We start from the raw sequence: 144,179 nt of genomic DNA on the forward strand, positions 1-144,179 counted from the left end.
GCTTGTGTAAGGGAACCAGACCATGCAAAATTAGGCATTTCCACCTCCAAATGAACAGACGCTTGCCTCAGCGGGGGCATCCATGAGGCCCCTCAGCACTGACTGGAGTGAGTGCCCATGCACCCCAAGATAGGCTGGCTAGTAGAAAGAGAAATTACCTCTTAAAGAAAATAACCGCTGTGGGTCTCGCCACAGGAAAAAAAAATCCGTATACACACAATGTACAAAACAATTATGGAAAAAAAGCCCAGAGGGGGCAAAAGGCTCCCATAATCCCACCACTCAAAGATCACTGTTTTTAATAATTTACCATGTCCTTCCAGAGACTTCCCCTTGCTACAAATTACATTTTTAGAGAAGGAAAAATAAATAGCTAATGAATCCATTAGCAGGTACTTGTGAAACAGGCAGACTCAGAGGACCTTGACTGTGAGCGTCAGAGATGCAGGCAGCTAATTCCCATTTGGCCAGGGGAAGATTAGTTTATTCTGCTTAGCTCAAACCAGAACTAATGGCCTGAAGTGTTTCTCCATATTTGGGCAAAGCCACCTGGTCGTTGGCAGGGGAACGGCTTTCTGTGCGTGGGCCGCAAAGGCAGACAAAGCCTTCAACCTCCCCCGCTCTGCGCATCTGTTGCTGTTTGTCATTCATCAAGTGGAGCAGGTGCAGGAGCTCCCGGCAGACACAATAAACAAGGCCGCTGTTAGCTGGGCTGATTCCAGCCTGGGGGCTGCCTTTCACCCCCTAGGTCTGCTGGCACCTCCCCTTCTAACCAGGGTCCCCATCCCAGGTGAGGACCACCAGACCGAGAGGGGATGCGGTCCTTGGGCTTCCCTGGGGCCAGCAAGAGTGTGTGTCTGGGTTGGTGACTCAGGCTGGACGATTTTGTCTATGGTTTTGTTATTGCCTTAATTGAATGGCTGTTTAACAAGTAATCTGTAGCCCAACCCTCCCACCTGTGCCTGGCCTCCTGCGCATTCTTGGGGAGGACCCGTGTGCTGCATTCCTAGAGCATCATCTGAAGTGGTCCATGGGCCAGCCCCCCGCCCCTGGAGTCAAGAGGAATGCTGTGGCCTCCTCAGGAGACTTCGGAAGTTGAGGCAGTCCCTGATCTCTGGACGCTGCCACCATTCCAGGGAAGAGGAGAGAGAGGAGAGACTGGGATGACTCCTTCCAAGTGTGTCCTTAGCCTACAAAGTCTTGACCAGCTCAGTGCAGCCCAACCCAGCCCTCGGGAATAAGGGAAAGCAGAGGAGGAGTGGAAGAGGAAGAGAGAGATGGGGTGAGGGCAAAGACTAGGGGAGAGATGGGAACAAATGGAACTTGGGAAAAGAATAAAAGCCCTGTTCCTCTTTGTTCGCTCCCTCATCTTAGGTCCCCAAGAAGAATTTTCAAAGACTTCTTTGCACCTCTGGCTCCCAGAACAGCCTCGGGCAACTCTGCGGAACTATTCTCCCACATTGATTTCCCATGTCCCCAGACCCCAAGTTCATGGCTCACCTGGAGCCGTGGCTGTGGCAAAGCTTGAGCTGACAGAGTCTGAGCCCTCGACTGACGGTACACCCAGGAAGGATCAGCCTAAAGGTGTTGCTGCTCAGTAGGGGAAGCCAGGGTTGGGGCAGAGACTTACAGTTTCCTCTGGATTCCACTTCTGAGCCAGGCCCACCTTCCTAAAGGGACTACAGGACAAGCCGAGGGGGGTCCCTGCAGGGGTTCAGAACTGCAGGGCATGGTGTGGCTGCAGTCCTCTGACATTAGACTAGAAGATGCAGCAGTAACAAATATCCATCCCGATCTCAGTGGCTTAACACAACAGAAGTTTGTTTTTCATGTGCACAAAGTCCAACATGAATAGGTGACTCTCCTTGGCAGCTTTCTTCTAGCAGTGAGAGAGGGATCCAGGAGGCTGTTTCTATCTAGAATTTTGTTTTTGCTTCCAGCCACACAGACAGAAAAGAACATGGAGAAGTCACACTTGCTCTTAACAATCTCAACCCAGAAGTGCCATGTCATTTCTGTTCACCTTTTCATCGGTCAAAGTATGACCTCAGTCATACTGCAAAGGAGGCTGGGAAATGCAGGGGAACACATGGGTATTTTGTGAGTGCCATCTGTGTCGCACGTGGGGATTCAACTCTTTGGGTGGCTTTATTTTACTTCCAGGAAATGGTTCTAACAGCAACCCCTGCTCAGAAACTTATCATGGGCCCTCCCCTCAGTCGGAGCCAGAAGTGGCTGCCATAGTGAACTTCATCACAGCCCATGGCAACTTCAAGGCTCTGATCTCCATCCACAGCTACTCTCAGATGCTCATGTACCCTTACGGCCGATCGCTGGAGCCCGTTTCAAATCACAGGGAGTTGGTGAGACTGGCTGCTTAGGGCTGGGGGAGAAGAGACCCGTTCTCAGGAAAATCCATATCTGTCATACTCCCAGAGGGCTCAGATTGTTACTCGGAATGCAAGGGTCTGGACCGATAGACCCCATGGTGCAGGGGCGGGGTAGGGGGAGCTTGCTGTTCTCATGTGTGATCAAGTTCAAAGCCGGAGATGCTGTGCTCCCTTCTCACAAGGGTCATCTCCACCTTCAACTTCCAGGACTCCTAAATCCATGCTTCTCACCAGGTGGTGAGGGTGGGGGGGTGTGTGGGAGCCCTGGGAAGCCCCTGCCTTTCACCCTGCCGATGTCATCTTGCAGTACGATCTTGCCAAGGATGCGGTGGAGGCCTTGTATAAGGTGCACGGGATCGAGTACTTTTTTGGCAGCATCAGCACCACCCTCTGTGAGTGAGCCTCCCCTGGCCCTGCTTCAGACACCACATCCACCTGGGGTTGGCCGCAGGGCAGTGCCATGGATCTAGCTGGGCTGGCCCAAAGCTGCCTCCCAACTGGATAGAAGGGTTAACAGTGGTACCCAGGCAACTGTTTCTTGGCAGCTTTTGTGCACAGCTCCCAATGCCTGGCTTACTGCAAGGTTCCTAAGCCTGGTAGCCTGCAGGAGCTTTCTTTCTGCAGAAGTAGAGAATGGGTTGGGTGCATGGCTGTGATCCTGGTTGAGGCCTGGGCAGGAAGCCTGGTGTGGCCTGGGGTGGGTGGGGGTTTGGCTCCCAGGGCCCACTTTCCACTCAGGATGCCTCTGTACCTTGCAGCCACATCCCCTTCTTCCTTTTGGAGTCACATTTTGGACTTTTTGTTTCTAGATGTGGCCAGTGGGATCACCGTTGACTGGGCCTACGACAATGGCATCAAGTATGCCTTCAGCTTTGAGCTCCGGGACACTGGGCGCTATGGCTTCCTGCTGCCTGCCACACAAATCATCCCCACGGCCCAGGAGACGTGGATGGCGCTCCGGACCATCATGGAGCACACCCTGAATCACCCTTACTAGCAGCACGACTGAGGGCAGGGCAGGAAGCTCCATCCTTCTCCCCAAGGTCTGCGGCTCCTCCTGAAACCCAAGTGATGCATCCCCATCCCCATGACCTCATCCTGACCTCTTAGAAAATAAGTACAAGTTTGAACAGGCTTCACTGCCTCTCATGTTGGCTACCATCCCTATGGGCTCAGCACTGACAAGGGGACGAAGAGAGCTGCTTCTCATTCCCCGGGGGTGGGGCTTAAATGTGGGGGAAGCCTCTTTACTCTCCATGCTACCTTCAGGACAATAAGGGGGTAGAGGCTGTAGCTTTTCTCCTCTTGCAGTGTTTTCAGGGCCTGGAACAGAGAAGGCACACATTGTCCCAGCATATTTACATTTTAAGATGCCCCTGGAGGGGACAATGTTTGCTCTAAAGGAAAGCATTTCTGATGGGGGCATTTCTGCCACCTTGAGGGAAAGGTTGGCCCAGACAGGCCATCTCCGCGTCGGTTGGCTTCACTTCCCATGCAGGGAGGGGGCAGGAACACATTTTGGAAGTTATCACTCACCCCACAACCCAACACGAACGAGTCATTGGTTTATGACCTGCTCCCCCTGAGGTGTCCTCAAAGGCTCCCTTGGTCTTGGGAACACAGGCTCAGAGCTAGTCAGAGCCAGCACATCAAAGCACTGCGTATCCAGGAAGAAGAGCTTCTCCTCATCCTCATCATCACCGACACCATCCTGGTTGTCATCCCTGAGCTGTGTTAAGTAGGCACTTCCCCTAAGAGAGTTAAAGGGGCACTCTTGTGAGATACTAAAGAGGCGCCTTCCCCCAGCCCCAGGCTTCCTTGTACCTTTTGCCTCTTCATTCCGCCTGCTGCTTTCTGGGAAATGATGGGACTGGCAGGCTGTACTGGACAGCAGGGATAGCGGGGCTGTTTGCTCTGCCCTCAGGAAGGCAGATAACCCTTAGAAACAGGAAGAGCCAAATGAGGTTGTGTAAATCTGAGGCAGAAACATTAGTCGTGAGAGCAAGACTTGCATTTGCAAGAGCCAGGCTCTGTGTGTGTTTGTGTGTGCGTGTGTGTGCGTGTGTGTGCACATGTGTACGTGCATGTGTGTGTGTGTGAGAAACTGGGTGGCCACAAGCCAACCCCTGGAGGACACAGAGACACAGAAGAAAACAGAGTGAAACAAAAATATTTGTGTAGAAGGCATAAAAGTTGTAATCACAGACTCCACTGTGTAAAGGTGTAACTTGCTTTATTTATCTCTAGTGTATATTAACTTAGCCTCCCTTTCCATTCAGCCTGTGAAAGGAGATAGTGCTTGGGCCATTTGGTAGAAGAAGGGGATGGGAGATGATCAAAACCCCAAGTAAGGTTCATATCCAATATGGCATCTAAACAGCAAATGACTAATGGCTGAAGAAGGAGACTAGACAGAGGATTAGAGGCAGCCATAGGGGCCGAGCACTTCTCAGTGGTGCAGCTGTGGAGAGCTCTGAGCAAAGAAACAAGGTTGGCAGGTGAGGAGGCCTAGGACAGAGGCCAGAAGGCCAAGCTGGGGCTGTGCAGCCAGTGGCCATGGTGGCACAGTGGGCACTGGCTGGGCATGCAGATGCCCAAGGCCAGCTGTGCCACATGGAAGCACTGAGGAAGTGAGGGTAATTAACCCCTGAACAACCCAGATCATCTTCAGGGGAACAACCAGCAGTGGAGGAGGAGAAAATCTTGATTTTGGCTGAAGTTTCCCACAGGAGACTTTTTTTTTTTTTAAAGCTGGGATTGGTCTGAGTGAGCTAGAATTTCCAACTCACAGTTTTCTGCTGCTAGTGGAAATTCGAGGTCATGGGCTAAGTTAATATAAGCTAGAGGTAAACAAAGCAAGTTACACCTTTGCACAGTGGAGTCTGTGATTATAACTTTTATGCTCTCTATACAAATATTTTTATTTTTATTTCATCCTCTTGGGGAGGGTATTCCTGGTATTAATAAGTTCATTTTTTTAGATAAGGAAAGCAAGGTTTGGAGATGTTTTAAAAGTCATACAAGGCCACGTGGAGAGAAAATTGTTGAGAAAGATTTGAACCTGGGTTTGTCGAACTCTAAAACCACCGTAACCATTTGTCCAAGCGCGGCCAGCGGCCCATCTGCAGCAGAATCCAGGGAGACTTGTTTAACAGGAAGGGATTTGGTTCCATCTCCAGACTGAATTAGAATATCTGGGGCTAGACACCCCAAATCTGCATTTTTACCAACGGCCCAAGGAGTTCTGAGGTATCTTCAAGTACCCACTGATCCCTGTTCCCCTGCCTCCCAGGAAGAACATATTCCAGTCTGCCCGGGAGGAGTTGGGCTTTGGGTTTCCCAGCTCTGCTATTGTGTACTGGGGCTGGAGGTGGCTGCCACAGAGGGAGGCCAGTCATTCTCTGGAGTACTTCCTGGGGGCTGCCTTGGCCCTAGCCTAAAGCAGTGTGGTCTGCAGACCACAGACCTCACATCACCTTGGAGCTTAGTCCCAGCCCTACTAAATCCAAGTCTCTGAGGGGTGGGGCCTAGGAGATTCGAATGCCAAACTGGAGAAGAACTGGCCTAAGGGCAGGAGGCCTGGACTCTGATGAGCTTCCCAGTAACCGCCAAAATAAACTCTTTTCTAGCACTTACAATGTGCCAGGCACAGTGCCAAGCGCATTAGGGGATTCAACACGTTGCCTCCTCACAGCTCTCAGAAGCAGGACTATTACTGTCCTTATTTTCAGACAAGGAAGTGACTCAGGCTCAGAGAGGATAGTCGCTGAAAGGCACACAGGTCCTGAGTGGCAGGCCTGGGACTGACCTGCAGGCTGGTAGATCATCATCTGCCTTCAGGACCTGAACCCGACTCAAGGCCGAGGCTCTGCAGGATCAGGGATGAGGAACTTGTTCTCACAGCCAGCTTGGCCAGATCTCTGAGCAGCCATCAAGCTCACAAAAGTTGAGGCTGAAACTGCTGTCCAGAGGAGGTCTTCTTTTTTTTCTTTTTTTGAGATGGAGTTTTGCTCTTGCTGCCCAAGGCACAATCTTGGCTCACTGCAACCTCTGCCTGCCGGGTTCAAGTGATTCTCCTGCCTCAGCCTCCTGAGTAGCTGGGATTAAGGCATGTGCCACCATGCTAGGCTAATTTTGTATTTTTAGTAGAGATGGGGTTTCTCCGTGTTGGTCAGGCTGGTTTGGAACCCCCGACCTCAGGTGATCTGTCCCCCTCAGCCTCCCAAAGGCTGGGATTACAGGCATGAGCCACCACACCCAGCCCCAGATGGAGGTCTTCTTAAAAAGCCCAAGGTGCTACCTGGTGGCCCTGTCTACCTCTCCTGCCTTGCGCCAGTTCCTCTTGCCTCCCTGCTCACCAGCTCCAACCTCACCGGCTCCTCTCAGTTCCCTCAACATCAGTGCTCCTGTTCAGCAGGCCCCACTGGTGGCTTTGTGTGTGCTGCTTCCCTGGAACATTCTTTCCCCCCTCTCTCCTCCTTCAATATCCTTTCCTCACACATCCTAGGACCACCCACTGGAAGTAGAGCTTCTCCTATTATTCTCTTTTCCAATACTTCATTTATTTCCTTCAGAGCAATGCAATGATAATAAATAACTAATTGACCTCTTAGTCTACTGCTGTCTGTCACCACCCTTGTGTGTGAGCTACATGAGGGCAGGGGCCATATCTGTGTTGCTCACTCTCTCTGCACCTGTCAGCACTGGGCACATAGAAGATTCTCTATATTTGTTAAAGGACTGTTTCTCCTCAGCCTAGTAAAATTAGGACTAGGTTTCACTTTACGTGGCAGAAGTCCACCTTACTGTGGCTTAACCAGATAGGGGTTTTATTTCTGTCATATAACAAGTAGCCATGTGAGGTGGGCAGTCCAGGGCTGGACAGTGACTCCTGGGTGTACTGGGGACCCAGACCCTTCTGATCTCTTCTGCTTCACCATTCTGCTCTATTTTGACCTCTACTTTCAAGATGGCTGCTCTACCTCCCTTGTGATGGAATTCCAGGCAGGAAGAGCAAGGGGCAAACAAGTGAGCCAGCAGAGGTGGCGGGTCCAGAGACTTTGCCTTACACTATATTTGTTGAAACTCTGTCATGTGGCCATGCCCAACTCCAAGGGAGGCTGGGAAATTGCTCTCTAGCTGGGCACATTGCTGCCGCAAAGAAAACTGGAGTTCTGTGGGCAAGGAGGAAGGGAAGAACGGATATTTGGAAGGAGCCAGCAGAATCTGCAGCAGCTTCTCTGAGGGGCAGGGAGGATCTGAAGAGGCCTCAGAATCTGTTTCTTCCTCTCATTTATCAAGGACTTAATCCCAAAGCCATAGAATTTTCCAGATGTTTTAGCCCAACCCGCTCATTTTTGCAGTTATGAAGACAGGGGCCTCTGGATCACAAGATTTGCACAAGGCCCCATGTGAATTTAACAGCTGGGAGAAGACTAAAGCCAGGGGGCTGCTCTAGTCCCAGCCCCACTGCGGCTTCCTTCCACCACAGATTCAGGGCCCACCCTCCTGGGTCTCCTCAGCCTTCAGCAAGCCCAGAGAGTTGATGGCAGGGGTTTAAGTTTATCAAATAAAAGCTCAAGATGTAGACATGCAAGTTGTAGAGCTGTTACAGAAGAGCCTTCTCCTTTTTATAAACCCTGAACGTTTTCCCCCCATTTTCTGAAGTATATAATGCTAAACAGCAGCTCCGTTTTTCAACATACTGCTTTGGTGGTGGTTTCTTTTTTTTTTTTTTTCCCAACAAACTGCTCTTTTTAGGTATGTTTTTTCATCCTTTACACCAGCAAAATTTATGAGCATTTATTTAAAAGAAAAAAGCATTGGAAAAACTGAAGAGAGAAAGAGCAATTCTACATATGGAAAGCTATAAAGAACCACAGCAAATGTGCTGCGGTTATTGCTTTCTTAAAAAAACAAACCAGGCAGGCAGTTTGGAATGTGAGGGGCCTGTGTGAGGCCAGGCTGGCCGGGAGGCCGCGGGGGCTGGGCCGGTGGCAGGGATCCAGGGAGTGCAGTGAGGGGCCCCTCACGCCCCGATCCTCCTCCATGGCCCCTCTGACCGCTCCAGCGAGAAACAGGGCCAGACAGAAAAAGACTTTACTGAGAACATTTAATTTAATGTAAAAATGCTCCTTTAGGAAAACAAGAAGGCCCAGGCAGCCAGTCAGCACAGGCTGGGAGAGAATGCAGCGAACATGGGGCCTGTCAGAGCTTCCCAGACTGGTGGTGGGGACCTCACCAGCACAGAGTCAACAGCAGGCAGGAGGAGGCCTGCGGGGCTCCAGGGCCAGAGGCTAGGACGGGCAAGCCAAACCGGATTTGGGAAACGTGTTATCATTTCCAAGGACTGTCCTGAGTACGTGGGGTTGGAGAACCTTGAAGGCCAAACAAGCTGCCTGGATTTGTCCTTCCGGACGCCTCCCCACCCATTATTTATTGCTGTCACTTTGTTGACGTTCCAGAGCCAGGCCTGGCTGCTGCGGCTCCCAGACCCGGTCCCAGGCATGTTGGGACCCGGGCTGGCTGGGCTCTGTGGAATGTTCCCAGGCAACAGGTCCACTTCCTGGGTTGCAGCCGTGGGTCCTGCTGATACCCCTTCTGTAGCTGACTCTTCCTGCCCTGTCCTCCAGCATGGCCCGCCTGCGTGGGACAGGCCTGCCCCACATCTCAAACTTGGGGGGCAAAAAATGTCCTCCTGTGGAGGAGGCCCCTGAAGGAGAACTCCAGCCTGCTTGGTCGACTGAGGTTCTTCTTCCCTGAGCTTCTAGGATGTCCTTAGTGTGAGAATCCATTTCCTCTGGTCGTCCCTTGCCAGCCTCTTGCTCTGAGGCCTGCAGTTCACCTCTTGCTCTCTCCTAACCAGCTCTGCCAAGCTCTGCAGCTCTCCCTCCGCCTTCCTTCCCTGTCAGACCACCTCTCTCAATTCCCCAAAGCATGGCGAAGACCATGGGGTAACTGTTCCCACAACTTTACTTACGATATGGAAGGCACATACAATATAGAAAATAAAACATGGAACCCGGACGCTGGATGTCTCTGGTGTTGGAGCTGGTGGTTCATGTCCCACCACTGGTCACCCCAATAGGCCTTCACTCTCCTTGACCCTCAGCCAGCTCCCATGCTGCTGGGGGGGCCTGTGCCCCCTCCCACATTGCGGACACCCTCCAGGTGCTCCTGACGCCTGTCAGGCTCCCAGAACCCGAGATGCACCCCTGCCCAGTTCCTCTTAGTGGCAGATCTCCATTCTGAGACTGGGGCTCTGTTCTCAAAGTTCCCTAAAGACCCTGGACACTGGAGGGTTTCTCTCTTCAGGGGACCCTTCCATCAGAGAAAGATTCAGCCTCTACTTCCAGAGAAAAAATACCACTAGCCACTTTAAAGTTTGTTTGTTTTTCACTTTAAAGTTTTGACCGTCCTGCAGCTTCAAAGAAAATACACCAATAGGCTCTGCTGGACACTCGGTTAGAAAAGCAAAATTTAAGGAAGCCACTAACTGGACCTTGTCCTCTCAGCCTCCCACAATGCCCTCAAGCCCTGGTGACCTCCCACTACCAGAGCCTTAGCAGGATGCTAAGCATACTGCCCTGGACATGCATACCCACTGCAAGCCCCAGGCCCTCCCTGGCTCAATCCTTACCTCCCTGCAAACCTGGCATCCTCTCTCCACCCTTACCAGACCTGCCACCATGGCTTGATTTGTTTTGGGGTAAAAAATTTAAGTGTGTCAGGTGCACTGGCTCATGACTATAATCCCAGCATCTTGGGAGGCTGAGGTGGGAGGATTGCTTGAACCCGGGAGTTTGAGACCAGCCTGGGTAACATGGTGAGACCTCATCTCTAAAAAAAAAAAAAAAAAAAAAAACTTAAAAAATTAGCAGGGCATGGTGGTGTGCACCTGTAGTCCCAGCTACCTGGGAGTCTGAGACAGGAGGATCCCTTGAACTTAAGAATTCCAGGCAGCAATGAGCTATGATCACACCGCTGCACCCCAGCCTGGGAAACAGGGTAAGATCCCATCTCAAAAAAAGAAAGAAAAAGAAAAGAAGAGAGAATAAGAAAAAAAGAAAACCCAAATATCCTAGCATTGTAAAGTGTCACCACTGGAAGGGACCATGGAGATTATTCTGACCAACTCTCCCATTTAATAGATGAGGAAACCGAGGCCCAGGTACGTGAAGCGACCTGCCCAAAGTCCTATAACGAGTTTGCAGCAAACCACTTAGAAAGTATTCCTGTTTTATTTTACTCTCTTCTGAAGTTAGAGAATGTCTTTGTATCACCTGTGCACTGTTCCCAGTCACATGTAACAGAAAACCAACTTGAAAAAGCTTGAGGAAAAGAAGAAATTAATTCATTGGCCCATCCAGAGAACTGGGGTTGGGGTGGGATGTCTAAGTCCACCTGAATCATGTGGCCTCAGAGTGGGCAAGGAGTGATCTCTAGGGGAAAATGGAGGTGCTGTTATTAGAAGGAAGAGGCCACCAGGCAGGGTGATGAGAGTGAAAGGTATGCACTGCAGTCCCTGGGCAGTTTTCAGACTTCCTTTCCATCCACACAACCGTGTCATGTCCAACCCTGAGCACACCTGCTGAAGGGAGGCAGCTGAAGTCTCATCTCGCTATTACATCTGGCTCTTCTGACAGCACCCATCATGTTCTCTACAGGGATCTTTCTCCACTGTCCCCTATCGATTCCTAATGTGGACAATGGGGACCAGTTCTCCTTTTGCTTCTTTGACAATCTATTTTCTAGGTTTCAGCTTGGGGGTTTCTGAGCATTGCCTTAGAGCCTCTGTCTACCATGTTTGGGGATGTTCTGGCAGCAGGGCTGTCATGGATAGTTGTCCAGTTTGTGCACTGCTTAAAGTCATCCTGCTGAGAGAAAAAGGGACTATACCTGCCCAGACAAGGAGGGGTGCTGATATGGGCTGGCTGTGTCCCCACCCAAATCTCTTCTTGAATTCCCATGTGTTGTGGGATAGACCCGGTGGGAGGTAATTGAATTATGGGGGCAGGTCTTTCCCATGCTGTTCTTCTGATAGTGAATAAGTCTCATGAGATCTGATGGTTTTTAAAAAGGGGAGTTTCCCTGCACAAACTCTCTCTCTTTGCCTGCTGCCATCCATGTAAGATGTGATTTGCTCCTCCTTGCCTTCCACCATGATCGTGAGGCTTCCCCAGCCATGTGGAACTGTAAGTCCAATCAAACCTCTTTCTTTTGCAAATTGCCCAGTCTCAGGTATATCTTTATCAGCAGTGTGAACATGGACCAAAATAGGCACCTTTCTGCATTTTACATAAAGGCTCTGATAGGCTAGAATTGTTCCCCTTTTCTGAAAATACAAACACTTTAAAAGCTTAATAGGTGCATCAGTTAGAATGCTTTTTTCAACAATAGAAACTCCAACTAACAAAAAAGAAAATTACATTCTTTCATATATATAGACCTAAACATATATATAAACATACATATATATAGTCTGAAGGTGAGGCAACAGACCTGACAGCATCCAGAGAAAGGTGCCCTATTTTTGGGAGTGGGGAAACCTTTTCTAGAAGCTTCTTCACAGGCCTCCTCTCATATCTCATTGGCAAAGCTGGGTCATGTGCCCACCTTTAAACCACTGACTTGCAAAAGCAAATGAGGTTTCTTCAATTGTCTTAGACCAGTCAGAATTTGTCCCTGAGCTGGCAATGGCAGCATTCCTGGGGGCAGATGCTGACTCACAATCTGGTTTGTTTAGCCAGGCAGAAAAGGTGAGGGACGCTGTGGGCCACAGTCAGCGAGGCTGCAGCAGGCCTCCCACTGTTTGCGTTCTGGCACTTGCCCATGACTCATTCTTGAATCTAGATCCCAGCCTGGTGGCTTCTTTCTCATGGCAATAGGTCCTGGTGCTCTATTTACCCAGCCCTCAGCCTGGTGGCCTCCATCTTTGCCCTTGCCTTGCTTGGACCAATGTGAAACCATCACATGGAGTGGGAAGGCAGAACCTTCGCCCTCTGACCTAGGTTACATTCTAGCAAATTGGCCTTTACCAAGAGGTACCTTTTTGACTTCCTGAGGTGGTCAGGAGGGGCCTGGAGCATCAGGCTTAGCTCGCACCTGAGACCCAAATTCCTCTGCCATGATGCTGTCTACTTTCTGCTGGTGCTGGCCCTGATGAACTTGTAGCATCGAATTCATCCTTTCCAGCCTCGCAAAAAAATATATGACTCTTGGGCATCTTAAATTGCTGGCTGGAGGTACAAGAGGCTCCCTTGGTGAGTCTGCACCCTTTCCCCCAGGCTGCCCCCTTTTTCAGAGGTGTCATCTTTTCTGAAAGGAATTCACAAAAAGCCCAAGAACCAGCCAACATCCCCCAACATGTGTAATGTGAGCAAAAGAGATTGAAAATTATAGGACAGCTTCATATTTAGGAATATTGTTTTTATAATGCAAACTAAAGAAAGACTCTACAAAACCTTCCTTCCCCATGGGGAGCAGGGTAGAAAAGCCCGAGGACCCTGTGGGGCACCAGCAGATGAGGAGTGGGGAAGACATGACTCCTGGCCTGGGGTAACTTAATTATTTTTTTTAATGTTTTAATTTCATTTTTAACTTTTTAGAGAGATGGGATCTCACTCTCTTGCCCAGGCTGGGGCAATCATGGCTAACTGCAGCCTTGGACTACCAGGCTCAAGAGATCCTCCCGTCCCAGCCTCCTGAGTAGCTGGGACTACAGGCGCCACCATGCCTAGCTAAGGAAGTTTACAGTCTCCACGGAGAGACAAAAATAACATGCTAGGAGCAATGAAGAAGAAATCAATGTGAGTTTGTGTTCAAGCACTAAATAGTGTGATGAACACCTTTCCCTACCTGGCAAAATCCTGTCACTAAGACTTAAGTTAAGCCGGGCATGGTGGCCCAAGCCTATAATCCCAACACCTTCGGAGGCCCAGGTGGGAGGGTTGTGTGAGCCCAGGAGTTCAAGACCAGCCTGAGCAACATAGCAAGACTCCATCTCTACAATAAAAATTTTAAAATTAGCCAAGTGTGGTGGTGCACACGTATAGTCTCAGCTACTCGGGAGGCTGAGGTGGGAGGACCGCTTGAGCCCAGGAGGTTGAGCCTGCAGTGAGCCATGATGGTGCCACTGCTCTCCAGCCTGGGTGACAGAGCAAGAACTTGTCCTAAAAAAAAAAAAAAAAAAAAAAAAAAAAAGCCTAGGTCAAATGTCACCTTCTTGGTAAAGTCTTCCCTGGACTTTGTGCCATAGTGTGTGTCCTTTTAGCCCTCATGGTACTTTCATTACCACATCACAGAAAATGTGCTGTTTAGGTCTCTTGCAGGCAGGAGAGCAGTCCCCAAAAGTCCTTTGCACGTCTAATCCCGTATTGGTGACAGCTTCTTGGAGGACCTGTAGAGGACCAACAAGTTAGTTGGTTACTTCTGTCTTCCCAGCTAGACCGTGAGCTCCCTGAGGTCAGAGAACATCTGTATTGGGTGTTGTGTCCGTGTGGAGCACAGTACTTGGCCCAGAAGATAAGTATTGATTGAATAAATTGACAAAGGGGTGAGCATTTAGAGAAGGAGCAGACAGGTGAGCCAGGAAACAGCCGGAGGAAGCTGCAGCGAGCACTGCAGCCCTGCCAGGGGCCGGTGGGGCCAGCAAGGCTGTACAGGGGAGAGCAGGAGCCTCCGCACAGGCTCCACGTCTGTTAAAAGCGGGTTTAGGGCTTTCTTACCTTCCTAGAGTTAGGCTCCGGAGAGAGTTGTGGGTAAATATAAGGGGGTCACTCTGCCTTGGCATGCGAGGGTTGGCCAGCTAGGGGGTAGGGTAGGGAGGCAGTGGGAGTGGACAGAAACTAGAATGGGCACTATGGCTGTCACCAGTGCCCAAGGTCGGGGTGCTGACACAGAACAGAGACTCGAGATGGTGCCAGGAAAGCCCTGGGGGCCCTGTGGATGAGGGTAGATTTGTGGGAGACGTCTCTGGGGTGAGATCAGCATCCAGAACCCAGTGAATTCCCCTGTGTGGGTTCCGGTTTCTCCTGGATACTGTGCAGTCCCGACAGGGGTCTGGGTGGCTCCCCCCGCCACATTTGCTATTCAGACGACATCTGGTTACTGTTCCTGTCAAGGGCAACCCTGACCTCAGGGCCCTGTAGCGGTGGGGGTGGAGGGAAATGCCGGCAAGGGCTGGGCTCCTGCCCCCCCTGCTGCTGTCCGGGCTGGACTCCCACAGGACCCTAAGGCCAGCAGGAGGGGGCTGGGAAGTCCCACAGAAGGGCATGTGCCCTGCACAGGGTCAGGGCAGCCTGGGCAAAGCTGGCGTGGTGAGAGGCCAAACAGACGCAAAAGGTTAGTCCACCCTGCTGGTCTCTCCAAGCCATCAGGGTCCGTGGGAGGAGGAGGTGTCAGGCACTCTGCAGGTATCTGTGCCTCACACAGGTCTAATGGGGGAAAGCCTGGGCCTGCCCGAAGCCGCTATGGGGACGAGAGGGCAGAGGCCTGGCTTGCTTGATCCCAGGAATGAAAGGCTGGTACTCAGGAGCATGCAACAAGGAGACGCCTAGAATGAGGCCCCAGCGGGAGCGACCACTTGGAGTCCTGGCTCCTTCTCCGCTGCCCAGTGGGCAAACAGAACCGCAGCTTTAGGGTGTGGGCAGGCAGAGTCCTGGCTGGGACTCCAGGAGGCCTCGAGCCCCCGCTGACCCTCAGGCCCCGCTGACCCTCAGGCCCTGCTGACCCCAGATGGTCGGGGGTGGAGCTCTGGCTTATCTCTCCAGCTGCGCAGTTCCCTGCCACTTTATCAGGGAGAGTGAGAGGGTGTCAGAGCTCAGAACTCCCACCCCAGCCTCCCCGTGGGACAGGACCCAGGTGCTGGGGGAGAACAGCCCTTGGGAGCAGCCAGGAGTCCTCGGTACTGGGAGGGTTTAAAAGCTGGGGGGCCGACTCGGCCTCAGTCTGACCTTCCCTCCCGGCGGCAGCATGCGGGGGTTGCTGGTGTTGAGTGTCCTGCTGGGGGCTGTCTTCGGCAAGGAGGAATTTGTGGGGTATGGATGTGGAGAGGAGGGGGTGCTCTCTGAGGGTGATGGGGAGGACTCAGCCTCCAACCAGTGGAGGAGACAGACAGACACATGGCAACACAGCCAGAGAGGATGGCCTGGCACCACCTGGGACAGCTGGCAGATGAGGAACCAGGGTTGGGAAGAGGTTGTGTCTCCCAAGACAGTCTCCTGAGCCCTGGAGAAATCTGAGCTCTGAGGAGGAGTTTTCAGGAGAGGAGAAAGTAGGAGGCCTGGCTGGCTTGGAACAGAGACATAGTTCGAACTGGGATCGAGACAGTAACAGTGTCTAGAAGTTTCTAAAGATGGGGAGAGAAGGGGTTAGGGAGCCCAGGCCTCTCCTTGCTGAGATCCTCAGTGCTTTCCCCTGCCCAGCCCAGAGGACCAGGCCCAGTGCAGGGATTCTGGGCTGCTGCCTCCCTCCTGCACCTGGGGAGTGCTCGTGGCCAGGGCAGGTGCGGTCTTGGGTGCTCACTCCCCACTCCCACTCTGCCCAGGCATCAGGTGCTCCGAATCTCTGCAGCCGATGAGGCCCAGGTGCAGAAGGTGAAGGAGCTGGAGGACCTGGAGCATCTGCAGGTCAGAAGAGGGGAAAAGGGCTCTCCGGGGCCCCAGGGTATCAGCTGGGGCCACCCCAGGTCCCCACCAGCCTCTGCGGCCAACTGTGCTTGAGCGCTCTCCACCCAACAAGGAGATGTGGAATTGACCCTGTTAGGAAGCGACTTCAACCCCACAGCTCCAGAGTCTTGCTGCCCTTGAGCACCTAGGCAATGTGCCGGGCCCCTTTCCGGTTCCTCCCTCTGCCTTACTGTCTCAAAGGCCTCTCACTCTGCTCCTAGGCCATTTCCCTGACTACACTGGACTCTCCAGTCCCCAGGGTTTCCCCATCTTTCTCTGCCCCTATTATCCCTGTCCCACGCCCAATTATATGAGAACTTCTGGCACCAACAGCTCCTCCCAGGCCAGCCCTGTCCCTGCTTGCTGTCCTGGCTGCTGCCCCCAGCCCGCTGTGACCGTGCCGGCTCTTGTCCTCCCCAGCTGGACTTCTGGAGGGGCCCTGCCCACCCTGGCTCCCCCATCGACGTCAGAGTGCCCTTCCCCAGCATCCAGGCGGTCAAGATCTTTCTGGAGTCCAATGGCATCAGCTATGACACCATGATTGAGGACGTGCAGTCGCTGCTGGACGAGGAGCAGGAGCAGATGTTCGCCTTCCGGTCCCGAGCGCGCTCCACCGACACCTTTAACTACACCACCTACCACACCCTGGAGGAGGTGAGGGCGCCCCTAGCGGCTGCTCCCCGCAGCAACCAGCTCTTCATCATGGCTGGCAGGAATGGGGCAGGGGCAGGGCCAGGGCCAGCCTGGGTGTGCGCAGCACCTGCTCTGTTTCCATGTGGCCTGTGTGGTCGTAGCTCCATTGCATTGCAGGGCTCACAGCAGTCTGGGATGGTGGAGCTGCTAAGGGAAGCATCTGGGTGCCCAGAAGCTATTAAGGCCAGTCGTCTCTTCTTTCCCACCTCAGATCTATGACTTCCTGGACCTACTGGTAGCAGAAAACCCACACCTTGTCAGCAAGATCCAGATTGGCAATACCTATGAAGGGCGTCCCATTTACGTGCTGAAGGTAACATCCACATGTGGACATACACACGGGAGAATGGACCCACACGTGGCATCCGTGATGGGCGTGGGCTGTCATGAAGAAATGACGGTCCCAGGGAACACGCTGTTAGATGGACTCCCCATGCAGACATTTGGAAAGGCCTGAGTCTCCACCCTGGTCTTCGCGTGTGTACCCCTGCCCATACACAAACTCTTAGGTGATCCAGTGTTTCCATCAAGTGTCACATTGTGGAAGGTATTGTGGAGTCTGGGTAGTCCAGATAAAGTGTTTTCTTGAGACAGAGTCTCGCTGTGTCACCAGGCTGGAGTGCAGTGGTGTGATCTCAGCTCACTGCAAGCTCCGCCTCCTGGGTTTATGCGGTTCTCCTGCCTCAGCCTCCAGAGTAACTGAGGCTACAAGCACACACCACCATGCCCGGATAGTTTTTTTTTTTTTTTTTTTTGAGATGGAGTCTCGCTCTGTCACCCAGGCTGTAGTACAGTGGCACAGTGGCACAGTGGCACGATCTCTGCTCACCACAACCTCCACCTCCTGGGTTCAAGCGATTCCCCTGCCTCAGCCTCCCAAGTAGCTGGGATTCCAGGTGCCTGCCACCATGTCTGGCTAATTTTTTGTATTTTTAGCAGAGACAGGGTTTCACAGTATTAGCCAGGATGGTCTCGATCTCCTGACCTTGTGATCCGCCTGCCTCAGCCTCCCAAAGTGCTGGGATTACAGGCATGAGCCACTGCCCCTGGCCGATAATTTTTATATTTTTAGTAGAGACAGGGTTTCGCCATGTTGCCCTGGCTGGTCTCAAACTCCTGGGCTCAAGTGATCTACCCGCCTCAGCCTCCCAAAGTGCTGGGATTTCAGGTGTGAGCCACCATGGCCCGACCCAGAGAAAGTGTTTTATTTGTGATGTCCCCCAGAGAACTGTCCGAGCAGCAGAACAACGGAAGGGCCAGGGGCCTGGCCCCAAGTCATATTCACCCCAAGCTTGGGCTGAGGGCAGGAGGCCAGGCTCTGTGGGATCCCTGTCCAGCCCCCAGCCCCACACCCATCTGAGTGATGGCCCCACAAGCAGAGCCTTTACCTGAGATACACAGAGAGCAGGTGGTCTCTGGCCCTGATTGGGGTCTCCTTCAGGGCAGCGAGATGAGGCCCCAGCTGTGAAATTTTCTCTGATCACTCCGCTGCTTCCTCTCCAGTTCAGCACGGGGGGCAGTAAGTGTCCAGCCATCTGGATCGACGCAGGCATCCATTCCCGGGAGTGGGTCACTCAGGCCAGTGGGGTCTGGTTTGCAAAGAAGGTAAGGTCGGGGAGGTGAGAAGGGCTCTCACCTGGTGGGACGTTAGTGTCCAAGGCCCACAGAAGCCTGGGCCTCCCTTTGCCCATCCAGAAGCAGTGACCACAGAGGACATGGGGGAAGGTATCCATTGCTGTGACTTGGCAGATGCCTGGCCCAGCCTACGCTGCCCCTCTGCCCCTCTAACCCCCCAGATCACTCAAGACTATGGGCAGGATGCAGCTTTCACCGCCATTCTCGACACCCTGGACATCTTCCTGGAGATCGTCACCAACCCTGATGGCTTTGCCTTCACCCACAGCAAGGTACCGGCCTTCTTCTGTCCTTGGGGGAAGCAGGATGGGCCTCTGGCTTCTAAGCCGCACAAGTAGCTCACACCTGATCTCAACCCCCAGAAGTCAAGGGAGGAGCAATCAGACCTGTGCTCTAGCCGAGGGTGTCTCAACTGTGGCATGATTGGCATTTGGGGTGAATGATTCTTTGTCATTCGGGCTGTCCTGTGCATCCAAGGTGTTTCTAGCATCCTAACCTTATACCCATTCAGTGCCAGTTGGAGCCCCCTCTCCAGTGGTGACAACCAAAATGTCTTCAGCTATTGTAAAATATCTCAGGGGAGGGTCAAGATTGCCCCCAGTGGAGGCCCACTGCCCCAGACCTTACTTCCTGGTCCTACTTCTGTTTTTATGGCAAATAAAACATCCGACTAATGACACAGGGCCACAATCTTGGCGGGGGACACCTCATGGCTTCTTGGCCACATAGAACCCTCTGGCCAAATGCCATCCTATGGCCTTCCCCACTCTCCTTCACGCGATGCCCCCTCTGCTGATCTTCCTCCCCGACAACCAGCTGGGAGTGGATCCCATCCCAAGCTGTGCCTGTAGCTCAGCTCCCTATCAGAGCACTAGTGTTGAGGGCTTCCACCTCCAGGGAACCCTCTCCCGAGTCCACTCTGCTCTCTGCAGCCTCTGAACCACCCCCACCCGCACTGTGACGAGCGCCACACATGCCTCGGGGTGGCTGATCCTGTTTTCTTCCTCAGGATCGCATGTGGCGCAAGACTCGGTCCCTCACAGCAGGCTCCCTCTGTGTTGGCGTGGACCCCAACAGGAACTGGGATGCTGGCTTTGGGTGTAAGGCCCAGAGTGTCTTGGGAACAAGGATGGGACGGCCTGGAATGGCTCCTCACCACTGCTCTTGCTCCCGCCTCTCTCCTGCCCCTGCAGTGAGGGGAGGTTGGGGGGTGGCAGCTTTGCCTCTGAGGGCTCTTGGGGATGGAGGCTGTGCTCTGAGAGTTGGTTGTTACTTGTCTGTAAAAGGCAAGTTCCTTGCAAATGGACTAAGGTCTGAAATCCTATCTAGGGGGCTTCTAGCTTAACCTGAAGTCCTCCCTCCTTGGCCACGTCTCTGTGAGAACTAGTCTCCACTGAGGAGCCCGTCTTCCCTCCCTGGGCGTGTCCATCAGCTCTGCCCAAACCAGGCTGGGAGGGCAGCACCCCCAGGTTATAGAAGGCCTCTGGGCTTTCCTGAATCCAGGGGTGGGAGTGAGCCCTTTTGTACCCACCTCACCCCCAACTCCATGCAAAGAACTGGATTCCAGAAGCCACAGAAACTGGAGGAGCCACACCACCATGCCCTCTGTCCCCCCACAGTGGCTGGAGCCAGCAGCAACCCCTGCTCACAGACTTACCGTGGCAAGTTTGCCAATTCTGAAGTGGAGGTCAAGTCCATCGTGGACTTTGTGAAGGACCATGGGAACATCAAGGCCTTCATCTCCCTCCACAGCTACTCCCAGCTCCTCCTGTATCCCTATGGCTACAAAACAGAACCAGCCCCTGACCAGGATGAGCTGGTAGGCACTGACCTCGGCATGGTCCCTCGTCCCCAAGGTGGCTTCGGACAGGCCTGGGCTTTCCCCAGTTAGACCTGCGTAAGGCACAGATACCTCCAGAGTGCCTGACACCTCTTCCTCCCGCAGACCCTGATGGCTTGGGAAGACCAGCAGGGTGGACTACCATTTTTTTCTGAGAAATCGAGGCACAGAGGTGATGGAGTCACTTCTGTCATGTGACAGAGCAAGGGGCAGGGCTAGACTTCGATCTTAGGCACCACATGTGGAGGTACATGTGACTGAAGGGCAGAGAAGGCCAGCTGGACACACTGAAGGGCCAGAAAACTGTGCTGACAGGCTCCCGGGCTGAGCTTGCAGGCTAAGCAGGCTCTGTGCTCCCTGCGAGAGGCCCCCGTCTGCAGGGTGCTTCTCCTAGGCTCCCCTGCCAGCCCCCAGACTACCCTGGCCATGCTGTTCCAGGAGCCTGGCCGTGACAGGTGGCCTTGTTTGGTGTTTTGTCCAGGATCAGCTTTCCAAGGCTGCTGTGAAAGCCCTGGCCTCTCTCTACGGAACCAACTTCAAGTATGGCAGCATCATCAAGGCAATTTGTAAGTGGCTATGTGGTCTCTCTTGGTGGGCCGGTGAGGAACATCTGCTGGCTCTCCCTGACCACAGGAGTATCCCTCATGGAAGGAAGTAGCCAAGGGCACCCAGATCTGCCAACTGCTGGCGAGGGCTGTTCTGAGGGGTGGGCAGTCCTTTTCCGGACATGAACTCTGCTCCCTTTGATACTTTCAGACAAATGTGAATTCCTCTGACAGCTCTTGTCCTCTTGTGTTGGGGCCAAGTCTAGTTTTTTGATTGGATGGGGTGGAAAGTCCTGCTGGGATCTGCAGATCACCAGGAAATTCAACTTAAAAAAACACTTCTCGGGGGCAGGGTGCGGTGGCTCACGCCTGTAATCCCAGCACTTTGGGAGGCCGAGGCGGGCGGATCATGAGGTCAGGAGATTGAGGCCATCCTGGCTAACACGGTGAAACCCTGTCTCTATTAAAACTACAAAAAATTAGCCAGGCGTGGTGGCAGGCGCCTGTAGTCCCAGCTACTCAGGAGGCTGAGGCACAAGAATTGCTTGAACCCGGGAGGCGGAGGTTGCAGTGAGCTGAGAGCACACCACTGCACTCCAGCCTGGGCTACAGAGCGAGACTCCATCTCAAAACAAAACAAAACACACCACCACCACCACCAACAAAAAAAACACTTCTCCTCCAGTGCCCCTCAGTTAGAGAATAGGCCTGATTTATTCCTCACTTATTTATTCATGCACTGCCCCTGAGAGAAGCATTACTGAATCAAAATGGAATTAACTCAACAAATGTTAATTGAACACCTACTATGCACCAGGCCCTGTTTCATGCACTTGGGATATAGCTATGAATGAAATAAGCAAAGATCAGGGAACTTTCTAGCCAGGGAGACTGACAATGAACATAAATAAGTAAATGATACAGTATGTGAGGTGACAAATGCTGGGGAGGAAAACTAAAACTAGACCAGGTGAGGTGAATCAGAAACACTGGGGTGGAGGTGGAGCAGGTGGGTTGAAGGGCAGGCCTCTTTGAGAGAGTGACATTTGGGCAAATATTGAAGGAAATGGGTGGAGGATATGGCAGCCAGGAGGCTACCCAGCTAGGAAGAGCCTTCCAGGCAGAGGAACATTCTAGAGCAAAGGCTCTACACTGTGATCTGGTCAGGGATGTTGCTGGAACAACAAGACTGGTGTGCCTGCCTCCAAGTACCTGAAGGTCGAAACTGGGTAGAGGGCTGACGGGGATGAGCTGTGTACACACCTCACACCCTTCCTGCCAGAGTGCCTAGGTTTTGGTGGACAAGCAGGTCACAATCTTATCCAAGGTTGACCTCACTTTTGGACTCCAGGCCTTCTTTGGAAACTGATTCAACTCTGAGTCAAGGTTTTGCTTCATTCAACCTTGTCAAGTTAAATTCTGATATGCAGCCTACTGCTCTCTCCCGGGCCAATTCAAAAGTGGCTTCATTACCCGCTGTTAATTAGTTTCCCGGGCAAAGTTTCCTCCTAAAAGAAAGACAAGTGGCTTTTGCTTTGACTCTGGCTCTTTGCACTTTCCCCCTTGCAGACCAGCATCCCAGGGGAACAAATCCTGGTTACCCAAGCAGGGAACTCAGGTATATTTAGGGGCTTCACCGAAGTGGTTGTTGGACAGAGGCTGTTTTCAGAGGGGCTTATGCAATTGCAGAGACTTCCTTGCATCCCCCAGTGAACCAGTGAATAGGGGAACCATTGCTGGTCTCCTCTTTGGACCTCTTGGCTTAGATTTTTTAGTGGGAGTTTCTTGGAAGTGAGGCTGCTTGGTCAACAGCAGACCTTAGTAGACACTGACTCCACTCAGCATTGCACAAGGCACAGAGCTTTGGACAGTGTTGGATCGTTAACCCAACCCATGTAAATGTTCCCAAAGTGATTGACCCTTTCTCTCCTGTTTTACTCCTGCCCCAGATCAAGCCAGTGGAAGCAGTATTGACTGGACCTACAACCAGGGCATCAAGTACTCCTTCACCTTTGAGCTCCGGGACACTGGGAACTACGGCTTCCTACTGCCAGCCTCCCAGATCATCCCCACGGCCCAGGAGACGTGGCTGGCGCTTCTGACCATCATGGAGCACACCCTGAATCACCCCTACTGAGCTGATCCTTTGACACCCTCCTTGTCCTCCTCTCTGGCCCCACTCAGGCAACCAAATAAAGTTTGAGTGTACCAGGAACAGAATCCTGGGGCTTGCATGTGGAATGCATGTGGCATGTCTGCCTCTTCAAGCTGGGGCAAAAGTGATTTAGTTCCTGCAGGCCTCACTGGAAATGTGTGGGTGGTTGGGCTAGATGACCCCTACATTCCCCTGCATTCCAACGTCCTGTGAAGTCGTATCCAAGTGGCGTCTGTTTTAATTAGACCACCCTGAGTTCAGCTCACCAGTGGGATGATTTGTTCATACCTTAGTAGCAAGCAGCAGCCACAGCTGCTAACCAAATGCCTGGCACCCCACAGTGGCGTGGAATTCAGTGTGTACAAAGGTCTAGCTAGCTGTGTCCATTCATCTATAAAAGCAACAACCTGGAAGATGAAATATAATAATCCAGGTGGCCACTGCTGTCCAAAATAGATGTCGCAGTCAAGTAAAACCGATTACTAAAGAACAAAATATCATCTTCCATTCCTGAATCACATTGGAAGAAAACAATTGGGTTAAATAAAATCATTAACTGAAGATAAAGAACCAATCCAAAGGCCAATGCCAAGACATTTTAAATTTTTAAATTTTTTTGGTAGAGACGGGGTTTTGCCATGTTGCCCAGGCTGGTCTTGAACTCCAGGGCTCAAGCAATCCTCCTCCTTTGGCCTCCCAAAGTCTTGGGATTACAGGTCTGAGTCATCGCATTTGGCCAAGGTATTTTATTAACTGTATAAATTAATTATATATTCTGAAGATTTTGCCTTTAGGGATAGAAGTCATCCACTTTTCATTTGCCACATCCTTCCCAGTGTCTTCGGTATGCAGTTCTGCTCCCTCATGTTTCCATCCACCCCACCCCTTCCCATTCTCCTGTTGAGCCCACGGCTCCCAGGATTTAGCTTCCCTTCTTCAGCTTGGCGATCCTGATGCATGTGATATTACAATTAGCAGCTAGCACAACTACATAGGATATCCCAACTTGTTTCAAAGCAAGAATCTCCCTTTTGGGCTGGCCGCGGTGGCTCACGCCTGTAATCCCAGCACTTTGGGAGGCTGAGGTGGGCAGATCACGAGGTCAGGAGTTCAAGACCAGCCTGGCCAACATGGTGAACCCCCGTCTCTACCAAAAATACAAAAAATTAGCCAGGCATGGTGGGGTATATCTGTAATCCCAGCTACTCAGGAGACTGAGCAGGAGAATCCCTTGAATCCAGGAGGTGGAGGCTGCAGTGAGCTGAGATCGCGCCACTGTACTGAATGAAGCCTGGGTGACAGAGGGAGACTCCATCTCAAAAAGAAAATTTAATTATATTTAAAAATAATAAATGCTTGTGAAATGGAGACATGAAAGTTGTTGTCCACCTCAAAAAAAAAAAAAAAAAAAGAAAGAAAAAAAAAGATTCTCCATATTGTTTCTTCCATATAGTTTCAGACGTGAATGTAGAGCAGGGGGTTCTCCCACAGACTGCCGGGAAAGTGAGTGGACTGGGGCTGGGGTGAGGGCGGCAGCTTCTCCCTCTAGCAGCCAGGCCAGGTTTCAAGAAGCACCCAGCTCTGTTGACTTGCGTCTTTTCCACATAAAATGGTGGCATGAAGGTCAAAAATGCCTTTTTTTTAAAAAAAAAAAAAGGAACATGGATGGAATTTTCATCTCGGACTTTTATTTAATATTGTTTTTGCTATCAACATTCTAAAAATAAAAAGAATGAGGGCTGGGCACAGTGACTCACACCTGTAATCCCAGCATTTTGGGAGGCTGAGGCAGGGAGATTGCTTGACCCCAGGAGTTTGAGACCAGCCTGGGCAACATAGCGAAACCCCTCCATCTCTACAAAAAATAAAAAATTAGCTGGGTGTGGTGGCATGCACCTATAGTCCCAGCCACTTGGGAAGCTGAGGTGGGAAGAACCCTTGAGCCCAGAAGTTTGCAGTTGCACTGAGCCATGATGGCACCACTGCACTCCAACCTGGACAACAAAGTGAGACCCTGCCTGTCTCTAAAAAAAAAAAAAAAAAAAAAAGAATGAGGCTCTATGTATGTGTTGTTACATTTTGTATATATTTGTTACATTGTTACATTATATTGTTTACATAAATTTATAAGCACTTAAGTTTATGAGACAAGGTAAAATGGTATTTCAGTCTTTACAGAAAGATGACCTAAAAGATTTGACAACACCCTCTTCAAGTTATCTTTTAGAAAATGCTTCCCTTCAATCTGTTTATCAAGAGATTATAACTCTCTTTTCAAAACCCATTTTAACTGCTTAGTTTGGGTGAGTAGGAAGCTGATCATCGTTTGTTTAATGAAGACTGATAAAAGAAGAAATATTAAGTTAGTATGACAATTTATCATTTTATAAAACTGGATCACTAGACTTTGATGGTAGAATTGCTTAATTTAAAATAAACTGTGCTTCCTGACAGCAGGAACCACCTTGTTTGGCATTCAACCCCCAGTAGCATTAACAGTACCTGACACATAGATGCCCAATAGATACCTGTTGAGTGAATGCTGTCTACTTTTATTAGTGAATTCATAAATGTTATGATCTGTATGTTGTAGGCTTGCTGAAAATACCCTGCACAAGTTATTTTGAATTCCCAGAGTTGAGCAAGTAAGTCTTAAGAAAGCTGAAGTCAAGGAATGAATGTAAATTGCACAAGGGCAAGGATTGCTTTATTTTGTTCACCATTTAACCCCCACTGCTTGGCCAAGTGCACAGCACATAGTAATAGTATTGATATTAATATCAATAATAATAAATGCTTGGCCAGGTACAGTGGCTCACGCCTGTAATATCAATACTCTGGGAGGCTGAGGTGGGAGGATTGCTTGAGCTCAGGATTTCAAGACCAGCCTGGACAACACAGCGAGACCCAGTCTCCATAAAAAAACAATTTTAGGCTGGGTGTGGTGGCTCATGCCTGTAATCCCAGCACTTTGGGAGGCCGAGGTGGGCGGATCGCTTGAAGTCAGGAATTTGAGATTAGCCTGGCCAGTATGGCGAAACCCTGTCTCTACTAAAAATACAGAAATTAGCCGGGTGGTGGTGCATGCCTGTAATCCCAGCTGCTTGGGAGGCTGAAGCATGAGAATTGCTTGAAACCAGGAGGTGGAGGTTGCAGTGAGCCAAGATTGCTCCACTGCACTCCAGCCAGGGTGACAGAGGGAGACTCTGTCTAAATAAATAAATAAATAAATAAACTGAAATATATTAAAAAATAATAAATGCTTGTTAAATGGAGACATGAAAGTTTTTTTTTTTTTTTTGTACTTTCAGGTGTGGGAAGAGATTTACATTTTGTTTGTAGATACATATTTTTACAAATCTATGGGTGAAAACACTTAAAATTCCTAAGTAAAAACATAAAGCTAAAAGAATTTTGGAAAAGACTGCAACTTAAAAATGAAGGTATTGATATCAAAATGTGTTAATACCCTAAAAGACAATTTTGGAAAATACTGCAACTTAAAAATAAAAGTATTGATATGAAAATAAGTATTAATAACTTTAAGGAGTTAAAATCATAAAAGGGGTTTTAAAAAAAAGACTAACATTTCAAAAGAAAAATAGGCAATTCCACTAAGAAGAAACACAAACAAATCAATACATGTATGAAAGATACTGATCCTCTAAGTGATTTCTTGTTAGTTAAGGAGAAATGAAGATATTTTTCTCTCATCAGATTGGCAGAGAATAAAAAGACTGACGATTCCCACGTTAACATGCAGTGCTGGTGGCGTAGACATGGGCACCACCTTCCCGGAGGGCAAATTTGGCAATATAAATCAAAATAGTAAATGTATTGTGTCTTTGACCCAGAAAACCCACATGGAAGAATTTACAAAAATATTTGGATGGGTTCAAAAATATGTATGTACAAGATTGGAAAAGTAAAAAATAAAATGAACCTAGATAATTACCAGTCTTGATGCTGATCTGACACATCCACACACTGGAACAACATGAAACCATTAAGGGCTGTGTTGACATGGAAAAATGTTCACAACATACTAAGTGATAGAAACTGGCTATAAGATGGAAACGTTATAAAACGATTGTGGTGATGGTTGCACAATTCTGCAAACTTACTCATCATCATTGAATTGTACACTTAAAATGGGTGAATTTAATGGTATGTGATTTATACAATAGTTACTTTAAAAAAGAAGCTGGATACAAAATATTGAGTCCAGACCCCATCTTGTTTAAAAGACAAACACACACACACACGCACACACATGCTCTCTCTCTCTTCCTGGAAGGAGATACCCCCAATAATAATTATGACTAACCTGGGTAGTGGTGGTGGTAGTTTTCCTTTTTATGCTTCTCAGCATTTCTTGCAATGAGCTTTTATGATCAGCTTTTATAATGGGCAGGGAGCGAAGGGAGCTATTTCAAACACAGTAGATAACCTGTGTGTAAAGTTACCTAACATCGGTTTATTATCAACATCAAACAGCTAACTGGCCATCTTAGTTTTTGCTCAGATTCTTTTAATTTGTCTAAACTCATTTTTTTCTGCTCTGGTATCATATTTCATCATCTGGCCCAGAACGCTGCTGTTTGTCTTATCTTGAGAAAAATGTACACTCCAAGATACAGCTGGAAGCAGCAGTGTTTCTACCAGAGGAAGAGATTACTCAGCTCATGCAGTTGGGGGCCATTCCCCATCCTACACCTTATTGTAGCTTCCTGCTCAAAAGCCCTTCCTGCTGACATTCAGTTCTTGTAGCAATCTTGGGAATTGATTATGCTAATGCCTATTCACCAGGGCCTTTGAAAGTCTTTTATTTTCAAATGAACTCATTTTACTTTTTACTTAGACCATTACATATGGTTCTCTAATGGCCTGTGGGCCCATTATTGATGGTCCATGAGAATCCTTAGGGTAGTCTCTTGAATTAACACTCAGATATGCATGGCTAGCTTTCTGTCTTTGGCCTAAAGTTAAAATGGGAATGTCATTGAATACAATCCAGATATGACCTCACTGGTCCTTCATCCAGTGCAGGGTTATTCATCATCCTGGCAATTGTTTTGCAAGGGCAAGTGGGTCGAGGTGGATTTGAAGATGCACAGGGACTCTTGCTTTAAGAACTACAGCAACATCATTCTGTGAACACACTAAGACCCAGATGCTACTCAGATGAAGCTGATATGACCAACTGTAACATCCAAATTGGCCAAATCAAGGAGAAGCTCTCAGAAAAGCACAGAGCATGCATCGTCAAATCTAAAGAACTGTCAAAGGGTAATGAATTCTTCCCCAAAGCTTTCAGGATCTGCATTAATTTGGCAACTCTAACACTGAGCATCATCCAACAACCTCAGGGACTGGGATTGATTGCCAAATGTTTATTGCCAAACTAAAAGGAGAAAATTGAAAGTCTTCTGCTTAACCACAGTAGTGGTATCAGCTACATTTTTAGAAGACGGCAGTAGAATAAGGGCTCTGCTGACAAGGACTGGAGCAAGGAGGTCTGCCTCTGCTTCCCCCGGGAACTCAGGCCTATGGCCATCCCCAATTCACGCAACTTATGTTTCAGCGGAAATCAGAAACATCACCACAAAGGAAAGAAAAGGTCAGGCACAAATCATATCAATATGGTTTATTGAATGAATAGCTCGGCCTATCAGGAAAACAACCTACTTTTTTTCTCCTACAATATAATTAGAAGTTTGTAATTCTCATTCCTTAAGTGGTACTTTGCAAGGTGTCCATTAACAGACAAAATAAACCTCGGAAACCCTGGAGCACCTGTCTTCAAGACAGGACACCAGACACAGACAGTGGCAATGTGGAAATACGTATTCCCTGGAGCAGATATTTCAGTTCCTGAATTTCCATCGCCTTTTGTGCAGGCAAGCGGAGGAAAGTTTTCAAAAGAATCTTGGGTGACTAGGAGGGAAAGGAAGCCAATAGCCAAGGGAAAGGTTCATTTTCACAGTAAATTAGAGGCATGACCAAGGGAGAAAACGGCTGTGCCCACCCAGAGTGAGAAGCACAGCGCGGAGTGGCTGAAAGAACACTCTCTGGAATCACAGTTCTCAGGCTGGCTCCTGGCTTTTCAACCTCTTAGCTCAGAGACTGAAGGCAAACCTGAATCACTTAATTTCTACCCGAACCTCAGTCTCCTCATCTGAAAATGGGGGTGCCTGACTCATCAGACTGTTGTGGAAATTAAATGAGTCAAAACATATAATAAAGAATCTAGGAGCAAAGTAAGCTCTCCACAAACATTGGCTAGTATTATTATTTTCTGGAAATCTTCAAGATTTGAAACAGAAGAGAAAAATAACCCACTCTTGGATGGGGGTGGTGTATGGCCTGTGCGTGCTGAATTCTGGAGATTACTTTAAGCCTGGCAGAGACAGGGTAATAACACCCCCAACAGCTCTCTAGGTACTTCCTGTAGAGGGAGATCTAAAAACCTCAGGGTTTTGAATGCCTCGCCTGCAAAGGCAGGATACACAAGGGGGACAGAAGATAATGAGCTTTCTGGGTCTGCAGAATGACAGACTAGCACTGAGTGGCCCCCACAGTGGGCATCACATCCAGACTTCAATCTTGACAGGTCCGATTCATTTATTCATGAACACTTATTAAGGGCCACTGTCATAGGGTTGGTGATTTTCACCCTCTGGGAGCTTATAGTCAAAATAATTGCAACAGGAAGACATACTGATATCCTTTAAAAGATGCAGCCATCCGTCCACAGCATTTGAGAAGTGGCCTCTCTTCCCCTCACATTTTACCAGGTGCCTCAGGACGTTACACAGGTGAGAATTTGCTTCTGCACAGAACAAAGAGGATCAGCAACAGACAGGGGGGCCATCAGGGGATCACAATGTGACAGATACAGTTTCGAAAACACATAAAATCATGCACTGAATCCTGTTCTGCCTGAATTCAAGACCGACAAATTTCCACCATTACATTTTGTATGTTGTAACTGACCTGTGTATCCATTTAAAGATGTCGTAAGAATACTTTCAGTAATTGTTGTAAGTCTAGGAAAGTATTGCTACCCAAATGTATTCTGAACATTTTGGAAGCACAATGTTATTTATTGCTTTTGCATGAAAAAATATTTGTTAGTGAAAAATTAATGGACCTGCATGTAAGTACTCAACATGCTCACATCATTAAACTGGTGAATTATAATTATACACGTTTCTGGTGCTTCCTGGGGGGTGGGGGGGGGGAAGTATCGTGGGAGTTAAATTTTTGAAAGAATTGGGAAGAAAATAAACACACATTAAAGACACAGAACGTTTTGGAACTGGGGAAAGAAAGGTTCTTAATGATTATCTTCAGAGTAGAGCAAGAAGGTGGTCATGGATTTAAATCTAGGTGGACAGAAACTAATTATTTGCTCTAAAAAAGTCAGATAACATAAAAGACAGAATCTATAGCCAATAAACAACATGACAGAAACCAAAACCAACACAAGAAAAATTACCTATGTACTTCTTCCTAGCCTAGGACTCTGATTTCACTTACATTCCACAAGGGAATTAGAGAAAACACGGTCTTTGTTTTGTTCTGTTTTCTTGGTCGAGTAGCCTAAAGTCTTAAGAATTTTTGTATAATTTAAATAGCACCACAGGAAAAATCCCTGAGCAACTAATGAATGTTATTTGTGCTCTTTTCATTCGGATTTATACCAAGCCCAATATGATTGTGCTGGTCCTGGCTAACCACTAAAGGTTTAAAAAAGAAAAAAAAGATAAAATGAATGCAGGCCATTTAAATCATTCTACACTTTTCAAGAGATTGAGCCTGACATTATTACAGCCCAGGGTGTTCCTTTTGTTCTCAAATAAGTAATGTAGCTTTCTCTTTTCTCCCTCACTTTCTGCCTCTCTTTTTCTCTGTGCCCTCCCTTCTTCCTATTTCCTTGCTTCTTTCCTTCTTTTCTCCCTTCCTTGAATACAAACCCCTTTAAAGCATTTAAGGTATGATTTAAACTTTGGCAATCACTGTTGTTCAGGTGGCGCTGTAGCTGTACACGGATGAAGCACCTTCCGTCTCAGGGTTCACAAGCCCCAGACAAGGGCAGCTAGTCAACCCGAGACGCTGGCAGGAAGCCACGATCCAGTTGTTGAAGGTGGCTTCAATCCCAGCCTGAGCAGGAAAAGAAATCCAGGCTTTCTGACTGGAGAGCTGAGGCCCCCTGCCCTAATTGGACTGATTTCCTGATTCATTTATTTAAAAAAAAAAAAAAAATGCTTTTCTAGGAGATGCAGCAAAAATCACACCAGTCTCCTGTGGCTCCCCAAATCATCTCGACAGAAAAGAAGAGAGAAGTTGGCAGTTTTCAGCGTATTCATAGCAAACGACAAATTAGTAACTATGTACTTTAATCTTCAACATTCATAATTGCACAAAGCATCACTGGTCATTTAAATAATACATGTCAATTAATCTAATGAAGAAACTGGTAAAGTAGAATGTAAAAAGCAATACCTCGAGCACATAAAGAATGTTTGATATTAACATTTAACATGCAAAGTGCAGAATTAGAACAACTCTTTTCAGCATGGTTATTTAAAATCCTTACCAACAGGGCAAAGCAAGCACTATGGAGAAATACACACAAATATATTCAACCTGCCAGATCTCTCAGGTGAGTGCACACCAATTCTAATAGGTCTGGCTGACCTGGCTTTCCACTTATATACAGTGGTTTCTAACACTCCAAAGTTGACGATGGGAATGCAGAATCGGAACATTCTGATGTTAATGGGGAGACCATTTACTTTCAAAATAGAATGCGGCAGGGAAGTCTCAACTCCTGACAAGTCACCTTTAAAACGGCATAACCAGAACTTTGTTACAGAGAAAAATATTTTTTCCTTAAAAATGTATATGTGGCAAAAATGGCTGAAAGTCTTGTCCATGCTAGGGGAAAGTTGAGTGTGGAAAAAATGTGCATTTTTCTATCTACGCTGTAAAGAAAATACAAAGCCAGAGCATTTTGGCATTAGCAAAGCCTGAACTAAGTTCTCAGGCAATAAATTTATGGGGAAACATGACAGACTCCTCATTAAAGCTATGTGTACGTTGGCTGAATTTTATACAAGATTCTTGAATCTTGTGGAAAATTGGGCACGGCTTGACATCTGAACAATGTTCCTGGTTTGTTTGATTTCTAAAGCATTGGAAAATGTTGCACTTTGGAAATCAAGTAGAGAAGAATAAACACACTCTAAAACAGAACTGGGTTGAATCTGAAAGTTATTTTTCCATATGTCTTTATGAGATATTTATTACGTTTATTTCTCATACAAACACAGCCCCCATGCTAGAAATACTGTGGTGCATTTCTTTTGTTTTTTTTGTGGCGAGAAAATAGTACTGTTAAGGCAAATCTTACCCTGTAGCAGTTACCAGCAGGACAGGCAATTTTCAGCTGGCTTTTCGGAAGCTGGTTGCCATGACAAAGAGCACAATTTATTCCTCAGTCCCTTATCACAGCTACGATCACAGACCATAAAAATTAACATGGCTCTTTTCCATCTGATTTCAGAGTTTCTCATCCTTACCTGAGGCCTTTTGTTCCCCCAATTAAATGGAATGAATGTCAGTCATTTAGCAATTCAATTAATGCTGATTCAAAATTCCGGCCAAAACCAGAATCTATAATCACAACTTCCTAATCACAGTTCAGCCATGAGAATGAAAAGTAAGCAGGAAATTGCACTGATTACTCAATTAGACTAACACTGTATTTCTAAGCAAGGGCTTACAAGGCTGTCAGCCCTGAGAAAGGGCTTCGGAGTTCTCTTCACCTGTGTGTCCACAGTTGTCCAACCAAAGCTGGTATTTTCAAGCGGCCATAATTTCTATCCATCTAACACGGATGGACTGAAGTTGGGCAATAGGCATTAAAACTGATATACTGACCACAAGTGAGGGCCGCTTTGGTGGGCTTCAAGGGTGTGGTGGCCAGGGCTTTCCCATGAGAGGCCCTCCTCCCCCGTGCGAAGACACCCACATGCACACCTTTCTGGCTCCAGGAAAATATCTAATAAGGGGGAGCATTCAGTGAGTGTACAGCTACTCTCCTCATCTTCAATTTGAGTGATGCACACAGGCACTGGCTTCCATACTCAAAATAGGGCCTGCAGTATGCTGGGCAGAGAGCTTCTTGCTGAGTGAGTCCATTGGGGTGGGGCCTGCAGGCGGCTGGAACCTAAGGCTCATCTGCACCCCTGGAAACAGCTTCTCACACCAAGACTGCAAAGAGAAGCCTTCATGAAGTCAAGAATAGCAAACGAAAAGGCGGTCAGGAGGGGCACACGGGCAGATGTGACTGAAGTATTTACAAAACAATGAAGAGATACCCAACAAGCTGAACCTTATTTAAAAAAAAACAACAACAAAAAAACTAAAAACTTAGATCCTTTTTTCCTATACAGTTTCACAAGACTTAAATACGCTGTAAACAACAGGGAGGACACTAGAGCCTGTCACGCCTCTGGTTTTTGTGGTCACCCATCAAAATTCTTCCCAAGGTGGCCTCCCAAGGGGAGAGGAACTGGAGATAGGGAGAGGGAAGAGGGCCTATCCCATACGTATGTCATGGTCTTTCCCTCTGCAGAAGTTTCTGGAAATGACCCAACTTGGGAAATGCTCAGGGGTTCCAAAAAGAGGAAAAACATTTATTTGCCTAAGTGAGACAAAGTCTTTACTTCCAGGGTTTGCCTTGCAGGTGGCCACTGCTGAGGGAGCGGGGGTTTGAATGGCTGGCAGGGCCCCCACCAGGCAGATTCTGAGTGCTTCGGGCACCAGGTACCTTGGAGTCTCTTCCGGAGGAGTTAGCTTGGTTCAGTCGGCCTGAAGGGAGCAAGAAAGAAGGAAGATAGCTGCAAGAATGATTCCAGGGACAATCTGCCAAGTACAGTTTTAAGCTAATGAGGTCCTGTGCAGTACCTACTTTAGGCCAATGATGACCTACTCCTCATCCTTGAGATCAGCCTGAAGGTGGGGAGGGGGACAGAAATGAAGGGAAACCCAGATAGGTTTTTTCCCTTCCTCTCCATCATCCCCAACAAACCTAGTCAGTCCTCCACTACTTCCTTCGTAGAGAGGATGCAGCTGAGGAGCGATTAGGGGAAAGAGAAGAAGACGCAGTATGGTTAAACGAAGGTAGGAAGACAAACCCCGGAGGCTCTCAGAGTGGAGAAGCAAACGCAGCAGAAGGAATCAAAAACTTTCCAAGAAAGAATCTGAATGTCTGATATTTAACTCCTCAGTTTTGCCTGAGATATACTTTTTGATGAAGTCTCTACATTTTTGCCTGGGCGCAGTGGCTCGTGCCTGTAATCCTAGCGCTTTGGAAGGCTGAGACGGGCGGATCACTTGTGGCCAGGAGTTCGAGACCAGCCTGGCCAACATGGTAAAACCCTGTCTCTACTAAAAATACAAAAAAAAGTTTCCCTGGCGTGGTGGTGGGCACCTGTAATCCCACCTACTCAGGAGGCTGAGGTGGGAGAATCGCTTGAACCAGGGAGATGGAGGTTGCAGCATTCCAGCCTGGGTGACAGAGCAAGACTCTGTCTCAAAAAAAAAAAAAAAAAAGGCTCTACGTTTTGATAAAGTCTCTCTTCAGTGCATAATTCTTGCCACTATCTGGGGTCACCTCCACTGCCTCCCCTCCCCAGCACCTGTAACACACCTCCCTAGTATTGTAAGAATCTAAATATAAGAGATGAAGGTTTTCATATGATGAGGTGATATTCAAGGCTGCAAACCAAACATTATCTTTAAAGGTCAAAAGATCTTACTAGGATGATCTGCAGGCCCTTGCTCCTCTTCCAGATAATATTCTATCTTTTTTAAGTCTTCTGGGGTAAATCTCCATTTATTCTCAGCTGGTAGGGGTGGCACTTTGGGGCTGGATCGTTTCCGGGCAGAACCAGGAGGAAGGGCCTGCTGGCAAGACGCTGGCAGGGAACCAGTAATCAGTCCTTCCGGGAATTTCTGAGCTAAGACTTTTAGACCTAGGTTTGGAAAAGCATCAGAAAAAGCTGCATTAATATGGCAAGGCCAAGCCAAAACCTGGAAAGAAGCCCGCATGTCTTCTAATCTCTGGTCATCAAGTTGAGGCCAACACAAGGACATGAAATTTTTCTTAACTATTTCATCATTAAGCAAATTATACCAGAAAATATTTGTTGTTACATGGGATTCTGAGAATTCCACAAGAAATCCTTTTGCTCAAGTCTTCCGCATTAGGGCTTTCTGACAGAGCCCTGAAGCAACATCAGGAATTAAAAACATGTGCTGATGAAGCTAAGGGAAGTTTCACATAACTCCTGACTCCTTTCAGCCAGCATGGCTTTTTCTCTTTCCAGAACACTGAATTCTGAGCACCAAGAGAGAAAAGGGGATGCAGGTGGGACTGAAGGATGATCGGCCTTTGAAGTCCCAAGCAGAGTATCACTTGCTCACCTCCGGAAAGCATGAAGAGGTTTTCAAATCCACGCTCGCACATGGTGGTGGCCGCCTGACTGGCCAGCCTTTCATCGTCGTCATACAGAATGATGATCTTGCCATGGGCATTTTTCTAAGAGTCAGATGAGTTAAGGTTCCAAGGCACTGGGTTGATGTCCCAAGACTACGAGAAATCCCCAAGGAATAAAAGGTCAGTTCACCTGTCTGAGCTCCTGGGAACGATGGACAAGCCCACTCTTACCATCACCCCAGCAGGGACTGGGTGGTTTCCCGTCATGGAAACCACACACACTGGTATTCGTTTTTTCTGCAAACTGATGTTACCATGGTCTAACAGCACTAGTTACGGACTTTACATCCTTTAGCTCTCTTATCCTTACGACCCTGGAAAATAAATACTGCAATCCCCATTTTACAGATGAATAAATAGAACAACTTCTATGCCTAATGTGTCCACTGAAGCCTATTTATGATAGTAAAAATGTGGAAGCCATCTAAAAAGTCCAAAATCAAGGAATAGTTTAGTAAATCAGTAAATCTGAAGATATTACATAGCATCAAAAATGTGGTTTACAGAAGGCTTGCATCAGCATGGGGAAATATGTCGGAATATGAACTGAAAAAAAGCAGGATACTAAATTACATACACAGTAAGGTTTCAACTTCGTTAAAAAAAAACAAACACGCAAAAGACAGTCTGGAACAAAATATACTAATAGTGTAACAGGAGCCACTGCTCAACTGTGTGATTATAAGAGATTTCAATTTTCCTTTTAATAATTTTTGGTTTCGGCCAGGCATGGTGGCTCACGCCTGTAATCCCAGCACTTTGGGAGGCCAAGGCAGGTGGATCACGAGGTCAGGAGATCAAGACCATCCTGGCTAACACGGTGAAACCCCGTCTCTACTAAAAATACAACAAAAAAATTAGCCAGGTATGGTGGCGGGTGCCTGTAGTCCCAGCTACTCAGGAGGCTGAGGCAGGAGAATGGCGTGAACACAGGAGGCAGAGCTTGCAGTGAGCCGAGAGCATGCCACTGCACTCCAGCCTGGGTGACAAAGTGAGACTCTGTCTCAAAAAAAAAATTAATTTTCTGCTTGTACAATTTTTATGAATGAAAAAATTAAAATTTTAAAAGAAAAAATTAAAATAGAAAAAAACCCTAAGCTCTGCTATGTAAAGTTTTCTGGGAGGAAAAAACTCTCTTAGGACTAACTCTCAATGGATCCTAACTCTTAACCTAGTGTTTTTTGGCCCAGGGCAAGACAGTTTCAAAGCGTCCGCCTCAAGAGTCAGGATTCTCGGCAATAGCTAGGAATCCAAATTCTAAAATATGCTCAGCCGAATAACATCAAACGTCCTTCACAGCATTCTTACCAGGAGCGTGGTGCACGGTAACTTTGATTCTTATAATCCTCATACCACCCAATTCCTTAAAATGCAACAAAGGATACATATTCAAGAATATCATTTGAATAAGGGTTCATTGTTCTAGACAGAGTTGCAATTGGGTAACTGTAAGCTGCAAAGAGAAGAAAAAGTTTAGGAAGTCTGTTGTTCTCTTAATACAACTTGGCCTCAATTCCCAGCTGGTTTAAAATCTAAGAGTTAAATACATCTTCAAAATTCATGAGCTGCTGGGCACGGTGGTGCACACCTGTAATCCCAGCACTTTGGGAGGCCAAGATGGGTGGACCGCTTGAGTCCAGGAGTTTGAGACCAGCCCAGGCAGCATGGTGAGGCCTCATCTCTACAAAAAATACAAAAACATTAGCTGGGTGTTGTGGCATATGCCCGTAGTCCCAGATACTCGAGAGGCTGAGGCAGGAGGATCACTTGAGCCCAGGAAGGCAAGGCTGCAGTGAGCCATGATCATACCACTGCACTGCAGTCTTGGCCACAGAGCAAGATATTGACCAAAAAAAAAAAAAAAAAAAAAAATCAACGAGCCATAAACCTAAACACTTCTGTGAAAGCAAAGAAAGACGGCACTATGAACAAAGTATGAAGCTTCATTTCCCTCCTTCTGACCGCCACCTGTGAAAATCAGCAGCCTCTCAGAGTATTTTATGGTGGAGCCAATCCTGTAGGATTCCATAATGGATCCAGCTAACGTACAGTTTGCTTAACTGTCTACCATGAGCTGTGGTTCCAGCCTGCCTAGACTCAAGAGCAGGCTCTCTGTTCTTGAGAGTGAGGCACTTTAAAGCCTTCTCTCTCTTACCTCCAACAATGTGGCACTGCTGGTAAGAATCTCTATCACGTACATCTAGCAGCAGGAAGGGGCAGTCAGGATAAGGTTTGTCTTTGGTATTGGGCTCTGCTTTCTTCACTGGCCCTTTGTCTAGATCCAGTTCCCCAACACCACTGATGACACTGCAAGTGAAAAAGTAGGTCAGCAGAAACTAGTCAGAGGTTGGTGGCTTAAAGGTCAAACATGTTTCTTCAGAATAGTGAGACGAGTGCTCAATCTCTTTTCAAAGGGCGCTTCAAAGGGAAAGGAACATGGACGTGGTGTCTCAGTTCTGCCTCTGAATGCAGGATCCTGTGGACTTCCTCTTCTACTACACTGGACCCCACACAGGAGACCCACATGTCCACACTCACCTTCAGACAATGTGTGTCAGTGCATTACATGGCTGAGGGGTTAGGGACTGAAGGATGCATGCTGCCTCTAGCCACAAGGGCAGCATCAGAGGGAGAAAGAAGGGAACAGTGAATCCAGTGGGGTGAAAGAGGAAAGAATATGGTTGGTAGGACAGGAAAAAGGAAAGGCATTTCTTTCTAGATATATTAAATAACAATATAATAATCTAGTAATTAAAGTAACAATAATGCTTTATACATTTCATATATGTAGTCAGTGACCTATCTGCTATGGTATTGAATGAATCTTAATACTTCCATAGCGCTCTGTACTCAACTTCAGTTTTGTAGGTTACAACATTGAGGTTGACGAGGCTTTAGATTTGGTGGCATTCATAGAATGAGACAGAGGAAGAGCTGGGATTAAAATGAGGAAGCTAACCACTACCACTAACAGTTCTGAGTCTACGGTCAATCAATCACCAAAACTGGTCACCGTCTTAATATTATAGGGAAAATGTGGTAAAAACATGAATCAAAGGAATAAGAAGACTAAGTGTTATGAACAAAATGGCAAGCAGTGAAATATCCTTACTGGAATAAGAAGATGGTTACTTTCTTAGGAAATTTCAAGACACATATGCTAAATCACAGCTTAGTACGTACCTTAGCTCCCTTCCCATAACAGCAAATCAAATTCTGCATTTAAATCCAGTAAACACTATAACTCTGTGCTATATAGTGCATATTTTGTTGAACCAAAGGAGAAGAACATCTGTTTGATAAGAAACTGCATCCTCAGTGGAAGTCCTGTTGGCCTATCTCTTCTTGAATGCAATTTTAGAGTCCTTTTGCAAAAGTTAACTATAATAATATGAAGCTAAAAGAATAATAATAATGGTGGAATGATGATAGCAATTCTTTCTCTGGTAGAACTAATTTCTCTAGAACTATTTTGTCAGTCAAAGGGATGGATATCTGCTGAAAATCAGTACTGTCTTATAATCAACAGTTAATATTAGTGAGAAAGTACTACACGGACTAAAGTCCATGTAATCCATGGAATAAGGAAGCCCATGCCTTAGAAGAAGGAGCAGAAGAATAAAATAAAAAGAAGGAACAGCCACGTTCAGCTTTAGAATCAACACCAAGTACTGCTTTTTCCTTTGCACCTACTCAGTATCAGAGCACTACATGTGGCACTGTCACTTCCAGACCGGGTATTATAAGCTGTAGCAGTCAGAAAAGGGGGAAAAATCATACTCTCTGAATCAAAAGATAGTATTTGTAAAGTAATTCCTCATAACAAACTTACATGTAGGAGGGAGAAGAATGGAACTGAGAAATGAAAATTAAACTCTCCTATTAATATATTCTCCATTAACTCAGTAAGAATGCAGTGGAAAAGATTCAGGAGGTGGCATTTACATAAAGAGAAAGTAGAAGGCTGGGATTAAAATGTGAGACTTTACTCCTGCCAGTTCTGTTTCTAAGGCAAGAAAAAAAAAAAACACAGATCCCTGAAATTGGCCTCTAGGTTAATATAAAGGCAAAACACAGTGAAAATATGAATCAGCTTCAAGTACCTCTGAAGGGTTGAGCGGCTGGAGTCCCCTGCTCCCGCGCTGTTTATGAGCTGCTCAGGGCTCAGCGACTGCTCACCTGGATTTCCTTTCCCGTTAGTCCTGGCAGTGGTTTCGGCATCAGGGTCTGAAGCTGCAGAATCATTGTCTAATATTTACAAATGAAGAAATAATTAGATTGAGCCTCAGGATTTGTGTTTACTTATTAGACAGTTCCAAAGACATGAAGTCAAGAAAAGGAAATCTTATCATCATTATTAAATTGCTGTGGAAGTGCTAATGTACAAGTTCCCAAAGTGTGGTGGACCCCAGATATCCCCAAGGCCCTTCCAGGGATCTGCAAGGTAAAAGCTATTTTCATAAGATGTTACTTGTCTTTTTTACCGTGTTTATATTTGCACTGATGGTACAAAAGAAATGGTGGATAAAGCTGCTAGCACCTTAGTAAAAATCAGGGCTGTGGCACCAAACTTTATTAGCAATCATTGTATTATTCACCATCACGCATGCATTCACAGTAAATAAGTATGGCAGTCACACTAAAAGACAGTCCCTGTTAAAGCAGTAACAGTTACTATTCTTATTAAATCTCACCTTGAAGTACATGCTTTTTTTAATGTTCTGTGTGATGAAGTGAGGAGTCCACATACAATTAAGTTTGCTACATGCCAAATTACCAGGGTTATCTCAAGGAAAAGTATTAGTGTGATTGCTGAGTTGCAGGCTGAACCAGTAACTTTTGCTATGCACACCATTTTTGCTTGGAAGAAAAACTGACAGAAAAACTATGGTTAGTTAGACTTGTGTATTTGGCAGACATTTTCTCAGAAGTGAACTAAATAAGCGTGTTATTTCAAGGAACACTACTGATGGCATTGTTGCCAATGATTGTATGTTGAGCAAAACTCGAAGTTTTAGAAACTGTGTTTGCCATCAGGAAGTATGGGGAGCTGCTTCCCCATGCTTACAGACCTTTTTGGTAAGATAGATCGTGAGAATAATATATGTGATTTTCTTGACAGTTGTATAATAAAATGTATTAACCTTTGGGAAGATCTTCGTAACTCGGTGAACCAATATTTTCTAAATGGCCAATGCATGATGTTATACAATCACGCACAGGTAAAAGATTCAAGATATAAGACAGTTACACTGAAAGTGCCTGATTTTAATCTAAGAGTATGAAAGATTCATCATTGATATGATTTCAGATTCTACATTACAGCTAATCCTTAAGAAACTAGCAGTTGTCAAGTTTTATCTGAAAGGGCTATTAAAATACTTCTCCCTTTTCCACCTACAGGTTTGTGTGAGCTGAATTTTCCTCACGCACTTTAACCCAAACAGCGTATCACAACAGACACCGCAGAAGCAGAGAGGAAAATTCGCGATCCTTTCATTAAACCAGACACTAAAGAGATTTACAAAATATGTAAAACAATGACATTCTCAGTAAAATTTTGTTTTGGAAATAATGCTATTTTTCATAAAAACATGTTATTTATGTTTGTAATGGGTTTAGTATTGTTATTTTTAAGTGAAATAATAAATACTGTTTCAGTTCCCAGTTTAAATTTTTAATACAATAAATATTAATAGACATAAAGCACATAAGCCAAAGCTCTTTGGGATCTTCAATAATTTTTAACAGAGTGGAGGAAGAGAACAAAATGTTTGAGAATTTGCTGTTCTAACCAATACAATAAGATTACAAAATAATAATAATAACAGGCCGGGAATGGTGGCTCACGCCTATAATCCCAGCACTTTGGGAGGCTGAGGGGGGTGGATCACTTGAGGTCAGGAGTTTGAGACCAGCCTGGCCAACATGGCGAAACCCGGTCTCTACTGAAAAGACAAAAATTAGCCAGGTGTGGTGGCAGGCACTGTAATCCCAGCTACATAGGAGGCTGAGGCAGGAGAATCACTTGAACCTGGGAGGCGGAGGTTGCACTGAGCTGAGATCGTGCCGCTGCACTGCAGCCTGGGCAACAGAGCAGGACTCCATCTCAAAAAAATAAATAAATAAAAATAAAAACAACAAGTCTAATTATTAAAGAGGATATTAATTTTGCATATGATATGATAATATACCTAGAAATTTTAAGAGAATAAGTGCAATAAATATGTGGTTAGATAAAAGAAATGCTAAAATATTTGTTCTATACACCAATTAAAAAATGACAGGAAAAAAATCTCATATACAGTAACAACTGCAGTTATCAAACGTACTCTCCAAGAAATGAACCTAAACCAAATGTAAATAACCTATAAAAATGTATAAATCCTTTATAGGACTTATAAAAACGTTACTTAGAGGCCTTAAAGAAGACCTCAATGAAGAGAGTGACACACCCTGCATGTTCCTGATTGGGCAACTAAAACTAAAACATGGGTCCCTCCCAAAGTTAACTTTTGGCCTTAATACTAATCCCAAAGGGATTTTTTTAAAAAACTGAAAAGGATTTAAAAAATAAGAAGAGCAAATACACACACACACACACACACACACACACACTCAGATCCTTTTTTCCTATTCAGTTTCACAAGACTGAATATATATTCTGGAAGCAATATATACTCATGGGTTTTTGATGTGTTGGTTTTTCATATATATGAGGAAATAGGAAAATATATGTATATACATACATAATTAGGGGCAATTTGGAGACCTGCCTTATCAAATAGTAACGTATGTTAAAAAGGTAAAATGATCAAAATAGTACAGCACTGCAACCAGAACAATGGAATATAATAGAGAACATGGAAAAGAATATAAACAAAAAGTCAATACATCCATATCATAAATCAGTGGGTAAAGGTAGAACTACTGAGGATATGGTGCTGGGAATATTTCTCAACTATCTGGAAAAATCTAATTCAAACAATCATCTCGTGTCATATATCAAAATACATACCAGATGGTTTAAATGCAAACAAACAAGCCAATAGGAGAAAATGTAGGTAAATAATTTACCAACATTGAATTTTATGAGTCTAAAGCAATAAAAGAAAACAACAGTATGGGCTAATAGATTTGATCATGTAAAAATGCAACTTCATATATATCAAAAACCAACACAAAGAAAATTAAAAGGTGAATAACAAATTAGGAGAAAGATCTGTAACACACATGAATTAAGAGGGTTAATATACTTAATTTATAGATTTAAAAAATTAACTAGCTCTGTAATATAATGTGAAAAGAGTAAAAATGCAAATAAGATCATGTGCACGAGGTAAAAATGCAAACAAGATTAAATTGTTAACATAGAAAGGAAGTCTTTTCCCCACTGAAGACATGCAGGCCCTCCTGCCTCCTTCCCCAAGGGAAGTATCAGTGTATTAAACACTTTCACATATTTATGTCTCATTCCAGAAATAAAACATTTACATGTGCTTGCATATATTTTACTTCTTCCCCCTTTTACAAATCCAGGAGAATTCTATTCATATTATTTTATACTTTGGGTTTTTGTTTTATTGTTGTTTTATTTTTACTTAATATAGCCTGGAAATTGTTCCAACTAATCAAGATTTTTTCCTCATGCATTGTCAAGTTAGTATTGTTCTCCACTGTATAAAGATATCATAATTATTCAGAACTCTCACAAATCAGTAAGAAAAAGATGAACATCCTATTAGAAAGAAAGGAAAAAGAGTGTATAAACTCCTTAAAAGAAGAAATATGTATTTATGACCAGTAAACACACACATAGAGCATAATCTTACTATCAAATAAATAAAAATCTATTAGATACTATTTTTCATCTATTAAACTGGAGAATATTAACAGAAATGATAATTATTCAGCTTTGGCTGGGACAAGGAAAGACAGGTCTTCTCATTCATTCCTGGTGGGAATGCAAACAGGTAGAAGCATGCTGGAGAGAATGTGGCAATCAGCACTGGGTGTCTAAAATGGTTCCACCCTTTGACCCTCTGCAGCAGTTTATCCTCAGGAAATAATCAGAATCATACAAACATTTACATATATACATTGTAGCATTATTTTATAAAGGTAAAAAATCAGAAAAAACTATAATGCCCAACAAGAGAATAATTAAATTATGGTATATCCAAAGGACAGACATTAGATGACAACACAATCTTTATAGTCATGCTTCTGAAGCCTATTTAGCGACATGGGAAAGTATGAATGAAAAAGGGATAATTGAAAACAGCACAATACAAAATTATACAAAGAATATAGATTTAATTGGGGTGAGGGGTTAGAGAGGGGAAAGCGGACCAAAACATACAGAGTGATTATTAGTTATTTAATTTGCTTCTTTATATACTTTTTACGGTTTCCTAACTTACTAGAAACACACTTTTAAGTTAGGAAAAAGCGATAAACATTATAAAAGGAGTTTTTTTTTTTGTTTTTAATCCCTTCAAAGATAGCCAATATGTATATGTATACAGATACAATCTGTTCCCCAGGCACTCCTGAGTGAATTATTATCTGTGTAGAGCACTAGAAAAACACTAATATTACTCACACATTATGGTGTCCTACTTTACAAGAGCCTACTTTGCTGCGCAAATTTATCTCAGAAGAGAAAATTGCATGTGCCCATATGTTCTGGTGCTGCGATCTCAACAATGAATTGAAGGACCATATCTAGGTGCTTATATAACCCAGTTAAAATTGGGAGTACTTGTATGAGGAGACTCAATTATCTCTGTTACAAAGAGCTCTTATTTCTCCGCTTTGTGAGAGGCATCTGTCAAAGATAAATTCCTGTTGTTTTCAGATTCTCTTTATCCTCCCTAACAAAAACCAGCCCGGGGAAATGACAGTTGAGTTGCACAAACCCAGTGTTCAGACTTCCTGAGAAACTTGTCTTGAAATCAGAAGTCAAATTCCTGACCTACATCAACCTTAACAAAACACATTCCTTTTCAATAAACAGCCACACGCTGATTGCTGGGTACTTCAGGATAAAATAAAGACCTTAACTCTGTGTATTCTTTTCACGAGAGTACAACTAGGAGGTTTTATTTTCAATTTGGTATTTAAGAAAGGAGATCTGGAGCCTACCTGTCTTTCTAGCCTTATCTCCTACCCAGTGCCTACTCGTCCCTTAAGACCACAGCCAGATTGGATGACTCAATTCCCCAAACATGCCTGGTGTGCTGTCCTCTCCATGCCTTTTGCAGGCTGCTCCTCAGCCTGCAACAGCCTCATCTTTAACTAGTACCTGTTGAGATTCTACCCCACTTCAAGGTCCAGTTCCAGTGCCTTGAGGAAGCCTACCTTGGTCTTCTTCCTTTTTTTTCTTTCTTTGAGATGGAGTCTCGCTCTGTCGCCCAGGCTGGAGTGCAGTGGTGTAGTCTCAGCTGACTGCAACCTCCGCCTCCTGGGTTCAAGTGATTCTCCTGCCTCAGCCTCCTGAGTAGCTGGGATTACAGGCGCGCACCACCACGCCCGGCTAATTTTTGTATTTTTTTTGGTAGAGACAGGGTTATACCATGTTGGTCAGGCTGGTCTCGAACTCCTGACCTCGTGATCTTCCCCCCTTGGCCTCCCAAAGTGCTGGGATTATGGGCGTGAGGCAAGTGTGCCTGGCTGCCTACCTCGGTCTTCTAACTAGAAGTGTCTTTCCTTCCTTGGAACTCTCCCGCAACATCCTGCATCTTTCCTAAAGGCACTTTTCAGTCCCTTAAGGGTACAATGAAGGCAGCAAGAAGACACTGGATGCTACTGGAGACACTTAGATTTGTAACCCAGGTCCCTTCCTTACTAGCTGTATCACTTTGAGGAGGCAGCTTAACCTCTGCAGCTTGGGCCTCTCATCTGTGAAGTGTACCTTCCTTCCAGAGTTTTTAAGAAGGTTAAGTAAGAAAATTCATGTGAATTCACCTTGTAATATACAGCCAACAAACGATGGTTTCCTTCCATTCCTCCATTTCAAAATTCTTCCACCTTAGTAATTCTGTGGTACTGTTATCACTCAGCCCACCTAACACATATACATGTGTGCATGTGCACACATGTGACTGGCAATTTCATGTAAGCAGAGCTGTGCTTTGTTCATCTCTGTAGTCTCATAGCACTTAATGTGTAGGTACACAGAATGCTAAAAATATTCATTGAAAAAAGTAATTAGTATTGTAAACACATCTAAACCATTTGAAACTGTAAGTGTTAGAGCCAGAAAACCAGATGGCTTTTTACAATAAGAATGAACAACTAAAGTATCAGGTAGCATTTCCCTGAGAGTAACAATCTAATTACAAATAGACACATCAAAGTCCCAGTCCCTGGGAACAGACAGCAAATGTGTACAGGGTGAGTGTTTCAGTCAAATGGTCAGCCTGTTATTTTCCCCACACCCTCAATTCTCATTACCTTCCAGCCTTTGAATCTCCTCAGCTGTCACTTCCAGTGTTTGATCAGAGAGGGAAGCAACTTGGATGATCTGATAGAAAAAAGAATGAAATGTGTGGATGTTTGTTTGTTTTTAAACAGAGGCAATTTTGTCTTTTACAAAAGACGAGGAAACAACAAACATCAAAGATCTCTTGTTTGAAGAAGCTGTCAGTGTCCTCAACTGAAGACTGAATCTCAGGCCTCCTTCCTTTTGTGTTGGTAATACACTGCAGATGATCATTTCAGAAAAAAAGCACACTTAGAACACTACATAAACTTAGAATGCTAACAGGATAGTTTAGAACAAGAAACACGAACAAGAGTTTAAAACCACATCTGTATATATCGTGATCCAAGCATCATACATTATTTCTTGAAAATGCAATACTGACCTAGCGTAACATAGAATGGGATCAGCAATTCTCCACACAATGAAGAAGTAAATGTAAATGTAGTAACAGATACACTGATTACAGTGTCTTACACTTCTATCAGTATTCATTTTTAAAGCACTTTTCACAACTTAGCTCACAAGACCCAGGATTCAACTTGAGTTCTGCCGGTAGAACTCTTGCTTGGGAGCTGGAGAGATGCCTTCTCCATAATTTTCAAATAAAAGAAGAAAGTGACTTGCCCAAAATAACAAAACAGCTTTGGTAAGATGATTTGGAAAAGATCAGTCCAAGAAAAAGGGAAATCACTTGGTTTCCAGAGAAAAATGCTGAAACAATCCAGGATCCAGAATTACAGATTCTAACTATGAAGTTAAATGTATAAGGAGAAAAACCCCTAAACCACAAGTTTAATGAATTAAAAGTAGGGCAAACATTTACTTTACAGAATTCTTATCAAAGAAGAGAGAAAAATTTCTCACCATCCTCATGTGAACATACATACCACATACCAATTAATTTTCCCATAGCTGAACGACATACAAAGAATCAGAAACTCCTCGGCAAACATTCCCTAGAGTTGAATTTAGAAATACTCACATAAAGTGACACGAATTAGACAGTCTTTACTCCAGTGGGAAGATCATGAAACTTACCAGCTGGGCAAAAGTTGTAACTTTTAGTCTCTTGAAAAGCTCATCTTTTTTGTATCTATAATCTGAAAAATACGGTAAGACAAATATTTATTTAGATTTATTTTGCTTTTTTAGAGCTATTCTTTCTAGCTGTCAAGTTACGTGGTCTTTCAAGTTATTTATATGCTTTTAATCTATTATCTCATTTGAGCCTCATGATATCCTCAAAATTAGGTGTGGCAGGCAGTAGTATCATCCGTTCAATTTGTTTCCCTTTGCTTTGTCATTAGGAAGCTTGAAGTTTAATTTACAAACTACCTTTGGTCTAGTGACTACTCCTTGCCTCTATTTTATTAGTCTACCATTTTCCTTTAACTAAGTTGTCTCCACTTTGGCCACATTGTACTCCACGCACTTTTGTAAGCCGCCTCAAATCCTTTTCAAAGCAAAGCAGGGAAGAAGTGTCTGTGTTTTACAAATGAGGACAGAGACTCAGAGAAGCTGAACAGCTGGTAAGACGTTCATGCCCCACTATTCTGACTCCAGCTTAAAAAGAGAGCAAAAATATTCCTGCCATTACACACTATGCTGGAGCCAAAGGACGACATTTCTACGTGTGTGCTTGGCTGGACACACAGTTGTGATTGGTTCTGATCATCTCTCAGCTTCTCTCCAACTTCAATTTGATAAAAATTAACCTATTCAGTTTCAGACATGAAAAAGTTCTGCAGTTCTGTTGTACAACAGTGTGAAACTACTTAATGCTACTGACCTGTACACTTAAAAACCATTATGATGTTAGGTGTTCTGTGTTTTTGTTTTTGTGGTTTACCACCATTTTATTTTATGTTATTTTATTTTATTTTATTTTATTTATTTATTTATTTATTTTTATTTCTCTGTCACCCAGGCTGGAGTGCAGTGCCGTGATCTCGGCTCACTGCAACCTCTACCTCTCAGATTCAAGGAATTCTCCTGCCTCAGCCTCCCGAGTAGCTGGGATTATAGGCGCCTGCCACCACGCCTGGCTAATTTTTGTATTTTTAGTAGAGATGGGGCTTCACCATGTTGGTCAGGCTGGTTCTGAACTCCTGGCCTCAAGTGATCCACCACCTCAACCGCCCAAAGTCCTGGGATTACAGGCGTGAGCCACAGCACCTGGCCCCACCATTTAAAAAGATAAAATAAAATAAAACCAACTTAGGCCAAGTTTGGTGACTCACGTCTGTAATCCCAACAATTTGGAAGGATGAGGTGGGCGGATTACTTGAGTTCAGCAGTTTGAGACCAGCCTGGCCAACATGGCAAAACCCCATCGCTACCAATAATACAAAAATTTGTTGGGTGTGGTGGCGCACACCTGTAATCTCAGCTACTTCGGAGGCTGAGGCATGAGAATCAATTGAACCTGGGAGGTGGAGATTGCAGTGAGCCAAGATTGCACTACCGAATTCCAGCCTGGGCGAGAGTGAAACTGTGTCTCAAAAACAAACAACAAACAAACAAAAAAACAAAACATCAACATTTATTCAGTGCTGTCTTTACAGTTCTGAGCTGTAACTCAAATATAGGTACTTCCGTACTTGTGTTAATAATTCTTCCCGTCACATTAAACAATTGTTAAAAACGAAGCCAGTCGCACTTTCTGTTATCTGTTCCATAGATGTGTGTTAAAGGTTAGCGTCCTTAAACTGTTTTGAAGATGACAGTCAAATTCTGAATGGTTTTCAGTGTTGAACTCTGCCCACCCTTATCCTTTCCTCCTCACCTAGGTTTTTATATTGGTACCTGTGACTCCTTAAATGCTGCTTCATTATTTCAGAATTATTCAAGGTTAGCTGGTTAATTGCTATGGCCTTCACAGCATAAATGTCTCGTAAACCAAGACTCCTAGCAACAAAGGAAAGGATTAAAGGTATTTAAGATTATTTACCTGGTGTAACTAATCACTTCCATGAATTTTCCAAAAACCAGCACAGACCAGGTGGTTACTTTGGAGGATAATGTAATCTTGGTTTACCAAGCACCTTAAGACTCAGAGTCAGGAAATGATACTACTTTAAAAACTACCCTTCTGTAAATATATCAAGGCTTTTTTAAAATAGGGAACAAAACTTCTCTGTTCTAAAATGTCTTAAAGAGAAAAATTTGGCTAATAACAGACCATTACTTCTAGAAAATGCTTAGAGATGCTGCTTCTGGATACACCAAAGTAACAAACCTATAGGCAGTGGAACTTCTAAAACCCGCCGGGATGCAGACCCAAACAGGCCGAGCTGAGGCTTTACAAAGTACAACCGAATAACTACAGTGTTCCTTTTGATTGCCACCAACTTGCCCACCAAAAGTCATTTATGCAAATCAAAACAACAATAAATCAGCAAATGGAAACAGCTAACAGCTTTCAAGTAGTTTGCACTGTGACATTTATCCACTGATATTCTTCTGGTATGGTTACATGGTTTAAAATGCTTCTAAGCATAAAATGTATACTTTAAAATCCCCATTAACTAAACAGAGATTAATTTAAACAAACAAAAAAAGACTGCTTTATTCTAAAGATTGGCATTTCTACTGTCTTCTGCACAAGCACTAGAAGCCCCCTAAATATTTGAACCTGAACTCTACATACCTGGTTCTGGTTTAGAAGGACAGCCATCAGTAGGACTTTCTGACATGATTACTCAGAGATGAAAGATCAAACTAGATGTTTTACAGTAAGTTTAAATTTTTATAAAAAGGATGATTTGGAAGGCTCTGTCAGTCTGTCCTTGCAAGAGCGAACAGAGCTTTAAGAATGGAGCTTCTGCTGTGTGTCTTCGCCCAAACTCTGTATTGAAGACAATCCTTGTTTCAGATATGTTATCAAGGTTTTCTTCTCCAGTAAGTCTAGGTTCTAAGTCTGTCTCTCTCGAGTTACTGGAAGGACAGAGACCTGACTATCTAGGATGTTTCACGCTGGGTCCAACTAGTGTCATCTAACCACCAGAAACCAAGAATGGGCTTTGTAAATTGTCAATAGACATAGAGTGTCTATTCTCCCCAGGTAGAGTTGAAAGCATATTCAGATTACAAAGGATTTCTGCATTTTCAGGGTTCTGTTGAAATGCGTTATTAGCAAAGGGAAGTTGGGCTCACAGTGGAAGACAAATCAAAGGAAGTAACAGAACAAGGTTTGTGGTTTCACAGAAAGAAATGGCATCTAAGGTAATCTGAGTAAAGTGATGGGTCTAGGGTATCATGAAACAAGGGAATATTCTCCTCCCTTTCAACCCCAAAGAATACTTACAACAGAAAATGGGGAAAGAGAAGGAAATATCTTCCAACATGTAGATGCCAAACCAGAATCTAAAGCAATTCTGTCAGGGAATCAGCACAAAGTGTGTGAAATGGGGTAACAGGAATCTCCTGCTCTACTAAAAGGAAGCCCTCCACTCCTAGGGAGGGAAAGTGAAGTGAGCATTTTCAAGGCTCTGTTCCAAGGGTATTTCTTCTGGGAGATCACCTCCACGTAAAGTTTAGATATTAAAAGAAACCACACTGTACTTTGAGGAAATGTTCTAAGTGAGGTTCTGGCAACCTGGGCGGAATGGGACATTTTTATGGAACAAATTTCTAGTGAGGACATGTGAACTCACACTCAGCTGCAAATGGATGAAAGGTGACAGAGACGACAAACCCCAAAAGAAGCAGGACAGCTGGATTCTGCCTGCCTTGGATGAGTTAAGGATGGCAACAATGAAGTATAGGTGAGTAAATGTGATCTTTCTCCAGAGTTTAAAAGTATATATTTTATATAAATATTTAAAATACATATACTTATGTAATATAAAATGTTTAGGAAGAAGAGAGAAGGATACTGTGGCATTACATATTTTTAAGAAGTCTGTAGCATTAGCCCTTATAGCTGAACATGGCAAATGAAAACACAGCAGAAAGCGGCTCCTGAGGCCACATCTATTGGTTGGGGTTTTCCAATATTACAGCACTTCAAATGGAACTTTGATTTCAAATAAAAAGGTCTGCTGTGTAAGAAAAGAAAATGTTCTGATGTATTCTTGATGTGCAATTTTCTCTTACAAGAAGATGTACATTACCACAGCCAAGTCCTGAACTATGATCAATCAGAGTACCTCTTTACCACCATTAACTACATATCCCCTAGCACTGGGTTCTCTTATTCAAGATAAGAGGAAATCCATCTTAGAAAATTGATGTTTCTACTTCTTCCTTAATTCTGGCCTTGAAGTGGTACACTTTACATCAGTTTTGGATGCAGATTGAAAAATTATGATTTTGCGCAAGGGCAATACACTCAATGACTGGTAACATATCTTTGCAGACTAGCTTTTTAAAAGGACATGGATGAAATATGATTTTTAATTAAAAGAAAACAGACTGCAATGAATTGATAATACATAACACTAAGTTCTCACGTCCCTGTCTTCCATGAATACTCTCATTTATACACACAAGAATGTTCTGAAGGAAGATATTATTACCCCTATCTCAAATAGAGACAAAATAAGACAGAAAAGATGAAATATCTTGAAGAAGGGCATGAAGATTGCAGTACAATGACACTAGAAGCTTAACCCGAGCTCATTCCACCAGATCTGACTCCACAGGCCAACACCAATGTCTCCTGTGGGATAGAAGTAGGACAGAATTTAGGCCTACAGGCCACAATCTAAGGAGCAGCCCAGTACAGCACCCAGGATCTCCCACAGCCCTTGAGGCACCTGCTAGGCTTATCGGATCATCCATAGCTCTCTGTGCCTGTCAGCTGTAGAACACAATTGTTAGTTAAGAACCAACTTATAGAACAACTATAGACTTCCATTTTCCCAAACCATTAAGAGTGTTACTTACTTTTCTTAATCTCTTCGAGCTTCTCAGTATATTTAGTCATACTGTTACCTAAAAAGAAAATAAGGGTTTTAGATATACTTTAAATGGAAGCAAATGAGCACCACTGTGGAAACAGAATGGAGGAAAAGTATCCCCTAAGCTTTCTTGTCCTGTTCTTAGGGATTCTGGACAGCAGCACACAGGCCACACACAGTAAAATCTTTTGGATAATACAGCATTATTAAAAGTTGCAGAGCCGAGCGAAATGTTTTGATAGAGTGTGTTTAAGCTGGGATGCATACCCCCAAAACATTGAGACGATCCAGGAGATACAGATGATCATTTTCTATCCATTTGTTTTTCAAGTCTAGGCTTTTCTCCTCCTTTTATCTCCCCTGCCCCTGCTGATGATCTTTTTGTGGGGAAGATATATAGAAGAGGAGCAAAAAGGAGGCAGTGTTCTTTGAATGTCTAAAATGTGCCTTTGTGGTTACCCAAGCAACCCTCTCCTCTCGGCTTTGTCTTCACAGTTTCCTTCTCTTTCCTGAACTTGCTCTTCTACTATTCATGCTCACGTTGCAGTCTGAACTAGACTACACAGTCTACACACTAGTATTCACCATAGATTTGATGTGCTGAGAAACAACAGCAGATTCTCGCCACTGCAGAGAGCCCCCAGCCCTCATGTTTTACAGTATGTTTCTACAATACTAGGTACTGGCCAAGGTGGTTTGGAGGTTTTGAGACTTAAAAAACTCAGCCAGGAACCTTCTGGTTTCCAACTAAATTCTAGCTGTCACGCCAGGGGCTATTATTTTTTACTGGGTGTGCTTCGATTTGATTCAATTCAACGCAGCAAGCTCTTTCTGGTATGGCAAAAGGAAAACATTCAAAATAATTTCTCATTTCTAAAACTGCTCCTAGCTTTTTAAGCCTGGAGAGGATCTAGTCAGATGCAGCCCCAGTATCAGATAAAAGAAATGCTTTCAATTAATAGTAGCGTGAACTGACATTTTCAAGGACTATTCTGAACTTTTCTTCACATTTGGGTGAGAGGTAGAAAAAGAAAATCCTTGCTCTGAAACCCAAAATACATTTTCAAAAAAACAACTTATTTCTTTGGCTATTATTAAATCTTTACCATGAATTCACCATGGAATAAAAATCTACCATTGTTTTCTTTTTTCTTTTTCTTTTTTTTTTGGTCTTAAGACACACACTCTCTGTATCCAGGACCAGAAAGGAGGATTCAGAGTAGGCCTGGACCTGGAAGTTCCAAGATAAATGAAGGCAGTCAGTGCTACTAGGAAGGCCTAAGCCTTCTCAAGAGGGACACTGACTACCTCTCAGAAGAGGCTCAAATCACCAAGATTAGAACCAAATACAGTCTTTCCTAGGTTCTTCAGACTGCAATTGACCTGAGATGTGACCAGATCTTCAGAGCAGAAGCCACGATTTCTTCCTGGACACACACATCTCTCCTGCCCACTGCAACTCTGAACTCAGGCGTGGACCTGCCTGGTCAATACAATGGGGGAAGAAGACGGCAAATCAATATCCTGTTCAGCTTCCCAAGTCTCGTTCTTAAAATATTTTACCCAGTAGCTTTAGGTTATATGTCCCTGAGTCACCCACAGTTGCGTGTTATTGACGTGGCAGGTAGTTTCTTTCGGCTAGGGAAGCTTTAGGCAATCTAGTCAGAAAATGAGGGACAAAAAGGATCACCTGATTTGTCTGATGGCACGGCAAGTTAGTAACTAAGCCAGGATTCTCATTTCCAACCTCCTGAAAACACGTCTTTTCTTGTTGTGTTGTAAAAAAACACAATTAATCATGAGGTAAATTTGTAGGAAATGCTACTTCCTTAATAGTGAGAGGTGGGGATCATCTTGTGTTGTAAATTCCCTGAGGAATGGAAAACACTAGTAGCCAATCTTATTTATCCAGTCTTTATTATTGAAACACTGCATTTCCAAACCACAACCTTATTCATCCAGTCTTTATTATTGAAACACTGCATTTCTAAACCACAACATTATTTATCCAGTCTTTATTATTGAAACACTGCATTTCCAAACCACAACCTTATTTATCCAGTCTTTATTATTGAAACACTGCATTTCCAAACCACAACCTTATTTATCCAGTCTTTATTACTGAAACACTGCATTTCCAAACCACAACCTTATTTATCCAGTCTTTATTATTGAAACACTGCATTTCCAAACCACAACCTTATTTATTCAGTCTTTATTATTGAAACACTGCATTTACAAACCACAGTGGTTTCTACTAACAAAGTGTCTACACTTCATTTCTCCATTAATTACAAACATTACACTTAACACTTTATCTTGTATCAGCTGACCCTCACCACAATGCAGGGAGGTAGGCCATCACGCCCACTATTTGTTTTCTTCCTAAAGGAGAAGGCTGAGAAACAAACGTTTTTTGCAGAATTATACAAATATTTGGTGAAATTCAGAACAAATCTGAGAGGACTACTGATGAGTTCTTTTCACTACAGACATTCATTCTATCCAAGAATGGGGAAAAAAGGAGAATGGAGGATTTCTTTTTAATTGGACAAATGAGATAGCAGGATGGCTGACACAAAAATACCCCTAAAAATGGTTTGAGAAATTATGAAAAGTAGCATTTTTATCCCACTTTGTAAACTGCTTATATCTTAACTATGTAGCCTATCTTACTGTATCTAATTGCATCTGAAAATAGTTTCTGACTACCTTTTAAAAAGATTGGAAATGAATCCATTTCATAATTCACTTATTTATAAACATGGCTTTGTTTCATACAAAAGGAGCCTAAAAGACTATCCAAGAAGCAATTTTTTTTTTAATTGAAATTACACATTACTGCCAGATACATTTTCCCAGATAAGACTTTTTGATCAAAAAGAAAAAAAAAAGTCAGTGGCTCCCCACTGTGTCCTAACTAAAGCTGAAACTCCTTGCTGTAGCACTGGACACCAACTCACTACTTCTTAATGTTGCCTTAATTACTTAACTTGACAAACTCTTGGTCCTCCATTCTGTAATGTATCACCTTGCCACATACTCATAATAGCCCACCCAGCAGGAATTGACCTTTCCCTCCTCTGAGCTTCTACAGCACTCGGCTTATAACTCACAAGGCATTTATCACTGTATTGTCTTACCTACCTTACTAGACAGAAAGCCAAAGACTATTTATGGGCACGTACACACACACACACACACATACACACACACAACAATGCATGCATGCACAATCTTTATCCCTTCCATTGTCTAGCATAGGAGACACTCAAAAATATTTGCTGAATGATGGTCAGGTGCACTGGCTCATGCCTGTAATCCCAGCATGTTGGGAGGCTGAGGAGGCAGGATTGCTTGAGCCCAGGAGTTCCAGACCAGCCTGGGCAATATAGTGAGACCTTGTCTCTACAAAACACACACATACACACAAATTAGCCAGGCATGGTGGTGCATCCCTGTAGTCCCAGCTACTTGAGAGGTTGAGGTAGGAGTATCACCTGAGTCCTGGAAGGGGAGGTTGCAGTGAGCAAGAATGTGCCACTGCACTACAATGTGGGTGACAGAGTGAGACTCTATCTCAAAAAATGGCCAGGCATGGTAGCTCACATCTGTAATCCCAGCACTTTGGGAGGCTGAGGTGGAAGGATTGCTCGAGGCCAGGAGTTCAAGACCACCCTGGCCAACAGTGAGAGCCCATCTGTACAAAAAATAAAGAAATAAAGAAATAAATAGGCTGGGCGTGGTGGCTCATGCCTGTAATCCCAGCACTTTAGGAGGCCAAGGCGGGAGGATCACGAGGTCAGGAGTTCGAGACCAGTCTGACCAATATTAAATAGTAAATTTATATTTACAAATTACTAATTTATAAATAATAAATTAAATAGTAAAACCCCATCTCTACTAAAAATATAAAAATTACCCAGGCATGGTAGTGTGCACCTGTAGTCCCAGGTACTCAGGAGGCTGAGGCAGAAGAATCGCTTGAACCTGGGAGGCAGAGGTTGCAGTGAGCCGAGATCCCGCCACTGCACTCTAGCTTGGGCAACAGAGCGAGACTTCGTCTCAATAAATAAATAAATAAATAAAAAGGAAAAATATACATTTGCTGAATGAAATGAACGAAATATACTATGGAGATCTACTATCTGAAAAATCCTTATAATGAGTTATTTTATAATGCAAATACTTCCCAATTTGGTCTGAGTTTCTGCACACCTGATTTTCTTTAAACTATGTACAACTTGACTTATACACAGCATATGTTATGTGCTACATATATGACTCATATTGCTTCACAACTTAAGCAACCTAGAAATGTATAAGGTAGAATTTAGCTTCTACTTTGTTTACTTACAACTAAAGTTCTGATAAAAGATATATAACAAAACTTTACAATTAGACTCGAGGAAGAAACAAGCCAACTATATCAATAGTGCTATGCAAAGACAGAGTACAACTGATTAAATGAATGAGTCATTCATTAGATTTTTTCCATTGTTTTCCTATAATTTAATAACATTATTTATACAGAGCCAATAAGAAAAGCAAGTGATTTTGTGCAGCAGTAATCTAAAGTAGATGAGATTTATAAGGCACGAACTCAGTTGCTAAGAGACAACTCCATGGCTTTATTTTTCTTCAATATTTCCCTCCTCTATGGAGAAGTTCTCTTGGCTCGGAAGAGCAGAAAGCATGAAAAGAGGCACAGTGGTCCTTTGTTAACCTCAATAAGTGATATGTGTGTATAGTGCTTTCTGGTTTATAAAAGCCTTTCACATACATTTCTTCCTTTGACGGAAGGAACAGAATTAAACAACAAATAAAAATGAAGAGTACCTAGTCTATAATGAGTTTGATGCTTACAATCAAGGCTATTAGCAAATATTCAGGAAAAGTAAAGCCTAAAGAAGAAAAGAGGGAATGAATAGTTTGTCTAGAGATAATAAAAGGAAGGTGAATTTTTAAAAAGACAAAAATAAGGCTAGAAAAGACTAAGTGGAGAAAGCCTACAGAATTTCAGAAAGCTAAAGAAATTGGAAATTAGATTGAATATAGATAGAAATGAGTGAACAATACAGCCAATGAAAGACTGTGGGGACTAATAAAGGGAGAGCCCTGTGGTTTGGAAAGTGTCCCTTAATCAGCCTGCAGTGCTGCAAAACAGAAACCCAGAGAGGGTGCTTGAGAATACACAAGAACCCTGCGGTGGTGACTGAACAAAACACAGCCAGGGATTTCATCAGAAGCATAATCCATTCATGGCACAGTCTGGCAGTGCTGGGGAGCTGGTAAGACACACACAGGCACCTATGGAACAAAAGAAATATTTGAAGTTCAAAATAATTCTGAGATTTCTAGCCATGGCCGCACATTAGTGTTTGAGTTCATATGAGAAGCAGAGCCAGAGGTATAAAAACAAAAAAATAATCTTTACCCAGGAGGAAGACAGCAGTCTTTGAAGAACTCAGTAGAAGGTGATTTGGGTGAAGGCAGGAGATATCACGAAATTCTTGATTTCTTGTGATTACTCTGAATTGCTTGCTGTTTGGTAAGAAAAGATGAAAGACCAATCTATTTAGCCTAAAAATGAGAAATGCTCACTCATTCCTGTGCCTATTTTCAATGCTCTGACTGCAGAGCTTAAAAACATACCACAGGTAGAAACTCCGTACTCTTACTTGGGCTATAAGGTCCCTTTTCTGTTTTCTTAACTCTTCATCCTTTTCACCTCATGACACACATACAATGATACAATGTGGATACAATGCTGGGTTTGGGTTGATCCAGGCCCTGTTGGCTACCCAAAGAGCTGTAGGGATCTGTGTCTTGGCAGGTAACACATAGGCTGCTGCACACCAGGTAGAAAACGTTTTCTGAATACACAGGGAGGTAAGTCACAAAAACGCACGGAAATATAAGCATTAAAATAAAAATCTCTCCCCTAAATTGACTTTAGAATAATTTCTAAATTTGAAACAAAAAAAAAATTGAACACTAGAATAAGATTTCTCTCCCACACTGACTTTAAAATACTGTGAGTTTTAAGCAATGAAACATACTTTGGCCCTTCCAAAAGCTTTACAAGACTAGTTTGGGAGACTTCTGCTTCCAGAAAGATGGGGTAGATGTACTTAGCTACTCCTTCAGCTAAGAAAAAGAAAACCCTCGACAACCCACAGAATGGGAGAAAATATTTGCAAATCATATTACTGACAAGACTCTAATATCCAGAATATATAAAACAACTCTGTTTTATTTTTATTTTTTGGAGACGGAGTCTTGCTCTGTTACCCAGGCTGGAGTGCAGTGGCGCAATCTTGGCTCACTGCAACCTCTGTCTCCTGGGTTCAAGCAATTTTTCTGCCTCAGCTTCCCGAGGAGCTGGGACTACAGGTGCACGCTGCCACACCTGCCTAATTTTTTTGTATTTTAGTAGAGACGGGGTTTCATCATGTTGCCCAGACTAGTCTTGAATTCCTGAGCTAAGGCAATCCACCTGCCTTGGCCTCCCAAAGTGCTGGGATTACAGGTGTGAGCCACTGTGCCCGGCCAAAAGAACTCTTATAACTCAACAAATAAGAAGAAAAATAATCCAACGTAAATATGGACAAATGATTTGAATAGACATTTCTCCATAGGAGATATACAAATGCCAAAAAGGACATAAAAAGGTGCTCAAACATTACTGGTCATTAGGAACATGCAAATCAAAGCCATAATAATATACCATTTAATGCCCACAAAGATGGTAATCAAAACGATGAACAATAACAAGCATTGGTGATGATGTGGAGAAAATAGAGCCCTCCTACATTGCTGCTGGGAATGTGAAGTGGTGTGGCTGCTGTAGAAAACAGTTTGGCAGTTCCTCAAAAAATTAGACACACAGTTACCATATGAAAAGCAATTCAAGTCCTAGGTATATGCCCAAGAGAATTAAAAACACATGTTCACACAAAAATTTGTACGCTGATGTTCTTAGCAGCACTATGTCCAGTAAGTGTAAACAACCTAAATGTCCATCAACTGATGAGTGGGTAAACAAAATGTGGAACAGCTATACAACAGAAGATTATTTGATAATAAAAAGCAGTAAAGAACTGACACATGCTACAACATCGATGAATCTTGAAAACACTTCACTAAGTGAAAGAAGCCAGACATCAAAGGCTACATCCTGTACGACTGCATCTACATGAAATGTTCAGAATAGACAAATCCATAGATACAGAAAGCAGATTAGTGGTTACTCAACATAGTAAATATGTCAATTCTCCCCATGTTGATAAACAGGCTTAATGCAACTCCTATAAAAATCACAGCATTTAAAAAGTAAATGTAAATACGATTATTCTAAAATTTATATGGAAAGGCAGGGGAATTAAAATAGCTAAAATAACTGTATAAAGAAAAAGAAAGGCTGGGCACTGTAGAAGACGCCTGTAATTTCAGCACTTTGGGAGGCTGAGGTGGGTGAATCACTTGAGGTCAGGCGTTCATGACCAGCCTGGCCAATATGGTAGAACCTCATCTCTACCAAAAAATTCAAAAATATGAACCGGGCATGGTGGCGCCCGCCTGTGGTCCCAGCTACTTGGGAGGCTGAGGTGGGAGAATTGCTTGAGCCCGGGAAGCAGTGGTTACAGTGGGCCGAGATCACACCACTGCACTCCAGCCTGGGCTACAGAGTAAGACTCTGTCTCAAAAAAAAAAAAAAAAGAAAGTGGGCATAGTCAGTCTAACCAATTTTAAGTATCCAATTTACTATACAGCTATAGTAATCAATACTATGGTATTGGCAGAAGGCAGACACATGCATCATGGGATCAGAATAGAGAACCCAGAAATAGACCCACATAAATATGCCCAACTGATTTTTGATAAAGGTGAACACAAAATTAAATGGAGAAAAGGTAACCTTTTTAACAAATGGCACCAGACCAACTGAATATCCATAAGCAAAAACTTAGTCTTGATGTGAGTCACATCTCTTATATAAAAATTACCTCAGGCCGGGCGCGGTGGCTCAAGCCTGTAATCCCAGCACTTTGGGAGGCCGAGACGGGCGGATCACAAGGTCAGGAGATCGAGACCATCCTGGCTAACACGGTGAAACCCCGTCTCTACTAAAAAATACAAAAAACTAGCCGGGCGAGGTGGCGGGCGCCTGTAGTCCCAGCTACTCCGGAGGCTGAGGCAGGAGAATGGTGTAAACCCGGGAGGCAGAGCTTGCAGTGAGCTGAGATCTGGCCACTGCACTCCAGCCTGGGCGACAGAGCCAGACTCCGTCAAAAAAAAAAAAAAAAAAATTACCTCAAAGTTTATCACGAACTTAAACATAAAACTTTAAAAAAAAAAATGATAGAAAAAAAAATCACTGGGATTGAAGCCAGGCAAAGACTTTTTAGACTAGACAACAAAATCATGATCCATAAAAGGAAAAGCTGATAAAATGGACCTCATCAAAATTAAAAACTTTTGTTCTTCCAAAGACCCTGTTAGGAGGATGAAAAGACAAGTTATGAACTAGGAAAAAATATTTGCAAACCACATATCTGACAAAGGACTAGTAGCTAGAATGTATAAGGAGCTCTCAAAACGCAACAGTAAAAAAGCAACTAAACTAATTAGAACATAGGCAAAAGATATGAACAGGTATTTCACCAAAGAAGGTATACAGAAATCAAATAAGCACATGAAAAGATATTCACCATTACCACAGGAAAATGCAAATTAAAACTGCAATGGGCTGGGTGCGGTGGCTCACGCTTGTAATTCCAGCCAAGGCGGGTGGATCACTTAAGGCAGGAGTTTGAGACAAGCCTGGCCAACATGACGAAACCCTATCTCTACTAAAAATACAAAAATTAGCCAGGCATGGTGGTGAGCACCTGTAATTCCAGCTACTTGCAAGGCTAAGACAGGAGAATTGCCTGAACCCGGGAGGCAGAGGTTGCAGTGAGCCAAGATCATGCCACTGCACTCCAGCCTGGGTGACGGGGTAAGATTCCGTCTCAAAAAACAAAACAATCACAGCTATCAGAACGGCCAAAATAAAAGCTGGTGACACCACCAAATGCTGACAAGGATGTGGAGAAAATGAATCATTCATCCACTGCTGGTGGGAATGTAAAATGGTATGGTCACTTTAAAAAACAGCTTGGCATTTTCTTAAAAAACTACATGGGCAAGTACATTCTGACCAGCAATTGTACTCCTGAGCACTTAACCCAGAGAAATGAAGATTTAGGTTCAAACAAAACTATGTGCATGAGTGTTTATAGCACTTTTACTTTAATAACCAAAAAGTAGAAACAACCCCGATGTCCTTCAACAAGTGAACGGTTAATTAAACCTGGTACATTCATATCATGGAATACCAGCCATTAATAAAATGGAACAAATTACTGATACGTGCAACAACCTGGATGAATATCCAGAAAATTATGCTAAGTGAAAAATCCAATCCAAAAGGTTGCATACTGTATGATTCCACTTATACAGCATTTGTGAAATGACAAAATTATAGCAGTGTAGAACAGACTGGTGATTGCAGGGGCTAAGAAAGGGGTGGAAGTAGAAAGTGGATGTGGCTATAAAAGGGCAACATAAGGAATCCGTGTGGTGATGGAAATGTTCTGTATCTTGACTATATGTATCAAATGTCAATATCACAGTTGTGATTAGTGCATTATAGTTTTGCAAAATGTTACCTCTATGGGAAACTGGGTAAAGTACACATGGAATCTTTCTGCATTATTGTCTACAAAATATATATGCATCTACAATTATGTTGAAATTAAAAGTTAACCAAAAAACCAGTTTAAAAATCTCAGGATATAAAAGGACATACGTATTTAATATATATTATAAAAAGCAGATATACTTTTATCTCAATATCAAAAAAATGAAATTAATCTTAGGCACCATTATTGAGTCAAATTCTGGTTATGAATTGAGAAATTAAAGAGGAAGAAGGGAGCTGTCCTTCACAAATCTCAGTTTAATTTCCAGGAGACAAAAAAAAAAAAAAAAAAACTATGAAGGCATAGACAAATCTATATATCTGAAATAAACCTCAGCTCTTAAAGTTTTAATTATAAGAAAGCATACAGATTCCAAAAGAAATTCCTCCTTTATAGTAGTCTATAAAATAATATTTAGACTCCTCAGAAAAAATACAGCATTTTAAATCTAGGTGCTTACCTCACAGAATCACTTACTTCAGAAGGATGGATCACAGTTGCAATTAGGGGTTAGATGGGTAGAGATGAAAGAGTTGAGGGTTTTTGTGGCAGAAGAAACAAGGCTTGGGGGAAATACAGGAACAGTACGGCCTAAGAAACAGTACACCAGACTTGGCACCAGATCTCCAATATTGACTTCCTCATCCTGTATATAATCCTAGTTCTATCTCCTTTATTGAACTCCGAATAAATCACAAAATCCCCGTGCCACAATTTCCTCCTCTTCTAAGACAGAGATAATATTTTCACCTGCCCATCAAACAGGATATTTGCAAGGATAAATATCTGTACGGCATGGAAATGTCGGAATGAAGGGTACCAAGAAATAGCATCTGCAAATGAGGTGAATTTAAAACACTGACTTTAAGTCTATTTTATATGAAGAAACCAATGATTTTTTGAAGGAGACTGGAGAAAGAGAAACAAAATAAACAAAATGATTTAAACCAAGTCAACATCGTCATTTACTTTTCTCAATTGTCTTGAGGTTGCTGGTGGAAAATTCGGTATTGCTAAAGGCATACAGTACCCCAATCCACTAGCGAAACCATTTTAATCACGTGAATTTTCCACAACGGGCTTTAAAAGGTTGAAGAAAACAAAAACAAACAACCAAAACCCCACAAGACAGAAAATCCATTAGGGTCTGTGCAGCAGTCTATCACAACACTGAAAAATGGGAACAGCGTGGAAATAAGCAGTTCATTTTACCTGCACTGCAGCACTAATTAAATTCTGACTGGTATTTTGGTTACTCATTCAAGTCTGTCTGCCTCCACTTGGATCTAAACTCTTTAACTAAAAAAAAAAAAAACACAATTCATACTCATCTTTACATCTCTCATGGTCCATAACTTGGCATATGGTCAGCACTTTGCAAACACTGCACTGAACAAATATGCATGTGTCTAATCTATTACTGCCAGTTTAAAGGAATATACTTAAGGTATTCCAAAATAGAGGCTGATCTCCTGATATTTATTTAGCTAAAGCCCTGAAACTTATTGAACAATGGTTTTGATTTCTAGAATTTCATTTTCTCAGTTTACAATATTTCTTATGTGGTAAGGAATAATAAGCTAAATTATGTAAATATAAATTTTTACTGATACTCTGAAAAACATCTTTCAAGGATAAATCCTGAGCCCAGAAAGACATCAGGCAAAATAGTTAGAAACTTTTAGCTGTGGTTTATACCAGATATGTAGGGTTGCTTTCTGTCAATAATTAGCTATTGGATTTTTTTAAATTCTAATTTTCTAATCTTTACTCACCAGTGTCCAGTCTTGATTTGACATGCTGGTATCTTGGGTTCTGTGGTATCCTTTTCATCAGATACTAAAAAACAAGGAAATTCACAATTAATTGGGTTAATGTAAGGATAAGGGTGGTAAAATCAGGAGTCAATACTCAAAAAATGGAAAAAAAAAAAAGGTAAAATTTCTTAGAAATTAAAGATGGGGCCAGGCATGGTGGCTCAGGCCTGTAATCCCTGCACTTTGGGAGGCCAAGGTCGGCGGGTCACCTAAGGTCAGGAGTTTGAGGTCAGCCTGGCCAACATGGTGAAACCCCATCTCTACTAAAAATACAAAAATTAGCCAGGCATGGTGATGCGCACCTATAGTCCCAGCTACTTGGGAGGCTGAGGCAGAAGAATCACTTGAACCCGGGAGGCAGAGGTTGCGGTGAGTTGAGATCACGCCACTGCACTCCAGCCTGGGTGATAGAGCGAGACTCCAACTCAAAAAAAAAAAAAAAAAAAGATGGAATGAGCTCCCGAGGTCCAATTGTCTTTTCAACATAGGATTTTTTTCAACAGCATTTCCATAGCTGAATATATTTATCTTGTTCCTGTCAGAAAACTTCCATATTTCGTCAAACTCATCTCAGAGCAACTCATCTTACATGATAAGAAGAAAAAAAAAAAAAGCTCCTAAAAAATTATTTCTTGGCCGGGGGCCGTGGCTCATGCCTGCAATCCCAACACTTTGGGAGGCTGAGGCAGGTGGATCACAAGGTCAGGAGATCGAGACCATTCTGGCCAACACGGTGAAACCCTATCTCTACTAAAAATACAAAAATTAGCCGGGCGTGGTGATGCGCACCTATAGTCCCAGCTACTTGGGAGGCTGAGGCAGAAGAATCACTTGAACCCGGGAGGCAGAGGTTGCGGTGAGTTGAGATCACGCCACTGCACTCCAGCCTGGGTGATAGAGCGAGGTTCTGTCTCAAAAAAAAAAAAAAAAATATTTCTTACATTGAGCCCAAATCAGTCTTTCTAATTTTCTTTCAGTCCACTGCTGCAACCCACTGTAAGTCATCTGCCTCTGTCTCAAGAAATGTGTTAAGATGACCAAAGGCAGTCATCCTGACCCTGTTTCATTTCACTTTCTTTATGATGGTTTCTAGGCCATTTTCTCTGGACACCCCTGAGATTTTATCCATCTCTCCCCTGCAGGGATCCAGCCCTAAGCACAGTGCTAAAGATGTGGGCAGGCCAGGCCCCAGGTGGGCAGGCCCCTGCTGCTCCCAAGTCTGTAGCTCCAGGGATGTCGACCATGGCATCTGCTCTCATGGCAGCTGAGGCTCACCTGGGGCTCAGTGCAAGTTTAGGTTCAGCAAAAATGCATATGTCAGGTCTCATTTGTGCTGCTCTCTGGTAGTTAACTCTTTGAATCCAAGCATAAGACATTAACCCACATTAAATTACAGTGGCGATTGTGAAAGCCATTAAGTGAGGAGAAGCTAATGAATAAAGGTATCATGAAATAGTGCTTTCTTGCTCAGGCCTTTTTCTGGCCTGCAGGTATGAAAGTCCTTTCCTCAATAACAGGTAGCTGTGGAATATGAAATTACCGCAATGCCTTTTCGGCTTTATCTTCTGCCACCCTTCCTCATGTTCCCATGTTGAAGTTGCTGGGAACGTCTCCTTAATGCAGCACACTCATTCAGGTTGCCAGTCTCTGCAGATGTCTGCCTAGAATGCCTTTTCTTCACTACTCCTTGGGCAAAATGTATTTCCTCTGTAAAGCTATCCAGTACAGAACTAGGCACTTTCTTCTTCCTGGCTCCCAGAATACTCACAGCCCGCTCCATTGTTTAAACCTCAATCTTCTTCCCTAGTCTAGGATTTCCCTGAAGGCAGGGGCAATGACTTACTCATATTTGCATTTGCTTAGGACCTAGTGCATGGTAAGTACATTTATTGATATTCAGTGAATAAGTGAATACCGAAAATGAAGATTGTACTACAGCAACTATCTGGTTCCTTAGATGAGAACATCGGACTTACAAAAACTGCATCCTTTGCCTTTGAAAACGGTTAACCACAGCAATACTCTGTCGGGAGGATTGCAAAATAAACATTTACCTATAAAATAATGGTTCAAATGACCCACAAAGCATACAAACAATATGGGATACTTTAGTGTCTTACAAAATATCTGTTGTCCAGAGTTTTAGATTTCAGGACCAGGGAGAATTTTTTAAAACTAGAGGCACCTACAGTTATCACCTTTTAATATTGCCAAGGACATAAAAAAACAAAACCAAAGCAAAAGCCTCACAACATCTGCTATTTTAACATCTAAAAGGTAAAGAAAAAAAAGCCCAGAGTGAAAGGGTTAGTCCTTCAGTGTCATTAAAAACCATTCATGACATTATGATTTTCACTTCGCCCCAGGCAAGTCACAGCTTTATCATCAACTCTTAGCATCTGTCCTCAGATTGTGTTTGGAACCATTGAGCTATTTTATCCTTAGAAAAAGGTTGGAAAGCTTGTTTCTCCAAATGATCAGTAACTTGTCTATATGAGAAAGTAATTTGTCTATATGAGAAAATCAGTAACTTGTCTATATGAGAAAATAACACCAATTTCAATTTCTTCCCTAGAGGAAGACAGAGCAGATTCTTGAGCAAAAGATGGAAAACATCCAAAGACCGAAAAGTGGGACTTCAATACAAATTCCCCAGAGACAGACAATATCATGGCAAAATGAAACAAACAAACAAAGAAAAAAAACAGGGAGTCAAGTAATGCTAATACTAGATTGCAGTTATCTTAGGCTAAGGGATTTTTTTTCTGCACTCTGTACTTTTTTTTTTTTTTATCATTTCTATACTCTATTTCCTGTTTTTACTTTTGTTTTGTTTTTCCCATTAGTTTCCTAGCAAAGTTTCTTTTAAAAATTCCAGGCTAGTCTCTGCTGAACCAAGGGGATTTGTCCATACCTAAGCCAAAATAGCTAAGAAGTGAGGGTGTCTCTGGGGACCAGGTGTGGTGGCAGCAGAATGATGAGGGGAGAGAGTGTGGACAGCTGCAGTGGCTGAGCCCTTACCGCCCCCGGTTTTCCCTTACATAGACTAATGAGAAATCCATATGCTGCAGGAGAAAAAATGTAGTTTCTTTTCTGTGTTCCCACTGCAGTCCAATTTCTTGTTCCTGTCTTTCTAGTACCAACCGCAATGTAAAACTATTTGCGCTCCACTGCAAGCCGAGCACCATAGATTTTTATGGGATGGACATACTTTTTTTTCTTTAAAATTCTTGCTTTGTGGGGTGACTGCTTCTTGACCTACTGACCAACTGGCTTTCTTTCAATTACATAAACAGGATGGAATGGTGGAAAGTGAAGAAGCTGAAAAAAGAAGCTGTTTTCAAGGAAGACTGTTCATTGAACAAAGACTTATTGAGCACCAACCATTCATTCAGTGGACATTTACTGGGTGCCTACTAGGGGCAAGCCTCTGTGCTGAGGACAGAGAGGTGAAAAACACAGTCTTTGCCATCCAGCTTTCACTGACTGCTGGGAAGACAGACAAGGGGATAAACAGACATGAGGCTGCATGAGGAACAAGGAAAGGGAAGGAAGGGGTGTGACAAAAGCACATCAGATTGGCATCTAATCCAGGTTAAAAGAGTCAAGAACTGTTTCTTGAAGGGTCACTTCCGAGCTGAATTCTGAGGGTTAAGGAGGTTAGTCAAGCTAAAGGAGTAGTGGGTGGGAGCTACGGGGTTTCTGGTGAGGGAAAAGCATGGCGAAAGAGAGGAGTCTCGAGGGAGTACCAACAGTTTTCAGGAATCTAACAGTAACTGGCCTGCCTGGAGCACAGCGGGCAATACGGGGACAAACGATGCTGGAGAGGCAGCAGGGGCAGATCACAAAAAGCCTCGCATACATGTTTAAAAAAACTCGGGTTTCATCCTATAGATCAGTGGATCTCGAACAGGTACCATTTTGCTCCTTGTGCCCCCAGAAACATCTGTCAATGTCTAGAGGCATTTTTGGCTGTCCCAACTGGGTGGTAGGAGGTGCTACTGGCATCTTAGTGGGTAGAGCCCGGGGTGCTGCTAAATACCCTACAATTACAGACAGCCCCACCACAAGGAATGAGCCCAAATGCCAATAGTGCCCAGGGTGGTGAAGATGATGAGGGGGTCACTGGAGAAGTTTGAAGGAAGAGTGACAAGATTATATTTCCGTTTTAGAAAGGTGACCCTGGGAGCAATATGGAGAATATGAGTCAAGAAAGGAGGCATGAAAATCAGTTGAAAGGCTGTTGTGCTAAGAGGATCTGTAGTCCTAAGGAAGTGGCAATAAAGATGAAGAGGAAGAGACCGTTTCAAGATATCTTTAAAATGTTAAATCAATATAATTTAAAATTGACTCATGTAGTAACAGGACAGTGATATCATTCTCCAAAAAAGGGAGTTAAGGAGGAAGCACATATTAAAAACATAATATGGTCAGGTGGAGCATGTTGAGTATGAGATATCTGTGGCTTGTCCAAAATGGAACTATCGGCCGGGCACAGTGGGTCACACCTGTAATCCCATTAATTTGGGAGGCCGAGGTGGGAGGATCACTTGAGCCCAGGAGTTCAAGACCAGCCTGGGCAACACAGGAAGACTTTGCTTCCACAAAAAAAAATAAAAAATAAAAAATAAAAATTAGCTGGGCATGGTGGCATGTGACTGTGGTCCCAGCTGCTCAGCAGGCTGGGGTAGGAAGATCCCTTGAGCCCAGGTCAAGGCTGCAGTGAGCCATGTTCCTGCCACTGCAAACCAGCCTGTCTGACAGAGCGACATTCTCGCTAAAAAGAAAAACCCCAAAAAACAAAATGGAAGTATCTAGTTGTCTATTTGGGTCTAGAAATCAGGAGAGATACCTGGGCTAGAAAAAAACAAGATTTGGTAGTTGTCAGCATACAGGCAGCAGAGGAAGCCGTGGAAATGGACAAAATCATCCTGGGGAGAGTGCAGAACTGAAAAACCCCAACATTTAAGGTCAGGTGGAGGAGAGGCACCTTGGATGAAACTCAGAAGAGGCCATACAAAAGTGGGTCATGAAAATTAAATCAGGAAGAAGGGAATGGCCAACAGTGAACAATGCTGTCAAGTCAGAGAACAAGAGGTCAAGTATGAACAAGTGAACAAGAATGCTGTTCAGGTAAGAGACCGAGAAAAGTGAATTTGAATGTAGCACACCAGAACACTGTTGATGGCCCTGGTGGAAGCAGCTATGGGAAACTGGTGGGGCAGATGCAAAAAACAGCAGGTCAAGCATATGAGAGGCGAAGGAGGAAAGAGGACAGTAGCTGGATGATCTTTTCTTTTTCCCTTAAGATTTTCCCTTAAGAGAGTTGCTAAGGAATAATCTCTGTTGTTGTTATTTTGTTTTGGAAAAAAAAAAAAAAAGGAGAGACTTGAGGATGTATACAGGCTAATGGGCAAGATAAGAGAGTTTGAAAATAGTATGGAGAGAGTGGGAGAGGATGAGGTCCAGAGCTCAGACAGCAGGGTCAACTTCGGATCTATTTAAGATATAAGATAGGCAGGTGGTCAGAATGAAGTTCATCTGGAAGAGGCAGGACGTTGAGAAAGTTCATGTTTGTGGTATCATTACAGGGCTCTTTAAAAACAACCAAAAATGTCAAAGACTGTTTGAGGGTTTACATAAAAGAAAATGTCCTCCCCGTCTAACAACCACACCCCAGCTATTTCACTTCTACGTGACTTTCAAGACCCAGGGCAAACTTATCTTCTGGGAAGATTCCTCTGAAGGCCTCAGTGAAATGGAAATCTCTTCCTTGACTGAATATTCCCAGTTCTTTGTACCATTCACACTTCTTACTTCCTGCACTTGGGACAGGGGCTCTATCTTGTAGAACTCTGTACCTACTACAAGACCCTCTGCTAATGAAACAGCCGTAAGTACCTGCCAAATGAAGACCTGAGCAACATATGTAGTGTGCATGCTGGTGCCACGTGGGCAGCACGGACATCAAGGGCTCTAGGGAGGAATGTCAAAGGAGATTGCTCATCCACTGGGGGTGATAAGAAAGACTTCATGGAAGAATGGACACTGGAGCTATGTTTTAAGGGTTGACCTTCTGTGGATAAAAAAGGTGGGAAGGAGGAATGGCAAAAGTATTCCAAGTGGAGCAATTTTTAATAGCAAAGCCACTTTAAAAACAAGTTTAAAGAACAACAAATTGTTCTATTTGCTGGAGATGATTTAACAACAACAAGAAACATGGTAATGCTGCTAACATTTATTGAACGCTCACTATATCATCAGGCACTAAGCATTTTGCCTACATTATCTCATTCCCCACAACCACTGTACATCTTCACTCCAGCAAAGGTTCTTAATATGAGGTCCACTGATGGGATTTAGGAAGTCCATGAGTCTCATGACACTATGCAAACTTTTGTGTATGTGTATTTTTCTGGGGAAAGGGTCCTTGGTTTTAACCAAGTTTTCAGAGGGGTATGTAGCCCCAAAAGAGTTAAGAATAATTGGTATATGGAACCCTGTGATATAAGACTGGACAGATACAGGTAGGCTGCACGTGGAGAAGCCTGAATGTAGGCTGAGTGGTCTGGACTAGGTCCTGAAGGCAATGGAAAGTGCCAAAAAAACTGAGCTGTGAGCCACACAATCTCATCAGTATTTTGGAAGATTATTAACATATGCAAAGTAAGACTGGACTTTGCGAACACACGGATGTTGGAGAAGAAGGGGTAAGAATGAGAAGTCAAAGATGGGATTTTTCTGAAGGAAAATATCGAAAAATGAATGAGCTTTTCACAACTTCCCATCTCTCTCAAATGGGACTCACAAAGTTGTTTGTATTTTAACTGCAACATATGTAATAATATTTACACTTAAAAGATTTTTTAAAATACCATTATACATTTTGTTCAGACTGTCTACTTACTTTCTATGGAGAGAAAGTCCATAAAATGAAGAGAATGGGTACCAGTTTTACTACAGCCACATGTAAGGAAATCTCACATTTAAAATAGGCCTTTTAGAGAACTTTTTAAAATGGGATGTTTAACCTGGTCTAATTACCCTGATCTCAAACACCAACCTTGACCCATGTCTCCATGTGCAGCAGCCCCTACTTTCTCAGCAGCTACCACCTGTAGCAGATTGTATTTTTCAAGATAGCCACAAAAAAATTTCCCATCCCACTTACACTATGACGTTACACCCCTCCCACTGAGGGAAGGGCTTCTGTTTCCTCTCCTGAATCTGGAGGGGCCTGTGACTATGAGGGAAGCAGTGTCAGATGACTTTTGAGGCTACATCATAAAAGGCAGTACAGCTTCCATCCACCTGGTTCTCTTGGGACACTTGGGGCCACACAGTCTGTGGTATTTTGTTATGGCAGCCCATAGAACTCAGCAGCTATGCTGTGAGGAAGGCCAAGCCACATAAAAAAGGCTATTCGTAGGTGATATGGCCAACAGCCCCAGCTCAGGTCGCAGAAAACAGATTGTATCAGTGGCCTAACATGTAAATGAAGCCTTCAAGATAACGCTAGCCCTAGCTCCTGTCTGTCTGCAAAACCACATGACAAATCCCAGTCTAGCTGAGCCAAGTCAACTTTCAGAATTACAAAAGCTAATAATAAATGACTATTACTGTTTTAAGCCACTAAACATGGGGTGATTCATTATAAACCAATATGTAATTGGAACATGACCCACCCTTATTCCCTTCTAGCCAAGCTCCTTGAAAGAAAGAAGTCCACACTGGGTATTTTGTACCTTACTCATCCATCCATTGCAACATGGCTGCTGTCCCCACATTCTACTGAGGTTCCTATGGCACTAACCAACATCAGCGATCCCCTAGCTGCTAAATATAATGGACATTTAACAGTCCTTAACTTACTTTAGCTTTCTATGCCATATGACACTGTTACAGATCCTCATCTTCTTCAGTTTCCATTCCCTTGGTTTCAGTGACATCTTTCTCCCCTGATTCTCCATTAACAAATGGATCATTCCTCTGTCAGCCATTTAATTATTGTGTTCTCAGGATTCCAACTTCTCAATCTGTAAGTTCTCTGTGGACTAACACTTAGGCTTAATTCCATGTATATGTTTCTGATTTCCAAATACTGAACCTTAGCCTTGACTTCTCTTCTGCAGTTCAGACGTGTATTCATTTACTCGTTCAATAAGTATTTATGAAACCACTATTGTATGCCAGCCAATGAAACAATGCAGACAAGGTCTCTATTTTATGGTCTTGTAAGTATGCCCCAAAAAATAAATAAAATACAGATTATGACCTATGGGGTGGACACAGCCGAATGAATGAATGCATCTAATGTCACTCCTTAAAGCTTCAATAAAACCTCATTAAAAATATATTATTTTAGGGACATAAAGCCCCCAAAATAGAGTGGGAGAAGTGACAGTGATAGAGCACTAGAATTCTGAAATCTACAAAGTCAATCAACAAGTGAAAATGCCTTGATGGACTCAAGGTAGCTGAAGACTATGTATGGGGCAACAGGGAAGGCAAAGGACAAATTCTTTTTTTTTTTTTTTTTTGAGACGGAATCTCGCTCTGTCGCCCGGGCTGGAGTGCAGTGGCCAGATCTCAGCTCACTGCAAGCTCCGCCTCCCGGGTTTACGCCATTCTCCTGCCTCAGCCTCCCGAGTAGCTGGGACTACAGGCGCCAGCCACCTCGCCCGGCTAGTTTTTTGTATTTTTTAGTAGAGACAGGGTTTCACCATGTTAGCCAGGATGGTCTCGAACTCCTGACCTCGTGATCCGCCCGTCTCGGCCTCCCAAAGTGCTGGGATTACAGGCTTGAGAAAGAACAAATTCTTAAAAGGCTGAGGCATTGACAGCCTTAGGCAGCTCCAGAAGTGGGGAGTAGAAGGAGTGGCTGAAACAAAAGCTGGTTAAAGGCCTAAGGGCCTTTGAGAAGCAGCTGGATCTCCAAATCCCTCTCTCTCTGTGCCACCCACTGGATGATTGCCTCTGCCCAGTCCTGGCAGATATCTATAGATTTATTCCCTGGAAAAGGTTTCTTGAGGGGGAGGTCTGCACACCGGGAAAGCCAGAGATATCATTACTGAAAATAGGGTTAATAGGTGAATAATGAATACCAACGTTGAGACTTAGTCTCTAGCTCTAATGCCTCCAGGAATTCAACTAGGCTTTTATCCTCAGGAGACTGGAGGGGTTCTCTGGGGAAAATGGCCAGCCTGAGAGGAAGGTACAGATTTGGGAGGAGGGTACCCCCAAATCATGGCCTAGAAAGATCATTCAATAATAAATCTTACCATCAGCAAGTGTCTCTCAAATATACAGAGATCTCAATCTTCTTTTAAAATCTCCTACTTGATTGAAACTTGTAATGTGGTCTTTGTAATAAATAAATAATAAAGTCTCCTACTTGAAAACATAAATTTACAACTGAGGAATAAAATAAGTCTGAGAACACTGCTATATTCTGAACTGTGTCCCTTCAAAATTTGTTATGTTGAAGCCCAATGTGACTATTTGGAGATAGGGCCTTTGGAAGGCAACTAAAACAAAGTGAGCTCACACCCTTATCCAATAGTATTAACGTCCTTATAAAAGGAGACTCTAGAGGACTCCTTCTCTCCTCCTGCCACTGTGAAGACATAGTAAGAAGGTAGCCATCTGGGCGTGAACTCGGGAGGCGGAGCTTGCAGTGAGCTGAGATCACGCCACTGCACTCCAGCCTGGGCGACAGAGCGAGACTCCGTCTCAAAAAAAAAAGAAGGTAGCCATCTGCAAGCCAGGAAGAGTCCTCACCAGAAACTAAATCAGCTGGCACCCTGATCTTGGACTTCCAGCCTCCAGAACCATGAGAAATAAATTTCTGTTGTTGAAGCCACCCAGTCTGTGGTATTTTGTTATGGCAGCCTAAGTTGAGTAATACAACATCTCCAACAAAACAAAAATAGCAAGTTGGAAGAAACAGAGACCATGTAGGGGAAAAGAACATTTAAGAAAACTATCATTAAAGAAATTAAAATACATGTCCATACTGCTCTAAAATTGACTGCAGTGGCCTCACGCAGTGGCTCACATCTGTAATCCCAGCACTTTGGGAGGCTGAGACAGGCAGAACACTTGCGGCCAGGAGTTCAAGACCAGCCTGGTGAACATAGCAAAACCCCGTTTCTACTAAAAATACAAAAAAATTAGCCAGGCGTGGTGGTGTGCACCTGTGATTCCAGCTACTCCGGAGGGTAAGGTACGAGAATCCTTTGAACCTGGGAGGCAAAGGTTGCAGTGAGCCGAGATTGCACTACTGCACTCCAGCCTGGGCAACAGAGCAAGGCTCTGCCTCAAAAAAAAAAAAAAAAAAAAAAAATTGATTGCAGTGATGATTGCACAACTCTGTGAATACAGTAAAGCCACTGAACTGCACACTTGAAATGGGTGAGTTTATGCTATGTGAATTATATCTCAAAAAAGCTGTTGCAGAAAAAAATGTAAAAAGTAAATACATTTTTAAAAAATTGTTTTTTGCTCTACAAAAGACCCTGTTACGAACATGAAAAGATAAGCTACAGACTGGGAGGAAATACTTGCAAAGCACATATCCAATAAAGGACTACTATCTCAAATATATAAACAGCTTTCAAAACTCAATAGTAAAACTATTCATTGTAACAGTGTTTGTAACTGCAAATAATCAAAAACAACTTAAATGATCACCATGGGGAAACTGATAGATAAAATGTGGTCTAGTCACATGCTAGATTACTATACAATAGTTAAAGTAATAAACTGGACATATTTATCAACATAGATGGATCTGAAGCATAATTTGCATGATAAAAGCAAATTGTATACAAATAGCATAACACTATTTTTGTAAAATTTTTAAGCTCACAAAATAATGTCTGTTTTACAAGAAAAATATGGCTGCTGAATTAGAAAGCTATACATTAAATATATGGGAGCAGATGTCTATAGTCCAAGGAGAAGAGTGGGAATAAAAGCAGTAAGAACCAAAATTGTCTATAACTGAAGTATACGGATAATCAAATCATATCAGTCCATTTGTACAACTGAGGTCTTAGAGAACTAGCAAAACAAAAACACAAATAAACAAAACTGTGACACAATCACACCAAATACTTAGGTAAGAGTTAAAAGGAAATCATTACATTGAGGTATATTTTTCTGACATGGAAAGATCTCCAGGATATATTGTTAAGTGAAAAAAAATCAAGTCAAAGAACTATATATAAAAATGTTATAACATTTATGTAAAACAAAACTACAAAATAAAACTCTTATATTTCTCTTCTTCCCTCAATCACCCACATGTCCAAATGTATAGAGACGGTTTTGGAAAAGATAACTATGAAAACATAATAAGTAGTGATATGAGAAAATGCCCTGAATTATTCATTAAAAGTATAGAATTAAAAATAAAGGCAAACAGAAACTCCAGGAAAAAACAAAAAGCAGTAAGAAAGGAAATATAATCCTACATTTCCTTGTTTTGCAATAATATTTACAGTCATCACCAACACAAAAGGAAACAAAAACTCAACAGTTAAGAAAAATAGAAAATAGGCAAAAGACACAAAGAGATATTTTACTGAAGAGGATATATGGATGACAGATAAGCACATGAAAAGATGTGCTTTGTATCCATTAGGGAAATGCAACTTAAAACCACAATGAGATGGCACTACACATCTATTATAACCATTAAAATAAAAAATATTGACAGTATTGAATGTTGCCCAGAGTATGCAAAAACTGAATCTCTCATACACCGTTGGCAGGAATGTAAAATGGTATAGCCTCTTTAGAAAAGTTTGGCAGTATCTAATAAAACTAAGTATATGTTTACCATACAACCCAGCAATTGTACTCCTGGGCGTTTATCCCAGATAAATGAAAATTAACATCCACACAAAGAGTTATACCCAAATGTTATCTTTATTTGTAATAGCCCAAAACTGATAACAACCAAAATGTCCTATACTAGTTGAATGGTTAAAAAACCTGCTGTACGGGCCAGGCATGGTAGCTCACGCCTGTACTCCCAGCACTTTGGGAGGCCAAGGCTGGTGGATCATGAGGTCAGGAGTTCAAGACCAGCCTGGTCAAGATGGTGAAATGCTATCTTTACTAAAAATACAAAAAATAGGCCAGGCGCAGTGGCAGGCACCTGTAATCCCAGCTACTCGGGAGGTTGAGTCAGGAGAACTGCTTGAACCCAGGTGCAGAGGTTGCAGTGAGCCAAGATGGCACCACTGCACTCCAGCCTAGGTGATAGAGTAAGACTCCATCTCAAAAAACAAAACAAAACAAAAAAACTGCTGTACATTCATATCACAGAATACCGATCAGGAATCAGAAAGAATGAACTACTGATACATGCAACAACTTGTATGCAACTCAAGGACATTATCTTGAGTGAAAAAAAAAAAAGCCAATCTCAAAAGGTCACATACTGTATGATTCCATTTATGTAACATTGTCAAAATGATAAAATTATGGAGATGGTTACCCAGGGTTAAGACGATGAGAGGGAAGAAAGTAGGTGTGACTAGAAGAGTAGCTTGGAGATTATTTCTAGTAATACAATAGTTCTTTATCTTGATTGCAAATCTACATATGTGCAAATCTTGATTAAATCTACACAAGTGATAAAATGGCCTAGAACTATACATACATTGTACAAATTTCAGTTTTCCAGTTTGATATTGTATAGTACTCAAGTAAAATATAATCATCGGCGAAAAATGAGTGAGGGATACATAGAACCTCTTTGTACTATTTTTTTTTTTTTGCAACTTTCTGTGAATCTACACTTGTTTAGAAACAAAATGTGTTTTAAAAGTACAACAGAGCAAAAAAACAGAGCTCTTAAAAATTAACAACATGGGCCAGGCATGATGGCTCACACCTGTAATCCCATCACTTTGGAAGGCCGAGGCAGGTGATGGCTTGAGGTCAGGAGTTCAAGACCAGCCTGACCAACGTGGTAAAACCCCATCTCTACTAAAAATACAAAAAAAAATTAGCTGGGCATGGTGGCGGGTGCCTGTGATCCCAGCTACTTGGGAAGCTGAGGCAGGAGAATCGCTTGAACCTGGGAGGCGGAGGTTGTAGTGAGCCGAAATCGTGCCACTGCACTCCAGCCTGGGCAACAGAGTGAGACTTTCTCTCAAAAAAAAAAAAATTAAAAACATGACGGCAGAAATTAAAAACTAAAAAGGATTGGAAGATAAAAGTTAAATAAAGTTAAATCTCCCAAAGGGAGCAGAAAGACAAAGATGAGGGAAACAGGAGATGAAAGTTAGGAAAATCAGAGAACTAGTCATATAGGTTATCTATATGAATAGAGAACATCAGAATAATGAATTCAAGAAAAAGAGGATGGAGAAAATAGGAGAAAGTTAAGAAAATTTTACAGACTAAAAAGACATAAATTTCTGGTGCCTATCAATATGAGTGAAAACAGAAATATCTTTGTAAAGTCACACTGGGGACAAAAAAAAGGTTCCACAAGCTTCCTGAGAGGAATTAGTCATGAAGCAACAGAATGGCTTTGGACCTCACAACAACACAAGGCACTAGACCACTAAGCAATGTTTCCAAGATGCTGATGATGGCCAGTTGTGGTGGCTCACACCTGTAATCCTAGCACTTTGGGAGTCCAAGGTAGGATTGCTTGAGCTCAGGAGTTCAAGACCCTCTTGGGCAACACAGGGAGATCCCATCTCTACAAAAAATATTAAAAAATTAGCTGGGCACGATGACGCACACCTGTGGTCCCAGCTACTCAGGAAGTGGGAGGATTATTTGAGATTTGAGCCCAGGAGGTCAAGGATATAATGAGCCACGTTTGCACCACTGCACTCCAGCCTGGGCGACAGAGCAAGACTCTGAAAAAAAAAAAAAAAAAAAAAAAGATGTTGATGATTTTCAACCAATAATTCTATACTCAGCCAAACTCACTGACAAATAAATGTTAAGGTAGAATAAGAATATTTTTAGACATGCCTAACATTTTAGACATAAATTTAAAAGACTATTTCTTGCGAATTCTTTCTTAAGAAACTACTGGAAGTTGTGCTCTATTCAAACAAGAGAGGTAGCTGGGCATCTTTGTCTTGGGCACAAACAGAACCACACACATCCCTGCTCCTCTTTCCCCACACACCTAAAACTATTCCTCCTTTTCTTCCTCCCATGTTCTTGCTCTCATTCATGGTGCCAGCACCAATGAGTAGTCTAAGCTGAGACTTAAGTCACCCATCACACATCTCTCAAAGCTAATCAGGAAATATTGATGATTTTGCCCCCTAAATATTTATCCTCGATTCCATCCCTAGTTCAATGGCCTTAGTTTAGACCTCTATCAAAATAGTAGCGGTGGCTCATGCCTGTAATCCCAGCACTTTGGGAGGCCAACGCGGCTGGGTGGCTTTGAGCTCAAAAGTTCAAGACCAGTCTGGGCAACATGGTAAAACCCCGTCTTTACAAAATACACAAAAATAAGCCGGGATTTGGTGGTGTGCACCACAGTCTCAGCTACTCGGGAAGCTGAGGCTGGATAATCGCTTGAGCCCAGGAGGTGGAGGTTGCAGTGAGCTGAGATCTCACCACTGCACTCCAGCCTGGGTGACAGAGTGAGACTCTGTCTCAAAAAAAAAAAGAAAAAAGAAAAAAAAGTAACCACTTAACCAATCTCATTTCCAGTCCTGGAGCCTCCTCAAACCCATCTTCCACAATATAGCTACAGCCATCTGCCTAAAATGCAAATCTGACCATGTCACTCCCTTAATAACTCAAAAAACTTCTCAAATTCTGACCAGCAAACAAGATAAATATGTGGCAAACTGCCATTCTCCTCACCTATCTCTCCTACCCCCATGAAAGACAATATTAACATTTTTTATTAATATTTTGATGGACAAATCATAACTGTATACATTTATGGGGTACAATTTGATGTTTTGGTATACACACACACACGATGTGGAATGATTAAATCAGACTAATTAACATATCCATCAGCCTACTTATCATTTTTTTGTGGTGAGATATTTGAAATTTGCTCTCAATGAAATATACAATTTACTCTATTTTGAAATATACAATATGGTTGAACTTTGGACAACATGGGCTTGAACTGTGCAGGTCTACTTATACCCAGATTTTCTTCTGCCTCTGTCACCCCTAAGGCAGCAAGACCAAGCCCTCCTTTTCCTTGCTCCTTAGCATGAAGACAATTAGGATGAAGATGTTTATGATGATACACTGCCACTTAATGAATAGTAAATATATTTTCTCTTCCTTATGATTTTCTTAATAATAATCTTTCCTCCACCTAAGAATTCAGTATTTAATACATACAACATACAAAATATGTCAATCAACTGTTTCTGTTATCAGTAAGCCTTCCAGTCAATAGTAGGCTATCAGTAGTTAAGTTTTTTTTGCAGTGGGGAGGGGAGTAAAAAGTTATACATGGATTTTCTACTGGGAGTGTTGAGTCTGCTGTAATTATTAACTATAGTCACCATGCTGTGCCAGAGATCTCAAAAACTATTACTCCTGTTTAACTGTAACTTTATGCCCTTGGATCAACATCTTCCCATTTCTACCTCCTTCCCCCAACCCTCCAGGCTCTGGTAACCACCATTCTACTCTCTAATTCTATGAGCTGGACTTTTTAAGATGCCACATATAAGCGAGATCATGCAGCATTCAGACATTACTAATTGACCATGGCTCTCTTGCAGAACTTAGACTCAGCCTTACAACTTTCTCAACATAGTACCAGGCAGTCACCAAGAGATGAAACAGTTACAACTCCTATTTGGGATAAAGGCTAAGAACCTCAGCAAAACAGAGAAAGCTACAGGGGCCTGTTAGGAGTTCAGACACTCCTTACCTTCACTTGCGCTGTTCTACCTGGGATGCTGCTTCACCTGGCTAATGAATGGCCTTGCCACCCCTTTCATCTCCACAACCCTTCTCTCAGTCTCTCAGTTGAGTCCTACCTATTTTCTCATAACATCTTGCTCCTCGACCACACTGTACTCAAATTTTGTTCATAGTCTCCTTCACTAGATGCAATTTATTTATTGTTTTTTTTTTTTGAGACAGAGTCTTGGTCTTATCGCCCAGGCTGGAGTGCAATGGCACGATCTCGGCTCACTGGAACCTCCACTTCCTCGGTTCAAGCGATTCTCTTGCCTCAGCCCCCCGAGTAGCTGGGATTACAGGCGCCCCACCACCAAGCCCGGCTAATTTTTGTATTTTTAGTAGAGACAGGGTTTCGCGATGTTGGCCAGGCTGGTCTCGAACTTATGACTTCGTGATCCGCCCACCTCGGCCTCCCAAAGTGCTGTGATCCCAAAGGCTGAGCCACTGCGCCCGGCCCAGTAGACGCAATTTATTAAAAGACAGAGGCCTTGTCTTCTTTGTACATCTAGCACCTAATGCACGGTAGAAGTCCAATAACGTTTGTTAAAACTGCCACAAATGCAGCAGGGGACTAGGGGTGAAACAGACGAAGAAACTGAAGGGTCCTATGGAGAGAGGGGTAAGCCTAATGTCCTATTTTGCCCGTTTTCCAAACGTTTGGTCAGCTTACTCCTGCTCTTCCTGTATCCCCACGATCAGAGATGCTGGCTGGCTTTCATCACGTGCCATTAGTGTGCAGCGGTTCCTTTGTCTTTTCTGTTTTGTAACTGTCACTCCGAGACTGTAAGCCATTTGAGGGCAAGGGCCGTGTCTTTGTGTACTTCGCTCCTCGCAGCCACAAGTACTGGCGTGCGTTCGCTCCTTACCACAGGGTCCTGAACACGGCCCCGCGGCCCCCAGTGCCTCCCCGTTCCGCCCCTGCACCCCGACCCCTCCTCACGCCGGCCCCTTCCCGCCTTCCGGGCGGCGGAAGTCGCTGGCTGCTCTTCCCTGCCCACATGGAGTCTTTTCCGGTGCGCCCGCCCCCTCCGGCTCTCCGGCCGGGACCTGGCCCTCACCTCAGGGTTCCCAATGTGCCTCCGGAGGGACATATTTGCTCCAACCGACCACGTTCGGGGTTCTAGTCTCACCGGTTGCCTCTAACCCTAGCTTCCTACCCCCACAACCTCGTTCAGCCGCCTCCCTATACCCCCTTCTCCGATTGGCTCGTCTTCCCCGGCCAGCCAATGGGGGCCCCGTTTACTCTCTCATCTTAGGGTCGCAGGAGGGCAAGACGCTGCTCAATGGTTGCCAAGGGCAACGCGGGACGCCGGCTAGTGAGGCCTTTTGTGCTCTGAGCCCGGGCTCGTCGGGCGGGAAGAGGGACTTGGGGGGAGGGGAAGGCTGGCGCCTGCGCAAAGCCGGGGGCGGGGACAGGGGCTCGAGAACAGGGACAAAATGCGAGTTTTAGCTGATGTGGAACCATTAATATGATACAAGACTCCCCATCCCCCACCTCCGTTTTATGGCCGTTTCAAGCAAACATCTGGGCTACTGATTCCACAATAGGGAATATGATATGGGCCAGGGTTGTTCAGCAGAAATGGGAGAGTATGGTTTATTAGTTTCTGGTTAGGTTAATACGCAAATTATGCAAAATACGTGTGTAAATACAATAATTATCGGTGCTTTAAAAGCTTTTAGGCTAGCTAAAGAGCGACATCCTTAATTGCAAAGCACACGCGCCATTCTGTGGTTCATCGTTCATTTAACAAATACTTAATAAGCACCTTATGAGAAAAGCTGCAGTAGGTTTTGTGAAGGAGGGGAGGATGACTAGGACCCAATCCTGTCGTCATGGAAACCATTGTGACTCCTGCCACCAGCCACCACCTGTTCCCATTCCGGATCTGAAAACGAAGTCCTAGCACCTTTACAAAACAATTACACAGTTTGACTTGGCTTCTAAATGTCCCACCAAATCCGTTAAAATTATTATTTCCTTTTACATGGAAGGAACTACACAGTAACCCTTTGTCCTTTGCTCTAACTTGTTTTTCCAGGAATGGAGAAAGGTTACTCTGAGCAGTTCATACTCGCCAGTTCTCTGTTAGTGAATAATGGCACACTTCTGAGCTACTTCAGGGTCTGTGAGATGTCCCATTCAGCAGCATGGCCTCACACGCCCTTGTCCTCTTAGGTACTTCACAGCAACCCAACCTTAGGGCTACACCTTGGATCATGTTGCCACTCAGTGTTGCTTGACCAGAATCTTGAATTCTGGCACTTGAGTCACTCTTGCACTTGAGTCACTCTTTCATGTTTACTAAGTTTTGTCTTAATTTCCATAGCGTTTGCCAGTTCTTTAACCCCTCTAAAATTCTCAGTCTCACTCCCCTACTAAGGAAGGGTTTGAAGGCTGCAAAAAACTTTGAAGAAGCCAGAGGGAAGTATGTTAATCTAGAAGCTTTTGCATAGCAAGCAGAAACTTCTAGATTCATTACTATTTAGAATGTATGCTTACCTGGTGCACCTTGTGGGTAACCATCGAGATTATGGGTAGAATAACAGGGGAAAGGAGAGAGGGAGATGATGAGTGACTATACTCAGAGGTGGTGAGAAAGAGAGGAAAGGAGAGATTTAAAGACATTTGTAGGTAAAATCAATAGTATACGTGAGAAGAGATAAAGGGTATGAGAAATAGAAATTCATCAAAGATGGCTATAGTTTCTCTAACTTGAGGAACTGAGTAGATGGGCGATAATGCATTAATCAAGTTAAAGAACAACAGTCAAAAAACCCAAACAGCAGAAAGTACAAGAAGGTCCACTAGTCCATTCAACTTTCATTCTTCAGTGTTTTGGCTCACTTCTTTGTAGGGTTGTCTCTCTTTTGTTCCAGAGGGTATAGGAACATCTGATTTACTTGCCTCACTAGTCATTGTGGTTGTCACATTTGGACTGCACAGGAAACATTATAGAGAGATTATAGAATCCGGCTGGTTCTTGAATCCAACTGACAGTGTGTCTGGGTGGGGTAATTTAAATACATGTTCCTTCCCCAACCCCTCAATTCTGATTCTGGTTTTGGACAGGGGAGGTCCAAGGAGACTCTGCTTTAAAAGAGTCACCCCTTCCCTTCACATTTGGCTTCAATGGAATCCTTGGAAAGCTTAAAGCTATAAACCAAAATATTTTTAACATCATGAATTTCTCTTTAGGATTCGTTTTGGGTCCTGCTACGCCAAAACTGGATCAAAATGAACACCAAGTGCTTACTTTGAAAAAATAGGCAAATAGTGGTTGCAGTGACTCATGCCGGCAATCCCAGCACTTTGAGAGACCAAGGCGGGAGGATTACTTGAGGCCAGAAATTCAAGACCAGCCTGGGCAACAGAGTGAGACCCTGTCTCTATTTGTAAAAAATAGGCAAATGGTACAAAATGATAATTGATAAAAGAAAAACATCCAATAAACATACAAAAAACACAGAGCAAGATAGCTAGACCCCATTTTTCAACTATCAAATGTACAAAAGTTTTTTTCTTATTTTTTATTTAATGATAATGCTTAGTGCTGGCTAATGATTCATGAAAAAACATGATCACATATCGTTAGTGTGAATATAAAGGACCATGACAATTTTGAAAAATAATTTGAGAGTAGGTATTGAGAAGTCCTCACATCATAATATGCTAAGAATTCCTCCTAAGGAAATAATTGGACAAATGTACAGACATTACATCCATAGATGTTTACTGGAAGTGTATTTAAAATGATAAAAATTGAAACAATCTAATTGATCATCAATTTAAAAATGATTAAAATAAATGCTGGCATATCTATAAAAAGTAATCTTATGGAATCATTTAAAAGTATATTTCAAGGCATAATTAAGGCAGTGGAGAACTGTTCCTGATACAGTAAATGACAAGAGCAAGAAACAACTTTTTATTTAATATAATCCTGATTTGCATGGAGAAAAAATACAGGTATCTGCAGAGAAAAATTGAAAAAAAAAATCAAAAATATAAACTATCTTTGGATTATGGAATGCAGATATTTGTTTTATTCTTTGTACTTCTGTGTATTTCACAAATTTTCTTCATTGACTGTGAATTAATTTTATAATTTAAAAATTACATTCTCACTCTAAGAAACAAAAAGCCTGATGTTGACTTCAGCCTGCGAACTGTCTATGGCTTTTGTGTGGGCTGATTTAGACTGAAACTGAGTTCTGAGTAATTCCTCTATCTGAAGTGCCTCAGTCCTTGGCAGTAAAAGACTCTCCAGGCACTTTAGTAAGAGTCTTGCAATCAAAGTCGTGATTGCTAAGAGGTTCAAGCTTTGTCTGTAAGAGAAGAAATTCTGATTCTTTTCTTTAAAAGTTCCTACTTCCACTGATTAATCTTATTTTTCTCAAAGTTAGAAGTGCTCTTGCGAACTTCCATTTGTTTGATGTCTTCTTTTTAACCGTCTATGTGTTCCAAAAAGCTTTTATTCTCTGCAGAGCTGGTGGAAGCTCTAGATAGCTAAGTGTGGTTGGTTTAGTGCTATTTTGTGTTTTAGGTGATCATTTCCCTTCCCCTGGAACTAAATGGGCATTTTGGTGTCCAGCAGGCTGGCCCTCTCCTGAACTTAAAGCCCTCTGGACCTTCTCCCATCCTGAATCCCTCTCCTCCAACCTCACAGCCCCCAAAGAACTCTCCTCTCCCACCCTCAGCTCTCAAGCCTGATTTCCTAACTGCAGCCAAACAGCCTCGCCTCAGACCTGTCTCATGATGTTAGTTCTCTGATGTGGGCCTTGGCTGCTTCCCTTGGCTTCATTTACCCTCATTCCCTAAATGACGTGCACTTCCAGATGCTTCTGGAACAATTCTGCCTAATCCAGTCCAGGCCGGGGGTCCTTCCCCTGTTCTCCAGAAATGGAACTACACCTGAGGCAGTGAACCCACAGATCTGCAGGGCCTACTCTGCAATGAAGTCCCTGCAATTGTGGTAGCAATTTGATTTCATTCCACCTAGTAGCAGAATGTGTCCGAGAGAGGGACATACCAGCCTTTGAGTGGTGGCCTGGCCCTTGACTGCCTCCAGCTTAGGCTAGAGTTGAAGTACTTGGCCTGAGCCCAAAGGGCTCAACCATTCCTATGACCCCTTGCAGAGGAATAATACCTACTTCCCAGAATTTCTTTGGGACGATCACAGGCTGTGTTACTTTCTGATGAAAGGAGGAAATTGGCATTCTGGTCGCTTACCTGATGGGGCCGGCATTCTCGCCTATGCGGTCCTGGAGCCACCTCTGTGGGCCACATGGAACTCCTAGCTGCGGCAGAAGAGATGCATGATGGCCCTTCCAGCGAGATCTAAGACCTCCTTTGCCATCTGTGAGCAAACCCAGCGCATTTGGTCGTCACATGCCACGATCTGGTTTCTGGCACGGGATCTGCATAGAACAATGCTCTGCCACAGACTTACTTCCAAGGGGGCTCTTGAGCTGACCTGGGTCTCAGAACTGTCTGCCCCAAGGGGATGAAGGAGGAGTCAGTGTTGAGAGGTACCCGTCTCGCTCTGGCACAATGCACAACTGGCGAGCCTGTACCCTATGAAAAGGCCAGTAAATGTGGATTAACTGTGTCAGATATTCCCGTTTTTCAAAATAATCTAGAAACCTAGGTTTTCATGTGAAACCTATGGGCCATGAACTTGTAATCCCTATGCTAGATGCTGCAAATGTCATTCCTGTCCTTCCTGGTTCTTAAAGAACCCACATCATAGCCACAGTAAAAACAAAACGAAAACCGCATTAATGGAGTTCTGCTTTGATTTAGGATGTAAACAGTTGCAAGGGAACGTCGCTCCCATCCTAAAATAAGAAAAATGAATAGCCTACAAAAATCATAAGTTTCCTTTTTTTTTTTGAAACAGTCTCGCTCTGTCACCCAGGCTGGAGAGTGCAGTGGCGTGATCTTGACTTACTGCAATCTCTGCCCCCCAGGTTCAAGTGATTCTCCTGCCTCAGTCTCCCCAGTAGCTGGGATTATAGGTGCCCACCGCCATGCCTGGCTAATTTTTGTATTTTTAGTAGAGATTGGGTTTTGCCAAGTTGGCCAGGCTGGTCTCAAACTCCTGACCTCAGGTGATCCACCCGCCTCGACCTCCCAAAGTGCTGAGATTACAGGCCTGAGCCACTGCACCCGGCCAAAATCATAAGTTATCTTGTATTCTTCAGAGCGTTGAGGTCACAAAGCAACCACATAACCTAATTCCAAAAGTAACACGCCCCACTGAGAATAGAAGAGATACGCAAACAGGTTTCACATTTGGCAGAGCACTAGGGGAAAAGGTAACCATCATAGAAGTGGGGAAGAAGAAATCAGCTCAAATTTTCACTAATCCTAAAGGCTGAGTTTGGGCTAGCAGATCAGTTTAGAATAACTGGGAGCCTGTAACAGCTAATTTTATGTGTCAGCTTGACTAGGCCGTGGTACCCATGTATCTGATCCAACACTATTCTAGATATTTCTGTGAAGGTATTTTAAAAGACGAAATAACATTTACCTCAGTTGATTTTGAGTGGATTACCCTCTATCTGTGGGTGAGCCTTATGAAATCAGTAGAAGGCCTCAGGAGAAAAGAGACTGATCTCCTCCAAGGAAGAGGGAATTCTGCCAGCAGACCGCCTTTGAACCCTTCCCTGGGTCTCCAGCCTGCCAGACTAACTACCCTGCAGATTTTGGACTTGTCAGCCTCCATAATTGTGTGAGCCAATGAACCAGTTCTTTGAAATAAATCTTCCTCTTTCTGCATACACACACACACACACTCATACACATATATACACGCACGCACGCACTTACCCTATTGTTTCTGTTTCTCTGGAGAACCCTAATAGAGAGCCCCGGACACAAGGGGAATATATGTTTACTTGTTGCAATGTCTTCTCCAGCAGTGTCCACTGAGTGCTCAAAAGAAAAATGGGGGCAAGGTAGGAGACCAGAGAGAGTCCCCCTTGGTGGTGTACATTTGCAGGACATGACTTGCTGCTGCTTCTGAAGACAGTCACAAACCACCACCCATATTCTATGACCCTTCTCTTATTAAAGGGCTTTAGGGGAGGGGCAGCAGACTCCCAGGATGACCAGGGGAAGGGTAGAAGATAAATATGTCTACATCTGGGAAAGGAAAAGAATTCATCCTTTGCGCTCTCATGATATCAGTAAATATCTAATGCTTCAGTGGGAGGGCAGAAGTAAAAGCTATTTGCTTCTAGGGTGGGGTTGGGAGGGTCAAAAAAACCTCTTGGGTCCAAGAACCTGATATAAAGTAGAGATAGACTACCCATGGGAGAGATACAGGTAAAAGTCTTCTGCCCAAGCCCCACCAAAGATACACGGCAGAGTTTGGCTACCATGGGGCAGGTGAGGGGAGGAGGATAGAGGAATTTGAGGAGGTCCCATCCTCCAAGCCCAGGTGCATAGGCCTTGCCTAAGACTAAGACTGGACTAGGAGAATCAAGAATCACCAACTGGCTGAGCAACAACCCTAGTAACAAATAGCAAGCAACAACAGCCTATTGCTGAAGGGGAGGCAATACTATGGAGAGAAACCCCCGCTCAACAGTACAGGTATGCAGGTACTGCTGAAAGCTGATGACAGAACAGGAATACTGAGAAAAACCCTTCATTCACCACACTAAGCTCAAGACAGTGGCACTTTCTGGTGCACTGAGGTTAGTGATAGCAAAAACATAACTCAAACCAGCTCAACTGCTAACTAGATTAACTCAACCCTCTACAATACTAACTTAACAAAAGAAAGAGCATGGCCATTTCCAGGTATAAATGTTTACCTCATCTCTCATGGCTTGTACACATGATGTCCAGCATTCAATAACAAATTATAGTACAAAAAAAGAAAATAAAAACAAGACACAGAGAGAGAGAGAAAAAAAAAAGAGAAGAGAGAGAGAGAGAGAAAGCTTATTGTCAAGAGATAAAACAATCAACAGGACCAGGCTCAACAGAACCAGGCTCAGCAATAAGGATACATAAGACAGGGATTTTAAAATAACTATCACTAATATATTAAAAGATCTAGCAGAATAGAAAAATACATAGGAACATATGGGTAATTTGGAGAATAGATAGAAACTATAAAAAAAGAAAATGTGAGAAATAAAAAAAAACAACATCAAAAATGAAGAATCCTTGTAATAGGATCATCAGCAGGCTGGACATAGCTGATGAAGAAATCAATGAACTCGAAGATAGTATGACAGAAATGATCACAAATGAAACACAAAGAGGAAAAAGTTGAGAAGGAAGGTACAGAACTCATCATTAAAAAACTGGAGAGCAATATGAAGGACAGGATAGAGAGACAATAGGGAAGAGGAAATGTTTAAATATTTAATGGCCAAGAATTTTCTAAAATTGATGAATGATAAAGAACTACAGATCCAAGAAACTCAACAGCATAAATATAATCGAACTGAACAAAATCAAAATAAAATTTATCTATACAGTCATTATAGTCACAATGACAAAAACCCAAGATACAGAAAAAATCTCAATGGCAGCCAGAGAAAAAAAGTATTATATACAGAAGAACAAAGATAAAATTACAGCAAACTTCTTGACCATAGTTGTACAAAACAGAAAACAATGGAGGAACATTTTTAAGTGCAGAAAGAAGAAAAACAGTCAACCTTTAATTCTATACCCAAGGCAAATGTCTTTTAAAAATGAGAATGAAATAAAATTTTTAAATAAAAATTGAGAGAATTCATTGTCAATAGACTTGTATTACACAAAATGTTAAAGGAAGTTCTTAGACTGGGCAACACGGTGAAACCCTATCTCTACAAAAAAATTACAAAAATTAATAAGGTAGGGTGGCATGCACCTGTAGTCTCAGCTACTTGGGAGGCTGAGAGGTGGGAGGATTGCTTGAGCCCCAGAGGTGTATGTTGTAGTGAGCCGAGATCGAGCCACTGCACTCCAGCCTCAGCAACAGAATGAGACCCTATCTCAAAAACAAAACAAAACAAAAACAAAGGAAGTTCTTTGGCAGAAAGAGTATGATACTAGTGGAAATTTTGGTATACATGAAGAAATGGCTTGGGCACAGTGGCTCATGCCTGTAATTCCAGCAATCTGTGAGGCCAAGGCAGGCAGATCGCCTGAGGTCGGAGTTCAAGACCAGCCTGGCCAACATGGTGAAAGCCCATCTCTACTAAAAATAAAAAAATTAGCCAGGCATGGTGCTGCATGCCTGTAATCCCAGCTACTCTGGAGGCTGAGACAGGAGAATTGCTTGAATCTGGGGGATGGAGGTTGCAGTGAGCTGAGATTGCACTACTGCACTCCAGCCTGGGCGACCAAGCAAGACTCCGTCTCAAAAAACAAAACAAAACAAAAAATAAAGAAATGAAGAGTAATGAGAATAATAAAAAGCAGTATAAATTTAAAAGACAATTAAGTTTTTATTCTCTTTAAAAGAAAATTTACTAAGTAGAATAGTAACAATGTATTATGGGATTTATAGCACATAGAATTAAAATACATGACTACAATAACACAAAGGTTGGGAGAGGAATTGGCAGTGTACTGTTGGAACATTCTTAGGCTATACATGAAGTGGTATTTATTTCAAAGTAGACTCTAATAAGTTTAGTATACATATTATAAACCCTAGAGCAACCAGTTCTTAAAAAAGAGGCATAACTTGGCAGGGCAGGGTGGCTTATGCCTGTAATCCCTGCACTTTGGGAGGCAGAGGTGGGTGGATCACTTGAGGTCAGGAGCTCAAGACCAGCCTGGCCAACATGGAAAAACCCCGTCTCTACTAAAAATACAAAAAATTAGCCAGATGTGGTGGTGGGCCCCTATAGTCCCAGCTACTCGGGAGGCTGAGGCAGGAGAATCACTTGAACCCAGGAGGCGGAGGTTGCAGTAAGCTCAGGTCACGCCACTGAACTCCAGCCTGAGCAACAGAGCAAGACTCTGTCTTAAAAAAAAAGGTATAACGAATAAGCCAATAGTGGATTAAAAAGACTAATTAAAAAATACTGTTATTCTAAAGAAGGCAGAACCAAAATAAAAAAGAGTTTAAATGGGACAAATAGAAAATGAATAGCAGGACCCAACCATATCAATAACTAAAATAAATATAAATGATCTAAACCAGGGGTAGATACAGTATGGCCCTCAGCTAAAATCTAGCCTGCTACCTGTTTGTACAAGAAAAGTTTTATTGGCCAACTGTGGTTGTGCCTGTAATCTCAGCATCTTGGGAGTTCAAGGCAGCCAAGAAGTTCGAGATCCTCCTGAGCAACATAGGGAGACCTTGTCTTTACAGAAAAAACTTTTAAATTAGGCAAGTGTGGTGGCGTATGCTTGTAGTGCCAACTACCTGGGAGGCTGAGGTGGGAGTATCTGCTTGAGCCCAGGAGGTCAAGGCTGCAGTGAGCCAAGATCATGCCACTGTGCTCCAGCCTGGGTGACAGACTGAAACTGCACCTAAAAAAAAAAAAAAAAAAAATAGAAAGAAAGAAAGAAAACGAAAAGTTTTATTGGAACACAGTCACACTCATTAATTTGATGATGTCTATGGCTTCCTCCTTCACTACAGTGAGAGAGTTAAGAAGTTAAAATAGAGACTGGAAAACTTACAAAGCCTAAAATATTTACTCTCTGTTCCTTTATAGAAAAAGTTTGTGGATCTCTGGTATAAATACCTCAATTAAAAGGCAAAAATTATCAGATTGGAAAAAAAGCAACTATATGCTATGTACAAGAAATATACTTTTAGGCCAGGTGCAGTCACTCACGCCTATAATCGCAGCACTTTGGTAGGCTGAGGCAGGAGGATCACTTGAGGCCAGAGGTTAGAGTCAGCCTAGACAACATAGCAAGACCTTATGCCTACAAAAAATAAAACAAAATAAAGTAAGAAAGACACTTTCAAAATAAAATTACAGATTGGTTAAAAATAAATAGAAGAGGCCGGGTATGGTGGGTCATACCTGCAATCTCAGCACTTTGGGAAGTCAAGAAGGGAGGATTGCTTAAGACCAGGAGTTCAAACCACCCTAGGCAACAAAGTAAGACCTCATCTCTATGAAAATAAAAGTAAAAAAATAAATAAAATCAGCTGGGTGTGGTGGTGCACACCCGTAGTTCTAGCTACTCCAGAGGCTGAAGTGGGAGAATCACTTGAGTGCAGGAGTTCAAAGCTCCCGTGAGGTGTGATTGTGCCACTGCAGTCCAGCCTGGGCAATAGAGCAAGACCCTGTCTCTGGGAGGAAAAAAGGAAATAGGTGGAAAAACGCTTACCACCAAAAACACTAATGGAAAGAAAGCTGGACTGGGAAAAAGACAGTCTGTTCAACAAACAGTTCTGGGAAAACTAGATATCCACACGCAAAAGAATGAAGTTGGATGCTACCTTATACCATATATAAAAATTAACTCGTGGGTGGGCACAGTGGCTCACGCCTGTAATCCCAGCACTTTGGGAGGCCGAGGCAGGCAGATAACGAGGTCAGGAGTACGAGACCAGCCTGACCAACATGGTGAAACCCCGTCTCTACTAAAAATACAAAAAACTTAACCAGGCGTGGTGGAGCATGCCTGTAATCCCAGCTACTCAGAAGGCTGAGGCAGGATAATCTCTTGAACCTGGGAGGTAAAGGTTACAGTGAGCCTAGATCACACCATTGCACTCCAGCCTGGGCAACAGAGTGAGACTCTGTCTCAAAAAAAAAATTAACTCAAAATGGATCAAAAACCTAAATGTAAGAACTAAAACTAGAAAACATAAGGAGAAATCTTTACGACATTGAATTTTGTAATGAATTCTTAAATATGACATCAGAAACACAGGCAAGAAAGAAAAAAATAGATGAATGGGACGTAATAAAAATTTAAAATGCTTATGCTTTGAAGAACGCCATCAAGACAGTGGAAAGATAAGCCACAGAATATGATAATATTTGCAAATCATTTATCTGAAAAGTGATTAATATCCAGAATATATAAAGAACTTCTAAAACTCAACAAGAACAAAACCCAAATAAGAAATCAGCAAAGGACTTGAATAGACATGTCTCCACAGAAGATATAAATATGACCGATAAGCACATGAAAAGATATTCATCATAGTTATTCGAGAAATGCAAATGAGGCCGGGCACAGTGGCTCACACCTGTAATCCCAGCACTTTGGGAGGCCAAGGCAGGTGGATCACCTGAGGTTAGGAGTTCAAGACCAGCCTGGCCAACATGGTGAAACCCTGTCGCTACTAAAAATATACAAATTAGCCTGGAGTGGTGGTGGGTGCCTGTAATCCCCGCTACTTGTGAGGCTGAGGCAGGAGAGTCACTTAAATCTGGGAGGCGGAGGTTGCAGTGAGCCTCCATTGCACCCCAGCCTGGGCGACAAGAGCAAGACTCCGTCTCAAAAAAAAAAAAAAAATAAGAAAAAAGAAATGCAAATGAAAACCACAATGAAGTACTGCTTCATATCCAGTAGGATGGTTATTATTTAAAAGAAAAGACAGGAAGAAAGGAAGGAAGAAAGAAAGAAAGGAAGAAAGGAAGAAAGAAAGAAAGAAAGAAAGAAAGAAAGAAAGAAAGAAAGAAAGAAAGAAAGAAAGGGAAATAAAGAAAGAAAAAGAAAACCAGGGTTGGTTAGAATGTGGAGAAGTTGGAAGCCTTGTGCATTGCTGGTGGGAATATAAAATGGTGGGCTGCTATGGAAAACAGTTTGGTGGTTCCTCAGAAACTTAAATATAGAATTACTAGATGACCCAGCAATTTCACTTCTCAAGGGTATATACACTCAAAATAATTGAAAACAGACTCAAACAGAAATTTGTGTACCAATGTTCATAGCAGCATTATTCACACTAGTTAAAGGTAGAACCAACCCAAGTGTCTATCAACTGATGAATGGATAAGCAAAATATAGTATATATGTATAATGAACATTATTCAGACATAAAAAGGAATGAAGCTCTGAAACATGCTATAACATGCATGAACCTTAAAAACATGCTACATGACGTAAGCCAAACAGAAAAGGGAAAATGTGTGATTTTACTTAGGCCAGGTATCTAGAATAGGCAAAGTCATTCAAAGATAGAAAATAGAGTAGAAGTTACCAGAGGGGAGAGTGGGTAGTTATTGCTTTAAAGTTATAGAGTTTCAGTCAGGTGGGGTGGTTCATGTCTGTAATCCCAGCACTTTGGGAGGCTGAGGTGGGTGAATCACCTGAGGTCAGGAGTTTGAGACCAGCCTGGCAACACAGTGAAACGCTGTCTCTACTAAAAATACAAAAATTAGCCAGGCGGGGTGGTGGGTGCCTGTAATCCCAGCTACCTGGGAGGCTGACGCGAGAAAATCGCTTGAACCGGGGAGGCAGAGGTTGCAGTGAGCCGAGATCGTGCCACTGCACTCCAGCCTGGGCGACAGAGCAAGACTCCCTCTCAAAAAACAAAAACTTAAAAACAATGACAACAACAAAGACAAAAAACAAAGTTACAGAGTTTCTGTTTTAAAGTTACAGAGTTAAAGTTTTGGAAATAGGTGGTTATGCAATATTATGAATGTACTTAATGCCACTGAATTGCAGATCTAAATGTTTAAAATGGTAAACTTCATGTTATGTACGTTTTACTACAATAAAAACAAACAGAACACAACCAAAGCTATACCGTCTATATTAATTGCAGAGTAGGCTTTAGAACCCTGCAGTGAACCTCCACAATGAGGCCTTTGAAATCCTGTCCTCTGCCAATCGTTTCCTCTCAGTCTCTCACCATACCAAGAATTCTTGCCATTCTAAGGACAGCTTTTCAAATGTGCCGTGTTGTCTCTGCCCCGAGTCTTTGTGCCTGCTTGTCCTTCTGTTTGATAAGTTCTCCCACTCTTCATCTGGTTACCTTCTACTGTGCTTCAGGATAAAGATGGAAATCACCTCCTTCTGGAAGGCTTCCTGGGCTACCACCAACCCTCATCCCAGACTTTGGGAGGCGCTCTTTTTAAATGCATCTGTGGGCTGCCATGCTGTATTGTGATAGGCAACTTTCTTGTCTGCCTTCTTCACTAGCCTATCAGCTCCTTGAAGGCAAGGATGTCATGTCTCATTCTTTATATTCCTAGTACCTCGTATGGTGTCTGGCATATGGCAGGCACTCAATTGATAGTTATCAAATTAATATAATTATGGGACAATGCTCGTGAAGGGACATGGAGGACCAGGACATGGGAAGCCTCCTCCTTTAGCATACTGGTCATTCACCATCTTTTTTTTCTACTGTCTAGTGAATCAGTATGCAGGCATTGTGGTGAAGTATCTCCCAATCTGATAAATAGTATCTTTTGATCGTTAAACTGGTTGAAATCCACACACAATGGATGTGAATAAATGTCTGCAAATATCATCCTGAGAAACAGGATGCAACAGTGCCTGGAAATCTAATCAAAGCATGACGGAATGTGAAGGAAAGCTGTAACCTAATCAATGGCCTTAACAGCTGAAGAAAGAATATGCGAGCAGAAGGGGGGTGGTCTATAGGGAGTGCTGAAAAGTGGAGCCAAGGAACAAACATTTGTCATGATGTCTCCAGCCCTGTCAAGGGAAAGAGTTGTTTTTTGACCGTTAGGCACAAGTATGCAGTCCACCCTATATCCCTATGGATGCCACAGAGCTCATCCAATTCCCTCCCTTTGTTCTGATTTCATGCTCACAAACAACCTCCTGATTATAATTTGGCTTCCCATGTAGATTTTCCAACAGGAGAGAATGCGCTGACCAGTCAACATGAACATCTGGTCCATTTGGCAAGGAGCGTTCTCTTTGTATACGAATGCACTGGTGTTCTGGTTTCTATATCAGTCAGTTTACGCACCCCAGGGTCTGCAGAGGTTCTCCTTCTTCCAGCTCTTGCTAGGACTGCTAGCAAGCTCCTACTCCCCTTTGTTTGCACCCTTACCCAGCCAGTGTGGGCTGAGGACAAAGTATGAGGAGTCAGCCACAGCTCCCCCAGGTATAAACCCATCTTGCTTTGGGCTTACCTCTTCCTCATAGAGGTAAAGGGCTTTGGACCCACAGTCAGTACTGATGGGCAGGACCTTCCCTCAGGGTTTTTCCTCTTCTTCAGAAGCCTGGTTTCTGCTCATGATACAGTGTTTTGTTTTTAAGATTCAGGGGGTACATGTGCAGGTTTGTTATATTGATATATTGTATGATGTAGAGATTTGAGCTTCTATGGAAATTGTCATCCAAATGGTGAACATATAGATAGTTTTTCAAACATTGTCCCCTCCTTCCCTCCTTCCTTTTAGAGTCCTCAGTGTCTATTGTTTCCATCTTTATGTCTGTGTGCGCCCATTGTTTAACTCCCACTTATAAGTGGGGACATGTGGTATTTTATTTTCTGTTTCTGTGTTAATTTGCTTAGGATAATGGCCCCCCAGCTGCATCTATGTTGCTGCAAAGGACAAGATTTCATTCTTTTTTTTATGGCTGTGTAGTATTCCAGGGCGTGTATGTACCCCATTTTCTTTATCATGATACAGTTCTCATCTTCCTGTGCCGTGGTTCCCTGCTAATACATTCATGCACCTTAGCAATAATTTTCAAAGGTCAGGGATTAGCGAAAAACACTTCCAGAGAACACAGCTGATGCTGAGATGAGTCTGGCTGTGGTTCACCCTGTCAAGGACTGAGGCACAAGTGGAATGGAGGAAGGAGAAGGAGATGGCCAACCTCTACCCTGGCTGAGTTAGTCCTGTTGGGATGGATACTTGGATAATTTCTGTTGGTCCTCAGGCCTCCACCAATGTTCTGGTAGTGCTGTGGCTATTCTGGGGTGCTTTATCTTGATTGGCTGCTTTGAGTTCTGGAAAAGTTTAGGAGTTAAGCTAATGGAATTACTGAGAGGAAATGTCAAATGGATTGTTGTTGGACTAGAGAGAGGTCTTGTATACATTTTCAGGTTGAAAGGAAGATCCGTAGAAAGTAGAGAGAAGGAAGATGGGGTTGGTGAACCCTATTCTAAGAAAAGAAAAAACCCTGAAAATTTGTAGTTGACTGGAGGAAAGTAAGCATTTATTCTTCCTTTCTAGCAGGAACTGATTTCAGGGTAAGCAAATAGTCCCCAATTGATGAGGAAAAGCTCTGTCAGAAGAATGCCATCAAATAAATGCAGAAGGAATTATAAAATAAGAAAAGCAAAATTTTGGAAGCCTAAATAAAATGACTGATTCAGGTAAAAAGCTTCAATTAGTGTTAAAAAAAAATGTTGGGGAGCTAGATACTTGTATAGTACCTAACAAACACATCCCAGACAGCTTCTCAGTGGCAAGGAGGAAAAAACATATAATGAAGGGGTCAGGCTGTCAGCATCCTCATATCTGGGGGCTCAATCTTAGTGTTACTAATGGATAGTGTATTAGTCTGTTTTCATGCTCCTGATAAAGACGTACCCAAGACTGGGCAAATTACAAAAGAAAGAGGTTTGATGGACTTACAGTTCCACGTGGCTGGGAAAGTCTCACAATCATGGCAGAAGGCAAGGAGGAACAAATCACATCTTACATGGACTGCAACAGGCAAAGAGACAGAAAGCTTGTACAGGGCAACTCCACCTTATAAAGCCATCAGATCTTTTGAGGCTTACTCACTTTCACTAGAACAGCATGGGAAAGATCCGCCCCCATGATTCAATGACCTCCCACTGGGTCCCTTCCACAACATGTGGGAATTGTGGGAGTTATAATTCAAGATGAGATTTGGGTGGGGACACAGCCAAACCATATCAGATAGTCAGCTAGATATTATGTGTCCCCTTATGTAACTTGATGGAGCATACAATATAATTTATGGTATGTTCTAGCAAAATGTATTGAACTGAAACATATAGTTCATATATAACTTTTATATGGAAACAAGAGATGGAGGAACAAGCTGAATGGCATCATGAAGAAGCAATCGGAAAAATCAGAAGGACATTCTGCAGGATAATGGACCTGGCCTCTTCAGCAGGCCAAGCTCATGGAAAAGGTACTGTGCTAGGTTCAAAGAGATTAAAGGGACATCAAAACAAGATGCAAAACATAGTCCTAGATTGGCCATCCATTAGGGCAAACTAACTGTAAAGAAAAATTTTTAAGCAAATGGAGAAATTTGAATATGATTGAGGGTTAGTTGAAATGGAAACTTACAGAAATGGAAAGGCAACTGAAGGTTCCAAAGAGTATATTTAGTAATATGTCATTTGGTTAAAACGTTACATATAAACATAAAGAAAGAGGCAAAAAGATATTAATGTGGGGCTTAGCAATTGTATATTCCCTTTTTCATTGAGATACAATTTACATACTATAAACTCACCCATACATACCATATTTTGCAAGATTGTGGCACCATCTCCACTATATAATTCCAAATTATTTTTATCACCCCAAAAAGAAGCCACATATACATTAGCACCCCATGTCCCCTTTCTCCATCCCTGGAAAGCAATAATTTACTTTGTCTCTATGGATTTCCCTATTACAGACAGTGTATGTACATGGAATCATATAATTTATATATTATATAAGTCATATAATTTATATATTATATATAATATACATATAATATAATGTGGCCTTTTGTAGGTGGCTTCTTTCATTTAATATAATGTTTTTAAAGTTCATCCATGTTTTGGTATGTATGATTACCTCATTCCTTTTTGTGGTTGAATAATATCCCATTGTATGGCTATACCAAATTTTGTTGATCCATTTATTAGTTGATGAACACTGGGTTGGTTGGACCTTTTTTTTTTTCTTTCAGATGGAGTTTGGCTCTTGTTGCCCAGAATATAGTGCAATGGCACAATCTTGGCTCACTGCAACCTCTGCCTCCTGGATTCAAGCAATTCTCCTGCCTCAGCCTCCCAACTAGCTGGGATTACAGGCATGCACCAGCCACCATGCCCAGCTAATTTTGTATTTTTAGTAGAGACAGGGTTTCACCATGTTGGTCAGGCTGGTCTTGAACTCCTGACTTCAAGTGATCTGCCTGTCTCCACCTCCCAAAGTGCTGGGATGACAGGCGTGAGCCACCGTGCCAAGGGGTTTGACCTTTTGACTATTTTGAATAATGCTGCTATGAACATCCATTTACAGGTTTTGTGTGAACATACGTTTTCAATTCTCTTGGGTATATGCCTAGGAGTGGAATTTTGTCACATGGTAACTTTATGTTTAACTTTCTGAGGAAAAGCCAAACTGCAAGGCTGGGCATGGGCACGATGGCTCATGCCTGTAATCCTAGCACTTTTGGGAGGCTGAGGCAGGAGGATTTCTTGAGCCCAGGAGTTCCAGACAACCCTGGGTAACATGGCAAGACCCTATATCTACAAAAGATATAAAAAATTAGCCAGGTGTGGTGGCACATGCCTGTGGTCCCAGCTACCCAGGAGGTTGAGGTGGGAGAATCACTTGAACCCAGGAGATTGAAGCTGCAGTGAGCTGTGACTGTGCCACCACACTCTGGCCTGGGTGACAGAGCGAGACCCTGTCTCAAAAAAAAAAAAAAAAGAAAAGAAAAGAAAAGAAAAAGAAAAGCCCAGCTGTTTTCCAAAGCAGCTACACCAGTTTACATTTCCACCAGCAATGTATAAGGGTTCCAATTTCTCCTATCCTCTCCAACACTTGCTATTGTCCATTTAAAAAGTAATAGCCATCCTGGCCAGGTGCAGTGGCTCATGCCTGTAATCCCAGCACTTTGGGAGGCAGAGGTGGCTGGATCACTTGAGGTCAGGAGTTCAAGGCCAGCCTGGCCAACATGGTGATACCCCATTTCTACTAAAAATACAAAATATTTAGCTGCACCCAGTGGTGCATACCTGTAATCCCAGGTACTTGGGAGGCTGAGGCAGGAGAATCACTTGAACTCGGGAGGCAGAGGTTGCAGTGAGCCGAGATTGCACCATTGCACTCCAGCCTGGGTGACAGAGTGAGACTCCGTCTCAAAAAATAATAATAACCACCCTACTGTGTATGAACTGGTATCTTATTGTGGTTTTAGTTTTCCTTACCTTATGGCTAATGATGTTGAGCATCTTTTCATGTGCTTATTAGTCATTTTTATATCTTTGAAAAAAAATTTTGTTTTGTTTTATTTTGTTTTGGAGTAGGGTCTTGCTCTGTTGCCCAGGTTGGAGTGCAATGGCATGATCATGGCTCATTGCAGCCTCCACTTCTCATGCTCAAGCAATTCTCTAGCCTCAGCCTCCCAAGTAGCTGGAACTAAAGGCACACACTACACCTGGCTAATTAAAAATTTTTTGTAGAGATGGAGTCCTGCTATGTTGGCCGGGCTGGTCTCAAACTGCTGGGCTCAAGTGATCTTCCCTTCTCAGCCTTCCAAAGTGCTGGGGTTATAAGCATAAGCCACTGAGCCCAGTCTTGAAGAAATGTTTATTCAAGTCCTTTGCCAACACTAAAATTAATTCATTCTTGTTTTCTAATTGTTAAGCTAAAAGAATTCTTTTATATTTTCTGGACACTAGACTCTTATCAGACATGTGATTTGCAAATATTTTCTCCCATTTTGTGGGTCATTTTCTCACTTTCTGGATCATGTCCTTTGAAGCACAAGAGTTTTTAATTTTTATGAAGTCCACTTTATCTATATTTGCTTGGTTTCTTTTGTTTCTTGTGTCATATCTAAGAAACAATGCTTAACCTAAATTTATAAAGATTTACCCCTATAATTTATTCTAAGAGTTTTGTAGTTTTAGCTCTTACAGTTAGATCTTTGATCCACTTTGAGTTAATTTTTGTATTTAGTATGAGGTAGGAGCCCAACTTCTTTCTTTTGTATGGAGGTAACTGCTTGACTCAGAAACATTAGTTGAAAGGACTATTTTCTCCCTACTGAATTGTCTTGGCACCCTTGTCAAAAATCAGTTGACCATAAATGTGTGGATTTATTTCTGAACTCTCAAGTCTGTTCCATTTATCTGTGTGTATGTCTACCCTTCTGGCAGAATCATACAGTCTTGAATATAGTAGTCCTCCCTTATTCGAGGTTTCACTTTCCACTCATGGTTTCAGTTACCCACAGTCAACCGTGGTCTAAAATATTAGGAAATTTTGAGAGCATGAGAGCACACATTCACATAACTTTTATTACAGTTTATTGTTATAATTGTTCTATTTTATTGGTTATTGTTGTTAATTGCTTATTTCACCTAATTCACAAATTAAACTTTATCATAGGTCTGTATGCACAGAAAAAAACATAGTGTGTGTGTGTGTATATATGTGTGTGTCTCTCTCTATATATGGCTATATATATGGTTCAGTATCCACTGGAGGGCTGGGAACATACTCCCCATATATTGTAGCTTTAGTAAGTTTCGAAATTGGAAAGTGGAAGTGTGAGTCTTTCAACTTCATTATTTTCCAAGGTTGTTGGGCTCTTCTGTGTCCCTACCATTTCCATTTGAATTTTCGAATCAGCTTGTCAATTTGTGCCAAAAAAAAAAACAAAAAGGCATTTGGGATTTTGATAAGGATTGCATTGATTCTGTAGCTCAATCTGCAGTGTTGCCATCTTAACCATAATAAATCTTCCAACCCATGAACTATATATCTTCCCATTTATTTAGGTCTTCTTTCACTTATTCAACAATGTTCTATAGTTTTCACTGTACAAGTCTTGAATTTCTTTTGTGTCAGTAGAAGTAAGCTCTTATGGTCTTTGCACAGCCCTGGGTGCAAATATGCCCTAGGTATGCATGTAGACTCCTAGAGTTTAAGGAATATGCAGATTTTTAAAAAGTTCCTGTGGACATTCCATTCCCAGATTTTTCTATTAAGCTTTTTGGTTGGTCTATTATTTGCTCCAACTGTTATTCATGAACTTAAGCAGCCATGAAGTTAAACAATTCCCTTTAATTGTTTCTGACAAACATCCCAGGGAAAAGGTTCTTTTGCACTGATGAACTCTAATCAAATAAAGCCAGCCTTGCAAGTAGGGTTCCCAGGAAACACCAGATAGGTAAAATAATGACAATTTCTTATGAACGAGGCTTCGAAGGAGCTCTAGCTCCTTCAATGGGGTGGGAGGTCACAGGACTCTGCCCTCTCCCGTGGCTGCTGGCCTGCTGCTTTTTACTGCAATTGTGGGCTCTTTGTTTTCAAGGCTTCTGTGGAGCTAGAAAGAGGAGCATGAGAATGGGGAAAGTTAAATTGTCACAAAACTCATTGTTTTTACTGAGATTCAGCTGTTTTTCTTTTTTTTTAAGAGATGGGGTCTTATTCTACCAGCAGTCTGGAGTATAGTGATGCAATTATAGCTCACTGCAGCCTAGAGCTCCTGGGCCCAAGCCATCCTCCCACCTTAGCCTCCCATGTAGCTGGAACTACAGGCATGCACCACCATGCCCAGCTAATTTTTAATATTTTCTTTTTTTGTAGAGACAGGGTCTTACTGTGTTGCCCAGGATGGCCTCAAACTCCTGGCCTCAAGCAATCTGCCTACCTTGGAGCCACTGCTCTCCTGGCCTTAGGTGTTTTTCTTGAATAAATGCTCTCTGAATGCTGTAAGCCTTTGGTTAATTTCCAGAGTTCTGAAAGGGTTGATCCTGACCATTTTTGCTGGTTTTCCCATTGCTTTCATGGAGGAGAAAATTTTGAGGTCCTTAGTCTACTATTCTTGCTAATATCATTCAGCAGTAGTAATTTCTTGGTGATGGTCATGTAGCAATTTATTTTGTAGTACTGGTTGGTTTCAATGTTCTAATTTTCCACAATATCCATGTGATATGTCTGCAATAATACATGGTCATTTACATCAAGTAAAAGAAAGGAACTCTAAAACTAAAGTCCATGAAACTTTAGTTGCCATTTCAGAGTAAATCTGGCTGGTGAGACCAGGGACCATACACTAGAAACTTTCATTTACTTTTCCCTGATTGGTTACTTCAGTGATCACTGTCAATTTACCTGTAACAACTAGAAGTAAATACTTTTAAATGAGAAGTCTATCTGCATGTTTGTGGGGATAGCAAAGAGAACAAACGGTGTAGTGACTGTGACGCTCCAGTTAGTTTTGAGAGAGAGAGCTCCTTGGGATGGAAGGTTAATTGTTAGGGTAACCATATGCTGGTTTTCCTGGGACAATCCCAATTTATACCTGCTGTCACAGTGTAATAATTAAAAGTATCCACTTTGCACTCTCAAAAGGGTCCCAATTTGGACGATGAATATTATGGCCACCTTAGTTATTGATAGCAGCAGCAGATGACTCAGAAACTACTGCAAGAATAGAAAACTTGGGGAGCCAGTCTAGGATTAGGAGTGGACGTAGGGATGACAGTTGAAAGGACTGAGCGTGGCTCCCCAACAAATGCATAGAGGTTTCCTGCATCAGTGTCTCAGGTATCCCTTGGATTCTTGTCTCAAGGGAGTTCTTAGTTCAAGCTGATACTTCCTGTGCTACTATAAGGCAATCACTAGATCCTCTTCCCACCTGCTCTGGCTAGCAAAGGAATTAAGGCCCACCTCCAGGCTCTTGCAGATATTTTCCATTTATCATTGGTAAGAGCAGCCACATGACAATCCCTTTCTGGGCTCCTTGGGCCAAGATATGACTTGGAATGTGTGGTACTGATTTCTCTGGTTGAAGAAGATGCTCTGTGATGGTCTTCCTGGTGTCTGCATCTTGGCTGAAACTGCTTTGGAGGTTCAGGGGAAAAGAATCATCAACTTCAAGGATTTAGGTGAGTGATCAGAAAGAGACAAACAGGTAAGTCTACCTAGAGATTAGGAAGATGAGGTTCTAATGATTCAGGGTGACTGTTAAATGCAAGGTTTGGCATTATCAAGAGCCTTCTTTGAATTCTTTTGGGTAGGCTGAAGACAGGAAGTTTTTGGAGGAGAGGAACACCAGGTAAGCATTCTCCACCTGTGGGGCAAATATGTAGATATTGCTTATTGAGAAAATAAAACACAACAAATCCCGGAATCCGGTGTGATCACCATAGCAATGTAAACCCTTTTTATGAAAGGAATGTTTCAGCAAAGTAGTCAGGAAGCAAGGGTGATGTTTTCCTCTGAATGCCTGTTCTCACCCTCACATGCAATTGTGCAGGCATAGGCCAATGACAGGCAGGAATTTTGTTGATGAGTGCACAGCTCTTTCAAAAAAAAAAAAAAAGCTGTGATTAGGTGTGGGGCAAATCAGTAGGTAGGGTCAAGCTCATCATAAGCCTATACTGAACTAGATTCACCTGGAGGGAGACTTGTTTAAAAGGTCTTTTCAGAGTATCTACAAAATTGTCTGCCTCATTTATGTTTTTTTCTCTCTTATTTCATTGATGTATTGAATTACATCAATTGACTTTAAAATGTTAAGCCAATCTTCCATTTTTGGGATCATCCTACTTGGTTAGTTTTATTTATTGCCACATTCAATTTATTAATATTTTGTCTATGTTTATGTATGTATGTTCATAAGTGATATTGGCCTGGAGTTTTATTTTCTTGTCATGTTTTTGGTTTCAGTATCACTGTATTGTTGGTCTCATAAAATGAATGTTTTCCCACCTCTGTTTTCCGAAACTATTTGTGTAAGTTTGGTATTATTTTTTCCTTGAATATTTACTAGAAATCAGGGAAACCTCTCTCTTGTCCGGAGTTTCTCTTATAGAAATATTGTTGACATTTGACTTTATTAAGAATTTACACCCTTAAATTGTACCCATTTTAAGCATACCATCTGATGAATGTTGATAAATGTATATACCTGTGTAACCACAACTACAATCAATTCTGTCATCCTTATAAGTTCCCCTAGGCTCTGGTCCAGGCAATATACATTACCCTGGTCCTAGGCTACCACTGATCTGCTTATGTCACTGTGGATTAGACTTGCATTTTCTAGAATTTCATTTATATGAAATCATATGGTATGGTTATTGTGGTTCATCATACTGTTTTTAAGACTTATCCATGTTGTAGGTATTAGTACTTAGTTACTTTTTATTGCTAAGTATGGACATACTACAATCTGTGTATCTGTTACCTATTAATTGACCATTGGGCTGACTTCATATTTTAGCTATTAATAAAGCTACTATGAATATATATGTACAAGTCTTTGTGTGGACATATGTTTTTATTTCTCTAGTGTAAATAGGAATAGAACTGTTGGGTTATATGGTAAGTATACATTTAACTTTGTAAGAAATTGCCAAACTGTTTTCTAAAGTGGCTGTACTATTTTATATTCTCATCCACAATATATGAGAGCTACAGTTTCTCAACATCTTCTCCAACACTCAGTATTCTCACTTTTAAAAATTGTAGTCATTCTAGTAGGTGTGTAGTAGTAAATCACTGTGGCTTCAGTTTGCATTTCTCCGATGACTTATGATATTGCACATCTTTTTGTGTATTTATTGGCTGTGTATCCTATTTTGTGAAGATCTCTTCAAATCCTTTGGCCATTTTTAACTGGGCAGTTTGTTTTCTTAATTCATGAGGTTTAAGAGTTCCACATATATTCTGAATACAAGTCGTTTGCTTGATACATATTGTGAATACTTGCTTTTTTGGGGTATCAGTTATTATAAGTTGTATTTTTCAAGGACTTTCTCCATTTCATCTAGGTTTTCAAATTTGCCAGCATAAAATTATTCATAATTTTATGTCTTTTTTTTTTTTTTTTTTGAGACAGCATCTCACTGTGTCACCAGGCTGAAGTGCAGTGGCATGATCTCAGCTCACTGCAACCTCCACCTCCTGGGTTCAAGCAATTCTCCTACCTCAGCCTCCCAAGTAGCTGGGATTACAGGCACATGCCACCATGCCCAGCTAATTTTTGTATTTTTAGTAGAGATAGGGTTTCTCTATGTTGGCCAGGCTGGTCTCAAACCCCTGGCCTCAAGTGATCCACCCGCTTCAGCCTCCCAAAGTGCTGGCATTACAGGCGTGAGCCACCATGCCTGGCCTTATAATGTCATTTTATTATCCTTTTAATGTCTGTGGGATCTGTTGTGGTAACTCTTCTTCACTCCAGTTATTAGTGATATGTGTTCTTTATCCCTTAATCAATCTAGCTAAGGGTTTGTTTGGTTTTATGATGCTTTCAATGAAGTATCTTTTTATTTTATTTATTGTTTTCATTATCTGTTTCTTTTCTCCTTTGTTAATTTCTGCTCTTTGTTGTTTCTTTACTTTTATGGATTATGAGCTTGTTTGTCCTTCTCTGTCCAGTTTTTGAAGGTGGAGGCTTAGGTTAATGATTTCAGATCTTCTTCCTCTGGATGAGGTGTAAGCTTCCCTATGAACACTGCCTTGGCTGCATCCCAGAAATTTTAATATGCAGTATCGTATTTTCCTTATCATTTAATTCAAAATATGTTTTCATTGTCCTCATGATTTTATCCTTGATCCTGAATTATTTATAAGTTTGTGGTTTAATTTCCTTTTATATGGTGTTATGAAGATTATACAAAAGAAACTTGAACTCTCATTGGCATTTGATTCAGTGCTAGATAGCTTCAAGTCTTAGTTCCTGCCTGTGTTTATTGCCTCCTGCAGTACCCTGATAAATTTCACTCACCCTCAGTTCCCATAAGCACATGTGCCCTCTTGCTGCCTCTTTGAAATTTCATGCTAGGTGGAACCACTTTAAATCTCATGGTAGCAGGACTTTCTTTTTATAAACCATTACACGTTTGCTATTTACTCTGTCTGTATCCTGGACTTTGTCCCAGAGAGAGCCATCCTCTCCACCACTCACTTTGGGACTTCTACTCCTATGTGAGTAATTCATATTTATTTGCTCATACCACAGAATAAAATTGGAGTGTCTCTATGCTATGCGGAATTACTATAATAAGAGTTCTATGAGTTCTATTTTAATGTCTTTGTGGTCACAAAATACACTCTGTATGATTTCCATCCTTTGACATTTATCAAAACTTGTTCTGTGGCCCAACATACAGTTTGTGGTGGTGAATGTACCATGTGAACTTGAAAAAAAAAGAGGCATTCTAAAGTAATTGGGAATATGTTCTACAAATGTCAATTAGGTCAATTTGGTTAATAGTGTTGTTCAAGTATTTTATATCTTAACTAATTTTCTGTCTATATGTTCTATTAATTCCTGAGAAAGGCTGAGATCTCCAACTATAATTGTGAATTTCTCTAATTCTTTTAGTTCCATTAGTATTTGCTTCATATATCTTGAAGCTCTGTTATTAGGTGCAAATACATTCAGTTTTGCTGTGTCTAGATGAACTGATTATTTTATCATTATGAAATGTCCTTTCAGAGGATGAATTCTAGGATGACCCACAAAATGTCCTTCCTCTCGAGGGTACATGAACTGAATAATCTCCAGGACTTTCAGTATGATGGAGTTTACTTCCAGGATTAGGTTACATTATATGGGCACTAGTGATCTTAAGATTGAAATAATTGGCTGGGCACAGTGGCTCACACCTGTAATCCCAGCTTTTTGGGAGGCCGAGGTGGGCAGATCACGAGGTCAGAAGATCGAGACCATCCTGGCTAACACGGTGAAACCCCATCTCTGCTAAAATTACAAAAAATTAGCTGGGCATGGTGGTGTATGCTTGTAATCCCAGCTACTCGGGAGGCTGAGGCAGGAGAATGGCGTGAACCTGGGAGGCAGAGCTTGCAGTGAGCTGAGATCGCGCCACTGCACTCCAGCCTTTGCGACAGAGTGAGACTCCATCCCAAATAAATAAATAAATAAATAAATATCTAGGTAGGTCCATCCTAAGTATATGAAAGCAGAGAGTTTTCTGGAGCTGGTCACAGAAGAAGAGTCACAAATTTGGAGCTTGAGGATTCAATGCCCTGTTGATGGCTTGAAGATGGAGGGGACCACATGTGGAGGATTGTTGGTAGCCTCTAGGAACTGAGAGCTACTCCTCCCTGACAGCCAGCAAAGAAATGAGGTACTTGGCTGGGTGCAGTGGCTCATGCCTGTAATCCCAGCACTTCGGAAGGCCGAGGCAGGCAGACTTTATTACCCCAGGAGTTTGAGACCAGCCTGAGCAACATGGCAAAACCCTGTCTCTACTAAAAGTACAAAAAATTAGCCAGGCATGGTGGCGCATGCCTGTAGTTGGAGCTACTCAAGAGGCTGAGGTAGGAGAATCACCTGAGCCCAGGAAGTCGAGGCTGCAGTGAGCCATGATTGCATCCCTGTGCTCCAGCTTGGGCAACGAGAGTGAGACCGTGTTCAAAAAAAAAGAAAGAAAAAAAAAGAGAGAGAGAGAGAGGAACTCAGTCATACTACCACAAGGAATTGAATTCTTTCAAGAACAAGAGTTAACTTGGAAGCAAATGTTCCCCCAGAACTTCCAGGTGAGAATTCAACCTGGCTGATACATGCCATACTGGACTTGTAATACACAAAACTACAAATTAATACATGCGATTGTTTTAAGCTGCTAGGCTTTGGTAATTTGTTATGCAGCAATATCTCTATCAATACTCCTCATTCTGAAGTATACTTAATTTGATATATAGTCACTTTAGATTTCTTATGATTAGCTTTTGCATGTTATTTCTCTTTCCATCTTTTTATTTTACTCTCTTTCTGTCTATGTCAAGTGTGTTTCTTGTAGCCATCACAGAGCTGGGTCTTGTATTTTTATTCACTCTGATAATTTCTGCTTTATAATTGAATATTTTTATTCCTTTATATTTAATTACATATATGGGTTAGCTTGTGTCTACCACTTTGCTATTACTTTTCTATTTGTTCATCTTATTTTTCTTCTTTTTCTCCTTTTTCACCCTCTTTTGTTTTAATTGCTTATTTTTTAGTGTTTCATTTTATCTCCTCTATTGTGTTACTAGCTATGGCTCTTTGTTTGATTTTTCGGTGGTTGTTCTATGTATAATAATATTCATCTTTACCTTACTACACCGTGATATAAATCGTATTCTATCCCATTAAGTATGCAACTGTTTCTGTCTATATTCCCCTCCTGACCTTTGTGCTCTTGCCAGACATTTTTCTTCTACATATTAAATCCCACAATGCATTGTTATTATTTGTATTTAAACAATTATACTTTAAAGGGATTACAAAAATGAGAAAATTTTATTTATTTTAACCCACATATTTACCATTTCTGATTTGTGTGTGTAGAGGGGTGGAAATCTAAGTTTTCTTTCTTCAAGAAGGAATGATTTTCCTTCAGGTATCATTTTCCTTCAGACTGAAAAATTTCATTAACATTTCTTCTTTTATTTTTATTTTTATTTATTTATTTTTTTGAGATGGAGTCTCGCTCTGTCACCCAGGCTGGAGTGCAGTGGCGCCATCTCGGCTCACTGCCAAGTTCCACCTCCGGGGTTCACGCCATTCTCTTGCCTCAGCCTCCCGAGTAGCTGGGACTACAGGTGCCCGCTACCACACCGGCTAATTTTTTGCATTTTTAGTAGAGACAGGGTTTCACCGTGTTAGCCAGGATGATCTCCATCTCCTGACCTTGTGATCCGCCCGCCTCGGCCTCCCAAAGTGCTGGGATTACAGTTGTGAGCCACCACACCTGGCCTCATTAACATTTCTTATAGTATAATAGTGCTAGACACAAATGATTTCAGTTTTGTGCTTATCTGAAACTTTTTTTTTTTTTTTTCTTCTCAGACAGGGTCTTGCTTTGTCACCCAGGCTGGAGTGCAGTAGCATGAATATGGCTCACTGCAGCCTCCACCTCCCGGGCTCAAGCAATCCTCTTCCCCCAAGCAGCTGGGACTACAAGTGCATGCCACCATGCCTGGCTAATTTTTGGGGGGTATTTTTGGTAGAAACAGGGTTTCACCATGTTGCCCAGGCTGGCCTTGAACTCCTGAGCTCAAGTGATCTGCCCGCGTTGGCCTCTCAAAGTGCTGGGGTTACACACGTGAGCCATTGCACCTGGCCTGAAAATGTCTTCATATCACCTTTATTTTTTAAAAAAATACATGTTTAATTTTGAAATAAATTTAGATTTACAGAAAAGTTGCAAAGATAACAGAATTCTCATAAGTCCTTCATTTTCCCTATTATTTATTTATTTATCTTTTGAGATGGAGTCTCGCTCTGTTGCCCAGGCTGGAGTGCATTGGGGCCATCTTCACTAACCACAACCTCTGCCTCCCGGGTTCAAGTGATTCTCCTGCCTCAGCCTCCCGAGTAGCTGGGATTAGAGTCACATGCCACTGTGCCCAGCTAAGTTTTGTATTTTTAGTAGAGACAGGGTTTTGCCATGTTGGCCAGGCTGGTCTTGAACTCCTGACCTCAGGTGATCTGCCCGCCTCGGCTTCTCAAAGTGCTGGGATTACTAGGTGTGAGCCACTGTGCCCGGCATTTTCCCTATTATTAACATCTTACATTACCATAGGACGTTGTCAAAACTAAGAAACCTACACTGGTACATTTCTATTAACTGAACTTCAGATTTTATTTGGGTTTCATCAGTTTTTCCATTAATGTTTTCTTTCTGTTCCCAGATCCTATCCAGGGTCACATTGCTTTTTTTTTTTTTTTTTTTAATCATGTATCCTTAGTCTTCTTTGATGGATGATACTTTACAAGTAAGTAAAGGTCTTTGCATGTAAGGTTTTTTACAAGTAAGGTCTTTGTATGACCTTGACAGTTGTGAAGAGTTCTGGTCAGGTATTTTACAAAACATTCTTCAATTTGGGTTTTTTTTTTTTTTTTTAATGTTGTTCTCATGATTAGATTAGGGGTATGGGGTTTTGGAAGGAAGACCACAGAGGTAAAATGCCCTTCTCATCACATCATATAAGGGGTACATCATGGCTATAGGACATCACTGGTGACATTAACCTTGACCATTTGGTTAAAGTAGGATTTGCCAAGTTTCTTCATGGTGTAGTTAATATTTCTTCCTTTCCACACTTTATTCTTTAGAAGTGAATCACTAAGTAAAGGAAGAAGGAATTAAATTCTACCTGCTAGAGTGGAGAGTATCTACATATATTACTTGGTTCTTATGTAAAGATTTGTCCCCTAGCTTTTATTTATTTACTTATTAAATTGTTTATTCAATCACTTATTTATATCAGTAGGGACTTATGTACATTTACTTTGTAATTTGGATTATAATCCAATACTGTTATTTATTTCGTTGTTCAAATTGTCTTAGATTTTGGCAGAACCCGAAATCTGGGCACTGGTTTTGTTCATTACTACCAGGATGTCATTGCTTAGTTCCTCTCAGCAGACAGAGCTAGGTAATATATGTAAGTATACTAACTCAAAGATTGTTTTTCTTGCTTTGCTGTCATTTTCCTCCCCAACAGTGAGAACCTGGCTCCCACCACTCACCCTTCACTTACTTAATTGTTCATCTCCCATATACATGTAAAGCAATTTCAGAATTGTTCACCTGTACTCCAATGAGAAGCAAATTTACCAACTAGAATACAGTGTTGATATACAATTTCTTTTGCCTTTAACCTTAAAGCTTCTGCTTAAAATGCATTTTCTAAAGTTACTTAGTTCAGTTCCTTTTCTTCCACACCCTTAAGTGTGGTTATAACTTTATTACAAAATAAAGTTGGATTTATTTGTCATAGTTTACATTCTATCCTGGTTCCCCCGACATCCTGCTTGATCAATAATCACTGTCATGATTACTGTAGTGTTATAGTAATAGTATATCTTGAAATCAGGTAATGTTCTTTATCAGAATTATTTGGCAGTTCTAATTCCTTTGCCTTTCCTTGTGAATTTTAGAATAAGTTTGGAAATGTCTACAAAAAAGTTGATGGGGGCTGGGTGTGGCGGCTCATGCCTGTAATCCCAGCACTTTGGGAGAATGAGGTGGGCAGATCACTTGAGGTCAGGAGTTCGAGACCAGCCTGGCCAACATGGTGAAATCCTGTCTCTACTAAAAATAGAAAAAGTTATCTAGGCGTGATGGTGTGCACCTGTAATCCCAGGTACTCGGGAGGCTGAGGCAGGAAAATTGCTTGTACTCGGGAGGCAGAGGTTGCAGTAAGCCTAGATCGTGCCACTGCATCCAGCCTGGGTGATAGATTGTCTTAAAAAAAAAAAAAAAAGTCTGGGACTTTGATTGGTATTGCATTAAATCTATAGACCATATATGGTAGAACTGACGTCTTGACAAAATATGAGTCTTCCAGCCCACAAGCATGATATATCTTTCCATTTATTTAGATCTTTTATTGCTTTCATCAATTTTTTTTTAGATTTCCAAGTACGGATCTTGGACATATGTTGTTAGACTTACACCTAAGTCTTTTTTTCTTTCTTTTGCAGTGCAAGAGGTGCTATTGGAAAGGGCATTTGGTTGTTGTTTTTGTTTTCTTTGTTTCAGGTTCCAGTTGGTCATCACTTGCATATAGGAATACAATTTTGTATGTTAACCTGGTATCCTGCAACTTTGCTAAACTCATTGATTACTTCCAAGATATTTGTTAGTATAGATTCTTTGGGATTTTCTACATAAGCAATCATATTGCATGTGATTAAAGAAAGTTACCTTCATTTATTCTAATCTACAAACCTTTTATTTATTTTTCTTACCTGATTGCACTGCTAGGACTTCAAGTATAACATTTAATTGGAATGGTAAAGAGGACATTGTTGCCTTTTTCTGGACCTTAGAGGAAAAGCATTCAATCTCTCACCATTAATTAGGATGTTAGTAATAGGGTTTTCTTCTTCTTCTTTTTTTTTTTTGTAGATACCATTTATTAGGTTAAAGAAGTTCTCTTCTATTTCTAGTTTGCCAAAAATTTTGACCATGAATTGATGTTAAATTTTATCAGAAGCTTTTTTCTGTATCTACTGATTTGGTCATATAGTTTTTCTCACTTCAGTCTATTAATATGGTGAATTACATTGATTGATTTTTGAATGTTGATATAGACATATTCCTAATATGAACCCCACTTTGTCATATGTATTGTCCTTTTTATGTGTTGATGAATTAAGTGTGCTAATATTTGGTTAAGGATTTTTGTGTCTCTGAGTTATATTAGTCTGTAGTTTTCTGTTGTCTGAGTTTTGTATTTAGGGTGGTGCTGACCTCATAAAATAAGTCACGAAGTGGTGTGTCCTTTTCTATTTTGTGGAAGAGAATGTGTAGAGTTAGTGTTGTTTTTTCCTTAAATATTTAGTAGAATTCACAGTAAAAACATCTTGCCATGAGTTTTTTGAGAAAGTTTTTAACTACAAATTTAATTTCTTTAATAAATATAGGGCTATCAGAACTATTCTTATCTATTCCTTCTGTAGTTTGTATCTTTTAAGGAATTGGTTCACTTTATCAAAGCTTTTGAATTTGGGGACATAGAGTTGTTTGTAACATTGCCTTAGTATCCTTTTTAATATTGTCAGATCTCTCTCCTTTTATTTCTAATATTGGCAATTGGTATCTTCTCCCTTCCTTCTCTTTTAGTCATGCTAATCTTTGGTTTTCAACAGAGAGGGCAGCATTTAGGGAGCCACAAACTTGCCTAGAAAATTATATAAGGACACAGTTGACTCAAGCATTGGTCTAAGAACATCAGCAGGTTTTTGATTGTCAATGAAAAATTGGATTTTGTAGTTATCAGGAAGCCCAGGCTGCTGATCCTGCTGGGGACTCCTATATCCAGAAGGAGGGTGAATTTATGTTCAAGCATAATTCCTTAGCAACCTGAGATACTTTAGTTGCACCAATAGTTGTGTCTTTTTAGACATTAGATTGGAATGATCTCATGATAAGACATTAACTAATCGTCCAAGGTCCTGGAACTTTTTTTTTTTTTTTTTTTTTTAGGGTATTGCTGTTGCCCAGGCTGGAGTACAATAGCTTGATCATAGATCACTGCAGCCTTGAACTGCTGGGCCCAAGTGATCCTCCCACCTCAGTGTCCCAAGTAGCTGGGATTACAGGAGGAAACCACTGCAGGCATTTCAAGAGCTCATTCTTTTTAGATGGCTAAAAGCTGGTTCTTTGGGAATATCAATAAAGTTGATAATATGTAGTATACTAATCAGGAAGAAAAGAGAGAAGGCACAAACTACTAATATCAGGAATAAATATCATAGGCGATATAATGGGGATATCACCACAGTACCTATAGGCATTAAAAAGATAATACTATTTATGAAAAAATGCATGCCAATAAATTTGACAATGATACAAAACACCATCTCCCTCAAGAAGAAATCGCTTACCTGAATTGTCCTACATGTATTAAAGTCATTAGATTTATAGACGAAAAACCCTCTTCCCCCATAACATTAACCAGCCAACAAAACAAATCCCTCCAGGGCAAGATAACTTCACCGATAAATCCCACCAAAACTTAAGGGAGTAATAATACCAGTGCTATACAAATTTTTTCGAAAAATGGAAGAGGAAGAAACATTTCCCACTTCGCCTTGTTAGGTCAGCATTACCTTGATACTAGTATTGGACAAAGGCATTATAAGAAAGAAAACTATATTCCAATATATTTCATGAACAGACACAATCTTAACAAAAGTTTAACAAATCAAACACAAATCATAATACATCATCATCCCTAGTTGTCTAGCAATAGATGAATGGATAAACAAAATGCAGTTTCACAGCTTGCCAGGAGTTAAAAAAGGAAAGGAAGAAAAGAAAACATGGTATATATGCACAATGGAATATTATTCAGCCATAAAGAGAATGAAATCCTGTCACTCACAGCAACATGGATGCAACCGGAGGATGTTATCTTAAGTGAAGTAAGCCAGATACAAAGTCAAACACCACATGTTCTCATTCATATGTGGAAGCTAAAAACCAGTTGATCTCATAGAAGTGAAAAGTAGGACAGAGGATATTAGAGGCTGGGAAGGGCAGGTGGAAGGAGGGAATAGGAAGAAATTTGTTAAAGAATACAAATCTATAGCTAGACAGAAAGAGTAAATTCCAGTGTTGAATTCCACTGTAGGTGACTATAGTTAACAATAATATGTTGTTTTTTATCCTCCCTCCCTCCCTCCCTTCCTTTTTTTTTCTTTTAGAGATAGGGTCTCACTTTGTCACCCAGGCTGGAATGCATGGTGCGATCATAGCTCACTGCAGCCTCAAACTCCTGAGCTCAAACAATCCTCCCACCTCAGCTTTCTGAATAGTTAGGACTACAGGTGCATGCCATCATACCTGGCTAATTAATTTTTTTTTTTTTTTTGTAAGAACAGAGGTCTCACTATATTGCTCAGGCTAGTCTCAAACTCCTGGTCTCAAGCCATTCTCTTGCATTGGCCTCCCAAAGTGCTGGGATTACAGTCCTGGGCCACTGCGCCGGGCCTATTATGTAGTATTAAATAGCTAAGAGGAGGATATTGAATGTTCCCAAAATTAAGAAATGATAAATGTTTCAGATGATGCATATGCTAATTACCTTAATCAGATGACTATACATGATATGCATTGAAACATCACTATATATGCCATAAATATGTAAAGTTATTAAATGTCAATTAAAACTAAAATAAAAAGTATGTCATCAGTATTTACCTAAGAGAAATATGTCCACACAAAGCTTTGCACACAAATGTTCATAATAGCTTTATTTATAACAATCCAAAACGGAAGCAACCCAAATGTCTTTCTATAAGTCACTAGAGAAATAAATAAATAAGTAGTTGATGGCTACATAGTGGATTCCATATAAGGAATACTACTCAGCAGTAACAAATAATCAACTATCTATACACACAGCAACATGATGGATCTCAAAATCATGTTGAGTCAGAGGCCAATCAAAACAATACATACTGCGTGGTTCCATTTATATAAAATTCTAGAAAAGACAAACTAACCTATAGTGATAGAAATTAGATCAATGATTACCTGGGGAGGGGGTAGCAAATACCAGGTTGTGAAAAAGGAGGAGAGATGGATTACAAAGGAGCATGAAGAAATTTGCGGGGTGGGTAATGACTATGTTTATTATCTTGATTATGGTGATGATTTCAGGGGTACACACATATGTCAGAATTCATGAAATTTCACACTTTAAATATCTGTGGTTTATTGTATATCAGTCATAGCTCAATAAAGCTGTTAAAAACTCACCAAAAATGAAAAATGAAGAGAGGGCTGAGGACAGCTTTAAGTGGACATGGTCTCTGGCAGTCATGTATCTCTGCCTCTCCTACTTGCCTTGTTCTCAGTTTTGGATTTCCTGTGCCTCTATCCTTCCTCATTTTGGCTATGCATATTCACTTTTTTTCCTATTGCTGTGTCAACAGTTTGTGGGGTTAGAACTTGGAGAGGGTACTGGGTCTCTTTACTCTTTTCTTAAGCCCCTATTATGTCCCTAGTTTGTCTTGGTCATTTCCAAAGCTAAGAACATTTCCAGAGCAACAATTTTGGTTCCCTTTTGCATATTTACAAGACTATATATCTTGTATATAGTCCCTGACCTAATAGGCTGAGGTCCTACCACTGTCTCTGTATAACAGTTTTAACAATTTAATGGTGGCAAGAATTGGCAGTTTGTTTGTTTGCTTGTTTTTAATGCCCTTGAATTTTTAGCTGTAAAACTCCATCCCTGAACTGCAGAAACATGAAGATAGTCTCACCTCTGATCATGGTCCAGGCGCCTACATTCATGGCTTTGGGCCCCACCTCTTAGCCTTCATATACAATTTTCTTTCTTTTTCCAAGAGTCATTTTAACCAATTCCACAGCTTTCAGCTGCTTCATCTTGAGAGCGGAGAGTGCTGTACTCATAGCAGGCAGCTCTCCCAGAGCAATTTATGGCTTCACAGTTCTGCAAATTACGGTCATTTGCAATCTTCTCCATTAGTGCCCTGACCCCATCCAGCTATGTCTGCATGTTTTTGGTTCCTGATGTCTTCTTGTTGCTTTACTATCTGATCTGTCCAAGCTGAAAATGTTCCTTTTCCATTTTCTGGGGGCCTTCTGATCTGTAGACATGCTCGATAGTAAGATCATAAGGTCACATTTGTTTGTTTTCTGTTCTCGAGTTTGCTAAATCTTCCATTTACAAACTTGTAGTTTTCCAGAACTAGCTTTCCTATAGGGAAGAGATTATCAGTGAATTCTGATTCTTCCCAGAGCCTTATTACTTAAACCAGTCCTGTCTACCTCTCTTCTATGGGCTGGGCGATCTTGCTTAAAATCTCTCCCACCATCAGTCCAACGCCTCCGTGAAACCCAGACTTAGTTTCTTGTGTCTCCCCTTGAGTGAGTCTTGCCATTTGTCTACCTGTCTAGGCTGACTCAGTGGTTTCAAGGGAGCCCTGCTCCCCAGCAAGCTTCTACTCAGTGGCCATGAGAAGCACGTCAGGGATGCTTTTTTGGGGTGGTTCTCAAACTGTAGCGTGCATCGGGATCACTTTGAGGGCTTGTTGAGACACAAATTGCTCCAAACCCAGAGTTGCTGATTCGGGAAGATGGAGTATTTGCAAATGACCAAATCCTCAGGTGATGCCGATGCTGCAGGTCAGAGGCCTGCACTGCTGACTGGGAACCCCTGTGTTAGTCCATAGTCAGCAGTTGTCCAGGGCCTGTCTCCATGTGTTATCCAATGATCTCATTTATTTTTCCTTTGTTGTTGGCTACTGTTTTTAGCTCCACATTTGTTCTTTGTGTTCATCCTCTTGGGCTGGGTTCTCCTTGGTTTTCTCTTTATTTATTTTTTTTGAGACAGAGTCACCCAGGCTGGAGTGCAGTGGCGTGATCTTGGCTCACTGCAGCCTCTGCCTCCCAGGTTGAAGCAATTCTCCTGCTTCAGCTTCCCAATTAGCTGGGATCACAGGCATGCACCACCACACCCGGCTAATTTTTGAAATTTTCATAGAGATAGGGTTTCAAAATGTTGGCCAGGCTGTCTCAAAGTCCTGATCTCAAGTAATCTGCCCACCTCAGCCTCCCAAAGTGCTGGGATTACAGGTGTGAGCCACCACACCCGGCCCTCCTTGGTTTTCTCTTATCTCTGAGTCTTTTGACCCTATCTTGCTGGCTCTTTATGCTCCATGTCACCCAGGCAGGAGTCCCTTCTCTAGCTCTGGCTTTTTGGGGATCCAAATTCAGTACCAAAACCCTTAACCACCTTGCAGGGGGTGGTGTCCAGACCAACTCTTGCAAAGTCTTAACCCTGAAACCTCTTAGCCATGGTTTCCTAAGCCATTCCCCCTCAATCATTGCCTTACCTAGGAACTGGCCAATTAATATCGGTGCATTTTGCACTAATAGCTCCAGACTTCCCCCATCTTGCATCTGCCACCTCAGGTTATTGTCAGAGGCACTAAGGAGGATGCTATGTGAAGTAATATTTACCCTTATTTCTCTATCAATGGCTGTCTGAAGGTGCATTTCAATAGTACCCTCTTGGGTAGAGACAAGGAAACAGGCAAGTGTGTTCCAGTTTCTGCTCCTAGCAAATTTCCCTTCTGTCTTCCGTTAAAGCCCTTAAGTGCCTGATCATCCATTTTAACCAGCAAATAATAACTAAAATAGCCTCCTCATTCCTATCTTCATTTATTAAAGCAGTAAAATCTGTATTTGTCCTTTTAAATACATTGCTTTCATGTAGTCTCGTCTGGTTTCTAAGATTTCAACCATCCTAAGTAGTGCCTTTTTTTCCCTCTTTCTCCCTTAAGCCCTTGTAATTTTCCTATTTGCCATTTCCAAGCTAAGACTGTCTCCAGGGCAACGGTCCTCTGCTTGCTAGCGAGTCCTCAGCCCCTGCCCCCTCAGCAAAGACCCTTCGACTCTTTATGTGCAAATTGGATTTTCAGAACCTAATGCTCCAGGTGCAGGCTGATTGTCTTTTTTTTTTTTCTTTGCCTTTGGCATTGTAATTATTTAATTTTTTCAACCACTTCAGTCGAAGAAGCTATATTGCCAATTTAATTTTCCCACTTCACTCCACCTGCCTCATTTTCTGTGCTTTAAAAACCACTATGATAATCAAGACTTATTGATTAAAATTTCTAGAGGGCCCCAAACAGGAGAGACAGACATGGGAGTGTCTTTGGACCTCCTGTGGTCAGGCTGCAGGTTTTGTGCTGATGGCCAGAAACTGTTCTTTCAGCCCATGTTTGAATGGAGTCATCCCGGGGTAATTTTCATATCATCCTAGAATGCAAGAGAGGAGCACCCAGCCTGTTCTTCAGTGGTTCCTGGTCCCTCGGATGATGTAGTCTGTGAGGAAGTTTTTTTCTGGCCGGTAATGAAAGGAAAAAAATAAGGCCAGGTGCCAGTGAATGAACTTTTTCTGGGGAAGGGTTGTCATTTCTATTTTGTCCTTCTCGCTTTTCTGGTATTAAAATGTCTTTTTATTTTTATGGCCCTTTCTTGAGCTCTTGTGTTTTATTATACCTGTGAACTCGAAACCTGTGGGTTTTATCTCTCTCTTCCACCAATTCTAACACTAAAAGCTGGCTCACTAGAGCTGGTTTTAAAATGAACTTCCCCTGACCCCAGAAATGAATCTGCCTCTCCAAGAACACTAGATTCCTACTCCTACCAAGAGATGCTAGTCCAGACCTCAAGCCAGGGCAGGATCCCATACTCTGCACGTGAGACGTTCCCCGGGAACACAGCTGCTGCTAGGGTTTGCGTGAGCGGCCCCCAAACCTCAGTCCCTCATGCATAGGCTTACATCAGTTCTGCCAACCCCACCAGGTGTTAGCCTTGTCCTCAGAATCCCAAACCTTTCCATTCTGAATACTTGCCTGGTTTCCTCTTCTGGCAAAGTGTCTGGACACTGTAAAAATCTCAAGAACATCCCTGATCCCAGTGGTTATTTTTTAAGAGGCATTTCTCAAATTTTTTCCACCAAAGTATTCCTAACAGCTGAGAAGACTGAAAACAGACAAAGGAGAAAATGAAAGCAGTCTGAAGGGATCATTGCAAGCAAGAAATGTGTATTTTGTCTTAAAAATGCATTCAGTGTTTGCATTCTACTTCATAATAGATTCCTTTTTTATTGACATTAAAATGTTTAAAATTATTTACCATCAGGCAAAATGAGTCTGCCACTTCAGAAACTCAGTGTGTCCATCCAGGAGCTCAAGTACTCATGGTGCACAAAGTGACCCCACAAGAGTTTCAGCCAACCCCATGCCCCAGAATGGTTCCATCCTGCAGTCTGACTTGGCTCAGAAATCCTTTCCTCATCTTTAGCCAACTTCCTATGCCATTTCTTTTAAGGGACTTCACCAATCCCCTCCAAGCCCAATCTTACTTCCACCTCATTCTACAGGTTATGTTCTCTTTTGGCAAGGAAAGAGTGGCATCTTTGTAGCTCTTCTTAGCTCTTAGGTGGCATCTTCTTAGCTCTTCTCCAGTCCATCTCAGAGGACACTGATATGTGGACCAAGGAATGCATCTCTCTTCCTTTATGTTATGCTCTGTTAAAAGAGCACCAAAGCATGTTGCCTTGGGCTCAGTTATTCTAAAGATTAAAAACAAAATAATATTTTTTTCCTGATTCCCAAAGTAGTACATTGTAATAGTCATCAGCTGCGTTCGCTCGTCAGTGCCTTTATTCTATCAGGGCACTGATAGAATTTTTTTCTTCTTCTTCTTTTTTCTTTTCTCTTTTTGGAAACCACTATTCAATGTGGGGCTGATACCACTCTGTTTCTACTCAGCTCCACAGATGGTTCCTGTGACCCAGGCCTAGTCATTAGAGTCCCAGTGTTCAGGAAAGGGCATATGTCCAAGCAAGGCCATTAAGAGTCAGTCCAGAATTATCTGGGCATGGTGGTATGAGCCTGTAGTCCCACCTACTCATTTGCATTTTCACATAAACTATAGAATCAGCTTGTTATTTTCTACAAAAAAAGCCTGCTCAGATTTTCTTTGTGATTCTGTTGAATCTACAGATCAATTTGGAGAGAACTGATATTTTAACAGTATTGAGCTTTCCAGTCCATGAACATGGTATAACTCTTCACTTATTTAGATCATCCTGATTTTTCTCAGTAATGTTCTCAGTGTACAGATCTTGTAACATTTTATTTAATTTTTCTATGAGCATTGCATATTTTTTGATGTTATTGTAAATGGTATTGTTTAAAATACAATTTCTAATTATTAATTGTTAGTAAATAGAGATAAAATTGATTTTGTATATTAACCTTGTGTTCTACAATCTTGCCACTCACTTATTGGTTCTGGTGGCTTTTTTGTAAGTTCCTTAGGATTTTCAACATATGCAATCTTGTCGTATGTAAGTGGGAAGAGTTTTACTTCTTCCTTTCCAGTGCATATGCCTTTTATTTCTTTGTATTGCACTATTCCATTGGCTAGGGCCTCCAATACAATGCTGAATAGAAGTGTGAAGATTCTATTCAGATTCAATTCTTGCCATGTTCTCCGTGTTAGGGGAGAAGGTATCAAGAATAATGTTAGTTGTAGGTTTTTAATACATGTCCTTTATCAGGTTGAGGAAGGTTTCTTCTGTTTTTAGTTTGCTGAGAGTTTAAAAAATTTTATAAATTGTATAAATAAATTTTGTAAATAAAGGGGGTAAAGTGCAGTGTTCTTCCATGAATATATTGTATAGGGGTGAAGTCTGGGCTTTTGTATGCCCATCACCTGAGAGTGTTGATCAAGAATGGAGTTTGAATTTTGCCAAATGCTTCCCTGAATCTATTGAGATTGCTTTTCTTTTTCAGTCTGTTAATGTGGTGAGCTATATTAATTGATTTTTGAATGTTAAAACAATTTCATGATCCCTGGGATGAACACCATTTATTTATAATATGTCATCCATTTATATATTGCTAGATTCAACTTGCCACAAATTTGCTGAGAATTCCTGAATCTGTGTTCATGATGATACTAGTGTGTAGTATTTTTCTTCTTGTAATGCCTTTGTCTGCTTTTGGCAAATGAATAATGCTGGCCTCATAAGTTGGGAAATGTCCCCCTTCTTCTATTTCTAGAAGATTTTATGAAAAATTGAGATCATTTTTTCCTGAAATGTTTGAAAGAGCTACCAAGTAAAGTCATCTAGGCTTGCAGATTTTTTTTTTCTTTTGTTTTTTTTTTTAAACAGGGTCTCAGTCTATCACCCAGACTGGAGTGCAGTGGTGCGATCACAGCTTACTTCAGCCTTCACTTCCCAGGCTCAAATGATCCTCCCACCTCAGCTACCTGAGTAGCTGGAACTACAGGCACGTGCCACCATGCCTGGCTATATTTTTGTTTGTTTTTTGTAGAGATGAGGTCTTGCCACATTGCCCAGGCTGGTCTCAAACTCCTGGACCCAAGTGATCCACCCACCTTGGCTTCGCAAAGTGCTGGGATTATAGGCACAGGCCACTATGCCCACCCATATAAGTCTGTTGTTTAATTTTCAAATATTTGAGGATTTCCATGTATTTTTCTGTTACTGATTTATAATTTAATTCTACTGTGGTTAGAGAACATATGTCATATAAATTCAAAATTTGTTGAGACCTATTTTATGGTTCATAATATGATCTACCTTGGTGAATATTTCATGTGTAGTTGAAAAGAATGTGTTCTACTTTTGTTGTGTGAAGGTTTCTTTATAGCAATTAGTTCAAGTTGATTATTATGTTGCTCAAGCATACTATATACTGATTTTTTTCTCTACTTCCTCTTTATGTTATTGAGAAAGGAGTATTTATCCCCAGTTATAATTGTGGATATGTCTACTTCTCCTCAAATTTCCATTAGTTTTTGCTTCAGCTATTTTGAAGCTTTATTATCATATGCATATGCTTTTAGGGTTGTTATTGTTTTATTGTTTTGATAAATTGATCCCTTTTCCATTGTGAAGTCTTTCTTTACTCATGATACAATCTTTGTTCTAAAAATTTTTTAGAGGAAGGAATGTATCATTGTTGAAGTGGCATCAAAATTATGCCACTTCAGCTTTTTAAATTAATATTTTCTTGGCATACATCTTTTCTTTATTTTTTAATAACAACTTTATTCAGATATAATTTACGTGCCATATAACTCACCTAAAGTGTACAATTATATGGCTCTCTGTTTATTTACAGTTGTGTAACCATCACGACTATCAATTTTAGAATATTTTCATCACCTCCCTAGGAAACCGTGTACCCATTAGCAATCACTCATCTTCACTGCTACCCCCTCCAGCCCTAGGCAACCACTAATCTACTTTCTGTCTTTATAGATTTGCCTATTCTGGACATTTTATATAAATGGAATCATACAATATATGTTCTTCTGTGACTGGCTTCTTTTACTTTTCAAGATTCATCCATGTAGCATTGATTAGTCCTTCAATCCCTTTTATTGATTAATAATATTCCATTGTACAGATATGCCCCTTTTTATTTTTATCCCTTCATCAGTTGGTGGACATTTGGGATGCTTGTGTGAGCTCAGTGGATTTGCCTTCAAGTGCTTGAACAACTATGATAAGCAGAGTGTTGTAGGATGGAGGTAGTGGAAATGGGGGTAGGTGGGTTACAGATAGGAAACCACCCCATCTGTGGTTTTAGAAATTCCAGGTTTTGTTCCTTTCTTTTTTTTGAGAAATGAACAGGCCGAAGAGAGGAGTAATTCATGGATCTGACTTTATTCATGGTTCAATCTCCCCACTTTACTACTGTATTCCATTCCCCACTGCTTAGACCACAGAGGATAAAGTCTCTGAAATACCAGCCTAAATTCAGTGAAGTCTTTTTAAATAAATAATTTCGGCCAGGCACGGTGGCTCACGCCTGTAATCCCAGTACTTTGGGAGGCCGAGGCGGGTGGATCACGAGGTCAGGAGATCAACACCATACGGGCTAACACAGTGAAACCCCGTCTCTACTAAAAATACAAAAAATTAGCCGGGCGTGGTGGCAGGCGCCTGTAGTCCCAGCTACTCGGGAGGCTGAGGCAGGAGAATGGCGTGAACCTGGGAGGCAGAGGTTGCAGTGAGCCGAGATTGCGCCACTGCACTCCAGCCTGGGTGGCAGAGCGAGACTCCATCTCAAAAAATAAATAAAAAAATAAATAATTTCATTCAACTGAAGAATTTTCAGTAGATAAAATAGATAAAATATGGCCTCCAGGACTCTTGCACCAGTCTGACTTTTAGCTGCTGCCAAAAACAAAAGAATGTTTCACTTGGAAGTGTTCCTTGTTCTTCTTTTAAGGTAAATCTTTACTTTGCAGACTGTAGAGGTTTTCTTATTATCTTGATGTTAACTGGGGAAACCACTGATCCTGTGTTGTAGACAACATGGGCCAGGACAGTACTCTCTGGTAGACCTTGGCTCCAGGACATTCGGGTTTGATTTCCATAGTACCTTTGGTGCTGACAGCTCCTGCTTCCTACACAGCTGGTGCCAGCACTGTGAAGAGTGAGAACTTAACTTGCAGAGACAGGAGAATGAGACTCTCTGGGTGTGCTACGGGCAGAGTTAGACTCCCATACAGCACAACAGCCCATGTGATCAAGCTCTGTCCAGCAGCCCACGTGATCAACCACAGGCTGCAATTTTTCATGATGGAGAAAGAAGGGATGAGGGAGCCTGTGCATTCCTTTAACTGCAGTGGCCAAGAAGGGATTCAGAAAGAGATTTTAAACCTGGGTTTCACAATTTATCCTTGCTGTCACCGGCTAGTTCGAACTCTCCTTGCTCCTTGTCTAGACTATAGTGATCACTTCCCAATTAGTGCCTCTTCTTCCAGGATCCTTATTTTCCTCTATTCCTTCTTCTCACGGATGTGAAATGATGGCAGTTCCTAGTCTACCCTCCCTTAAGTTATGAAGTAATGTTTGCTTACAATGTTGAAACGGAAAGGAAAGACTCAAGCATCCCTTCAGCCGCCCCTACCACTATTATTTCTTTCCTCATTTGCCTCTGAGGGTCAGAAGCAACTGAGGGAAGCAGAGAGTGTAAGATAACAGGGAATACATTGAGTAATAAATAGGAACTGTATGGGAGCCTCTCCTAAAGGCATTCAAAATTTAATTGAAAAAACAGCAACCACCAGTAAAAAATCTTCCTGCAGATTAAATTTGTTCCTGCGCTGCCAATTTGCCCCACCTAGATCTTGCCGGCATTTCTAATACATATACAACTATATCAATATTATAAATGTAACTATAGCTGTTTAGATACATGGTACATATATGTTAGACAACTAGGATTACAATACGCATACTATTTTGAACTTTGCTTTTTCATGTAACATTGGGAAGCTTTACACGTTAGACAACCTCATAACTAGCACCCTGTAGAGGACATTTAGGTTGTTTCCAGTTTGAATTTTTTTTTCAAATAATACAGCATTGTGTGTTCTTAGCCATGTGTCAGGGAATATACATATAGGATAAATGTGAAACAGTGGAATAGCTGGGTCAAGTTTGATAAATATTGCTAAAATGCCTTCCCAAAAAGTTATATCTATTTAATTCTACTAACAGTGTTCCTCTGTTTAATTTTGAACTTTTTTTCTCTGTGTATGTTTTATTAGTTATTCACATCAGAATAGCTGCCCTCATTTCACCGGTCCAGAGTGAACTACCCACAGCAAGTTTCTTTACTCTGTTTATTGAAGAACCAGAGGAACATAAATACGCTTTGCCTACATAAAGTTAATGGCCTGTAGTAAAGAATGTAGACTTTTAAGCAGCCTTCCATGTCATTTGGCATAGGAAACACTGAGTTAGTGTGCTAGACACCTGGCACGGGTTTGGAGGAAAAAGGTGGGCTTTTTTGGGCAGTGCCCGCCAAGTTGGGCCACAGCTCCACCGCCTACCCCTTCCCTCTTGCTCAATGTACACATCACCAAGTCTGTGCTCCACAGTTTCTCCTCTGCTAGAAAGGGACCGGAGCCTGGGGGATGGGAATGTGTCTTCCCCTCCTGGAGTCTGAACACCTTAGTTGGACTTCTAGGTGAGGCCAGAACTTCCTTTGAGTACTGGGCCACATCTTCATAAGCTTCAGAGACCTCTTCCTCCTCTTCCGCATTCTCATATCATCTTGGTGAAAGCCTTGCTCTTCTGCCCAGTGACCCCATTCCCCCAACCACCAGAGGCAAAGGAGTGCTTGAAACTGTGGAAACTTTAAACATTGTGGATTCTAAGAAGTAAAGCCTTTAGTAGTAAAAGATTTGCCAACAAATAAAGTGTTTCTGAAAAAGTTAGGTTGTGTTGCTCTGGTTCTAGCAACATGCTCACTCTGCAGTTGTGGGATCTCTGGGTGCCATTTTGTTTTCCTGCCACCCTCCCTATTCCCTGGCAGACCCTGTCCCCTTGGAACGCCCACAGAATTTTGATCATAGCTGAATTACATTATTTATCACATTGCTTGTTGTCAGCTTACGTGTTTATCTCTACCACTGGATTCCGAGCTACTTGAAGTTCTTAAGAACAGCGGCAGCAATAATACAGTGCTTCCTGTGTGCCAGGTACTCCACCAAGTGCTTTACACATGTTAACTCATTTAGACCTCACACGTCCCTCACAATATCTTGGTATCTTCATCTCTCACAACTCATTAAACATTCTATGGTGTCTTTCAATTTAGATCTCTCTTCTTCAAAAGGAGTTTGTAAGAAAAATCTACTATTACTGGTTTGTAATATATCAATCCCTAAGCAAAAATACTCATAACATTCATATAATAACAGATTATATGGGATAAGATATGATCATTTTCTCAGTTAGCCTGACATCGAGTATTTATTTGGCTTTCTATACCATTAGTTTAAATTAGAACACTCTATTTCCATCCACTAGAGTGGAATAGCTATGTGTTTTCCCTTTAAAAGATAAATTAACTCTGTAAGCATTAATACTTTAAAAAATGACTAGTGGTTTTTCAAATATTTTAATTCTACCAAACTGATGAATAGATAAACATGAGCAGATAGATCTGGATTTAAATCTTGATTCCACAATTTACCAGCTCTGCGACCATGGGCAAACTCCTTAATCTTTCAAAGCCTGTTTTCTTGTTAGTAAAATTAGGATAATAATAGTTCTTCATAGGGTAATCATCAGAAGTTAAAAATGTACATGTGAGAAATTCAGCACAGCATCTGGCACAAAGTGATTAACAAATGTCTGCTGTTATTCATTCTTATCATCATTGTTATAAAATGTTGGGTTGAGCTGGGCATGATGGTGCATGCCTGTAATACCAGCTATTCGAGAGGCTGAAGCAGGAGGATTTCTTGAGTTCAGGAGTTTGAGGCTGCAGCAAGCTATGATCGCACCACTGCTCTCTAACCTGGGAGACAGGGTGAGATCTCTTGTCTATAAAAAGAAAATTAAAATGTTGGGTTGGCAAAAGGGACATAGAAATGAATAAAATGCTGTCCTTGTCCTCAAGAAGCTCAGATCTGTGGTAGGAGAGGCAAGACAGGTCTGCAAACATCATCACAAAACAATGTGATAAGGCAACTGAGGGACAGACACGGCACAGAGGAGGGAGGGATCATTTCCATAGGAAAGTTTCATGGAAGGCTTCCAAGAGGATGTGAAAATTATGTTGATTTTTGAAGAATGAACAGGAATTTTTTAGGTAGCCAAAGTGGGACAGGACATAGATGGTCGTGGAGAACATGTGTAAAGGCACAGAGAAAGGAAACCGCATGGTGTTTTGGGAGTAACTATAATTAGTAATGTTTGGTCAGATCATGAGGTTTTGGTGGGGGTGGGTAAGATGGGGGTGGTAAGATAGAAGATTCTAGAGGAAGTCAAGGCAAGGACCAGATTTGGAAGTGTTTTGCATGCGGAGCTAAAGAGCTTGGATTTAGCACCAGCAATAGGGTGTCAGTAAAGAGTTTTAGAAGAGAGATGTGATCAGATTTGCATTTTGGAAAAATCACTTTGGCAGGGGTGTGAATGATGGACCAGAAAGGTGTGATGGTGGAGACTTGGAAGCCAATTAGGAGGCAGTTGTCCAGGTGAGAAATAATGCCCCGAACAAGAGCAAATGGCATTAAGAATGGAGGAGAGCAAGATGAATTCAAGACACCCTCGGGAGGTAAGATGAAAGGGATGGGGAGAAGGGAACCTGTTGAGATCTGTATCCAAAGGTACCCGACCCCTTGGCCTCATTCCACTGTTCCACCGGAGTTGGTGACAGTGTGTGGGAGACAGGGGTGGATGGAAGTGCATTAACCAAGATACAGACTAGAGAAGGAAGCATCAGTTCTTAGGACAGGGGTCAGTTTGTAGTGTGGGAAAGAGGAGGTAGAGAAAGGGTAGTGAATTTCACCTAGCTTTTGTTGAGTATGAGATGTCTGTGTTCGCCATGAGAACAGCAGAAAGGAGGCAAATATAAGGCTCTAGAGCACAGGGTAGAGGGAGGGCTGGCGATGGAGACTTGTGCATCTTCAGGGTAATTGCGAAATCAGGGGAATGGCTGAAATACAGAAGGCTCGCCAAAGATCTCTACGTAGTTAATAACTAGCAAAATGTCACTTCTTTGGCCTTCACTTTTATTATGTAAAAGTACTCAGATCAGGCCGAATACAATTTTACCCTCTTTATCCAATGCCGTAGGCTATTGTCGAAGCCACGGCCTGCCATTTCATACCCTTTGCAGTAGGTGGCGCTGACGCATGGCAGGGAGAAGGCGGCAGCACATGCTGGGCTTGGGGGCGATGGGCTGGTGCGCGGACCTGGCGACGCTCTAGCCCCGAGCCGCGTATTCGCGGCGTATTCGTGGTCGGGTCCTTCCTGGGGACAGGGTGAAGGCCGAGAACCTCTGGCCTCAGGAAGCGCATGCGCAACGGGTTCTCCCAAACATGGAGTCCTGTAGCCCAGGTCTTACCTGAATCAGGTAAGAGGCGGGCGGGGAAGGAGTGATCTCCCCATGCACCCTCGCAGCCCGCTTCAGGAGTGGGACTAGCGCTCCTTGGTGGGTGTGGCTCGTGTGCGTGGGCCACACCAGTCCTGGGGGGCAGGTAAGTGCGCGTGGCCCAGGAGGCGTGAGGCTGTGCTGGCGAGGGGAGGGCTCCCGGGGCGCGTGGGTCCCCGCACTAGGTGCGCCGCCGCCGGCCCACAAGAGGACCACGTGGGCGAGAGCCTCGGTCTTCGTCTCCCAGCACCTCGGGGTCGTAGAGAACACAAAAGTCACACAACCCTCGCCGAGGTTTGACCCCCGCTTAGTCATTAATTAGCTGGCTCCACCCGCCCTCCTGGGCGATTTCTTGGGAGGCTGCGCCTTCCCACTTGGGGGACAGCCAGCCTTGGAGGTAGGGAAGGTCGCAGGCACACGGGTGTGACCGAGTGGTAGAGGGCGCGGCCGTTCGGGGTCGGAGCTGCAGGTGCAGATCCAGGCGCTGGGGTCACCAGGGCGGAGAGCGGCAGTGGTGGCGCGGCTGGAGGCCTGGTTCGGGGAGGGGGACAGCCGGTGAGGTGAGGAGAGCAATCGAGGAAAACGGAAGCACCTGCTCCTGGTTGACTCATTCTGGCTGGAGGCATAATCTAAGGTGGGAAAGTAGTAACAGAAAAAAAAAAAAAAAAAAAGGCGAGAAAGACCGACTGTGCTTGTGCTGAAGCCCTTGCCTCCCCAGGCAGCTAGGAAATTGCTTGCCTGAAAGAAAGTAGCTATTTTCCTTAGGGGACTGTGGTGAGGGACAAATGAGATAATATCTGTGAAAGGGTAAAGAGCTATAAAAATGCAAGATTCTGTTACTTAATTAGAATCCTTCAGCCTGTTTATCTGTTTGAGTGGATAAAATGTCCTCTAGGTGCGGGATAGTGGGGTAGGAGGAGTATCTGGTGAAGCAGTACCAGCTGTGGGATAATGGGATGTGTGGAGTAATGCAGAGGGTGTGTGAAGATAGTTTGGGGTGCCCGCTGTCACCTGGAGAAACAACCATCTGTCACTTAGGGTCATCTTATTTGGGTAAGAGATTATTCAGTTCCACTGCTTCCCTCGTCTACCACTCATCTTTTGAGCTTTTTACAGCCAAAGACTTTTACTCAAAAATGGGCCTGAAGAGGAAGACACCAGTCGCTTCAGGGATATATTGGTTAATTTGTTTTTGTTTTGTTTTGTTTTTGAGATGAAGTCTCGCTTTGTCGCCCAGGCTGGAGTGCAGTGGCGCCATCTCATCTCACTGCAACCTCCACCTCCGGGGCTCAAGCCATTCTCCTGCCTCAGCCTCCCAAGTAGCTGGGACTACAGGCGCACACCACCACACATGGCTAATTTTTGTATTTTTGGTAGAGATGGGGTTTCACCATGTTGGCCAGGCTGGTCTCAAACTCCTGATCTGAAGTGATCCGCCTGCTTCAGCCTCTCAAAGTGCTGGGATTACAGGCGTGAGCCACTGCTCCCGGCCGTATTGGTTAATTTGGTTGAGAGCGAGGTTGATGTGATTTTATTGATGATAATGTCTTCAGTTTGTTTTGCCCTCAGTATGAAGCAGCATGTCATACCAAGGGTTCTGGGCTGAGGGACAGAACTAGGGAAGACTGAGTTGTGGATTTGTGCCTTCAGTAGAGGATCACCTTGGCCAAGTTCCGGTTCACCTTGGAGCCCTACTTTACCTCGGATGGGAAAAGACCTTGCAGATCATTCATTTAGTCTTATATGCAGAGCTTGCGTACCTGCCACAGGGTTACCCAGCCCCCAGTGGACAGGGAATTTGTCCTGTCCCCAAATGGCTGAGCCACCCAATCCCTCTAGACAGCCCCTACTGTTGGAAAATTCTTTATGTTGAATCGACATCTGTTTCTCTACAATTTGCACTCATTGGAGCCATACAGAATAAAATGTCTAATGCTGCTGCCACAAATATTTGAGGACCACTAACACATTTCCTTCTTCTACTTACTCCACAAGGCTTCTTTTCTTCAAACTAAATATGCCCAGCGATTTCAAACAGGGAGGCAGTGTGGAGTAGTGGAAAGAAGGCCAGCTTTGGAGCCAGGCACATCTGCGTTCAGTTCCCAGCCCCTTCACATCCTAACACGCAGTGTACTGAGCTGCCGTATCTTTCTCTGAAATCTGTGCGTGAAAAATACTTGTCTAGTCAGGCTACTGTGAGGATCAGGGATATGTTGGGTGAAGATCCATGCTCATGGTAGGAGCTTAAAATACAAGAGCTGTTACACCTTCAATTTGCAATTCATTTAGTTGATCCTCTCTGAACACATTCCTATTCGTCTCTGTGTTTCAATATCTATCTGCTCTGTAGAACAGAATAAAATGCTTTCTGTGAATTCTAACTAGCAGAATAGAGTAAGATTAGCTTATTTTTGGTACTTCCCCTCAGTCTACAGTCACAGTAGCCTTTTTTAGGGTCCTGTCCTACTGATTCGGTAAGTTTCTCAACCAAAACCCCTTCGTTAACATGTGCTCCTCTGTTCAACCAAGTTTCTCTCATTATGAAGTGTTTTTAGTTGATTTGAATCTACAATGATGGCTCTTGAAAGTGGCAGTCCCAGTTGTGTCTTGTTGTCTCCATAAATATCCTGCACTTGTCACATTATGGTTCTCAAACTGGGGTTAGAAAAATACGGTTATTGAATCTGTGGTACCGTCCCTGCAGATCCCATACCACTGTTGTGAATCAGCAAGATAATAAATGCAGAGCTTTCTACATGAATTTTTGCACAAATCTGAGGTCTTATTGTGAGGCGGAACTGTGTTAGACTTGGAATGTGACAAGAATGTGTGATAAGCCACTGGCTGAGGGAAGACTACTGCATGAGATCCTGCGCGGCCCAGGATAGCATCAGCCTGGAGGAACTGAAAGGGTGCAACTTCGAGCAAGCCAGAGCAGGCTTTGGATTTATGTGTGGCTGTGTGTTTTCTCAGGGCTCTGAGTGTTTTATACCTTGGGTCAAATTCTCCCCCTGTGGAGGAAGCTCCTTTCTGGAAGTAAATCAGGCACATTTAGAAGATTCGTTAACTCTTTGGCTCCTGGGGGATTATGGCCAGCATTTTCTCTCTTAGACTTCCGACAGCAAATTCCTGGTTGGGCAAAGCTGATATCTTTGAGCTGACTTCTGTACTCGGGGTTCTTCCAAACAGAAATATGCTTTCTAAGATCTGGGTTCCATGCCCATCTCAACCTCAGTCCCTCCTTCAAGGAAGTTTTTCCTAATTACTCGGCCAGACATCAATAATGTCTAAAGGGAGGATTTCTCCCGAGTGTCAGACTTGGAATTCCTGTTGTCTTGGGGAGCTCTCCCTGGGGCTCCCCGCGTCCCCCAGGGCCTTTAAACTGTTTCTCCTCCAGGCTACCCACTTGAGCCATGTGGGTAGACATGTTCCATGGCCTTCAGAATAAGATCCTTTGTGGGGCACTCAGTCCATAAACAGAAAATTGCCTTCATCTTGGATGCTGGTGTTTCTGGCCTGGTGAGAATGAAAGTGTGGAATTGTTTGTAGGACTCAAAGGTTCCATTAACAATAAGTATGAAAAATATATAACGCAAAGGCTTTTGTTATTGTTATTAAAATAGAAAAGCCTTTACCTTCTTGGAAGAACCGATTTAGATTTTGAAGAGTAATTCAGTCTTTAAAAGGTAGTGATAGTTAAAATAGGTAATCTTTGACTTGTAAAGAGACTAATTTAAATTTTGTTAAGTAACCAATTAAGGCCATAAAGAGTTTAAATCCATCTGTGGCTTCTCATTTTCTCTAGAACAAATTCCTAATTCCCTACGATGAAATTCTCTTGCTAGCCTAATTTTTTGCCTGTTGGTGCCCCGGCTCAAAGAACTTCCCGTTTTCCGCAAACGCGGCCCTGAGCCTCCAGTGCTTTGCGAAAGCCGTCCCCTCCGGCTGGAATGTTCTTTGTCTCTCTGGTAAATGTCTATTCATCATTCAAGACCACCCTTCCCCCCTCCCCTTAATTACTTCCTCCCCTGTGCGCCCTCAAATTCTTGTACTTATTCAAGCAGTATTTATTAGGGGCCAGCACTGTGGCGGGCTCTGGGGATACAAAAGGCGAATAATACTTGGGCTCGGCCTCTGAGGGCCTTACATGTTAGGGAGGAGTGGGTCAACTGCCACAAATGTCACTAGGAAATTACAAGGAAAATTTTAAAAAGTGGCAGTTCTTGTCTGTCTGCCCCTCCAGATGGCCCGTATCTTGCTCTCGGGCCGGGGCTATTTCTCATTTATTTCGCACCCCGGGTTCTTAGTGCGCTGTAGGTGCTAAATCAGCATTTGTTTCATGAGTGCGTTTACTGGGGGCAACCAGACCCCTGCAGAAGTGTACCTGTGTTGTGCCACAGGTTCTGATGACAGGCTCATAGGCGGTGGTTTCCGTGGGTCGCCCTCGGTCACGGGTTGGAGGCCCTGCGGGCCAGCGCCGAACCTTTCGGGGTGCAGAGTTGCAGAGTCGCGGAGGGCCTGGGCTGTGTGCGACCGAAGGGAGGCCTGCAGCGCCTCCTCTGGATGCAGCGGGCACCGGCCGGCGGGCCGCCCCGCTCACCAGCTTGCGCCCCGCGTGCGTTCACCAGTATTTCAGTTTACGGTCAGAAAATGAACACAGACACTTCGTGATACTCTACACTTTTCAAAGGCGTAAGGGATGCCTTTTAAAGGATTATGGATTAGAAAAATTCCTCATTCTTTCTTCTGCCACCGTGCCCTTGCACTGTGATTCAATATTACATAAATAAAGGGGGCTTTGCTCTCCTAATTGTGCCCACTGTTCTGTGCAGCGCGGACTGGCGCATGCAGGGAGCGGGGCTGCGAGGGCGCTGCTGTGGCCGGGAGTCTGGCATGCCGACCACGTCGCGCTGCTGTAAAGGAAACCTGCCCCGCGCGGCGGCGGTGGCTGGAGTGGCAGAAACCGGACTTTGTGCAACTTTGGCCATAGTGGCCATACCATGAATCTGTTTAGTAGCTTGTTGGTGGGTCCAGCAGAGCTTGTCGCTCCCTAGCCGCTTGCTTGTGCCCTTGATGGTTACCGGTAGTTAGGAACTTAGGGCGCGTAGGGCCCTCGTGGCTTGCCACCTCTCACGGTTCAGTACGAGGGACGGGAGCAAGCGCCACGGCCGGCACCCCCGAGCCCTGCTGCCCCTTAGGTCGAGCGGCCATGGTCCTGTGGGGCTTGTGGGCGGCCAGTGGGGTGTGTGGGTGGTCTAAGGAAAGTGTTGGGGCTCTCAGGGGTCTGCTGTTTTTGCCCGTGGCCTTAACTCGTCAGGGAAGGGTTTCTGCAGCAGAATCTCGGGCTCAGGGTTGGGGGCTCACGAGGGAGCAGCGGGGTCTTGGGGAGGGGGCTCGACACCCCTGAAGGTGCTCCCTAAAGGAGCCACTGTTAGAGGGGCACCCCATCTCTGTGGCCGTGGCGGTGGCAGAGTGGCTGGGAGGGGCTCTGCGGCGAGCAGGGGAGCAGGCAGTAGGGGTTCTGCAGCGATGGGCGGGCTAGGGGCGGGGCGCGGGTGGGCTCTAAAAGTCGGTGCCCACTCGCTCCGCTCTGCCGCGGCAACCAGCACACCCCGGCACCTCCTCTGCGGCAGCTGCGCCTCGCAAGCGCAGTGCCGCAGCGCACGCCGGAGTGGCTGTAGCTGCCGCGCGGCGCCGCCCTGCGCTGCTGTGGGCTGCGGGCTGCGCCCCTGCTGCCGGCTGGCCCTGCACGGCTGCGGGCTCCGCGGCGTCCGGTGCTCTGCAACGCTGCGGCGGGCGGCATGGGATAACGCGGCCATGGTGCGCCGAGATCGCCTCCGCAGGTGGGTGTGCGGCGGGAACGAGGGGGTGTGGCTGGCCGCCCTGGGACTAGGGCGCGGGCGAGCGGCAGACTCCGTGCCAGTGCTCGAGCCGGGGCTGCCTTCGGGCGAAAACTCTACCGACAGGCGGCACGCATTCCGCGCCCGCTCTGCCTACTTGAGGAGGGGGTGTCACTCCTGCACGCAATGGAATGTTCAGAGTGCGGGACCTCATTGGGTTAGGATTTCTAGACCCCGGGATTGCCTTGGTGAGATTTAGGATTTCTGGACCCCAGCGTTATCCTGATATGACTTGGGATCCATAATGACCCTAGTCTCACCCTGATACGGATTGGGATTTTTAGATCCTGGCATCACCCTGGCGCGATTTAGGATTTTTATACTCAGTCATTGTTGCAGCATGATTTAGGATTTCTAAACCCCAGCATCGCCCTGATTTGATTTAGGATATTTGGACTCCGGCTTCCCTCTGGTGCGATTCAGGATTCTTAGACTCCGCCTTTGCCGTGGCGCGATTTAGGATTTATAGATCCCAGGAAAGCCCTGGTGCGATGTAGGATTTTTAGACCCCGCCATTACCGTGGCGCGATTTAGGATTTCTAGACCCCCAAAGAGCCCTGGTGCGATGTAGGATTTTTAGACCACGCCATTACCGTGGCGCGATTTAGGATTTCTAGACCCCCAAAGAGCCCTGGTGCGATGTAGGATTTTTAGACCCCGCCATTGCCGTGGTGCGACCTAAAGGATAGACCCCAGCATCGTCCTGGTGCGATTTAGAGTTTTTAGAACCCCAGTATCTCCGTGGCGCACCTTAGAATTTCAAAAACAAGATAATCGCAGTGCCGAGATCGCTGCGGTGCAGCTTAGGATTTCAAGACCCAGGTACCACGGTGGCGGGAGTCACCGCAGAGTGACTAGAATTCGCAGTACCCGCCAGCTGCCTTAAGTAGTTTTCAGATTTCAGTAACAAGCGCGAGTGAGAACGGCGATGTGACCAAACGGTCATGTTGCGCAGCGATTGTTCGCCTTAGTTTCGCGGGTTTATAAAGTGGTTCATTCATTTTGCGGCGACGCCATCAGGTGGGCAGCAGGTTGGGTGGTATTATTATTGGAGTGTGTTTTTCTGTTTACAAGATGAAGAAATCAAGGCCCAGAAATTTCTGGAAAGTTTGTTACTGGAGTTTGCTTATTTTCTCTGCTCATGGCTCAACAAATAATTGGGATTTTGGCCAAAAAATGTTTGCTTAACCCATTTCGCCTACTGACTGCTAGGCTGCTTCACTTCTAAAAATCCTAAAAGGTCATGGGGGCATTTTTACTGAGGTAATGAGACAAGAAACGGCTCCCTGAGAGGTTGCCGCTTTTCTTTCTTGGAGTAAGAGGAGGAAGGTGTGGAGGGGGGTGTCCAGGAGTGGAGTATGTTGGTCGATCGCCTCGATTTTTAACCCCCACTCTCCCTAAGCACCAGCGGGGAAGCCTCCCCATTTGCCGCTCTGGCCGCCCCTCCCGGGGCTCTCTGCTGAGTCACTGCAGAGATTCAGCTGCTGGAACCCCGTGGATGAGCGCGATGAGAAGCACTGGGGGAAAGGAGTAATGAAATCCTCACATGAAAATGTGTGCATTGAAGTAAAGATCATCAAAACTTAATGCTTTTTGTCATCTGACCTTTCAAGGAGGTATTTGGGATATAGCCTGCTATTGTTGTGGGGTGAAAACTGTGATATAACTATCATGTTCTGGCACTTTTTTGGAACCATTTCTAGTATTACCTTGAGAAGTAGGACCAAATGGTTCTATCCGTCTTACGGACAGGTACTTTGGAGAAAAAAGGAAATGACTGCCCTAATAATGCCTAAAAAATAGGCTGGGGAGCTGAGATTCTTTAAGAAACATGGTTATTTTACCACTGTAAAACCACAGGTTTTTAGAGTTTAGCTATCTCTATCTCTAAAACTATCGGGGATTTGGGGGGGAAAAGTATCTTGTAAGCTGAGGAAGTTAGTGAACGTGTAGATTACAGGTAATAGGGAAGAATGTGTGTACAAACAGAAAGCCATTTCCCCCAGGGCTTTAGCAATTAATTTATTTGAGCGCTATGACAACTCTAATTTTAGTTTTGGAGGGTATTATTTCCATTCTGGCTGTTTTGAGAGAACTTCCATTCTACTGACAATTCTTAATCTGTTGACCATCAGAAGTCATAGACTTGAAACAGAACTGTTTATAATTCCTGTTTGGCACTCCTTGTCAATGTGGATAAACTGACTTGTGCCTTTGAAGTCCTGGGCATGGGAGAGTTGGGTGTACCAACCAGTGCTCTTTTTCCAAAGACAAAATCAATTCTCACATGCTGGGTATGAGTTATGCCTTATCTAGGGGTGGGGGAGCGTCTTAGGAAATTAAATGGAAACTTCAAGAGTCTGCTAAGAAAAGCAGAAATATAATCTACTGCCCTGACCTCTCAAGAGATTAGATATTCAGGGTCATAACAAAGCTGCTTATGTTGGAATACCCAGCGCAGCTATCTTACTTTCAGACTGTTTACCCTGAGCAGTTTCTCAGCCTAAACCCAGAAAGTAGTACTAAATGGGGCTTCATTTAGGCAGGAGGGCTGATAAGCATGCATTAAAAATCAGGAGCAACTCTCTGCTTGAGGACATGTGATAAGTTACTACACACACTCTTTTAAGACATGAGATATAGCACATACATATATTTTGAACATTTTACTGGTGGGGGCTAGTGGGTAGATGGTAGAGCTTTTGGAGTAAATAAGTTATTTTTTTCCTGGGAAACCTTGATAAAAGTCAACGAAAGAGTGTCCAGCATTTAAGTCATCTCCCTTTTATTTATATAAAGTCCTCTTCAGCAGGTATTGGGAAGACCACAAGGGTAGGGGCTAAGGGGTTAAAGTTGGGGAGCAGAGGCAGAAGATTATATGTTGAAATAATGTATTTTTTTTTCCTTAAAATTAGAACGATGAACAAATATGCCGAGTGCTATGGCAGACAGAGGTTCGATTATAGTCTTGGTCAGCTTTGTGCCTATGTGAAGGGCAACGTAATCATTGCTGGTTAACAGCAGTCTCCCACGCCATCTTACCAGGTTTTGGTTTGTAGATGAGCGTACAATGTTACCTGACTGCTTACAGTGGGTCTCTGCTTTTCCTATAGGATGAGGGAGTGGTGGGTCCAGGTGGGGCTGTTGGCCGTGCCCCTGCTTGCTGCGTACCTGCACATCCCACCCCCTCAGCTCTCCCCTGCCCTTCACTCATGGAAGTCTTCAGGCAAGTTTTTCACTTACAAGGGACTGCGTATCTTCTACCAAGGTAAGAAGTGGACTATTGGAACACCTGCGTGTATCGGTCATGTAAGTCCCACATGAGGTATTTATTTTGTGTCTACTGGTCTCTTGTTGCTCCTTAATGACAGAGGAGAGTATCTCTCTCTTTCTGTGTAGTGAGGTTGCAGAGAAGCGCAGAAAACTGCTGGGAGAATGGGGGTTGGGACTGAGATTTCAACCTGCAGACCTTACCTTTTAGTATAAGTTTTCTTTGTAGCTTGATATGTATTCTGATTTTTTTTTTTTAATTGGGCAACCTTAGTGTCAGGTAATATATAAAATATTAATAGATATAACCACCATTGGTTCTCTCCTCACCATCCCTGATTTCATTTTATCGTTTTCTGTAGATTATTTGTAGTGTAACTGTGATTTAAGTCTTAATACTATTATATAAATTAATTTGCTAGTAATGATTATTATTATGACCACTACTTATCAAGTAATTACCATATGCCAGGCACTGAGTTACGTTTTCAGCCTTCATTGTTTTATCTTTATAACAGCATTTGGAGATAGGTGCCATTAACCTCATTTTATAGGTGAAGAACCTGAGAAACAGATTGGAAATGATTTATTTTGAGCGGGGGTCAAGAGCAATAACGAAAAATGTTTGTCATAAACCGTTTTTCATTATTGCTCCTGACCTCCTCTCATTTGCTATATTCAATTAAGTAAGTATACAATTTTCATTATGTTGGCTTCGGTTATTTCCAGTTTTACTGTTTTAAAAAACTAATGTTGAAGGAAAAGCTTCATGTCTGTAGTTTATTTTTTCCTTACATTTTCAAACTATACTACTTGCATAAACGGAATGATTTTATTTGCACAGATTCTCAAGAAAAAAACTCTTAGTTAGGCTAAAGTATATACAATTTTCAACTGCTTCTAAATTATTTTTGAAAACCTTATTACCAAAGTTTCATGTCACTGGCAGTATATGAATATACCAGTTTTAATCCAATACTATTAGCAAGGTTAATATTGTCTAAATGTTTACCTAATTTAGATGATGCTGAATGCTTCCGTATTGTCATATGCATTTAAAAAGTTCATGTTTATGTTGATTAAGCCCTTTTTGTAGTTGACAGGATTTTGTAATAGTTTTATTATGTTTTTGATGTAGATTGGGTCTCCTGCTGAATGAAAAGTGCTGAGCAAATAGTATAAGCTAAAGGTGTTCTTTGGGAATAGTTGCTATCTCTTAAGAGAATTTCTGTGAGGCCATTCATGATAAAGTACTAATAATTTGTAGTTTTTGTGTTGTGATCATATGCTTTTAACTGTGAAAATTTACTTTTCACTGTGAAAAAATCTGCATATTACAAAACAAAAGGAGAAATGGGGATATGCTTTTTAAAAAACACCTAGGTTGAATAAACAGGTGCCTTCAAGTATTTTCACATAGCATGATTTTTACAATGTTTTAATATACAGATCAAAAGGAGAAAAGGCCTGTTCTCACCTAACGCAGTAAGCTTACATTTTAAAAAGAATTGTGTCATTTTAATGTCAATTTGGTCACAATTTCTTGTCTTTTGTATCAGATTACTTACATTTTAACATCTTCGAGGTTATTTTTATAGGGATTTGGCCTGATTAATTGTACTCTCCTTCTTCCTAGACTCTGTGGGTGTGGTTGGAAGTCCAGAGATAGTTGTGCTTTTACACGGTTTTCCAACATCCAGCTACGATTGGTACAAGGTAATGAAGTCAGACTTCTAGGTCCTACTATGTCTTAAAAAGCCTTGGCCAGGTGCAGTGGCTCAAATCCTAGCACTTTGGGAGGCTGAGGTGGGAGGATGACCTGAGGTCAGGAGTTTGAGACCAGCCAGGCCAACATGGCGAAACCCCATCTCTACTAAAAATATAAAAATTAGCCAGGCATGGTGGCACAAGCCTGTAATCTCAGCTACTCCAGAGGCTGAGGCAGAAGAATCGCTTGAACCCGGGAGGCAGAGGTTGCAGTGAGCCGAGATCGCACCACTGCACTACAGCCTGGGTGACAGAGCGAGACTCTGTCTCAAAAAAAATTTTTTTTTTAAATAAAAATTAAAATAACCTTTTATTTATTTAAAAAAATAAAAAAAAATTTAAAATTAAAATTAAAATTATAAAAATTTAAAATTTTTATTAAAATAATGAAAATTAAAATAAAAGGATTTTGTTGTCAGCACTAGAAGGCTCTTGCACATTTGAATTGCTTCTAAAAAATATTAAATGTTGAACTGTTTCTTATATACTGAAAGGGAATGATAAACTCCTTGGCACTCTGGAAGGAATCACTGCCAAGTTATCCTCCCTCAACAGGGATTAATTAGCAGGAAGAAAGCATTCTCCAAGAGGATCATCTGTGGGGCCTGTGGTGGTTTCATGGGGTTTTCTCTTTAGGGAAGTCTGTCAAGCCAAGAGAGGGCTGAAGCTCCTGTGCTACTGCAGGTCTGGTGAAAGGGAGGGGCAAGAGCAGAAAGCCCAAATCATCCTTTCTTTCTTGTAGATTTGGGAAGGTCTGACCTTGAGGTTTCATCGGGTGATTGCCCTTGATTTCTTAGGCTTTGGCTTCAGTGACAAACCGGTAAGCGGCACCTATCTGGGGCTGGTGATGGGGTGTCGGGACGGACATAGACTGTGAGGGTTAGGCTGGCAGAGAGCTGTCCTCATGACTTCATCCTATGTGGGCTTTCCTTTCCTCAGAGACCACATCACTATTCCATATTTGAGCAGGCCAGCATCGTGGAAGCACTTTTGCGGCATCTGGGGCTCCAGAACCGCAGGATCAACCTTCTTTCTCATGACTATGGAGATACGGTTGCTCAGGAGCTTCTTTACAGGTCAGTGGAGCTTCAAACTTCAGCTTATAAAGCTAGGAGAGCACATCGTTTCTGGACTCTCTGCATCCTTTTTCTCTCTTGGGAGTTGTCTTCAGAGGTGCACTGGTTTAAGTCTGCTCAGCTACATGTGTGTTTCCTCATCTCCCTTCTAGGTACAAGCAGAATCGATCTGGTCGGCTTACCATAAAGAGTCTCTGTCTGTCAAATGGAGGTAAATGTCTTGGCGGTAGGTAGAAAGTGGGTGTAGTCTAGAAGGGCCATCGTTAGATACCACAGTGGCACCTAAATGGTAATCTGATAATATTGCGAGTAGACATAATTAAACTATGAGATCTCTACCTTTTCTGTGCCATCAACTCCTTTGGTGGCCTGACAGGATTTATGGACCCTTTCTCAGAATGTTTTTAAATAAACAAACAGCATTACAAAGGATAGTGACTTTACTTACAGAGTCAGTAAAAAGCTGCATTATAGTCATATGTGCTTTTTCAATGCATTAGATAGCAGGATCTAGTGGAGGACCTAGGAACAGCTGTATCAGAAGGAGTGGGGAGGGTAAAGGCTGTCTGCCGTATCTGTGACAACTGCAATAGGTTATGAGAGTACAGGATTGAAGGGACAGAAAAAAGCCACAAGTGTTTCTAATCCTACCATGATGTTAGTGTAGAAAATCCTTACTTAATGTCATCAGTGGGTTCTTGGAAACTGTGACTTTAAATAAAATGTTATAATGGAACCAATTTTTTTTCTCATCAGTGTTTTAAAGAAAGGATGTTATTCAAGGACCTGCTGTACCTCATTTTGCTTAAAGCTGAAGTTTCCAAGAACCTATCCTGATGTTAAGTGAGGACTTAACTGTATGAGTTTCCCCAACTCCTAACTGGCACTGCCAAGTTTCAGTTAGAAAATACCGAACCCCTGATTAGACCTTCTGGGCAGCCAGCTTGCAAGTCCATGAATACCCAAATGTCTCCTGAATGCCTTAAGAGCAGACTGGGAGAGAAATCTGTCTCTCCCTTTATCACTTATGCTCATGGCTTTCTTCCACTGACTCTGAAGAGAAATGGAAAAGAAAAACTCTAGGTTTTTTAAAGGACCTATACTTATTTAAAAACTTCTTGTTTTATTCTTGCAGCCCAAATCATTAACCCTTGTGTTCTGAGTGATGGCGGAAATGCTAAGGGGAGTCAGAGCCTGGTTATCAGCATTTTGGATGACCATATATTTTCTCCCCGTTTCACAATCTTTAAGATGGGAAAAGTAATTCCAGTGGGATTTATTGTGACCAGTTAAACATATAATTCCTGGAGATGTAATCAGATGACAGTATTAAATTTTTATTTGTAATTCTGTTTTGGTAGTAAAGGCTGCAGAGGTGATGGTGAATAGGGTGGGTAGTTTCTGATAATGGGCTTGCCTTTGACCTTAATGTAGGTGGGCTGGCTGAGGTGGCTTGCACCTGTAATCCCAGCACTTTGGGAGACTGAGGCAAGAGGATTGCTTGAGCTTGAGACCAGTGAGACCCCGTCTCTATAAAAAAAAAAAAAAAAAAAAAAATTAAAGCTATAGGTAAATGACTAAGATAAGTCTCTTCTCCTACAGGTATCTTTCCTGAGACTCACCGTCCACTCCTTCTCCAAAAGGTTGGCTGCTTCACTGACAGACTTTAGTTTGAGGATTTGCACTGACGTAGATAATGCTGGGACCTTTAAGGGCCATAGCTCCTGTGATCGGCAGTAGCTCAGTACTCTTCCTTGGGAATTTATCTTAATGAAGTTAGTTTTTCCCTTCGTAGGCAACTAAAGCAGAGGCAGTGGCCCCTACATAAACACAAAACCCATCCTAAGAATAAGAGATCAACAAATATTTGCAGAAATAACAGCTATGGAAAGATCTGTGTCACAAGCTTGATGTTTGAACAAATTAGGATCCTACTCTAAACTTGAATATATCAGAGTTAAAGTTTTAGGGATTTAGTGAATTGTAGCAAAGTAATCTTAGATGGAATTAGAAATAGATTTGTCTTCCTTAAGAGAAGAATGTGGGTAGACAAAACAAAATGCCAAGTATCAAACCATTCAGTAGCAGGAGATTTGGCTAAAGATTTAGTTCCTGCCGGGCACAGTGGCTCACACCTGTAATCCCAGCACTTTGGGAGGCCGAGGCAGGTGGATCACGAGGTCAGGAGATTGAGACCATCCTGGCTAACATGGTGAAACTCCATCTCTACTAAAAATACAAAAAATTTGCCGGGCGCCTGTAGTCCCAGCTACTCAGGAGGCTGAGGTAGGAGAATGGCATGAACCCGGGAGGCGGAGCTTGCAGTGAGCCAAGATCAGGCCACTGCATGCCAGCCTGGGCAACAGAGTGAGGCTCCGTCTCCAAAAAAAAAAAAAAAGATTTAGTTCCTAATATAAAACCCTTTGCCCAGGTGAGGGTCTTCCTCTGGATTCTTGAGCTTTACTTCCACTTATTCCCCTGCAGCTACTCAAAGACGGAGGTGTGCTGTCACCCATCCTCACACGTCTGATGAACTTCTTCGTGTTCTCTCGAGGGTAAGTGTCACTGTCAAATATTGACTGTGGCCTAGGAACAATGTTGTGAAAAGTTGCTGCCATTACAATTCTGGGCCAAATCCTAGGGCTTGATATTTTAAAGCAAAGGTGTTGGCCGCTTGCCAGGGAAGTAGAAGGAATTCATAAATCACCTATGGGTCGGACTGATGGCCGGGACTGCATGGCCTCTGAGGTTCCAGCCATATTGAACATTCTGAGTTCTCCTCACACTTATCTTCCTGCGTTTTGGACTCTTTCAGTCTCACCCCAGTCTTTGGGCCATATACTCGGCCCTCTGAGAGTGAGCTGTGGGACATGTGGGCAGGGATCCGCAACAATGACGGGAACTTAGTCATTGACAGGTAAGAAATTACCCTTTGCTTTGGTTTCCAGATAAGCGTTTTTGTGGAGAGTGGGGATTGCTTGTTCTGTTCCTTGCTGGCTTATTCCCTATCACAGGAAGGCTGATGACCTATGGGGTAAACCAAAAAGTCACGGTCTATATGAAGAAAGAAATAGAAAATAGAATGAAACTGGACTCTTTGTTAGTATTAAATGCTTCAAAGTATTGAATCATGGTTGTGAAAGTAGCCTAGTGCCTCCCTCAAGGTATAAGGCTCTTCCTTTTGCCTATCTTTCTGCAGCAACAGGGAGTGAGAGGGCAGACTTACCTTCTCTGTCTTGTACAAAGAATTCCCATGCCTTGGTTCAAATGAGAAGGTAGAACCAAACCAGCTTTCACAGGAGACCCAGAGGTGGTGATAGCTGTAACTACTTGGGATAAGGCTCTGTCTTCTAGCCACCTGGGTCAGTGTAGCTTCCAGTGTTTTTACTGGTGGCTTTGCTGGGAATTGTGTGTTAGAGGCAGCCAATCCTCCCACCTTCTCCTAACCCCCACAGGATCCCTGAACATTTCATTTTAGTATTAAAAAACTGAAGAACAATTAAGACTGACTTGCAAAATTATCTTATATTTTCCTTTCCAAAAAGTAAATACTGTTTCTAAGATGAGATATTTGAGGGTTCACAAAAATAACTGTCCTGGAGTTGCCAGGCAGAATGAGTAGAATACATGAGTTCTAAAATGTGGCAGTAGTGTCTTATACTGGAGAAGGAGGAATTCTCTCCATTTTATCTGTGGTCAGATGAAGCTTTGTGCTCATCAACATCTACACTTAGAATTTTGAAGTAGATGTTGGCTGGGCACAGTGGTTCACACCTGTAATTTGAGCACTTTGGGAGGCCAAGGTGGTTGGATCACCTGAGGTCAGGAGTTCGAGAACAGCCTGGCCAACATGATGAAACCCTGTCTCTACTAAAAATACAAAAATTAGCCAGGTGTGGTGGCACACGTCTGTAATTCTAGCTACTCAGGAGACTGAGGCACAAGAATTGCTTGAGCCCAGGAAGCAGAGGTTGCAGTGAGCTGAGATCATGCCACTGCACTTAAGCCTGGGCAACAGAGTGAGACTCCATCTCAAAAAAAAAAAAAAGTAGATGTCAACACAGATGATCATGTGTTTCAATCCTCTTATTTTAAAAATGAGGAGTCTAGCCAGGTTCTTTGGCACATGTTTGTACTCCCAGCTACTTGGGAGGCTGAGGTGGGAGGATCTCTTGAGGCCAGGAGTTATAGCTGTAGTGAGCTATGATTGCACCTGTGAATAACCACTGCACTCCAGCCTGGGTAACATAGGGAGACCTTGTCTTTTAAAAAAGAAACAAACCAACAAATGAGGAAACCGAGTTGGAAGATGTGTGTTACATATTGGAGTCAGAGAGGTAGGTAGTGGTGAAGCCAAAACTGGAACCTTAGACCTGGGCTTTTTAGTTACATAAAATCCAAACCAACTATCAGCCTTCCTAGATCTCATTCCCTGCTTAATAAATACACGAAACCACTGATTCTTATATTGATAGTAGGCATAATCACCACTAGAGCTACATGGTGGTTAACTCTAGAGGTTAACAGAAATGGATAAATTAAGTGGGGTACTTCCAGGAATGCTAAACTGCTTCTGGATTAAGAAATTGTATCTTGTATTCCTTGTGGCTCTTGTCATGCCCTTGAATCCCTGTAACAGTAAAGGTTTCTTGTTCTGCTCATGCTGACTTACCTGTCCTACAGTCTCTTACAGTACATCAATCAGCGGAAGAAGTTCAGAAGGCGCTGGGTGGGAGCTCTTGCCTCTGTAACTATCCCCAGTGAGTATTTTTATATTATTGATAGGAAGCTGAAGGACTATAGGGTTAAAATAATTGCAACTCCTTTATACAATTAGGGTTACCAGATTTAGCAAATAAAAATGTTAAGATACCCAGTTAAATTTGAATTTTAGATAAACAACAAATGCTTTTTTAGTATTTAAGTACGTGTTGTAC

At 42.8% G+C, this 144,179-nt stretch overlaps 4 protein-coding genes across 14 annotated transcripts in view; 3 read left to right on the forward strand and 1 right to left on the reverse strand.

Moving 5' to 3' along the window:
• The window catches only part of CPA5 (carboxypeptidase A5), a 23,915-nt gene extending 20,390 nt beyond the window's left edge, over window positions 1-3,525 (forward strand). For both annotated transcript variants that reach the window (XM_011939607.1, XM_011939606.1), the window contains 3 exons: window positions 2,164-2,363; window positions 2,698-2,782; window positions 3,200-3,525. In XM_011939607.1, the coding sequence (XP_011794997.1) occupies window positions 2,164-2,363; window positions 2,698-2,782; window positions 3,200-3,387 (473 nt within the window). In that variant the 3' untranslated portion in view covers window positions 3,388-3,525. The remainder of the gene's footprint in view (window positions 1-2,163; window positions 2,364-2,697; window positions 2,783-3,199) is intronic.
• An 11,687-nt stretch (window positions 3,526-15,212) lies between these two features.
• CPA1 (carboxypeptidase A1 (pancreatic)) lies at window positions 15,213-23,004 on the forward strand. Its single transcript, XM_011939608.1, has 10 exons — window positions 15,213-15,427; window positions 15,937-16,018; window positions 16,478-16,711; window positions 16,962-17,063; window positions 18,254-18,355; window positions 18,547-18,657; window positions 19,395-19,485; window positions 20,005-20,204; window positions 20,707-20,791; window positions 22,720-23,004. The coding sequence occupies exons 1-10, from the start codon at window positions 15,363-15,365 to the stop codon at window positions 22,905-22,907; spliced, it is 1,260 nt and encodes a 419-aa protein (XP_011794998.1). The 5' UTR covers window positions 15,213-15,362; the 3' UTR covers window positions 22,908-23,004.
• Window positions 23,005-28,557: 5,553 nt separating this feature from the next.
• Window positions 28,558-81,925, reverse strand: CEP41 (centrosomal protein 41kDa). 4 transcript variants are annotated; one of them, XM_011939610.1, is made up of 11 exons: window positions 81,897-81,925; window positions 63,413-63,476; window positions 51,875-51,922; window positions 47,024-47,085; window positions 45,955-46,024; window positions 39,600-39,744; window positions 37,652-37,803; window positions 36,882-36,949; window positions 35,424-35,538; window positions 34,757-34,972; window positions 28,561-33,806 (listed from the first exon to the last, which is right to left on the reverse strand). In XM_011939610.1, the coding sequence occupies exons 1-11, from the start codon at window positions 81,918-81,920 to the stop codon at window positions 33,658-33,660; spliced, it is 1,113 nt and encodes a 370-aa protein (XP_011795000.1). In that variant the 5' UTR covers window positions 81,921-81,925; the 3' UTR covers window positions 28,561-33,657. The 4 variants fall into 4 exon arrangements, with proteins under 4 accessions (XP_011795001.1, XP_011795002.1, XP_011795000.1 ...); XM_011939609.1 differs by lacking the exon at window positions 81,897-81,925 and adding an exon at window positions 80,452-80,745; XM_011939611.1 differs by lacking the exons at window positions 34,757-34,972; window positions 81,897-81,925 and adding an exon at window positions 80,452-80,745 and having other exon boundaries at window positions 28,558-33,806.
• A 45,049-nt stretch (window positions 81,926-126,974) lies between these two features.
• The window catches only part of MEST, a 20,871-nt gene continuing 3,666 nt past the window's right edge, over window positions 126,975-144,179 (forward strand). Inside the window, exons 1-10 of one of the 7 annotated variants that reach the window (XM_011939616.1) lie at window positions 126,975-127,211; window positions 136,243-136,397; window positions 138,036-138,115; window positions 138,909-138,986; window positions 139,106-139,242; window positions 139,395-139,453; window positions 140,845-140,885; window positions 141,727-141,797; window positions 142,058-142,159; window positions 143,926-144,002. In XM_011939616.1, coding sequence (XP_011795006.1) covers window positions 136,244-136,397; window positions 138,036-138,115; window positions 138,909-138,986; window positions 139,106-139,242; window positions 139,395-139,453; window positions 140,845-140,885; window positions 141,727-141,797; window positions 142,058-142,159; window positions 143,926-144,002 — 799 coding nt within the window. In that variant the 5' untranslated portion in view covers window positions 126,975-127,211; window position 136,243. Of the gene's footprint in view, window positions 127,336-132,095; window positions 132,254-132,799; window positions 133,073-135,700; window positions 135,730-136,242; window positions 136,398-138,035; window positions 138,116-138,908; window positions 138,987-139,105; window positions 139,243-139,394; window positions 139,454-140,844; window positions 140,886-141,726; window positions 141,798-142,057; window positions 142,160-143,925; window positions 144,003-144,179 lie in introns of those variants that run through there. The other 6 variants (XM_011939617.1, XM_011939615.1, XM_011939618.1 and 3 more) reach the window with 6 other exon arrangements.

This window comes from Colobus angolensis, unplaced genomic scaffold, assembly GCF_000951035.1.
Source record: "Colobus angolensis palliatus isolate OR3802 unplaced genomic scaffold, Cang.pa_1.0 Scaffold182, whole genome shotgun sequence".
Classification (NCBI taxonomy): Eukaryota; Metazoa; Chordata; class Mammalia; order Primates; family Cercopithecidae; genus Colobus; species Colobus angolensis.

Excerpts from the sequence above, each read along its gene's own strand:
- CPA1 (XM_011939608.1), top strand. The coding sequence starts at position 15,363 with ATGCGGGGGTTGCTGGTGTTGAGTGTCCTGCTGGGGGCTGTCTTCGGC. Across the intron at positions 18,356-18,546 it reads GGGTCTGGTTTGCAAAGAAG|ATCACTCAAGACTATGGGCA; the intron begins GTAAGGTCGGGG and ends CTAACCCCCCAG. Across the intron at positions 20,792-22,719 it reads CAGCATCATCAAGGCAATTT|ATCAAGCCAGTGGAAGCAGT; the intron begins GTAAGTGGCTAT and ends CTCCTGCCCCAG.
- CEP41 (XM_011939609.1), bottom strand. The coding sequence starts at position 80,484 with ATGTCCCTCCGGAGGCACATTGGGAACCCTGAG. Across the intron at positions 39,745-45,954 it reads GGAGATTCAAAGGCTGGAAG|ACAATGATTCTGCAGCTTCA; the intron begins GTAATGAGAATT and ends TGTAAATATTAG. Across the intron at positions 37,804-39,599 it reads AGCCGCTCAACCCTTCAGAG|TGTCATCAGTGGTGTTGGGG; the intron begins GTACTTGAAGCT and ends TTTCACTTGCAG.